The 119,233-nt window shown below is 56.1% G+C and overlaps 3 protein-coding genes and 2 long non-coding RNA genes across 9 annotated transcripts; 3 read left to right on the top strand and 2 right to left on the bottom strand.

Annotated features, from left to right (window-relative positions):
- Positions 1 to 696: 696 nt before the first annotated feature.
- Positions 697 to 8,728, bottom strand: MZT2B (mitotic spindle organizing protein 2B). Of its 4 annotated transcripts, none has more exons than XM_031949050.1 (4): positions 8,407 to 8,728; positions 6,575 to 6,729; positions 4,398 to 4,577; positions 697 to 909 (listed from the first exon to the last, which is right to left on the bottom strand). In XM_031949050.1, the coding sequence occupies exons 1-4, from the start codon at positions 8,637 to 8,639 to the stop codon at positions 767 to 769; spliced, it is 711 nt and encodes a 236-aa protein (XP_031804910.1). In that variant the 5' UTR covers positions 8,640 to 8,728; the 3' UTR covers positions 697 to 766. The 4 variants fall into 4 exon arrangements, with proteins under 4 accessions (XP_031804910.1, XP_031804911.1, XP_031804912.1 ...); XM_031949051.1 differs by having other exon boundaries at positions 4,440 to 4,577; positions 8,407 to 8,726; XM_031949052.1 differs by lacking the exon at positions 4,398 to 4,577 and having other exon boundaries at positions 6,582 to 6,729; positions 8,407 to 8,724.
- A 2,222-nt stretch (positions 8,729 to 10,950) lies between these two features.
- On the top strand, positions 10,951 to 37,611 carry SMPD4 (sphingomyelin phosphodiesterase 4). The gene is made up of 28 exons (XM_031949148.1): positions 10,951 to 11,292; positions 13,719 to 13,798; positions 14,260 to 14,346; positions 15,010 to 15,152; positions 15,247 to 15,322; positions 15,713 to 15,823; positions 15,936 to 15,986; positions 16,249 to 16,400; positions 17,318 to 17,450; positions 18,149 to 18,220; positions 20,868 to 21,052; positions 21,459 to 21,561; positions 21,869 to 21,963; positions 22,542 to 22,798; positions 22,897 to 23,008; positions 23,364 to 23,481; positions 24,371 to 24,498; positions 24,913 to 25,057; positions 26,848 to 27,439; positions 27,977 to 27,994; positions 29,201 to 29,286; positions 29,721 to 29,821; positions 30,379 to 30,542; positions 31,421 to 31,626; positions 32,430 to 32,663; positions 32,886 to 33,017; positions 33,510 to 33,638; positions 33,890 to 37,611. The coding sequence occupies exons 2-28, from the start codon at positions 13,760 to 13,762 to the stop codon at positions 34,214 to 34,216; spliced, it is 3,996 nt and encodes a 1,331-aa protein (XP_031805008.1). The 5' UTR covers positions 10,951 to 11,292; positions 13,719 to 13,759; the 3' UTR covers positions 34,217 to 37,611.
- Positions 37,612 to 49,586: 11,975 nt separating this feature from the next.
- On the bottom strand, positions 49,587 to 118,605 carry MED15 (mediator complex subunit 15). 2 transcript variants are annotated; one of them, XM_031949056.1, is made up of 17 exons: positions 118,350 to 118,605; positions 89,486 to 89,573; positions 86,783 to 86,834; positions 83,014 to 83,043; positions 81,702 to 81,881; positions 78,898 to 79,199; positions 71,588 to 71,902; positions 71,196 to 71,360; positions 58,539 to 58,675; positions 58,279 to 58,406; positions 57,406 to 57,540; positions 57,165 to 57,228; positions 56,316 to 56,382; positions 52,155 to 52,315; positions 51,868 to 52,034; positions 50,866 to 50,964; positions 49,587 to 50,608 (listed from the first exon to the last, which is right to left on the bottom strand). In XM_031949056.1, the coding sequence occupies exons 1-17, from the start codon at positions 118,415 to 118,417 to the stop codon at positions 50,472 to 50,474; spliced, it is 2,295 nt and encodes a 764-aa protein (XP_031804916.1). In that variant the 5' UTR covers positions 118,418 to 118,605; the 3' UTR covers positions 49,587 to 50,471. The 2 variants fall into 2 exon arrangements, with proteins under 2 accessions (XP_031804916.1, XP_031804917.1); XM_031949057.1 differs by lacking the exons at positions 89,486 to 89,573; positions 118,350 to 118,605 and adding an exon at positions 87,002 to 87,082.
- Positions 74,660 to 78,946, top strand: LOC116420887. Its single transcript, XR_004231339.1, has 3 exons — positions 74,660 to 76,935; positions 77,124 to 77,220; positions 77,958 to 78,946. It is a non-coding gene; the product is annotated as an uncharacterized LOC116420887 (long non-coding RNA).
- Positions 81,885 to 89,491, top strand: LOC116420886. The gene is made up of 3 exons (XR_004231338.1): positions 81,885 to 82,733; positions 83,053 to 88,057; positions 88,746 to 89,491. It is a non-coding gene; the product is annotated as an uncharacterized LOC116420886 (long non-coding RNA).
- Positions 118,606 to 119,233: the final 628 nt, after the last annotated feature.

Below are 119,233 nucleotides of genomic sequence, written 5' to 3' on the forward strand. Positions count from 1 at the left end.
GGCTCGGAAGGTTCTTCAGTCCTTTCCGATATAACGGTTGCCACATAACTTCCCCTCCCAGTTCTGCACCCTTCCCTCCACAGTTCTTCTCAGCCTGCCCAGGTTTCTCCAGGTCCATCCCGCCAGGATTCAGCTGCTCCAGAATAGATGGCCACCTTTTTGGGGGGCAACTGCAGTTTGGTGATTCTGGGGGTGCAGTTTGAACCCTCCCCCAGTGTGGTGGATCTCCCCCTGGGTTGCCACTTAATCGGGGAGGGGCACCTTGGCACTAGGTCTTAAATTAGAGGGGATCGGGCCTGGAGGCAGGCTCCACTCAACCTCTCAGAGCCTCGACTGCCCGGTGCTTCTGGAGAGGAGAGCCTCCTGTGCCCGAGGGGTGGATGTGCAGTGATGGAGGAGGATTTAAGGTGGACTCCCCCCTTCCCCCCCCCCCACTTTCTCGTTTACAGAAAGGAAAAGGAGTGTCCTTGACTAGGGACTGGCCCAAGATCCCACTGGCACCAAGGTCCAAAGGCAGCACTGGGATTCAGTTCCCCTTGAGTCCAAATCCGGTGTTCTTTGCCCTGGGCTACACCTGTGCCCCCCCACCAGGGGCTAATCCATAGCTTCTCTGTCCCCGACCCTGTGTAACAGCCCAAAGTCACAGTGAGTGTGGACAGTGAATAAGGAGGCCGAAGGTCAATCAATCCACCAGCCTCCATTTCAAAGCATGGTTTATTGCCAGCGGAAGCCACTAGGCTACCTTCCCACTGGCCCTTCCTGCCCCTCAGTTACTGCTCCGCGTGGGACTCTTCCCCGTGCCCCCCTTGGGCAGCCGGCTGGCACTGGGCTGCCTGGGCATCCGCTGGCTCGATCCTTCTCGGCCGCCGCGCTCCCCCAGCACGGCCGTCCCACAGCTCTTGTTTCTCCCTGCGGGGACACAAACGTTGGCCGTTAGAGCCCCGTGGGCTCCTGCGCGCCGTCCCCCCCACGCGCTTGTGTTCCCACCGGGCACGATCCCAGGCAGACATTTCCACGTAAGCCATCCGCTGAGGCAGGCCTGCCGTCCCCAGGCCACCGGGAAGCTTTTGGCAACGAAACCACAGGAACACAAGCGTTCTGCGCAGCAGCCGGGGACGCGTGTGCAAGGGCCGGAGGCTTGGGGGTCCAGGTGAGCACGGGCCCTCCCCCCAGGAACACAGGCTAACATGCTTGCCAGAAACTGCGGCGCTGAAGCTGCACTGGAGTGTTTTTGTGGTAGGAACGCCACCGTCTCTGAGGAGGGGGCTCAGGTCAAGCAAGGGGGGCTGCAGGGCACCCCCGTCTCCCCGGGCATCTCCCCTTCTCCTCCCCATCCAGGCCACAAAAACACTCTCCGCTGGGCCATGCACCGCCTGCTCACAGCCGCAGGAAAAGCGGGACCTTAGTCCTCCTGTGGGGTCCGGCCTAGAGGAGCCTAAGTCCACCTGCCGCGGAGCCCGCCGGCTAACTCCAACAGTGGGGCCCGGTCCTGGCCTGCGTCCCGAGCGCCCTCGCCTCACTAGCTTCTCTAGCTCCCGCCCACAGCCTGACGGGGAGCTCGCTACTTCCAAAGGCCCCTCTTGGGCAACTCTACTCTCCACAAGCCCTTAGGTTCGCTGAGCTCACCCAGGCTGCCGTCAGCGTTTGGGAAGTCAGCAGTTGACAAGGACTTGGAGGGCACCAGGGCCGTACCAACCCTATGGGGCACCCAAGGCCCAAGACGGCCCGGCGCCCTCTTGATGGCCTCCCCGGACAGTTCTGAGGCTTCGCTCCCACCCCAGGCAGAGAATGCCCAGAGCCATTGGTTTCTCAAGCTGGGTTCCCAACGCCTCCTTCGGGGCCTCGGCCTTCAAGCCCTCTCACCAGGGGCCCGGCCCTGCTTCCTGACTTCCAGGGATCTCCTGTTCCTCCCCTCCCTTCTCCTCCTCCTCTTCCTCCTCCTCTGGATAACAACTGGCCCCCGTGGCCCAGGAACAGCCTCCTCTTCACCAGGGCTCCTCTCCTCCAGGAAGACTGGCCCCCGCAGGATCCCTCTGCCCGGGGGCCGGAGCTCGGGGCCATCCCGGCCGGCTCCACGTTCCAGTTCAGAGGTCACACGGGCAGTTTACAGGCTCTTCCGGCAGAAGCCGAGCCCGGGGCTCTCCAATGCCCTGCTCTCCCCATGTCCTTTAACTTGATTCTGCTTCCGAGCCAGCCCCGGCGTCCACCATGGGCTGGGCCAGCTTTTCCCTCCGCGTGGCTGGTGGCGAGGTCGTGTGGGCTGGACGGGGTCCCCCGGAGCTGTCGTCTCCACTTCCAGGGGAGGAAGCCCCCGGTGAAGGGCTTGTCCCGAGGCTGGATTGGAACCTGGGCCGGGCTCACTGGGGAGGCCGCCTGTGGTCGTCGTCGAGAACCTTAAAACGGAAGCACCGGAGCCGGCTCTTGGAGTCTGGACCCCAGCGGGCGCCTCATCCGCGCTGGCACCGTCGCAGGGAGGCGCCTCAGGCCCAGAGAACGTGGGCAGCTCCAGACTGGGTATCGCCCGTAACTCCTCTGGGGCTTTCTGACAAAGACCCGGGAGCACCGTCGTTTCCTTCTCCAGCTTCTTGTACAGACCAGGAAACTGAGGCAGCATCTTCCTGGGCTTCTGGCCTGGCCCTTGAATCTCTGCTCGTGAGGAGGTTCTGGCCAGAGGCACAGGACAGACTGGTCGGTCTCCCGGCCACAGGCAATGAGAGCGGAGCTGGGGCGGCCGTCCCTTCTCTTCCGGCTCACAGCTCAGAAGGGCAGCCGGATCCAGAGGGGGGGCCTGGGGCCAGGCCCGCCTCTGCCCCGCAGCCCCCTGGGTCGGTCTGTCAGACGCCCGATGGCCCAGTGCTTGGGGGCGGGTCCATCCGGTCCAGGCGCTTCTGCCACCGGCCCTCAAGGCCGCTTGGGCCACGGTTGGCACCCCATGTCCCTGAGGGGGCTCCCCAAATTTGTCCGGGCTGGCCTCCGGACGAGAGGAATGACGCCCAGACCTGTCCTTGGGTGGGATCGCCAGCTTGCGGCCCCTGCTGGGCGTGTGGGTGCCCGCTGGCCTGGCTAGCACTTGGGGGGCATCCCAGAGTGACCAGCAGAGCACCGAGGCTGCCCGGGAGGGATGTCCTCTGTGTGGGGGGGACTCAGACCCAAGAGACGCAGAGCTGGAGCCTAGCTTCTTCCCCCTCCCACCCAGTCACTGAGGGCACCTGCCTGTGTCCAGCCTCCCAGCTCCGCTGGCCCTTCTGCCCCACACTCTTGGGGCCTCCCATGATGCCCCGGGCCAGACTGGCTCCTCCTGCCTCTATCTCCCCCCCCCCCCAGCCATCTTCCCCTGGGGCTTCAGCCATGTTCCTCTTCCTCCTCCCCAGAGCAGATGGTTGGGGTGCAATGAGGGAGCCCCGGCCTGTGGTTGGGCCCCTGGACAAAGGCTCCCCCCATTATTGCCTCCGCCCCTTCCTCCAGGCTGTAGCCCCCACGCAGGGCACTTCCCAGCCCCCACTCTTCAGGCCTTGCCTAAAGGCTGCCTCCCGCAGGAAGCCCCCGGGGCTGCAGCGCCTCCCCCTGCTCCTAGCCTTTCTCCAGAGGGGTTCCAAAGAGCACTTTGCTCACGCTGCCCCCGGGGGGCTCTAGATCCATTCATGGCTCGTTGGGAGAGCAGCTGGGAGGTGCAGGGGATCCTGCGGGGGATGGAGCGCCAGTCGGGAGGCCCCGGATCCAATCCAGCCTTCTCGCGGGGTGGCCCTGGGCAAGTCCCTTCCCCCACTGCCTCAGTTTCCTCATCTGTCCGGTGAGTTGAAGAGGGAAAGGGCGAACCCCAAGCGTGGTCACAGCGGTCTCTCCAGTCTGGGCCCAAGCGGGACGGTCGGGATGGGAGCCTCGGCCTCCACCCGAGAGGCCGCCTACAGAAGCAGGAGGAGCAGCGGGCCCTCGCTTCCTCCAGGCCAGGGGCCGGGCTCGGGCCAATGAGGGCGGAGCCAAGGGTCCGGGTGGCCGAGGAGCAGAGCGTTGGGGCCCAGCAGGGCGGAAGCCACAGAACGGGCCTGGGGGGCAGCCGGACTCCGCCTTCTGTGCCCGCGTCTGGCGATTCAGAGTGGGAGAGGAGGCTGGTGTGCCAGGCGGGTGCCGGGCGAGGGCTGTGAGCCCCAGGGCCCTCTCCTGCAGCCCCTCCCTGCCCCGGCCCCCACTTGCCTGGGGGCTGCCTGCTGCAGCCCGACCTGCCCTCCCCTGCCTCCCTGCGGCCCTTCCCGGGCTCCCTTGCCCGGCCCCTGTTCTCCCTAGCGACCGCCATCTGACTCCGTCTGGCCCGAGTCCCGGCCCGCCCAGTCCCGGGTGCGGACTCTTCCTATGGAAACACCAGCCAGCGCCAACCCCAGTAAGACTCTAGTAAACGCGACCTGTGAAAGGAGAGAACAGGCAGCAAGAAAACTGGAAGGAACCTGGGGCCCTGTGAGGGAGAGGCGAGCCCACGGCGGCGGGGCTGCCCAGCCCGGTCTGAGTGGCGGCGGCCTGGCGCGGAGAGGGCCGCGGGCCCGAGGAAAAGCAGGGCCCCGCCGGGCCGGCCCCGGACTTGCCCTCTAGATTCAGAGAGAGACAGACAGCAAACACAGCTCGGGTCAGTCAGGGAGGAGCGACGCGGAGCCGCGGCCGCCGTCCTGCAGGAGAGAGCTCGCATTAGCGGTCGGGGCGGAGAGGGGGCGCCTCCCTCCAGCCCGCCCCCACGGCTGCTCCCAGGGTATGTGGGAAGCAGGGCCTGGGGGCTTGGGGAGGGGGTGCCGTGTCAGGCCTCCAAAGTACTGAGGGGAGAGTCCTGGGACTGGGGCCAGCGCTGCCCCCATAAAGTTCATCCTGCCTAAAACAGAGGGTACAAGGGGACCAGGGCCAGCACCGCCCCCCACAAAGTTCATCCTGCCTAAAACAGAGGGCACAAGGGGACCAGGGCCAGTGCCGCCCCCCCATAAAGTTCATCCTGCCTATAACAGAGGGCACAAGGGGACCAGGCCAGCGCCGCCCCCCATAAAGTGCATCTTGCCCATAAGACTTCCCAAGAAACAGCTTCTCCACCGCCCTGGAAGTACTTTTTGTGGGGCTGACAGCAGTGGGCACAAGACCCCTTCTGTTCAGTGGATGGGGGCAGGCAGCAGGCGTGGAGGCCGTGGACCTCAGGAGGCCAGAACTCAGGAGGCCCGTCTGGGGCAGAACTTACCGAAGCAGAGAGGGAGAAGCTCCCTAGTTTTAACTAACCGCTCTTGCTAACCAGGCGGCCACACGCCACTCCATTGTTTCTATAGGCTGAAAGTGCTGCCGGGGCCCCCTCTAAATGTCAGCACTCCGCCAAGGATCTCTGGCCGCCTTTAGTTACAGCACAGACCCAGGGCCCAACCCAAGACCCCAGAGGAAATGCCGCGGACCCAACCCTGGCCCCCCATGGAAGTCCTGAGCATTGCTTATCCCTGACCAATGGGAGCAGGGCTTCCGCCCAGGCCGCTCCACACAGAGTCTGCTGGGGACGCTTGGCGTCCACTGGCATCTTCGAGGGAACCTCAGGTTTCAGACACAGAGAGTTCAGGTTCTTTGGAGCCCAAGGAACCCTGGAGATCACAGCGCTAAATGTAACAAATGGGGACCATCTGTAATGAAGGGGAGACGAAGGGGAGACCAAGTGTCGTGGGGGGAAATGGGCTCAGAAAGGAGGTGGGGCTGGCCCCAGGTCCCGCTCGAAGCCCGGCCCAAAGTGCCCTCCCGGGAGGGCAGAGACACTGTCCCCGACACTTCCCAGAACCCCGCTCTCTGTCGCAGAAGCTTCCAGCCACCGGGAGCCAGACCCCACCGGCCTGGAGACCTGGGCAGTTCTGGGAGGGGAGGGAGCCACAGCCGGCCTTTCATTTACCTCAATTCCCCAGTTGCATTTTAAGGGGTGGGGGAGTCATGTTTGGCACCTCAATGCTACATTTTTCTTTTCTTTTTTGCTGTGGCAATGGGGCTTAAGTGACTTCCCAGGGTCTCACAGCTAGAAGTGTTAAGTGTCTGGGGTCACATTTGCACTCAGGTCCTCCTGACTTCAGGGCCAGTGCTCTACCCACTGCCCCAGCCAGCTGTCCCCGACATTTTTCTACATCTGAGGAAGTGGAAAGTCTGGCCCAGCCCATTCCTGGGCACGTCCCCCCCAAGCCGGGGGCCCCAGGACGGGAGGGGGATATTGTGCCTCCATGGTCCCCGACCACTAACAGCTTGTTCTCTTTGGTGTCCCGTGGGCACAAACCTGGCCCCGAGGAACCCGACGGGCCTGCAGCCGGGGCCCCCTGCAGAATGCCACCAGAACCCACGACCCTGGGGGGCGGGGGCTCTGTTTCGGTGACTAACGGCTGGCAGGAGCACTTGCTTCCCATTGCCCACAGAGACCACGGCCCGAGGGGAGGGGAGACGGCTCCAGGCTCCGGGATGAAGGGCGGGGGGAGCCAAGGTCACCTCCAAGGAAGCACCGGGAGGTCGGCCGTAAGACAAGGAGGCTTCCCCGGGAGCCGCCACGGCGTGGGACCCCCCCACCCCCAGAGGAAGCGGGCCGGGCCCTGACCTCTTGCCTCGGGCAGCGTGGAGGGCGGCAGAGCAGATCCCACGCCTTCGGGCCCGGGGGCCTCCACGGCCAGCCGCTGCCCCGCACACATGGACTTGAGCATCTGGAAGACGGCGAGGGGGGCCACGTTCAGCTTCAGCAGATCCACCAAGATCCTGTGGGGAGAGCCCGGGGCGGCAGTCAGAGCGGGTCGGTGCGTGCTTACCGACCTGGGGGGCGGGGGGGGGGGGGGGGGGGGGGGGGGGGGGGGGGGGTGGCCGGGGGGGGGGGGGGGGGGGGGGGGGTTTACAGAGTTGTGAGAGTGTGAGAGAGTGTGTGTGAATGTGTGTCTGTGTGTGTGTGTGAATGTGTGAGAGTGTGCGCTCTGGCAGCTTCTCTTACCCCTTCCCTGCGTTCCCACAGACACGGACGGCTGTGCCCCTGCGCACATACAGCAGCTACCTAAATGACAGCTGGGGGGGGCCTCTCTCTGTTTTGCACACTCCCCTCTGCCAGGGCAGGGGGCGTGTCTGGGCCGGCCCGGCACCCGTAGCCCCTCGGTCAGCCCCGGCCCCAGGACGAGTAGTCCCGGGGTCACCCGCCCGGCAGAGGGGCCAGCCCTCCCTCCACCGCATCCCGCCGCCTCTCTCCCGGGTCTCGGCTTTCATGCTGTGTAGACAGGAGATGTTGGATGGGAGCTTCCCGAGGGCAGAAACCGCACCCCAGGCCTTCGCTCCCTGCCCGGCAAAGAGGAGGCGCTAGGCTGCCCGTGGCCCGGCCGTCCCCCTCCTAGAAGGGGAGCCCCGGGAGGGCGGGCAGCGCGCCTTTGGCACTTCCCCAGGCGTGGGGAACGTCTATCTGGTGACCTCTTGTCAGTTACGCAAAATATGGAAGCAGCCAAGGGGGATGCTGGGAAATGTTTGACCACCTTTGTACCCACCGCCCCATCTCCAGGGTTGTTAAAAATATCTCCCCATCACGTTCTTGTGTCCAGACGAGCAGTAAATCGCGCCCTGATGTTGGTGGCTGCCAGTTTCCAAGATGGCAATATCCACAGCGACACTGACCACCTGCTCCCGGACCCAGAAGCCTCCCGGCTCAGGCCGTGGGCTCGGGGCTGGGGGCTCCTGCAGGCGGGAAACACCAGCCCCAGGGGACCGGGCACATCAGCCCCGCCGCCAGGCTTAGTGCCAGTCAGAGGGCATGTGGGTGGAGCCCTCTGCAGCCCGGCCGAGCTCTTGTCCCTGCCAGGGCCGGGTGATCCCAGCGCTGGGAGGCGACGGTTTGGAAGGGAAAGGCCAAAGAAATCCCGAGAAGAGGGGAGAAATGGCCGGACATGTCTGGCTCTCCCGCCGCTGCCCCTCGGGGAGTCCCAGCCAGTGCCGTCTGCGTCCCGGCCCTGCCCCTGCTTTCCCACAGGGAATCTCCCCGAGAGCCCCCGGCAGCCTGAAAAATGCCCGTGCCAAGGCGGCCGCGGGGCGCCTCGGAGGCAGCGAGGGCACTGGGGGGCGTCTGGGGAGGGAGACGGAGCCAGGAGCTTGCGGGCTTCTGGACAACTAGGGACCTTTCGGGGCAGGCCCCTCCCCCGGCTCCAGTCCCCAGGAGAAAAGGAATTGAGCCCCTCCCCCTCTTAGGGCCTCCCGGGGGTCCTGCCCCTGTCCCAGCCGCTCTGGGGCCGAGGCTGCCCTGGCCCGGGCTCTGTCTCCAGCAGCGTAGTGCCTCTCAGAGCGCCAGGCCTCGGCCTCCCTCCAGCCCCCCCCTCCGGGGACTCAGCCCCGCCCCCCCGCCTCCGTCCGAGCCACTCTCCGAGGTCCTGTCCCTTCCCCTCCTCCCCCCGCCCCGCCCCCGCTCACTTGAAGACGTCGGGGTCTATGGCTCCCCCGGCCGCCAGGGCGAGCTCGTAGAGTTCAGTCTCCTCGGCGTTGAGAACCTTCTTCCGCCGCAGCGCCAGCTTCTGGATCGCGGCCTCCAGTCCCGGAGGCCCAGGCCCCGGTCCGCCCGCCCCGGGGCCTCCTCCGGGGCCGGTCCCAGGGCCTGCCGCACCCCCAGCCCCTGCCGCCGCCGCCGCCGCTGCCGCCGCCGCCATCCGGGCCTGGGCCTAGACACCTTGCGCTTCAGCCCAGAGTTAGGCACGCCCTGTCTGCAGGGGACTCGCCCCCAGCATCTGGAGCCAATACCGAGGCAGCCGGCACTGTCGGTCCCGCCCCCGGCCCGGACACGCCTCTGGAAAACCGCTAGTCGTGCGTCAGTGCCTCTGAGGCCCCGCCCCCACACCCGGGCCCAACCCGGAGGTAGCCTGGCAGCGTCAGCCCCGCCCCCTACGCTAGGCCCCGCCCCTCAGAAGCGCTAGTCTTGCGTCATTCCCCGAGGCTCCGCCCCGGCCTCACTCGGGCTCCCTCTCCGCAGCCCCGCGGCTGGGCGGGTCCCTCCCACAAGTGCCGGTCCAGCCCTGGCACTAACGTGCCGAGCCCCGTCCTCCGAGAGCGGACTTTCCGCCCCAGGAGACAGCCGGGCCAGGATCTGCTCCGGGCCCTCCCAGAGCAGGGCGCGTCTAGCCTGGCCTGGGCACTGCCCGACGCCCGAGATGTAGCCGGGCCGTGGCAGGTGGGATCCAAGGCAGCCTTGCTGCAGCCATTTAAGCTTGCACATCACTTTGCCGATCCACGATCTTCGCCACAGCGCTGGGAGGTGCTTCTGTACATCCCCACTCCACAGCGAAGGAAACCGAGGCCCACGAGTGACTTGGCCGGCCCATAAGGGTCACGTGATGGCAGGCCCGATTCTCTATCCCCTGGGCCTCCCAGCTGCTCCAAAGTAGGGCCAATGCCCGGAGGAATTCCCGGATTAGATCTCAGAGTGGCAGAGGCCCCCGGAAGCCCCTCCCCCTCAGGGAGAGAGGAGAGGACTTTCTGCTAAGCCCGGGCGGCCGGGATGGTCTCTAGACACTCTCCAACTCTGCAGCCCAGTTGATGGGGACAGAGAGGCCTGTGATCACGAGGCTGACTTTAGATGGAGTCGGGATCTCCCAAGTGGAACAAACCTGACCCTCCCCCACCACACCCCCACCTGCCAGTCCTTCTGACCTTGGCAAGCCTCTCCTGTTTCCTCTGGCAGCTAAACAGACCCAGTTCCCTCCTCCCAGACTCCCTTCCCCTCCCTGTCTGGAGTGTGGTTTCTGGGCCTCTCCTGGGCTAGTCAGCCTCCTTGCTAAAATGAGAAGTGAGTGCTGCGGGTACCCAGCAGCATCTGACTTGCATTTCATAGAGGACTTCCCTCCCCCCCACTCTGCTGTCTGGCTGTGGCCCCTCCGTCCTGTACTTGGGAAACTGACTTTTTGAGCTCAGGGGTCAGCATTTTTTTAAACTGATGCCTCTTCCTTCGAGACTTTTTTTTTTTTTTTTTTTTTTTTTAGCAGCATGGATTCATCCATCCGGGAGAGATAGGCAACCAGCCATTTCTTAGTTACCATTTACCCGGCACCTCTGCTACCCAGCTAAAGGCTGGAGGATCCCTGCCCTCGAGGGGCTTCCACTCTCATGAGGAAGGGCTGTAGAAAGAGGTTGCTGAGCCCTAAATGTGCACCGGGAAGCGTAAAATGCAGACAGTTGGCTGACTTGGGGAGGCCGGGTGGGGGATGTTCCAGGAGAAGGCCCCAGCCAGGTATTAGCCCCCTCTCTCTTCCCGTTTCCTGCCCTCTAAAGATATGTACATACAGGTGGGCTTGAAATAAGACACGAGTTCTCATCTGGCTTCACACACATACTAACTGCATGGCCGGGACAGTCACTGAGGCCGCCTGCCTCAGTTTCCACAATTGTAAAATGCGGATAACAACAGAGCCTGCCTAGGGTTCGTCTAGGACCAAATGAATTAGTATTTGTGGACCATCCACTAGCCTGACACACAGTAGGTGCTCAATGCATTCGTTTCCTTCCTATCTCTACTTTTTATTCAAGTAAATCAGTCAGTGACAATCACCTCCCGGCGAGCCCACAGGAGCCGGCGCGCCGCCCGCCGGCCCAGGCCGCGGGCCCTCCGGGAAATCGCCATCTACTCTGTTTCCCCGAGGACAGGGGGAGGGCCCGGGAAGGGGCGGGAACATTTCGGGAGGCCCAGGGGAGAAGCCTCCCGGAAGCCGGAGGATCGCGGGGAGCCTGGGAGGAAGGAGGAGCGGGGCAGGCTGAGCCGGGGGCCCTCGGAACCGCAGCCCCGGCCCCCGGCCCATTTCTGCGCCTCCTGCCCGCCCGGGTAAGACCCGTCCCGCCGGCGCCCTCCCAACGTGCGCCCGGCTCGGCGGGGCGAGGGCTCGGGGGCCGCTGGGAGGCGTGGCGGGGGGGCGCGGCTCCTGGCCGCCCCGGGGGCCGGGCCGGGTAAGGCAGGGCTCCCTGCAGGCCCGGCACCCACAGCGCCCGCGCAAGCCGGGACAGCGGCCCCTCGGCGGCCCGGGGAAAGGCCCTTCTGCGCCCGCGCGGGGAGGGACTGGGCCCTCCCCCTCTCCCTGCCGGTGCGCCCGCGTGAGGCCAGAAGGGGCGGAGTCCCACCGAGGCCGGAGCGCGGAGCGCGCATGCGCACGCCGAGCGGCTCTGCGGCGGCGCGGAGGGAGAGCCTTGGGCCCCTTCCCGCCATCTCGGGAGGCGGGGCTTGTCGCGCGGCTTGATGACGTCAGCGAAGGCGACCCGGGTTGCTTGGGATGGTGGCTGTGACTGGCGGGGAAGCGGCGCCGGCAGCCGGGCCTGCAGGGGCAGGCGTGGGCCCGCGCCACGTTCCCCCAGGGCCGGGACCCCATTCCGGAGGCCGCTTCCCCGCCCCACGCGGAGGGGTCAGAGCGCTCTCATCCCAGGGCGGGGCCCGCCCCCTGCCCCCCGAGACAGCGGCGCTGCCCTCTCGTGGGGGGGGCCCCGGCCGTCCCCCCCGCGGGCGCAGCCCCCGCCCCCCATGGCGAGGCTCCGGGACGTCTGAGACAGGCGCCCCCGCCCCCATTGTGAGGTTCCCCGTGGCTGCCCCAGCCCCATTCTGGAAACGGGAGGCTGTCTGTGCTGGAGGCGTGGCCCCGGCTCCCGAACCCCGACAGCCCCCCCAAACAAGGGCCCGGAGGTAAACTCTGTGCGGCCGCGTGCCTGTCCTGTCCCTCCCTTCTGCCGCCCCTGCGGGCCCCGGGCTGGGCCTGGGGATCCGTGCTGGGGGGGAGGGGCTTCCAACCTGGAGAGCCTCTTCCCCGCCCCCCGTGCCGCGGGGCCTCCTGGGGCTGAGCCGCTCGGCTGGGGGAGGGGCCGTCCCCAGGACGTCGGGCTAGCGCCGGGCCCAGCGTTCCGGGAGGCGGGGGCTCCTAGGGGTCGCTGAGGGGCTTGGAGCCTGCCGTGGGCTTGGGGGCCGCCCCGGGTCTTCGGGGGCTCAGGGGCTGGGACCGGAGCCGACCCCGGAGATGCCGAGAAATCCTTTGGTGATTGTGCACAGGGGCCGGGGAATAGGATGGTGCGGGGCGGGAGGTTGGGGCCAGCCCGGGAGGGGCCGCCAGGGGGCGCTCTAGGGGACAGAGCGCCGCCCTGAAGTCTGGAGGGCCCGGGTTCCGATCCGGCCTCAGACACATCCTGGCTGTGTGACCCTGGGCAAGGCACCAACCCCGGCTGCCTCAGCCAGAGAAAAAGAGTCTGCGCCCGTTGGGGGGGTCTTGGCAAAGGAGGCCTCGAACTGGGCCCCGTGCGTGCAGCCAGAGGGGCTCAGTCACTGTCGGCTGGTCCCCGCCCACTGGGAACTAGAACGGAACTGGGGGGGCTGCAGGAGCATCGCCTCAGATCCCCCGCACAGGGCCCCGCTCCGGCCCCATTCGGCCCTTTCTGCTTCGGGGGGCTCCCGCAGAACTCTTGTGGTGCTCGGTGGCCCCTGGTCCCTTTTCTGAATCCTCTTCCTCGACCCTCGGTCCTGCCGCCTCGGACCCCGCTGACTGCTCTCCTCAGCGGCTGCCCTTGGGGCCTCCCCATTCTGCCTGTCTGACTCCTGACTCTTCTTGGCTCAAACATCACGCGGCACCAAGTGGCTGCTGGGAGCTCCGAGCATCACGCGGCGCCAAGTGGCTGCTGGGACCTCAGAGCATCACGCGGCGCCAAGTGGCTGCTGGGAGCTCCGAGCATCACGCGGGGCCAAGTGGCTGCTGGGAGCTCCGAGCATCACGCGGCGCCAAGTGGCTGCTGGGAGCTCCGAGCATCACGCGGCGCCAAGTGGCTGCTGGGACCTCAGAGCATCACGCGGCGCCAAGTGGCTTCTGGGAGCTCCGAGCATCACGCGGCGCCAAGTGGCTGCTGGGACCTCAGAGCATCACGAGGGGCCAAGTGGCTTCTGGGAGCTCCAAGCATCACGCGGGGCCAAGTGGCTGCTGGGAGCTCTGAGCTCCATTAATATCCCAAAGGCCTCTGACTCCTCGTAGCCCAGCCACTGTTTGGCCCCTTTCCCCTACGTCCTCCTCCTGCCCCCCCGCCATGTTCCTTTCTCTGCCCTGTTACCCGCTGGCCTTCCAGCGCGCAGGCTGGCCAGGATGAGGCAAAGACAGCGTGTGGAGAGGGGGAGGTTTGGTGAATTCTGTGGGAGGAACAAAGGGTTTGGGGCAGACGCACCCATTTAGCCTTCAATGGGGCAGCCGTGTGTTGACCCCATCCCCACCCCCCAGATCCTGTGCCATCCAGCAAGCAGTCTGCATTTATTAAGTGCCTACTGTGTGCCAGACAGTGCTAGCCACCAGAGGTACAAAGGCAAAACGAAGAACGACTGCTTTCCAGGAGTGACATCGTAATGTTCTGGGCCCCGCTGGGAGCTGCCAACAGCACCAGGCCTGGGCTGGGACACAGCCTCAGACCCTTCCCAGCCATGTCAGCCCCTCCCTAATGGTCTCTTCCCCCGGGGCTGTGGTGAATCCCCCATGGCCCACAGAGGGCGTGTCCCGCCCGGGCCACGCGCGTTCCGGCCTCCTCGGGGCGGGGGCGCCTGTCTCAGACGTCCCAGAGCCTTGCCATGGGGGGCGGGAGCTGCGCCCGTGGGGGGGGACGGCCGGGGCCCCCCTCACGAGAGGGCAGCGCTGCTGTCTCGGGAGCTGGGGAGGAGGCTCGGGGGTCCTCCAGGCCCCACATTGGCTAACATGGCGTCCTGACTGCCTGCCTCTCTCGGTTTTCCGCAGCGCTTTCCTGAAAGGACTGAGAGTCTCCCCAAGAGGTTGTTATGGCTCTTCCCCACGTGCAGCCGCCCAGCTTCCTACTGGTGAGTGGCTGGTCCCAGAAGGAAGGAGCGGGGAGCGCCCCAAGGCCCGTGTCCGGGGGCGCCTGGTGCCCAAGCAGCCCTCCCCCAGGGGCTTCTGACCCGCCCGGTGGGGCATGGATGCCCCCTTTGGCACCTGCCAGACTCCACACGGTGCCCCAGGGAGCAAGGTCACGGCTGAGGCTGGTGTCCCATCGGGGCCTCCCCAGGCTCTCGGGCCTCCCCCAGGCTCTCGAGCCTCCATGTTTGTGAGGGCTGAGCCTGTCTGTGGGATGAAGAAAGCGGGCTCTGCTGCCTCCCCGTGGCAAGGGCTGGCCCCAGGCTCTGCGAGGTCGGACCCCTGGGCGGGGGGCTCCGCCGGGCAGGAGGGCATGGAGGCTGCTGGGGCCCAGGACCGAGTGCCCGGGGGACCGTGGCCCCTTCCCTGCGGCCAGAGCCAGCCCAACCCCGGCTCTCCTTCCTAGGCCAGCCTGAAGGCGGACTGTGTGAGCAAGCCCTTCGCCCAGCGGTGCCATGACCTGGTGAAGGTGATCGAGGACTTCCCGGCCAAGGTAGGGCCAGGGTGAGGGGGGGGGGTGCGCCTACGTGGGCTGGGCCTTGGGGCTGGGCGTGCACTATGGAGGCGCGTGTGCAAGTGTATTTGTCTGCTGTGGGTCCACATGGGGGCCCCGTGTGTCCGTGGGCGTCCCCTGCCCGAGGGCTTCCTGGGGGAGGGGCCTTGCACAGCCTGAGCTCAGGGCTCTTCTCCCCCCCCCCCCCCCCCCCCCCGCCATGATCCGAGAAGACTCAGGAAATGCCGGTTTCCCAAATAGGAGCCGATGCCCATCTTTGTTAGGGATCGTCCTCTTGGGGCACCCGTCCCCCCAGGGCTGACCGGTACCTCGCAGGCCGAGACCTCAGGGGCTTGAGGGGCCTCCAACCCGAGGTGGTCCCTGCTCGCTCCCCCGGGCTGGAGGCGGTCGCTGGTGGGAGAACGTTCAGCCGTCTCTTCCTCACTCCCTCTTTTGCTGCCCAGAGACGCCCTCCCTGTGGGGCCTGGGTCCCTGGCCCCCGGTCAGGGCTCTCACGGGGCACCCAGTGGACACTTGGGAGTCCCAGGCGGCTTCTTCAGCAGTGGCCCCGCCCTATGGGGGGGCACCTTGGGGGGCGCCACAGGGGTCGGCGGGTCCCCCAGCCTGGGCCCCCTCAGCTGTCCCGTTCCCCCCTCCCCCCAGGAGCTGCACTACATCTTCCCATGGCTCGTGGAGAACATCTTCGGCAGCTTGGACGGCGTCCTGGTCGGCTGGAACCTGCGGTGTCTGCAGGGGAGGGTGAACCCCATCGAGTACAGCATCGCCATGGAGTTCCTGGACCCCAAGCAAGTGGCTTTTCTGGGGGCGGGGGGGGGTGGGTCTCCCGGCCATGCTCGGGGCCCGGGCGCTCACCTGGGCTTCCTTCTGTCCCTGGCGCAGCGGGCCCATGATGAAGCTGGTGTACAAGCTCCAGGCCGAGGACTACAAGTACGACTTCCCGGTGTCCTACCTTCCGGTGAGTGCTCGCCCGAGGGGGGCGCAGGGCAGCCACACTGACCGCGGGGAGGCCGGAGCAAGGGGCACAAGCAGCACACCTGCTGAAAACCTTCCCCGGCTCTGCCCGGAGGTGACGGCCTCACCCTTTCCTGGCCTGCAAGGGCTGACACCGCCCCCCCCCCCCCCCCCCCCCCCACGTCCCCACCTGTGCCTCTTTTTTGCCTGTTTTGATTCATCAAACTGGGGCGCTCGTGGTGGTGTCCCCCAAGCTCTTCCTGCTCTGGTCCACCTTGGTCTTTGTGCTCCCGCTACACTAGGCAGTGCCCCCCATGCCCGTCGTGCCCCTCGCCCCTCCCCTGGTGTCGCTGTGTGGGGCCCCGGCCCCCACTCACGCCTCCCTCCGTTTCAGGAGCCCGTGCGGGCGTGCATCCAGGAGCGCGTCCTCCCCGAGTGCCCGCTCTACCACAACAAGGTCCAGCTCCCCGCGGCGGGCGCCCAGGGCCTGCACTTGGCGCTCAGTATCCTTTCTGCGTCCGGGGCAGGGGGAGATGGGGGTGGGGGAAGGTCCGGCACACCCCAGGCTCGCCGCGGGCCCCAGATGTGGCGATTGTCCTTGACCGCAACCCTCATACCCGTTTGAATACTACATGTTCTTCTTCGCCCTGAGCCTCATCACGCAGAGGGTACGACGGCGCCACTCTTGTTGGGCGGGGGCTTTGGTCGGGAACCTGGGCTCCGGGGGGGGCCACTTGTGGGGGCCGCGGGGGGGCAGCCGGGCCCAATGGGGCCGAGACGTCCGAGGGGATGCCGAGGGCAGGCGTTCAGCCTGAAGAGGAGCCGGGCCCGAGGGGGACGAGTGGCTCTGCATCCCCCGGTCAGAGCCCGCGGCACTGGGATGGGCCCAGCCATGCCCGGAGGCGTGACGAAGGCCTTTTTGTCTTCCAGAACTTTCCTCTGTCGGTTCACGTCCGAACCTCCGACTGTGCCTATTTCCTCCTGGTGGACCGCTACCTGGCCTGGTTCTTACCCACGGAAGGAAACGTCGTCCCTCCGCCCTCGACCACCCTGGGATGCACCATCCCTTCCCCCACCCCCAGGTGGGGCTCCCGGGATGGTGGGGGGGAGGGCCCTTCTGCTGGCCTCTGCCACGTTCCCCACAAGGCTCCCTCCTCTCCGACGCCCCGGGGCAGCCGTGCGGGCATAAGACCCAGGTGTCACCACACAGACACGCCTGTCGATTCCGGGGGTGCAGGGCACGTTCTTAGGACACACGGGCTTCCTGCCTGCAGACGCACATGCACGGGCTTGCACCTGCACCCCCAGCTCCCCGGGCAGAACGCCCTGAAAGCGGGGACGGAGGTTTGTGCCGCGCTGCCCACAGGAAGTGCTGCCTCGGGGCCGCTGGCTCGCTGATGTCCAGGGGCAGCAGTTGGAGCCTCGGCCGGGGGCTCACCTCGCCCCATTCACAGGCCCAGCCTCCCAGCCTGCGCCCTCCGGCCCCGGGCACCGGCCTCTGCCTTCAGTGCCAGGCCTTCGGACTGGGGCCCAGAAGCTGCCCCCGGCACCCTTTGTTTATTAAGTGCATTCTCCTCTTCTCCCAGGCTCAGATTGTCCCTTTCCTAAAACCCCACCTTGTGGAGGCTGGAGCGGAGGTGCCCAAGGGGCCGTGCCCTGTGTCTGTGCCCTCCCTTCTTTCTTTCCTCTGTCTCTCTCCCCCACCCCCCCCAACTGTCTCTGTCTCTGTTTCTCTGTCTCTGTCTCTCTCAGTGCCGCTGCTCTGTGGCTCAGGGTGGAGGCTGCACGGGGCCCGCTCGGCCCCTTCTAGAGTCAGCAAGACACTGGCCTTCAGCCCTCCTGCCGTCGTCCTGCCCGACTCCTTTGCTTTGTGGGTGGAGAAGGTGGTTGGTAGGCCCGGGGGGCTGACTGACGTCCTCGCTGCCCGCCTGGGGGCCCGGACATGGGTGGGAACGCGGTGACGGGCGGCGGAGGGTGAGCGCTTGCTGGTCCCCCCCAGGACCCCCGCTGTGCCTTTCACTTCCTACGGCCTGCACCACACGAGCTTGCTGAAGCGGCACATCTCCCATCAGCCCTCGGTGAATGCAGACCCGGCCTCACAGGAGATCTGGAGATCGGAGACCCTGCTCCAGGTGAGCGGCGGCGCGGGCGGTGCCGGAAGGGAGGGAGCCACACGCCCCAGACCCGCTTTTCAGGGGGCAGGAAAGAGCTTCCTCCGAGGTGGGGGCGGCCTTTCCGTTCAGCCCCTGGCAATGAGCCGTGTCAGAGGCCCAGAGATGGACGACTGCCCGACCTCCCGGAGGTGGCAGGGTGCCCGCCGTGTGTGCGGGTCTGGGTGGGAGGAAAGCGGCTCTGGGCAGCAGGGGAGGCTTCCCAGAGGCCTGGGCCTTGAAGGTTAAATTAAGGGTTGCTTGGGGGGGGGGGGGGGGGCACCTTCCTAGCACAGGGGCCTTCTGGGTGCCTCCCGCCCCCTCTGCCAGACATCCTGGCTCTGCAGCTTCTCTGGGTCAGCCTGGGCCAGGCCTGCAGATGCTCCAGGACGGCAGCCATGGCCAGAGCCCGTCCCCTTCCTCTCCCTGCCCACCCCCACGGCCTGGCTCCCACACTCTGTCCTGATCAGTCAGAGCTCTGGCTGAGGCTTCCTCGGGCCGGGGGCCCATCCTGGTATCAAGGGGCGTCTCCTCCCACTGGGGGCTTGGGCATCTTACCTCTGAGAGCGCGCCCGTACTGGGGCCTGGTTAGGCCTGTGGGGAACTTGGGGCCGGCTGGGCCTGCGGGGGACATGGGGCTGGGCCCGTGGGGGACTCATGGCCACCTGTGTTGCTCCTAGGTCTTTGTGGAGATGTGGCTTCACCATTACTCTCTGGAGATGTATCAGAAAATGCAGTCCCCTCACGCCAAGGTAAGGCCTGTCGCACTTTGACCCCCAGAGTGTATCATGTCCCCTTGACCCCCATTTGCCCTGGGGGAGGGGCTGGAGGGTGTCCCGACCCCTCCCTTGGTTCTGGAAGCCCAGGGCCACCAGGATCGGCCTGAAGGCACACTCAGTGCCCAGGATCTAGAGGGAAGGCTGGGACGGAGGTTCCCGAGCCCAGTGCAGAGGAACGGGCCCCTGGGGAAGGACGGCCATGGCCGAGGCCAGCTTTGGTTGGTGGCTGAGGCCCTGCCGGCTCCTCTTGGTCCCCTTCCTCCTGAGGCCCAAACCTCTGAGGGGGCTTTGTGGGGGCCCCCACAACCCCTCCAGGGGGAGAGAGGTGGGAAGCCCCCGGCTTACCCACAAGGGCTGTCATGTCACACGACCCCTGTGGCGGACCCTTCTGCACGGGGTCCTAGGGGCTCTGCAAGTGGGCTCAAGGGCCTTTTCTTTGTCGCTGCCCCCCAATCCCTGCATGTGGCTCAGTGGGGCTGAGATCGCTGCAAATCTGGCTTGTTGGCTTGCTCTGTCTGGGGGGTGGGGGCTCCCCAAAGGATGCGCTAACCTGCGGATGCAGCCAGAAGTGCTTCTGGGAAGACTTTGGGTGCTCAGCATGTGGCGACACTGCGCTTGCCATCCCTCTTCCTGGGCCCGGGCCGGGGACCCAGCTTTCAGTAGCACGGGTGGGCCTCCGTAAGCCTCGGTTTCCCCATCACTGAGGTGGGGCAGCCCGGCCTTTCTGGGGGCCTCCCAAGTCCTGCTGAGGGAGCCTGAGAGCCGGCTCACAGCTGGGGGCCAGGGTGCGCCTGGAGGACGGGGGCATCCCGAGGGCACCGCCCCTGCCACTCTCACTGCCGGCAGAGTCCTCCCTCCTCGCTTCTCTCTCCGGCGCTCCCCCTACCCGGCCGCCAGCCCCCTGGAAACCCTCTTCTGGTTAGAACCCCCTTTGGGAGCTGGCCAGTAGAAGCGGCATTCTCCCTGGGCCTCCTGCCAGGAAGGGGCCCAGACCTACCCTCCCCCGCCCAACAGGTGGCCTCCCCGAGGGTTCCTGGCTCTCCTCCAAGTCCCACCAAGGCCCATAAGCCTGCGCCTGCCCCGCTTTGATGGCAAAGCCATCACTCTGGAGCAAACGTTCAGGGCGTTGACGTCACCGAGGACTCAGTGCTAGGGACCAGGGGGCAGCGAGGGCCGGGCGGCCGGGCGGGGGGTTTCAGAGATGGAAAGGCGGCTCCTGCCCTCACGGGGGGCCGAGGCTCGATGGCCCCCAGCCGCCCTTCCATGGGTGACCTGCCTGGGACCTGGCCAGACTGTGGGCGCCTGCCCATAGCCCTGGGGAGCGTGGTGTCCGTCTGCAGAGGGACCAGGGAGTGCCCGGGGCCGCGGCCAGTGCTTGCTGCTATTTGGCCTTCTGGCTGCTGCTTCTCGCGTTTCCTGCACTGCTGCTGCTGCCCTTGTTCACGCCTGCTTCACTAACAGGGCTGCCTTGTAAAGTGGGGCCAGGGCTGGGGCTGGGGCTAAGCCTGGGGCTGGGGCTAAGCCTGGGGCTGGGACTGGACCTGGGCCACTGCAGCCACCGTGGGTCAGACTCTGTACTCCCTGTGGCAGGGCCTGTGTTGGCCTGGCCAGGGCGGCCCCTGCCCTTTATCCAGCTCCCCGGGGGACTTTGTGTGGCAGATTGGCCCTCGTCCTCCCGAGCAGGAGTCCTCAGTGGCCCTCCGAGCCTCATTTCCTTGTCCAGGAAGAAAGCCCCCCATGAGAGCTCGTGTCCTCCTGGTCTGAGCATTGGCTATTGCTCAGTGGTAGTGTTGGGATGGGGAAACTGAGGGCGGTGCCCTGCCCCAGGCCACAGAGCCGGCCCTCCTCCCTGCCCTGCTGGCCTCTCCCTGGGGGGTTTGTCCTCCACTTCCCAGAAAAGGAGACGGGGGCTACCCCCAAAGGCTTCTCCCCGAGGGTGGCCCTGGCAGGCTGGCAGGGTGGAGAGGTGTCTCGCTGGCCACAGGAGAGCCCGGCGTCCCACGTCCCCGGTGTCTGGGGCCATTGGGGGTTTCCAGAAGGCCGACGATACAGCTCTCTGTTGGTCTGGCCGGGCCCCACACTGCCCGGTGCTGTCCCCCTGTTCCAGGCATGCTCCTCACCTGGAGGGGTCCCGGGCCAGAGGATGAGGACGGGGGCTCCCAGGGCCGGCCCAGGCCGACTCATCCTGAGGCCGGGACAAATCAGGGCAAGCGGAGGCTCCTGTTGTGGCTGCCATGTTGGACTGGACTAGCACTGACTGTATTTGTTTTTGTTTTTTGTTTTCTTCTTCCTTTTCTTGGGCTCACTCTTACTTTTTCTCTTTCTCTTTCCCTTCTTGCACCTCTCCCTTTCCCTGAACCTTATCTTCTTGCCCATCCTCGTTTCCATTTTCCCCCTTCCTCCCTTTGTCTCTCTCCTCCCGCTCCATGTCTCCTCTTTCTTTTCCTTCCTGTTTCCTCCCTTTCTCCTCCCCTCACCCCCTTCTCTCTCCCTTCTCTTCCCCTTCTCCTCCCCCTCTCCTCTCCTCCATCCCCCCTTCTCTCTCCTCCTCTCCTTCCCTGTCCCCCCCTTCATCCCCTCTCCCCTCCGTTTTCCCTCCTTGTTTTTTGTTGTCTCTCAGCTGGAGGTGCTCCACTACCGACTCAGTCTCTCCAGTAGCCTCCACAGTTCTCCTGCCCAAAGCAGCTACCAGGCCCTCCACGCGTACCAAGTACACCATTTTTTGTTTGGCTTCTTTGTCTGCTCTTGCTGGCAATCCGCAGAGAATAGGGGGTGGGGGCGTCAGCATGGACTGCGAGGCCCTGGGTAGCTGGGACTGAGACCGCCCCGGAGAGCGACACTCGGCCCTGGGGTCGGGGAGCTTCGCTGTGGCCCGGGGAGGGCCTCTCCGGTCACCACCTGCCGTGTGGCCGTGCCCGCTGCTTTCAGTTAATCCTGCGTGGGGGCTGAGGGAGGGGCTTTGCTTTCCTCCTGGCCTCGGGTTGGGGCTGGATGTGAAGGGTCCCGGGGGGATGGGGAGGGTGGCCCCGTGCCAGCCTCCCCCCGCGCTGGTGGGTTTGGTAGCGTTTAGCTCTTCGGGGAAGGTCGCGTCGGGCCCGGGAGGCGCCGAGTCACTCATGTGTTTCAGACCAGCATCTGTCTTGTATCATGGGGATGGCGGCAATCCCCGGCCTTTCCCAGGACGGACATTTCCTCTTCCTTGTGGCTTCAGAGCTGCAGGGAGGGCCTTTGGCCGAGTGGAGGGGCTCGCCGCCTCGCTGGTGTCCTGGGGCCCTCGGGCAGCCGGGGCAGCCTCTGGCCTCTTTCTCCGGGCGGTTGTGGTTTCGATAAACTAAAAACAGGATGGCCGAGCACACCAGTCCCATTGGGATTCACTTACTGGAACGTTAAAGCTCCCAGGGGTTCAGAGCCCCCGACTCCAGAGCACACTGTCTGGCAGCCTTTTTTACCACCTTCAGGCTTGGGCCCCCCAGATAGAGCTGGGACTCAGGGAGATCCATCATTCAATAAACAGCAATGAGGGAGGGCTCCGGAGGAAATTGAAAATGGGACTTGCTTTAATGCTTTCCTTTGACAACCAATGCCTTATTGATGATCCTCCCGCTCTGACTTTGGTGCCAGCTGGACACAGGCCAGTGCCAGGGCCCTTGGGTTGCTCCTGAATCGGGGCAGGCCGGTGCTGGGCCCCTGGGTCGCATCCGGATCGGGGCAGGCTGGTGCTGGGGCAACAGCTCCAGCCGTGGCTCCTCCGGTTTCACCTTTTGTTCAGGAAGAGGCTCCTCTCTGTCTTGTCAGTCACGTCTGGGCCCAGACCATCCTTTGAAGCCTTTGAGGGCCATAACTTGGTAGGGAGAGACGAGTGTGGCAGAAGGGGCCTAGAATTTACTCCAGCTTAGCCCACGGGAGTCTGGTGACCATGACAACGGTGCTTGGGGCCGTCGCACTGTTCTGGAGGTGGATTATTAGGAAAAGAGGGAGAAAGCGTTAGGGGCGAATGCAGAAAGCCGCGGGGACAAGGGGCAGTTAGGCAGTCCCTGCCAGTTTCTGGCACGTGATGGGACGGCGGCCTGAATTATTTGCTCATTTGAAGAATCTAAGCCTTCCTCTTGAGGTTTCTTCATGTGAAGCAGTAACTTGGATCCCCTCAGGTAAGAACCTAAAATAAAACTCCTTCAGGCGTTCCCCGTCAGCAGTACGGCCACATACACCCGTCCATCTGTGTGTGAGAAAAAGGGGACGCGGGATTGGCAGCGCCCGTTTTGCCGAATCTCCATCAGGTCTCTGATGTCCCCAGGGCCGGGAACTCGGAGATGTCAATAGCATGTAAGGTCATGGACACGACACATGACCGGAGGAGGCTTCTCCTTTCCTCGGCCCTGCCCTGGGGGCGATCGGGAAGGCTCTTCAGCCCTCTTGGGCTGAGTGATGAAGCACTCCAGGCCTTCCCAGGAGAAGGGGCCCAGCAAGAACAGAGTCCCGGCCACGAGAGCGACACCGTCCAGGGCGGAGGAGAGCCAGGGCTGCTCCTCTGGGGGCCAGGAAATGGTAGACGTAGAGCTCTCGCACGGCCTTTGTCGATACAGAAATGAGAGCTTTTATTTTCCACCTAAACATGGAGCGTAAAACCTGGTCACAAGGTGCGGTTTCAGCGGGGCGGATGTTAAACATGGTCTTAGATCCCAAAAATCTGCTGCATAAGAGGAAAGCTGGCGGGAGCTCTGTGTGCAGAGTGGATGAAAAAGCCGGGGCTCAACTGGACCGGTACCAGGGGCGATACCAGTTCTGGTACCAGGACAGAGCTCCTGGCACTGGCTAGTGTGCTGCTCTCTATGAAGCACTCTGCTTCCCTTATCTCACTTGAGCCTCCCAGGAGGCTGTGAGCGGGCAGGCAAGGAGAGATCATTGCCCTCATTCACAGTGACTTGGGGTGCCTTCCTTTCATTCCGGAAGAGAACCGAGATGACATTCCTACGTTGCAGTGACCTGTGGCTGATCAGACCCACGCCGACAGCGTGCTCCGCCACAGCTCGCACGCAAACAGTCCGTGGGACGCCTGGGACAGGCTCAGAATTTGGGCGTCTCATGTTCAGCTAACTCGGTTCTGCTTCTCCCATAGAGCTCGGCGTCTCCTCTCGGGAGCCCGTGCTGGGCGGTCCTGTGCCAGTGTTTCATGGCCATTCCGAAGTTCTTCGGAGACCTTGAGAGAGTTTGTGTATCATTTTCCTGACCACCTTGTGAGAGTTCTCCATAAATTCATCTTTCTGGCAAGTGTCCGCTCGGCATCGGGCAGCGCGGCCATTCCATCCAAGTTAGGCGCTCTGCGCTAGGGTTGGAACGCCGGCGGTTCGGTTCTAGAGGAGCTCAGTGTTGCGCCGGGGACGATTCCCATGGAAGCCCTTCCCTTTGCTGGCCTGGCGCTGTGGCCGTCCAGTTTCAGAGGCATGAGTCAGTACAATGGCCCCGAAGGCCTCTGGTTTGGTGGTCCCTATTATCTCTCCTCTCCCGCACGTTCCCTTGGAGCCTCCCAAGCCTTGAGCTGGGTCTGGCAGCGTGTGCATCGGTCCCATTGTCGGTGGGGGCAGCCCCAGGAAGGAAACTGCTGAGCGAAGAACTCGCCCAGGCTTTCAGAACCTCTCCATTGGCTGGCGCTGATACTTCCGCATGTGCAAGATGTGCCGGCGGGGGGAGCCCCGGTGTTTCCTCACTGCTGATCGGGAACCCAGAATTCACAAGCCGCAGAGCATCGCTCTGCACCACGTGGTACCTCAGCTTCAGAGGCTGCGGAAAATCTGCCCCCCCAACCCCACAGCCCTGCACCAACACTCCGCCATTTTAACCTTGGCTTGTAAGTTTTCAGGTTCAGTTAATTTACCATCAGTGCATTCTTCCTTGAGGGTTTCCCACAAGGCTGAAAACGTGCTAAAAAGCCCAGAAGCAAGCACACAGCCTGGTACTGTTCCTCGGTGACTGAAAGCGCAAGAGCGTCCATTAACCATCGTCCAGAACTTGGGCAAGCGTGCTGTCAGGAAATGGACACACACAATGGCAGAATTCAGAAGCTGCTAAATGAAACCCGAGAACTCCATGGTGTGTACCAGCCGGATTGTCCGTCCGTCCGTCCAGAGTAAAGTCCAGGCAGAGCTCAAGGAGCTGCAGGATTCTTGGCTCAGAAAGGAGGCACATGAAATGCAGGTTTATGGCGATAGTAACCGCCCAAAGCCCTTTAATGATTCCCTGGAGGCTATTTTCGGGTCAGAGGCCTATGGTGCATCTCACCTGGCTGCTGATGGGGTCACATGATCAGTGATGTGGACGTGGTCCTGGAGAAATGGGCCGAACACTTCCAGGGTGTTCTCCACAGAACCTCTTCGACCCAAAGAAGCCATTGACTGTTTACCTCAGGCCGGAGGAGATCCCTCCAGTTCCCATTGAAGAAGAGGCTTTGAACACCTTTAGGCTCCTCTCCTACGGCTGATGCTCTCCCCGCTGAGCTTTATACGGCTCTTGTGCGAGAGCTGACTGAAATTCCCAGATGACTTGGCAAGAGTAGGTTACCCCCTCCCCCCCGGATCTCCGGGAGGCCTCCACCATCCATCTCTGTAGAGGTAACAGGCATAGATTGTCCTGAGACGATCGTGGGAGGCTCCGTTAGTCTTTGCTTGCAGGAGTCTTGGTAGAGTCCTCAATAGCCTGACCCTTCACCCGGAAAACGGCCGTCTGAGAGCCGACATGGCTTCCGGAGGGGCCGATGACTGCCCGCCTGGCGGCTGCCAGTGCAAATGCCAGGAGCGGAACGGAGGCCTGCACGCGGTGGGGGGGGAGATCTGACCGGGGCTGCTCCCGTCGGGAGGGCTCAGGGGAGATCGTGTCAGGACGTGGGGAGGGAGGAGAATTGGCCGGCCTGTGGCTGAAGAGCTTTGCAGGGGGTGGAGCCCAAATGCGGCTGCTAAAAACAAGCCCGTGTTCCTTAGTGGAAGGGTCCTGAGGTCTGCCCCAGCCCACGGCCTTTGAAGAAGAACAGAGAAGGCTGGCGTGAAGAGCAGGGGTCCTGGCTGAGAGGGCACTGTCCTGGCCGGGCCTCTGGCACGGGGGCCATGCATGGACTCGGGCCCTTTGGTTTTCGGCTGTGCGTCCTGGCGTGGGGTTGAGTTGGTGGGAAGTTGGACCAGAAGGCCCCAAGAGGCCCCCTCTGATTCTGGGACACTTACTTTAATGTCCTCACTGCTAGACCCCTTTCTTCTGCCCACTGAGGTTACTGAGTATCTGGGGAAGGGGCTTCGGGTTCTAGATCATTGCCATATCCCCTGGGTATCATTTTGTGCTGTTCTAGAGTATGGGGAAGGGTAGGAAGAGATCCTGGGGCTGGGGCCCCAGCAGGTAACATCTCTCCTTGGGAGAGGGTCTGTCAGGCTGGGGGGTGCAAAGCTCCGGGGAGATGGGAGGGGGGGTAAGGGAAGGCCCTTCACTGGGTGCAATGCTCTGTTTCCTCCCCAGCACCGGGAGGGGCCTAAGGGAGGGGCGCCGGGCTGGGGCCTCCTGCTCGGGGCTGGGTTTGGGCACCTGTTAAGATTCTTACAAGGTGCTAAGTCAGTGGGATTGATGGAGACGATAGTTCTCTCATTTAGCCTGGCTCAGGGGGATTAGTCTGATCCTACAGGGAGATGTTGGGCCAGAGCTTGAAACAAGGGACTAAGTGGAAGTGAGGAGACAGTGGTTAAATCTAGTTTAGCATCGATTTAATCCCACAACAAATAATGATTTCCCGGTGATGTAATGCTTGGTGTATGCTCAGTGTGGGGCAGACGAGCAGGAGCTCTCAGGGCCGGACCCACAAGCCCACTCTCGGAGGCGGAGACGGATTCATTCCATCTCCCACCCTTGTGCTGGCCGGAGACATGGAGGGCGAGAGGCCGAAGCTGGCAGAGGCAAAGGACGAGCGCAGGAACCGAGGAGGGGGATGGGCCTCAGAAAGCCAAGCGGGCCCCAGGAAGGACAAGACCTGGACTTTCACTCCTGGCTGCATTTGGGCTGGTCACTGCACTGAAACCAAGGCTGCTCCCAGAGAACATTATATTTTAGAGAAGACTGTTATAGGCACCCATCCCCCGGGCCTTGGGCAGAGCTGGCACTGGGACCCTGCCTTGTGCCTGACAGACGGGCTGCCGGGACTTGCAGGATGGCCGCTCGTGTTCTCGCATCCGTGACCGAGCCCAGGCCCCCACTCTGACAACTCTGGGGTGTGAGAAATGGACATGAATGGGGGAGTTCCCCTTCCTTTGGGGAGCGCTCTCGAGCGCCTGCGCCATCCCCGGATGAGGAAGGAGCCCAGAAGGTCCCCGTGCCTTTGGCGTTCTGGCCAGCGCGCTGCAGAGACGGGCCGGGGCTCTGTCTGCCGGGTCTGCCTCAGGAGCCCGCAGCACAGCAGGGAGGGTTTGTTTGAGGGGGCCGGGCAGCCACAGGCCGGTGCTGACTGAGGGACCCGTCCAGATGGCACCGGAGGCTTTCCCGGTCAGAGCTCTGGTGCCCGGCCAACCCTGCCCTGGGGCACGGGGAGGGGATGGTGTCCCTGGTGGCCGAGCCTTGGCCTCACGCCCCCCCAGCCGGGCATATCTGCTGGAGCCTTTGGGAGGCAGAAGTCATTCTCTCAAGGGACGGCCCCGGGTTCCCGCTTTCCGGCTCCCGGAACTTTCCCCATCGGGCCCCTCTTTGCTGGCCATTGGGGGAGACACGTCAACTCCCAGAATTCACTGCTTCACACCCAGCGTGCACTGCTGCACGGGGGGCCCGCTACCTCTGCCGATTCCGGAGCTCCTCCACGTGTTGTGGTTTCTCCCGCTTTCCCGAGCACCTGTGGTTTCCCCTCAGGAGTGTGCAGGCTCCTCAAGGGCGGCAACTCTGACCTTTGTCCTCGTGTCCTCAGAGCCAAGTGTGGCGCCGGGCTCATGTGCAGATCCTGGGCAAGGCTGGGGCTGCAGAGGATGGTTATTAAGCACCTACTGCGTGCAAACTCGTGTTTGGGAGAGACGAAGGTTCTGGATGCTGCCCTCATGGAGCTGATTGTCTCAGGGGGTCACAACACGGAGAGAAGGCCCCGCGCCTGGGCCGGGGCCCTGGGGGCTTTGGGGCTGGCCTCCCGTGGGAAGGACGCCTCCAAGCGAAGAGGAAGCCTGACGGCCATCCCAGGGGCCACAAGTGGGGTTTTGAGTGATCGGGCCTGGGGCCCTGGGCCCTTTTACTGAGGGTTGGGGGAAGAGAGGCCTTGGACTTGGGCCATCTCCCTGACTGGGCCCTGGAGGGCAGTGGGAGGAAGGGATTGGGCCTAAGCGCTGGGGGCGAGGGGGGTCCCTGCCTGAGGGCCAAGTGCCGAGTCTGGGCGGGGCTGGTGGGGCCCGGGGGCCAGGCCTGGCCTGCTGCTCTCCTTTGGAGGCTTTGTGGAGGCCAGTGGGGCGCGACTTGGGGCAGAAGGATGAATGTGATTGGGGGAGGGGGTTTCTTGGGGGGGGGAGGGGTGTTAGATTTTGGGTGGTTTTACTGGCTAGTTTTGTTCCGGGAGGGGTTTTGCCCCCTGCATAGAAGGAGAGGGGGAAAGGGGGTTTCCAATTTCCCGGCCCTGAAGGAGTCCTTGACGAGGGAGGTGTTGGGTAGGGCTTTTGGAAAGACTTGCACGCCTTTTCTCCAAAGCCTTGGGTTTTAGCAGGTGTCACCTTCCACGATTTCTCGCACCCCCAGCCCTGGAGGAGCCGGGCGGTGAGTGGGGCATTGGGGGGGGGGGCCCGGTTTCCAGGGATAGGGAGAGCAGGGCCCAGGAGACCCTGCAAAGAGGGTGACGGGGTGGGACTGCCGCTTGTCGGTTTGTGGAATGACCCCCTGCAGTCCTTGTTTAAAAGGGAAAAGGATTAGGGAGATGAGTTGCCCCTGGGTACCTTGTTGGAGTTTGCCTGGAGTTCCGGTTTGGTTTTGGCCCCAGGTTTCTTGGAGGTGATTGCAGAGGGGGAGGGGGGACCCTTGGCCCCTCAGGGAGGGTGTTTGGCATTGGGGATTTTTTTACTGCCGCCAGTAAGACTGGGGCCCATCCTGTTGGCCTTGTTGCCTTTTGACTTTGGGCAGACTTCCTTAGGAGGCCTGTGATTCCGCCCCCTGAAGCCCTGGGCAGTGGGTGTGGCCCTGGTTTTTCCCCCCCCGAAATAGGAGTTTTTTCCCGGGCCCGGGGACGCCCGCCTGCTAATTGGTCTATTTTCCTGGGCCCCACCCCACCCAGGGAATTGGGTTTGGTTCTGGCAGACCACCGGGAGTTTCTGCCGAGGGGACACAGACCGGTTCCCGCCTGGGAGTTGCCCGGGCCCTGCCTCGGTGTCCCATGAGGCCGCTTGGGGGAAGCCTTCCCTCAGCGCCTGCTGTTTGGTCCTGCCATGAGTCCAGGAGGGAGAGGCTGTTATAGCCAAGGAAACAGAGGCAGACAGGAAACGGAGGGGGGTGCGGCGAGATGCCCAGGTCGCCCAGCCAGGAGTGCCCAAGGTGGTTCTGGTGTGCCCATGATGCCATTGGCTGCCACCGGGGCTAAGAGGAGCCCTGCAGTACTGGCAGAGCCCCTTCCTGGGATGGGAGGGTGTCTGCCACCCTGGGCCCTCCTCCCATGGCAATTTTCAAAGAGCCGGGGACCCGAGGCTGGCTCCTGCCTGGGACCTCTGGGAAACACGCACACGCCTTAGCTCAGTGCAGCGGGGGCCATCCTGGGGGCTGCCACCGAGGTGCCGTCCTGTAGTAGATGCTGCCGTGGTTCCTGTGTCGGAGGTCAGGAGACCAAGGCAAAGCCGCAGGCCCGGAGTCACCCAGGGGAACCAAGAAGCCCCTTTGGGGGGGGGTTTCGCTGCTCGGGGAGGGCTGGTATTTTGTTTGTGCCTTCCGCCATTTCCCTCCCCGTGCTGCACTTCACTGCTTTTCCATTTTGCTGAGGGTCGCCATCCCGCCGGTCCAGCAGAAGTTTCACCTTCCTTCAGCACTGCTTCGGCCACTGGCCCCTGGACGCTTCTTTCCGAGCAGTACGTATGGGGAGCAGCATGTGGGGGAGCAGGACTTGGGGGGGCAGAGAGGTAGGGAGATGCTAAATCCTGGGTGTGCAGAGCCATAAGGGAGGCTTCATACAGAGGCTGGCCTGCGGTTGGGGGATCCGTGTTCAGTTCCATTGGGGCAGCGTCTCTGCAGGCCCCTAGGGTAGGGCCCCCCTGGGAGGCGGTGACAGGCTGGCCCCTCAGCCTACCCGGGGAAGGCAAGCACAGGAACAAGCCACCGACCAAGTCCCTGGTCCCAGCTGAGCAGTCGGGGCTCCTGACTTGAACCCAACACTCGCCATTCAGGCTGCAGACGGGGTCCTAGAGGCCCCAGCTTGGAGCCCTTGGGTGGGGGGAGGGTCCTGGAACAGGGGGTGCCAGAGTTCCAGAGCAACAGCTCGGGTCGGCCATGTTGTCCCCGCCAGGTCCTGGAGATGTGGCTGAGTTACTTACAGCCGTGGAGATACGCCCCGGAGAAGCAGTGCCTGCCTGCTGACCCCCAGCCTCGAAGCATCCCAGAAAAGTGGTACGTGCTCAAGTGTCCTTGGGCCGAGCTTCCTGGCCTCGTCCCCGGCCTCCCTTGTTCGGGGCCCACAGCCGCCTCTTGGGGAGCCCGGGGAGAGGGCCACGCGGCAGACATTCCTCCGCCGGGGCCGCCCAGGCCCCTCTCTCACCGTGTCCTGCTCGGCCCCTCGTGCTACTCCCTCGTTCCCCACTTAGGGATTGCAGCCCTCATGCATGCGGGGACTGAGAGCCTGGGGGCCCTGGCTCCCCTTCCAGAGCAGGGGTCATGAGGGTGGTCCAGCATCTCATGTCAGAGGGAGAAGGCCTGCGCCCCCTGTTGGAGAGGGGTTGGGGTGGGGGAGTGGCCTGGCCATTTGGGCTCTCGAGCAGGGGGTCTTCCCCCTCACCGAAGCCCCTCCAGCTCTGACCACATGTCAAGGGGGCCCTGCGCCTGCAAGCTGACCCCAGTGCCTTGGTGTCCCTTCTGGCTCTGGGATTTTCGGGAATATCCTCGGGGGCGGGAGGTTAGAGCCCGGGGGTCCCATCGCTGAGCTGACCCGGGTGCCGGTGGTGTTTCAGGGCCCCCTTTGTGCAGGAAAACCTGCTGATGTACACCAAGCTCTTCATCGGCTTTCTCAACCGTGCCCTCCGGACGGACCTGGTGAGCCCCAAGAACGCGCTCATGGTGTTCCGGGTCGCCAAGGTCTTCGCCCAGCCCAACCTGGCCGAGATGATTCAGAAGGGTGAGTGGCCGCCCATTTTACAGGAGGGCAGATGGAGTCTCTCCGAGACTTGAGCCTAAGACTCTTCTCCCTGTCCACACGGGCACCAGCTCCTTGCGAGCTCCTTGAGGACCGGCAGCGTTCTGCTGCCTCGGGATCCCTCCTGGCGCCTTGAAAGGGTCGGCAGGGTCAGGAGCTGGAGCCGTCGCGGAGGGGCCCGGCTGAGTCCAAGGTGGTGGAGGTCCGATTCGGAGCCGGCTGGTTCCGAGAGCCTCCGCTTCCTTTCCTGTCACATCCTCCGCTCTCCACAGCCCGGGGCTGTTGTGCCGACCTGCTCCCCGTGTAAGGAGCGGCCTGCCCTGTGGGGGTCGGCGCCATGGTCCCCCCCCGCGTCTGGGGCGTCTGGTCCCAACGCGTCAGCGGCCCTGCTTGTCTTGCGGTCACTCCTTTGGAGAGTTTCACCAAAAAGTGGTTGGTTTCCCCTTTTAAGGAAAGTCTTGCTGTGGTCCTGGGCTCATGCCCTCGCAGGCCGAGGAGAGCCTTCCCTCGTGTCCTCCTGTGTCCTTGGGGCACTCCCTGCCCCCTGGCCGGCTCCTGGGTCTGCGTTCCTCATGCCCCTCCGCGCCGCGTCCCTGCCGGGAGTGCTCCCCTTTCCCTCCCTGCCTCCTCTGAGGCTCCTTGGTGACCCCTGCCCCTTGCTCTTCCTCCCTCAGTGAGCCCACATTTCTTTACCTGGCCTTCCCATTGGGGCGGGAGCTTCTTGAGGGCAGCGACCATTTTAGTTTGTCGCCGGCCCTCTCTGCTTGGCCGGAGCTGGCCAGGACACCGGAGACGGGCTGTGAGTGACGGGGTCGGGGCCTCGAGGGCCTGGCCTCCGACCCCCTCCTTCTCCCCCATAGGAGAGCAGCTGTTCCTGGAGCCGGAGCTGGTCATCCCGCACCGGCAGCACCGGGTCTTCATGACCCCCACCTTCCAGGGGAACCTCCTCTCCTCCTGGCCCCCCACCATCACCGACGCCTCCTTCAAGGTGAAGAGCCACGTGTACAGCTTGGAGGGCCAGGACGGCCAGTACAAGCAGATGTTCGGCCCCGAAGTGCGCACCTTGGTGAGTCCGGGGGCCTCTGCGTGGACACGTGGAGACGGACTGCAGGGGAGAGAGGGAGAAAGCCGGGCGCCAGTGAGGAAGGGAAGGAGAGAGACAAAGGGCCCCTGCCGGCTGCCTGGCCCGTGCTGCCCTAGCCATCTCAAGGCTTAACTGACGCTCATGAAGCGCCGCTGGCCTGGGCTGTAAAAAAATGCTTGGAGCAGGTCATATCCTCAAGGAGAGCTTGACCCCGGCTCCTGCACGCTCAGGGTCCGCCTGCCCTGGGGACCCTGGCTCAGCCAAAGGCACTTGCCCTTCTCTGTGCCCGGACCGCCATGCCCGTTCCCCTGGCAGTGTAGCGAGCTGGGCAGCTGCCACCTGGGGAGTTGCTCCCTCCTTCACCGAGTACCCGAGCTCCCCGCGGAGCCGCCTGCCATCCAGCAGGAGGGAGCGGGCATTGGGGCGATGGCTATGAGACAGCCGGCTCAGAGCGGGGTTCCTCAGGGCCAGGAGGAGGCTCCCAGGAGAAGGCCTCCCCTGGATCCTTCCTTCGTAAGGGACTGGCTTGTGGCCTCCTGCCTTGGCTTTGTCTCGGAGGGCCCCCCCGGTGCACCCCCACCACGGCCGCGGGCTTCTCCCTTAACTTCACTAGAGATCCGACTGGCCGGCTGGCACCCGTGTGGGTGAAGGGGGTACGGGCCATGTCCTGAAGGCTTCAGTTAATGAGGGAGGGGGGAGGAGGGAGCTCTGGCCCCCAGCGGGCACCGAGAAGACGGCAGGAAGGCCTGGCCTGCCGGCTCGGTCATCCACCCGTCGGGTTTCAGGTGCTCCGGTTGGCCCAGATGATCGCCCGGGCCAAGCAGACGGCAAACTCGCTCTCCGACACCTCGTGCGAGAACTTGGCCAACCGCTCCTTCCTGTCCTTGCTGGGTTTTGGGAACATGGACACAAACGGCACCTACTGCACCAACGACCTCGACGAGCTGGGCCAGGACAGCATCAAGAAGACGGACGAGTATCTGGACAAGGCCCTGGAGTACTTGTGCCAGATATTCCGAGTGCGTTCGGTGCCCCTGGCTGGGGAGGGGCTGCAGGTGGCCCAGGGGGCGGGCACTTGGCCTATCCCACGGCGGGCACTCGGGCTTCCCTGACTGGTCCCAGCTCCTCCCCTTGGGGCGCTCTCCCCCAGGCGGTCAGGAAGGAAGGCTGGGATGAGGGAGGCGGGCAGAGGGCCGTCGGTGCCCCGGACTGACCAGCCCCCATCCTGTGTGTGTCTGCAGCTCAGTGAAGCCCAGCTGAACCAGCTGCTGATGAATGTGGGCGCGACACCCGACGAGAATGGAAAGAAACAGCTTCCTGACTGTGTCATGAGTGATGAGGGGCTGGTTCTCACCCCCCTTGGCAGATACCAGGTCTGCTCCTGGCGCTCCCTCTGCGTGCCTTAGAGCCCCTCACCTCGCGGTCCTTTATACCCATTGTATTGATAAGCACACTGAGGGCGAAGGGCGGGTCCTGGGTGGCTGGCTGAGCCCCTCTGCCAGATAGGGCCGTTTCTCTCTGGGCACACCTGGGCCCAGTGGCTGGTGGGCTCCTGGGGTTTAGGCAGGGGAGAGGGAGCAGTTTGGACAAGGAACCTGACTCCTGTTTGTGGGTCAGACTCAGCCTGTCGGGTACGAGCGGCTTGGCCCCTTGGGATCCCGCATCCTGCTTTGTACAAAATGCACGCCCTGTCGGTCCCTCCCTCTCCTTTGTTGGCCGCGACACGGCCCATGGGGCCACATGATGCTGGCACACCTTTTGTGGGATACAGGTGTGCCCTGGGGGGCCAGAGTGGGTGCCGCCAGTGTGTCCTGGTCAGGCGGGGGCTGCGCACTGACGCCCTGGGCTTTCTCCCTGGCTTCTAGATCATCAACGGCCTGCGGAAGTTTGACATCGAGTACCAAGGGGACCTGGAACTGCAGCCCATCCGCAGCTACGAGATGGCCCCTCTGGTGCGCCTGCTGTTCCGGCTCTCGTCCGCCATTAACCGCCGAGTGAGTAGGGGCAGAGGCGGGGAGGCCTCTCGGTCCTCAAGCCTGCGCTGTGGGGGTCTGCGCCCCCAGCTCCGGGCCTTTAAATCTCGTGGGTAAGACTCGAGCCCACAGCCATTCTCTCTGGCCTGGCAAAGGCCCTCTGGTCAGTGAGGCAGAGAACGGGCCCAGCCCGTCGGCCCTGACCCCTGGCCAAGGTCGGGCTCGAAGCCGGTGCCCCCCAGGATTCCCTGACCCCCATTTGCTTGGTTCAGTTTGCAGGCCAGATGCAAGCCCTGTGCTCACGGGAGGACTTCCTCGGGGCCTTGTGTCGCTTCCACCTCATCGACTCGCTCCAGGCCGAGAGGAGCCGGCTGAGCCCCGTGGCACCGCACCGGGCCGGCCGCAGTTACGGCCCGCGGGTCAGCCTGCGCTTCCTGGCCAGCTACCGGACACTGGTGTCCCTGCTGATGATCTACTTCGTCGCCAACTCGTTCTGCATCGGGCCGCTGACCTGCTTGCTGCTCATCCTGGTCGCGTACCTCCTGTATGCCTTCACGATGACGGTGGTCACCCAGAGGCTGAAGCCCCACCAGCACTGACCGGCCCGGCGGCCGGCCCTGGGGCCCGTGGGCACACCTCTCGTAGTGTATTTTTTTACTAATACAGCCGTGCACACTCGTGAAGCCGCTTTGCGTGGGGCAGCTGGAAGGAGGGGTGTAGACACATCAGCCTTGTGTGGATGGGCAGAAGCCCCCGGGGACTGAGGCCAACCGCAGGGCCTGCCTCATGGCGCTTCGGACGCTTCCTGCAGGGGCATCCGGCTCGTGTTTCAGGAGCGTCCTTGTGCCGTGATGGGCAGCGAGGGCCTCAGGGAGCTGGCGTGGCCGCGAGGGAGACGACTGGACCAAGCCGACCCACGTCTGTGAGGCGACAGCGGGCAGGGCCCGGCTGCTGCCCCTCCTGGACCTCCTCCCGTCCTGTTCTACTTCTCGGGAAGGCCACGTTCCTGAGCCCGAGGTTCTGGATGTGCCACGAATGACAGGGATGGGGATGGAGATACGTCGGACCGTTTATCGTCCTCAGATTTTATCCTGTCGGGTTCACACCCTCGTGACCCAGAAAACCACGGGGATGGCCGTGTACATCCTCCAGTCGTTTGGGACCTGGGGACAGAGGGCAGGGAGGAGGGCCGAAGAGTGAGGGTCAAAATCCATTCCTGGCAGGAAGCTGTCTGCGAGGGTCTCCCAGAGCTTTCCCTTGGTGGGCCAGACTTGGTCCCACCACAGTGGGCACCTGCCCACCTTGGCATGGATTTCCCCGGCCTGCCAAGATGTGGGGAGGCCTTCTCCCCCTCCCCTCTCCTGCCTTTTCCTTCACCTGGGGGAGCAGTTTTGCTCAGAGGTCATTGATCTGTCATTTTGTGGATGCGAACCAACCTTTTTAGGGAAGGTGCACAAGCACTTCACCAGCCTGGTCACCCAGAATGGTTTTTACTTCTTTGAATGTGCTCCCTCGGGAGAGCCCGTGAGACGGCAGGATCCGAGCCCACGGTCACCGGGGGCACAGTGTCTGGCCTTTCCAGCGCGTCTATTTAGAAGCAATTCTGGGCCCGGTTGGGATTCTTGGCTGTCCCTCTGAGCCAGGGTTCTGGCACGCTTGTGGCGAGCTTTTTCTTGCGCGAGTCCCATTTCCCCTCTGGGTTTCCATTTTAAAACCAAAGACGTATTCCACTGGAAGAGTTTCGCGCTCAGAGAAGAGAAATCAAACCGCGGGTTGAAGCCTTAGATGATGCGTTTGTGGGGCTTGGGGGCGTTTATGTCAGAGCGTGGTCCAAACCATGCTGAGCCCAGGCTGCATCAGGCTGTTCCTTTGAAGTTTCTTCCAGCCCCGAGCTTGTGTGATGGGATTCACGATCTTACTTTTGAGCAGAGGGAGCGGAAGTTGCAGCGTTCTCGCTGCAAATGCCCAAGCCGACTCTGCTCCTTGAAGGGCATGTCCAACACAGAAGGTCCACTGTCCTCGTTCTCTCCAGGACTCCAAGGATTCTGGCTCAGGGACAGTCATTTTAATCCAGATCACAGTAGGAACAAAAACAGAATTGTAGGGTTGAGTTCCAGGAGGGACTTTAAAGATCCCTGTGTGTCCGTGCATCCTCCCCATTTTCCAGATGAGGAAACAGGTCTAGAGAAGAGGGTTACTTGTCCAAGATGGTAGCAGCAGAACCAGAATCTAAATCCATTTCCCCAGGCCAGAGCTTCCTGGAATCACGCTGCATCTCGTAATTCTCCAAATCCCCTTCCCACATTGAGCACTTCTTCATCCTGTGCAGAAACCCTGTCTAGCATCGGAGACGGTGTTCTGTCTTGGCAGTCCCCTGCCTCTCCTGCACAGACGAGTAAGAGCGTGGCCCGCTCTCTGGTCCCCACCGGGCACCTCCCTCCTGCTCCTTTCTCTGCGTCGGTGCCCGTTGGCCCCATACCTGGCCTTTCTTGGGCCATCTTTTTTTCGGTCAGTGAGCAGGCTCCTAGAACGGGAAACACAGCATGCTCTAGCAGTCCTGTGCCGTAAGAAGCCGTGAACATAGATTCGGAGAATTGTGGGGAGACGTGGGTGAGCCCATGCAGAGGGGAGTGAGCGGGAGAGCAGTGTCAGCCAGGACCAGCTCATCCCTGGAGAAGAGCTGGGGGACTCCCGGTGGTGAGCACAGCCTGCCTGGTCAGGCTCAGGATATAGAGTGTTTTGTTTCTTTTTAAAAACTCTGTTGTGAGGGATGGCTGCCTGGGCAGTGGAGGGAGGTGTTGGAAAATTGAGTGAAAACCAAAGGCTCTCGGTGAAGGGCCCCAGAGGGCTGCTGCTGGGTTTGGGCTGCTACCCGGGATTGGGCCGCTGCCCGGGATTGGGCCTTGGCTTCTGTCCCGGACTCCCCTGGAGTCCATGTCCAGCGGTGAGATTATCCTGGGTCAGAGGATGCCTTAGTCACTTTAACTAGATAATCCAAAACTGACAAAGGGTGCTCGGCAGAGGACACGGCTGTGCCGTTCTGACGCCGCCCCTCCCGCACTCGATGTCCACCCTGCTTCATCTAATGACTCATCAGGAGCATCTGGTACCATGGAGAGAGCCAGTCTTGAAGACTTGAGTCTTGTCCCTGACACGTCATTGACCTTATCAAGGGCCAGCCTAATTTCTAGGCGTTTCCTTACCTGAGAGTTCCCTATCACGGTGAGATCAGAGGGGTAACTCCAAACTCTTCTTAATGAGGGGCCATTAATAGTTTGTACATTTTCTTCTGAAAATTTCCAGTTCTTGGAATAACCTAGAAAATGATTCTTAAGTGGATCGATCTCGTGTATCTTGGGTAGCTAACTCAGCAATGATGTTAAATGCAAGTCCTCTCCCCATTCTGTGTCCAATTCCCATGTCAAGATTGGTTTCATACGTGTAGGTGCTTTTTAAAAATTGCATGTAGTCAGAAGGGTTGATTTTTCTCCTCGTCTCACGCTACCCAGGGGTGTGAAAGTGATGTCCAATCCCATTCCTTTCGAGATTGTTTAGGATGTGACGTGTGACTTTTTATACTTTGGTTATTACACCAAATTTCAAATTTACGACAGTATTGCTCAAAATTAATTGATAAAAATAAATCAGTGAAACAGACTAGACATTCAGAAACGCAAAGTTTTTTGTTTTTAAACCCCTGTGTTTGATGAACCCCCAAACACAAGTACTGAGCTAACGATTTCCATTTGGAGAACAGCTAAGAAAACACAAGAGGGGAGGTAGTTCAACTCTCATTTTACCTCAGAGGGAACAGACCCACAGGAGATGATGGTTTTCCTGATCTCCTGTTTGTGTTCTCCAGTACATGCACCAAGTCAGGAGTCTTTTCTCAATGAGGAAATGATTTTGTTACCCCCACCCCCACTCCCCAGTATCATGACTGAACGAGACAAAATTCAGATCAATAAACTGAAATTGACCTATCTTTCAGAAACTTAGTCGTGTGTCAAGTCAGCTGTGTTGTGCACTTGGGGAAGGTGGGTCAGAGCCAGGAGGGGAGCTTTAGACCCTAGCTGATGAGAGCAAGGAGGTTTCTGGCAAGATGGTCGTTTGGTGGAGAAGCCCATCCCTGCAGCACCTCAGAGGGAAAAGTTTAATAAAGGACTGGAGGGGCAGCTGGGTGGCTCAGGGGATAGAGCACCAGCCCTGAAGTCAGGAGGATCTGAGTTCGAATGTGGCCTCAGACGTAACAATTCCTGGCTGTATGACCCTGGGCAAGTCACTTAACCCCATTTGTCTCAGGAAAAAAAAAATGATGGGTGGAGGACTCACAGGTGGATGGACTGTCTGAAGAAGAGATGGATGGATGGGTGGGTGAGATGACAAACAGGGTTAATGGATGGGGAGTCAGAAGAAGAAAGGACAAGCCGATGAAGAGATGGAAGGATGGGCAGTTGGAATGGATGGATGAACAGGGCTGATGGGTGGAGGAACAGAAGAGACGGAGGGAGGAGTGGTGGTTGGATAGAGTCGGAAGAAGAGATGAATGGGTGGAGGGAGGGCTGGTGGTCATGTTTGGATGGACAAATGGATGATGGGTGGACGATAGGAAGAAGAGCTGAATAGATGGAATAAGGAATGGATGGAGGCAGGACTGACGGATGGGTAGAGTCAGAAGAGATAGATGGAGAGCTGATGGGTTGATGGACAGTCTAAGACAGGGGTCCTCAAACTATGGCCCGTGGGCCAGATGCAGCAGCTGAGGACGTTTATCCCCCTCCCCCAGGGCCAGGAAGTTTATTTAAAGGCCCACAAAACAAAGTTTTGGTTTTTCTATAGTCCGGCCTCCGACAGTGAACTGGGCCCATTTAAAAAAGTTTGAGGGCCCCTGGTTAGGGATGGATGGAGGGAAGGATGGAGGGCTGGTAGCTGGAAGGAGAGACGGGCGGGTGCAGGAAGGGCTGCGGGACAGCTGGAAGGAAGCGGCTGGGGGACTGGCGGTCAGAAGAGATGGAGGGGGGCTGACGGACTGATGGGGCGGGGATAGATGGGCAATCACCACTTAACGTCCAGTGAGTATATAGGTATGGGGGGGATGGAAGGGCGACAGGGGGTGGGCGCATGACAGATGGCTGGTCACACAGGGACGGAGGGGGGATGCACAGTGGGACGGCTGGCTGGAGAGAGGGCAGATGGGGGAGGGACAAACAGACGAGGGGTGGATGCCAACCGGAAGGAGGAGGGACGGAGGGCTGCTGGGGGCGGGACAGCCTTTCCACCGCTCCCGCCCCCAAGTGCCCCCCCCTCTGAGGTTTCGGGGAGGGGGCTGCGCTGCGCTCCACGCGGTCCCCGACAGGGGGCGGGGGCCCGCCTGTCGCCCCCACGCTTCGGGGGGCTTTGGGCTGGGGGTCGGGGCCGGCGAGGGCAGAGGGGGCCCCTCCTCCGTCTGCGCCGCCCCTCGGGCTGCGCGCTGCGGCCCCGGACTCTGCGGAACAATTCCAATCACCCTCGCGTCACCACACGCGCCAAACAACTTTCAGCCAATCGCAGCGGCCCCCGCCTCTCCCACCAATCACAAAGGGAGCGCGTCCCGGGCCTCGCCAACAAGCGACTTAAAGCGGCCCCTGCGAGGTCAGCCAATGGGATGAGGCCCCCGGCCTCGGGCGCGCCCCCTTTCGCTACGTCACGAAGATTTTCCATTCTTCGGCTTAAAGAAAGCCGCGTCCCGGTCCCCGACCGATTCTCACGCCCTCGGAGCGTCAGCCAATGGGAGCTCGGCGCGCCCCCTCCGCCCCCGGCCCGCCTCCGAGGCCGGCCAATCGGAGCCCGGCCCCCGCGCGTTCTGGGCGGCCCGGCCAATGGCGGCCCGGCTCCCCGGCCCGGGGCCGGCCTGGGCGCCCGGCCGGTCGCGGGGCCCTGGAGGGGGCGGCGGGGCGGCGTCCGGGTCCGGGTGGGCCGGGGGGGGGAGGTCGCGCAGCGGCAGGGTCCGGTCGCGGTCGCGGCGGTGCGGAGCGGGGCGGGCGGCGGGGCCGGGGAGAGCCCGCGGGTTTGGGTGGAGGGCCCGGGGCGGACGGCGCCCGGGCTGCCCAGGGCCGGCGGCGGCGGGTCCAGGCCCCGGGCGGCCCGGGCCGGCGGGGGGGCCAGCCCGCTCCCCCCCCTCACCGCCCGCGGGGCTCCTGGACGTGGGCCCCGCGCCCGTGGGGCGCCGCCGCCCGCCTCCCGGGGCCCCGGCTGCGGCGCGTGCTGGACCTGGAGAAGAGCCTGCAGTTCGTGCAGCAGCAGCACGCCGACACCCTGCTGAGCCTGCACGCCGAGGTGGACCGGCTGCGCCGCGACAACCGCGGTGAGCCCGGCGGGACGCCCGGCCGGCAGGGGGAGCCAGGCCCCGGAGCCAGCGCGCGTGCGCCGCGCGGTTTCCCCGTCACCTCCCCAAATGCGGCTCGGCCCGCCCGGGCTGGGTGGCGCTCCCCGCCCGTGGGGATGCTGGGGGGGCGGGCCAGGCAGGGGCGCCCGGTGCGCCCCGACCCCCCGTCACCCTCCCTCCCCCCCCCCTGTCCCTCCCTCCCCCCCCCCCCGTCCCCCTCCCCGGCCCCCAGGGGAATGCTGGGGCGGGAAAACAGAGGGGCCCCGGTGCGCCGCGCCCCAGGCCTCGCCCAGCCCGGGGACGCGTCGCCCGCGGGGGGCGGGGTTGGGCTGGGGGCCGACAAGGGGGACAGAAGGCCCCTGTGCTTGATTTCAGATCTTCACTATAAACTCATAATGAATCAGAAGCTGCAGCGGAAAGGTAGGGGGGCTCGGGGGGCTCGGGGGGGCTCGGGGGGCTGGGTCCAGGCAGGGGGCCGGGAGCGCCCCCCCCCCGCTCCTCAGCCCGGTCCCGGGCGGCCAGGGGGAAACGGGGCTCCGCGACGGGAGCCGGGGTACGAGGCCGGGGGGGGCCGGGGGCCAGCCGGGGCTCCCCAGCCGTCCCTGGGCCCGCCCGCCCTCCCGAGACCCGGGCCCAAATAAAGCAGAACAAGGGCGGCGGGCGGGGGGCGGGGGGGAGCGCCCACTTTGGGCTTAGAACGTCTGGTCTTGGGGGAGCGTCCGGGGTCTGGACTCACTTGGGGGCTGAAGCCGCCTTTGATCCCCTCCCCCCTCCTCCCCTTTCCTGTCCCCTTCAGTGTTTCTCATTCTTCCCATCTCCTCCTTTCCCTTCTGCCCCTTCCCCTTCTCTCCCTCTTTCCTTTCTTCCTGTCTGTCCCCCTGGTCTCCCCCATCTCTTTCTCCTCCCCTCCTCCCCCATCTTTCTCCTCCTCTTCCTCTTCTCCATCTCTTTCTTTTTCCTCTCCTCCCCATTTTTCTCCTCCCTTTCCCCCCATCTTTCTCCTCTTTTCTCCCCATCTCTTTGTCTTCTCTTCTCCCCTTTCTCTTCTCTCCCTCCTTTCTCTTCTCCCCATTTTTCCATTCCTCCATTTTTCTCTTCCCCTCATTCCTCCTTCCCTTTATTCTCCTCTCCCTGTCCCCTTTTCTCCTCTCCTCCCTTCTCCCCCATCTCTTTCTCTTCCCTTCTGCCCTTTCTTTCTCCTCTCTCCTTCCTTTCTCCTCTTCCCCCCGTTCCTTCTCCATTCTCCCCATTTCTTTCTCTTCCCCTCATCCCTTCTCTTTCTCCTCTCCCCGTCTCTTTCTTTTTCTCTTCTCCTCCCTTCTCCCCATCGCTTCTTCTTCTCCTTTCTCCCCCATCTTTCTCCTCTCTTCTGCCCCATTTCTTTCTCTTCCCTTCTCCCCCATCTCTCTCTTCCTTCTCCCCATCTCTTTCTCTTTCTCCTCCTCTCCCTCTCCCCTCTTTATTACCTATTTTTTCTGAACTATTCTACCCCCCATCACTGAAGACAAAGACTGTTTTGTCTTCCCTTTTCCCTCCATACCCATCACTGGCCTTCCACAATGATCTCCTTTTTCAGAACAAAGTGGAGCTTTTCCAAGGAGTTGAAAACCAACTCCTTCACCCACCCGTTGGGGCTGAAATGGCGGGGGGATCCTTTGGTCCCAAACTAGGGGCCTCCTCTGGGAGATCGAGGCCCTTCGCCTCTCAGGTTTCACGGGTGAGGGATATTTTTGGGGGTCCAAAACCCTCAAAAACAACACGCTGGTTCCTTACCCCCCTGGCGACCTACGTCCTTCGCTGTCCCTCCTCTACCTCATGGCAATTATGGGAGATGGGGTTGTTGTTAGCTTCGTTACAATGGGAAACGGGCGGGGTCATCCCGGGTCGGTCTCTGGGGCTGTCCGAACTCCCCCACCCGCCCTCCCCATTCACACGGGTCAGGGGTTTGGCTGGGCGGGGTCCCAAAAGGGCTTTCAGGGCAGGCCCGCCCTCAAGGCCCCCAAACAAAATCCCTTACCCCCCTAAGCTCCCTCCATTTTCCAAAAACCCAAACCATGCTTAAACGGGACCCCCTCCAAGGCCAACTTGGGACGTCTCGGCCCTTTGATTCCCAAAAGGGGCCTCTGGGCTCCCGGGAGGGGGGAGGGCGGGGAATGAATGGCCAGGCACTTGCCCTACAGAGAAGTCCTCACAGCAACCGGCGAGGGCTGTTACTATCCCCATTTTACATTTGAGGAAACTGAGGCGGGCAAAGCCGAAGGGCAAAGTCACTTGCCTGGGTCCCACGGTTAAGTGAACTCGGGTCTTCTGCTCACGGCTGCCGTGGCCTGCCTCCCCGGCCCAACTCCTTGTTTTTCTAGGGTTACTTTAATTCCCATTTCCCAAGCCCTCGGGGGTCCCGAAAGGGAGCAGGAGGAAAGCCGGGGGTTTGAGTGAACCCCGCAAGGTGGCGGTGGCGCCCTCCCACCAGCCTGCGGCCCAAAAAGACCAACCCCCAGGAAAGGCGGGCGTGGCCTGGGTCCCCGGAAAAAGAGGAGGGGGGCCATAAACCCAAGGGCGACCCGACGTGGCCCTTTGGTCCTGAAGCCCAGGCGGGGCTAGAAGGGACATGGTGGTCGCCCCCTCTTGGCCAAGGGTCCCGGAGAACCCGGGGCCCTCCCCTTGGCCTCCCCAAACTGGTGCAGTTTTCTTCAGGGCCCCAGGAGGGTGGGGGACCAGAGAAACCCGGAAGGAAAGGACCCAACTTTTCAGTTCAGGCTTTGGCCCACAAGCCCTGTCGGTCTCTAAGACCAGCCTGGGTGGGTGTCGAAGGGCCGCCCGTCCAAACCCCGTCCCGGTGAGAAGAAGGGGGGGCCCCTCGCCTCGGCTCCTATTGGTTGAAAGTTTGCTCCAGTCCCCCCGCTGGCCCCAAACAAGGGTGGGGAGTCCAAGGAAGGGCAGGCCCAGGGAAAATGGGAAAGGAGCCCACCCGGGGGCCGGCTTCCCCTGTGGAGGGTGGGGCACTCCCAGGCCAAAGGTCTTTTTGCGGTCTTTCCAATGGGCTCTTTGTTTGTGAGAATCTGCAAGGGGCAGCGGAGGCGCCGTCTCCACCCCCCCAGGATTTCATGGTGAAAGGGAAGCTTGGCGTGGCTTAGACCCATTCTGCCCGTCCGAGCCTCCTGGGATGTGTCCTGAAGCCTGGCCCTCCAGCGCCTGGCCTCCTCCTGCCCGTGGCCACCTCCCCAGGGTCTCCTCTTCGGATGGTGAGGGCCCAGGCCTTCCTTACTCACGAAGCCTCCTCAGCCCAGGGTCCCTTCGCCGAGAGCTCTGGTCAGGGCCGAGGCCAGAAACGCGCCTTCTTTCTTGTGGAAGTCGGGCTTCTCTCCCTGAGTGCACCCGACCACCCGTCCTCCCCCTTCTCTGGCTGGTCTTTCGGAACCCAGATGGGAAACTTCCCGCTTACGTGTCCCCGTCTGTGAAGGCTCCCGGCTCCTGCCCCTCCAGGGACTTGGCTGCTCCTCCCGGTCTGGATGAGGACGTCCTGGCTCTGTCCTCTCCAGCCGCCACCCCAGGGACTCTGACACTGGACCTTCCGGCCAGTTGTGGCTGAGCGTTTCTCTTCTCCCTAAGACTCACGCCCTCCCCGGCCCCCCGAAGGACCGAGGCAGCTCCGGGAGCCCAGGGTTTCCTCCTCTCCAGGACTGTGACATCAGCCAGGGGCACGGGCTTGTGGCGGGCACCCAGCCCACCCACCTCCTTCCTCCCTCTCTCTCATGATCCTTCACGTGTCGCTGTGAGTGATGTCTGACCACGGCGGTTCTCACCAGCGGCTTGGGGGTGACATCTGACCACGGTGGTTCTCGTTGACGGCTCGGGTCTGGGGGGCGTCTGCTTGCCAAGTTCACCAGCATGGCCGGCTGCTCTCCCGGGCTTTCTGTGGGGAAGCGCTTTGCCGTTTAGGGCTCAAGGATCCTCCTCTTGGCAGAGTCACCAAAGCAGAGTCGGGACACGGCGGCTTGGGCTTATGGCCTCCCTCCAGAACCTTCCACTTCCCTCCAGTGACTCGGCAAAAAAAAGCAAACAGAGGCCAGGAGCCTCACTTTCGCCCTGCATTTTGCCGGCTGCCTCGGCTCCTTCTGGCCCTCGATCCTTTGGAGAGAACCGGCCTTCCGGCCGTGTCCACTTCCCTGGCGTTCGGGAGGAGACGGAGATCAGAGGCGGCCAACGAGGGCCCCACACACATCGGCTCTTCCCACGCGGCCGTCCTTCCCCGCCAGGACTGCAAGAGTTCCGAATTGCCCCAGGTTTCTTCTTGGGCAGACGTCCCCGCGGAGGTTTTCATCCCTGAGACCCTGCACCTGCTCCTTCTGAACTCCGCCCCGCCCCTCCTGCACTCCCGTCATTCCCACTTTCCCTTCCAGTTTGTCACTGAGGAGTCCAGATCACAGTTAGCCATCTTTTGAGGCAAAGGGGCGACGGCCGCTTTCGTTTGTCCTGAGCTGGCGTTTCTGACGGAGCAGGGAACCCGGCCGGTCCCGAGTGTTTCCGGGGCTCTGTGGCTCACAGTTTGCCTTCTGGTTTGGCTTTTGGGTAGTTTTCCAGCAGATCTGCTAAAGCAGGACAGGGTAGCCTCAGAGCCTCACAGAAGGGCCCCCGGCGCGTGGACGCTGCAACGCCCCGGCTCCCTGCGCCGCCGCCTGGGCTCCGGACTCCCGCCTCCCCCTGCCCCACTGAACCAGCCCCGTTCTGACGTTCTTCCAAAGTACTTCTGCTGGAGAGGTGGTGCCCCAGGCATTCGTGGGTTCTGTGACCCCAAAACAAGTTCAGAGGCTTCATGTGCTGTTGGCTTGAGGGGAGGTTGGGGGGGGGGTCCCAGGAAGCCACATCTGCTCTCTGCCTTCTTGGCTCCGCCCTGGTTCTAGCTCTTGAGGACATGGGAAGGGGGTCAGTCTTCAGGTCGAGGGGTCAGGCCGGCCAGAGCGCTCCAGGCCTGGGTCCTCTGTTTGCATTTACAGAGCCCGCCCTTAGCACAAGGCCGCCCAGGTGCTGGCCATCAGTCGGGCTTCTCTGTACCACCGACGTTTTACTACCAGCTTCCTCCTTGCATTCTTTGGTGTCTCCCACCGGCTTGGTCCTTGGCGGACGGACCAAGGCAGGTTCCATCTCCTTCCTTTCAGTGAGGCACCCCCACCCCGCCCTTTATCAGCGTGATCCAGACCCCTCAGCTGTCCTCCGACAGCTCGCTCTGGTGCCTCCCCGGCTTCCCGTGGACAGCTGGGAGGAAACCCCTGGGAGCACAAGGATCTGCGCCCATGTGGGGAACTCTATTGGAGAAGTCTGGGAAAAGCCAGCTCCCCCCACCCGCCCCCTTGGGGGCCATCTTTCCCGGCAGCCCCGGAGCCGTGTACTCCTGGACCACAAACAGCTGCTTCTGGCTTAGCATTCCCCGCCTTCCTCCCGAGGAGCTGCGCCCCTAGCGGGTTCTCGCCCCCTGGGCCGTCCTTCCCTCTGCCTCTCCGGAGTTCCTCCCTCCTTGCAGGGAAACCCCTTGTGGGTGGGATCGGGCACTTGTTCCTCAGCTTCCATCCCTTCAGGGAGAAGCAAGTGGGAGCCGGGTGTGGAGCCGCTCGCTCTCGGGGCTGGTCCGCGCCACAGGGACCCTCAGTCCTTTGCCTCAAAGCCACAGGCGGCGTTCTAGATGCCTTTGGACACGATCGCCGCCCCTCCAGCCCACGCTCCCTCAGCTTCCTGCCACTTGTCTCATCTTGGCTTTAGGCTCAGTTCCACCTTTTTCTGCCTCCCTGACTACCTTCCTTTTCCTCCTCGATCCTTTCCCTCATGATCAGTCAATCAATAAACATTCGACCCCTGCACTAACCACCGCACTGCGGCGGCCAGGGGCAGGCTGGGAAAAGAGAAGCCGCGGATGGCGGCGTGGGAGCGAATGCATGAGGCGCGCTGCAGGCGGCCAGGAGCACGAGGGAAGGCCCGGAGCGCAAGGAGCAAGCCGGGAGGAGCTTGTGCATGGACAGCGGGGGGCCAGGGTCAATGGGGCAGAGAGAACCCGGTGGGAGATGGGGGGCAGGTTGGGAACAAGATTTGTACTGGCAGGAACCGCAACAGGCTGGGGAGCAGGGGAGGGGCAGGGTCAGGCTTTTACTTTAGGGAAATCCATTGGGCAGCCGAGGGGAGGACGGATGGAGGGGGAGGCGGGCGGACCCAACAGCCACTGCGGTGGTCTGGGATGAGGTGATGAAGGCACAGGGAGGGGGGGCGCTGCAGAGGTCAAGCTGAGAGGCCCCAGGCAGACGTGGGGAGAGGAGAGTGAGCCGGAGTGACTTTGGGGGGGGGGGCTGGGGGGACGGTGATGCGCTCAGATCTGGATGGGCTCCTGGACGTCCAGTCTCAGAAATCTGGAAGTCGGAGGGCAGCAGAAATTGGGGCAGCAAAGGTGGTTTTGAGAGGCGCCAGCCCAGAAAGGGGGACGGAGTCTAAGGGAGCCGAGGAGATCCTAGGAGAGGGCAAAGAGAAAGGCACGGCCCGGAGAGCCGGCGGCCTGAGCCCCGAGAGGAGCGTGGGATGGATGGGGCCGGAGGGGGAGGAGGAGACGCCCTGCATCCGGTGTCTGGGACTGCGTTGATGAGTTTAGGAGCCAGGCTGTAAGAGGCCCAAGCCCCGGGCACCCGCGGCCTTTAGCAGAGAGAGGACACAACCTTGGCATTCTCCCTGATCCGTAAACACTGGGGGAGTCCAGGGGGCCGCCCCCTCCCGTAGTCGGCCCTAGACGGGGACCTGGAGGGGAGGGAGGGGCTGGCGCCCCCACCCGCAGTGCCCAGACCCGGCCCATCCGGGAGGGCAGCGGCCCGTGGGCGCCGACCTGGGTCTCGCTCGTTCTAGGGGCGAAGCCATGGAAGCCTCGGCCGCCACGGTGACGCCCATGGTGTCCTGCCAGCCCCAGTTCAAGCACATCTTGGGGATCACGTCGTCTCTGAAGCTGCCCCCGCACCTGCGGAAGCTGTCCACCCTGCAGCAGTGCGAGCTGGTCATCCGCCAGCTGTGGAACGCCAACCACCTGCAGGCGCAAGAGGTGAGGGCCCCCCCCCCCGCGGGGCGCCCAGTCCAGGCGGGGCCCCGCGCAGCACGCCCTCAGCGGCCCCTCTCTCCCCCCCCCCCCCCCCCCAGCTGCAGCACCTGAAATCGGCCCTGGAAGCCGGCCCGCGACAGGCAGCTGACGGCTTCCTGGTCAACCGTTCCAAGTGAGTGAGCCGGGGCGGGAGGGCGGGCCGCGGGGGCCGGGCCCGCGGGAACGCCGCGTAATCTGCTTCTCTTTTTGTCTTTTCTCAAAAGGAGGGCATTGGGAGAAAAAAATAGTAGTCACCAGTGTGTGTTCTCTGCAGGGTCCTGTGCCAGGTACAGGGGGTGGAGAGGCAGGCCGGCCCAGCCGGGCCCGTGGGTTCCCGGTAACGGCCGTGAGGCGGCAGGAGGGGGAAGCCGGGCCGCATCCGCGGATGCATCCCCGCTTCTGCCTCCCTCTGGGGGGGGAGCTCCCCTCCAGAGGTCACAAGGATAGGACCACTCTCCTGGGGATGGAGCCTCCAGGATAGAAGGCCGCAAAGAGCCACCAGTAGACATACACAATGTGTGGGTGCAGGGTACACAGAAGGGGAAACCGAGCTCTTCCCGGGAAAGAAATTCTCTCGATGAAACCCACGGCTCTTCCCCTGGTGAGACGAGCCGGCGGGCCGCCGGCATCCAAGGGGATCCTGGCTCTGGCTTCTCCAGGCTGTTGTGGCCGAGGAGGCAGGAAGGACAGGTGGGCCCCCGGGCTCGGCCCTGGCCCAGTGGGGCCAGCACCGCGCACTCGCCGGCCGCTCTCTCCCGTTTGCCCCAGATCTCTCTTAGGGCAAACGTTTTCTCCACTCAGGCATGAGGCAGGTATGCAGTTTCCCAAAGTGGCCGATAAGAGCGCAGCGAAAAAATGGTGAGTGCGGGCTCCCGGGTGCCCCGGCTGGGCCCCTCGCCCTGGGTCTCTGTGGCCCGCAGAGCCTCTGCCCCGTCACGAGGGCCGGGTCCGATCCCCCCTCCTGGGTCCGATCCGCTGGTGACACGAGCAGAACCCCAGCTCTCACAGGACGCGGGCTTCCCCCCTCGCGCGGCCCCTGAGCGGTGGAGACCCCGGGAGGGCTGTGGGGGCCCCGGGAGGGCTGTGGGGGCCGCCCCGTGGGCCCGACCGTGCCAACGTCTTCTCCCCTCCTCGCCCAGCTTGATCCTCGCTCCGATACCCGGGGCAGAGAGAGCAGTCTTGCCGGCCCTGAAGCAAACCTTGAGAAATAGCTTTGCCGAAAGACAGAAGAAAATGCAGGCCATCCAGAGCCGCCGCCTGCACCGCACGGTCCTGTAGCCGGCCTGGGGAGCGGTGAGGGCGCCGCGGCCGGCCGTCGGGCGAGCTTCCTCCCTGGCCCGGGTCCGACTGCCGCCGTTCTCCCCAGAACATACGTTAACACAGAAATGAATTACGAGATTCCTATTTCCCTACCAGCAAGAGCTTGTTGAATTAAATCTCATTTATCTACGTTGCTCGTATCGCGTCCGAGTCACTCCGCGAGTCGCTCGAAAGTTCTGGCATCCTCCGGGCCGGGGAGCCCCCCGTGGTCTGAGGGGCTTGACCCCCCAGTGACCGTCAGGGGCCGGTTCCCCAGAGGTGACTCGGATCCAGAGTCTGCTCCCCAGCTTCCTTTCACACAGGAGTGAAGGGGCCCTCGGGTTACCCTCTAATCTGGTCTGTATCAACCAGATGCGCGCGGCACTGATCTAAACGACTCCAGTCGGGGTGCGGGCCCATGAGGTCTGGGGTGCACCGCGGCCCAGCCGGAGCAGGGCGTGAGGAGAGGGCAGAGCCTGGCTCTCCCCAACCTTTTCCCAGAAGTCCGGGGCACAGGAGGCACTGAGGAATCCCTGAGCCCGGCGGAGCTGTCCCGGAGCAGCCTGGCTGGCTCTGCAGAATCAGGCCCAAGGAGCCCCCGCGGGGCCGGCCCTGGCACTTCTGCCCGTTGTGGCCCCGGGGGATCCAGAGACGTCCGGAAGCTCCTGCTTGGCATTCTCCCACCCTGACCTCGATCTTCCTGACCCCACAAACGCCCTCTTAAGACGATCTGAAACGATGCATTGGGTCTGTACGTGGGGTGCTGGGTCGGGGGTTGCCTCGTGACCCCATTTGGGGTGTCCTTGGCACAGATGGGTCCTGGCACCTTGCCTTTTCTCTGGGTCATCTTGCACTTGAGACCCAGGCAGATGGGAACGTGATCTAAGGTCGCACACTTGGTGTCTGAGGCCGGATCTGAACTCGAAGATGAGTCTTCTGACCTCAGGCCGCACTCTGCCCCCCCGGGGGACCCCCTTGTCCCCACCACGCCGGGGCACATGCCCCAAAGATGGGGAAAGGCCCTGGGGTGGGGAGCTCAGGGGGAAGGGGAGGGTGGGCCCTCATGAGGAGGCCGCAGCTGAGCCAAGCCTAGAGGGTTGTAGCCTGTTTCTGGGCTACAGGGCGATGGCCGAGCTGCCAGTCTGGGGGCACAAGGGTCAGGGGGCGGGGGCAAGTAAGAATCACTTTGAGTCAAACACAGGAATAAATTTATTATAATCAAAGAACAACAAATAATGTATTTATTAGTGTGTGTACAAAACGCTGCCCCTCCCCTCTAAGTCACCATACCCTGAACCCCTGTACCCCTCAATCATTTGCAAGGGCTGCCAGAGAGCCAACGTGGCAGCCACAAGGGAGGCCGTGGAAGGAGGAAGCGGCGCCCGGGACCCCGAGGGCTGAGAGCTGCTGCTCCTTCCTTGGGGGAGAAGCCGGGCTCCCTTCTCTCCCCACCCCCGGGGAACCCGACAGGCAGAACCCCTCGGTTTGTCTGACCCCCAGGAATGAATGAAGAGGAGCCAGACTCCACAGTGGCCTCCCGGGTGGGAAGAGGCCGCTGGAGACCCCAGGACAACCGTGCCGAGGACGACCCGAGGCGTCGTGTTAGTGCCGGGCAGGGTGAGGGAGGCAGACCTGAGGCCCGGGGGGAGGCAGGGAGCGAGGGGGGGCCCAGACCCTGGCTGCAAAGCCAGTGAGGAGGCCAGCTTTGGAGCCCTCAGAAGCTGCTGAGCAGCCTCCATGTTCCCGGCACGGACCTGAACTCGGAAAAAGCGCTTCCTATGTGACGAGCTCCCTCCACGGGGGCCGCGGTCAGCGGGCAGAAGAGCCCCCATTTCCTAACAAACAGGGGTGTGGGGCGGGGGGGCACCCAGGCTGAGGACTGAGCCTCAGGGACAAGGCGGGGGAGGGCCCTGAGGTGCCGGTATAGCCCCCCCCAAACAGTTGTTCACAGACAAGGACATAGCCCGAAGAAATGGGTTGAGGTACACAGGGGGAGGGGGGAGGGGAGGGGGGCGCTCCAGGAGCAGGCCCAGCCGGCCGCCGGCACCGCGGGGCTCTCCGGGCCGAGGGTCCGCTTGGCTGGGGGGGCCTACGCGGCCGAGAGGCAGGCCTGCCGGATGCTCTGCGCCCAAGTGTTGAGGAGCGCGGTCACCGAGTGCTTGTCGGGGAGCTGAAGCAGCTTGGAGGTCATGTACTGGTGCACGGACTGGAGGAATGGGTTTGCCTCTGCAGGGGAAGCGCAGGGGAAGGGCTGTGGGGAGCAGGGACCGCCGACGGTGCCAGCCTCGGGGCTCCCCGTGCCCTCCCAGGTGTCCCCATTGCCGTGTGCCCTCGGCCCCCAGTCCCAGAAGACTCTGTGACGCCTCGTGGCTCTCCCCAGCCGCCCGGGCCCCGCAGACTCTCCATCCAGCGGGGGACGCCCCGCCCGGCAGACGCCCCGGCCCCCCCTCTCCTGCCCCCCTCGCTGCAGGGCACGGACTTACCGTACTGCCAGTGCTTGTCTATCCACAGGGGGCTCTGGGCCGGGTAGTCTGCAGGGACGCTGAGCTCCAGTGGGGGGACACTGGGAAGGTTCTTGTCGTCTGCACACAACAGAAGGCGCCGGCTGGACTCCAGCTGGCTCGGGCTGGGGCCCCTTGGGGTGGGGGGAGCTCGGGGTCCCCCCCCAGAGAACCTCCCCTTTGTCTCGTCGCGACGGGGCAAGATCCACAACAAACCAGATTGGGGGGGAGGGGGGGCTGACTGGATTTACAAAATGTTCTCCCTTTTCTTCCATTAAAACTAAAGTTTGTTCCCAGAGGTGGGAAAAGGAGGGAGGGGTCTGGAGGGAACAACCACTGATTTTAAAAAAGGGCTCTGGGGGCGCCCCTGGTTCCATCCCTGAGGAAGCTGCAGCCTGAATTCAAAGCTTCCAAAATGGAGTCTTGGGGCACCACGTCGGACTGGAGCTTGGGGCCCTTGGGAGCGCCGGACCAACCATCATCCCGCGCACTCCCTGCACGTTCCCATCCAAAATGAATCCCCCCACCCGCCCCCTGTGCCCCTCTGCGCCAGGCTCCCCAGAAATAGGGGGGCTGGCCCTAACCACCTTCAGAAGCCTGGGAGGGTCCTTAGCCTGGGGCTTGGGAGGAAGACCACCCTCCGTCTAGCCTGGGCAGCAGGAGGGCAGCCCCACCTCTCCGGGTGCTCCCATCAGGCCCCTGCATCCTGGACACCTTTGGGCAGCAGGGAAAGCCCCAAGGGCCACCAAGGTGACACACACTGGCCCTATCCTGGGGGGTGGCCCCGTGGGGGGGGGGGGGGAGTAGGTGAATAAATGGAAAATACTTCCAGGCAGGGAAGAGGACATTTAGAGACAGGGATCCCCCCAAAGAGATGTGTGGCCCGCTGCGATTTCAGCCCGATGCTGAGGGGCCGGGCACCTCTTCTCCCTCCCCCTCCTTCCTCCTCAGGGAAGACACAAATAGGGCCTGGGGAGGACTCACCCAGCTTGCAGATGAGATGCACAGTGCCATTGTTACTGCAATGAGAGGGGTTCAGATTCACCAAGAACTTGGGGTTCAGTCGGGCCACTTCTCCTTGTAACACATTTGGGATCGTCTGCTTTTCGTCGTCCTCGTATTTCCGCTTCCGAGGGGAGATGACTGGAGCTCTGGGGGGGAGTCCGTTCCCATTGCTGGCCAGGAGAAGCCCCCCCGCTCCCCGCCGCCCCCCCGGCCTCGCCCCAATGTCCGGGACTGAGATGCGGACCCTCGGCCTCCCCGGTACCTACGTGATGGGAGGGCCGTGGATGGCCTCCATGGCTGGCACAAACGTGCGGTACAGGGAATGGTTGAAGACTGGGGAGCGGATGTTGGCAAGAACAGCGTCCAGGAGGGGCTGGCACAGGTACTGCTGCTTGGTGGGTGGCACAGGAGGCGGAGGAGGGGTGGGCTGGGGAGGGGACAGAGAATGCTCATGGTCCTTCCTGACACAAAGCTGGAGAAAACTTCCCAAGCTCTGCCGACTGGGACATTATGACTGTCTGTGACATCATCTCTCCCAGGCTCTCACTGCATCAAGGCAATTTTCCGGCAGCCCTGCAGGACTATCCGGATTCGGCACAGCCGCCTCTCCCCCCACTTCTCTGGCCTTTCCCGATATTCCACCATAAAGAAACCCGGAAACATTTTCCCAGAGCTGTCTTCCCCCGCTCCTCATCTCACGTCACCGGCTGTGTCCCCCACCAGCCCTTCCTGGTCACAAGGGATGAAGCGAACTACGGAAGAAGTAGAAAGGGAATCCACAGCTGGACACAAGCTACAAACCCCCCAAATCTGAAACAGGCCAAACAAACCAATAGATCCTGAGGCAACAAGAAACCCCACAACAGAGTCCCAAGACTTGACAAACAACACCCAGCTCCAGAGGGCAAACCCCAGGCAATTCCACCGGCCACTTCCTGAAAAAATCTCCAAAGGAAACTTTTTAGGAACGTCACGGCCAAAATCCAGTCATTTTGGACTCTGGTCCAAGAAAAATACTGCCCCCCGCTGGAAGGAAAGAGGAGCTGCGATCGGCTCACACAGGACTTGGCAGTCACCAGCATAAAAGAACAGAGAACATGGAACAGGATACTGCAGAATGGGGGGAAAGCCGAGAACCATCGATGCAGCAAAACAAAGTATAACCCGACAGGGAAAAATAAGCAGAACTTCTAAGCATTACTGAAGAAATGACAAGAACTGTGGGAAAACTTTGAAACTCAAACATAGGTCAACAAATTTATGTCTCTAAATGCTTAAATCAATAAAAGAGAAAGAGCAGATCAATGAACTACTCGTGCAATTAAAAGGACTAGAAAAAGAATAAATTAAAACCCCCCAATTAAACACCAAAATGGAATTCCTGAAAATCAAAGCAGAGACTAATAAAATGGAAAGTTAAAAAAAATATATGTTTTTTTTTGGCAAAGATACTCAAGTGGTTTGCCATTTCCTTTTCCAGCTCATTTTATAAATGAGGAAACTTAGGCAAACAGGATTAAGTGATTTGTCCACAGTCACACAATGATTTGTCTGAGATCACATTTGAACTCAGGTCCTCCTGATTCCAGATCTGGTGCTTTATCCATTGAGCCACCTAGTTGTCCCATAACAAATAAAAGAAGGAGCTGATTTTATGGGGAAAACCCATAATAAAATAGACAAACAACTGCCTAATTAAAAAAGAAGAAAACAAAATTACTAGTCTCAAAAATAAAAAGGATAAATGTACCACCAATGAAGATGAAATTTAAAGCAATTATTAAGAGCTACCTTGTCTAATTAATATACCAAGAAAGAGACAATCTAAATGAAACTGATGTATGTTTACAAAAATAAAACCTGATGAAAATCAAAAGAAACAGCATACTTAAATCTCTCTTTCTCTGGCAACTGGGATTAAGGGATGTGCCCAGGATCCCACACCTAGTTAGTGCCTAAGACTGGATTTGGAATAGGAATGGCTGTTCTATTTTGTCAAAAAACTCTTCTGTGCCTATTGAATAATTAGGTGATTTTTGTTGTCTTTATTATTAATGTGGCCAATTGTGCTGATGTTGTTCATCCAACTCTTTCTCCTTCTTACTCCAGGACTGATGCTGCCCCTAAAGGCTCCATCTTAGAAAAAGAAACTGAACAAACCATTGAAACAAATGAGCTTCCTAAGGAAAAAGCTCCAGGCTCAATGTATTTACAACTGAATTCTACACTGAAAAAAAAAGAATTCCTCCCCAAATTGTGGGAACTGTTTGACAAATTAGGTAAAGAAGTCCTAGCAGATTTCTTCCATGACACAGATGGGACTTTGGTACTTAAATCACAGAAAGAAAAAGCAGAAAACTTCAGACCGATTTCCCTAACGAATACTGGTGTAAAACTGAAAAGAAGTTTCCCGTGAGAGATTGCAATGTTTTCTTCTCTAAATTATAATTGTTCTCTGGGAGCAGGTTTCTTGGGGAGCTTCTGGAGGCAGCCTTCATTTCAGTTTCTATGTAACAATCACCTCAAATGCAGCCAGGAGTTAAAATCCAGATCCTTTATTGTCTCCTTCAAAATAGCTCAGTTAGCTTTTTTAGTGGCCTATCTCTCTCCTTGGTTCCGAGAGCTCTTGCTGCTAGTCCTTGGCCTCTTCCAGCTTCAGCCTCCAGCCAGCACAAAGGTGGAATATAGAATGGATCTGATGACTCCTCTGACAGAGTGGGCTTGTGGGAGCTGTGACTTGTGAATCTCCTCCACTGAATCCTGACTTTTTAATCTCCCGAAGTCTCTAGTTGACTTATGGGAACTCCTTATATATGATCTCTTAAAGGTGTGAACTGTAAGGTGGGAGAGGTGTGAACTCTAATGTGTGAGCTAATGTGTGAATTCTCCCAAAGGTGTGAACCAAGTACATAAGCATTGTTTCTATCAATTACAGTGACCTAGCACCCTGTTTCAAGTTCTGCTTGATCAGAGATCACAAAGATTACAGAATCTAGGACTAGGCTGCAGTTCATACTAGCATTTAAGGGTTGGTTCAATATTAGGAAAGCTGTCATGATCCTTAGGGACAGCTAGATGGCACAGTGATAGAGCCTTAAGTCACAAAGACTGCTCTCAAACAAATCTGGCCTCAGACACCGAGATGTGTGACCCTGGGCAAGTCCTTTAACCCTGTTTGCCTTAGTTTCCTCATATGTAAAATGCGTCAGGGAGGGAAATGACAAGTCACTCCATACCCTTGCCAAGAAAACCACTGATGAGGTCACCACCTCAATATCAGCACGACTGACACATCAATAATAAAAACGACAAAAATCACATCATTATCTCAGTAGACAAAGAGCAGCTTTTGACAAAACAGAACAGCCATTCCATTAAAACAGCAAAAAGCACGGGAATAAATGAAGCTTTTCTAAAACCGAGAGCAAGGGCGGAAGATTCTGGAAATACGGCAATTAGGTCAGAAAATCCCAAGCTCTCCAGACTCTCCCAGAAACAAGACAAAACTGCACCTCAGGGTGCACAGGGTGCACAAAACCAAATAGCAGCTGGGGCAAACACAGAAGATAACAGACGAGGGAAAAGGACCCATATGTGAACAAATGTTTGTGGCGGCCTTTTTTGTAGTGGCAAGAACTGGAAACTGAGTGGAGGCCCATCAGCTGGGGAATGGCTGAATAAGTTGTAGTATATGAATGTTATGGAATATTATTGTTCTACAAGAAATGAACTCTGTGGATTGAACGTTAACACGTAATATTCACTTTCTTTTTCTTCTCTCGGTTTTTCCCTTTGGTTCTGATTTTTCTTTCTCAACATGATTCATGAAGAAATGTGTATTTCAGGAAAGACATGAACTGATCCTGAGTGAAGTGAGCAGAAGCAGAACCCTGAACGCAGGACCAGCAAGATTACATGGTGAGCAACATGACATGCTCTTCTCAGCAATGGGATTATGCAAGACAATTCCAAGAGCCTCAAGATGGAGAATGCCATCCACATCCAGGGAGAGAACAAGCGTCTGGATGCAAATCGGAGCATCCCATTTTCACCTTTTAAAAATGTGCATGGGGCCGCTGGGTGGTGCAGTGGATACAGCACCAGCATGAAGTCAAGAGGACCTCAGTTCTAATCCGACCTCAGACACTTAACACTTCCTGGCTGTGTGACACTGGGCAAGTCACTTAGCCCTAAATGCCTCAGCAAAAAAAAAAAAGTGTATGACTATGCTCATTTGTCACACGGGTTTTGTTTTTCTTTTTTCCAGGCTTGGTGGGGACAAAGAAAGAAAAAAACCCTTTCATTAACAAACACAAGGGCGGTAGGGCCCTATATGACACTACACTGCCTGCTGCCTGAAAAGCCCGGTCCCCCCACCTCCCTCAAGACCACCGGCCCCGCTCGTCGCAGCCACACTCCCCACTCACCACAGCCATGTCATTCTTTAGCTTCTCCAGAGCAATCTCACATTTCTGGAGTGTTTTCAGGGGACACCTGGGACAAGAGAAACCCACCATGAATCCAAGCCCAGCTACGGGAATGGAGCTAGGAACACTGGACGTAGCCCCCCGATCCCGGAGCCTCATCGCTGCACACCGTCCCCCTGAGGACGATGGATGGAGACAACCGCATCCCTGCCTGTATCCCACCCAACCTCAAGGTCGACCAGTCCCCAAGGAGAGAACGATGGGCCCCGAGGGGAGGAAGTAATCGAGCTGGATATGCACCAAGCATGAATCCAGTGCACAGTGAGGGAGGGGGCTAGCACAGCTATCAGCGGGTTCCTACACATCTGCCACAAGGCAAGAAGGAGACGCCGGGAACAGCTGCATGGCAGCAGGTCTCGGTCTGCTGGGGCAAAGAGAAGCCTCCCGCCTCCTGATCCCAGAGGGGGGAGTTCCCGAGACTGTTCACTTCTGATGGGGTGCCGAGAGCTCTGGGTGCTCAAGGGGCCATTATGGGTCGTCTCCCACAGAGACCTTGATAACTGGAATTCATTATATTTGGCTTCCAACGGGATTCTAGTTTTTAAGCGTGGATAACCTCACAAGGGTCCAGGGGGACCCTAAGGGGTCCAGGACACGTGAAGGTTAAGACCCCCCAGACCCATGGGAGCTCACCCTCAAACACTGACTCGGTCTGGGCTGAAAAAAAGCCCATCAAACCCTTAGCCAGGAGCCCCGCCGCATTCTCAGTCGGGCAGAAGGGGCCAAGCACGGCGCCCTGAATGCTTCCTGCAGGCCCAGGGGGGAGGGGAGGCCTGGGGAACCGCTCACCGCTTGGACGGGTCCGTGAGAATGTCTAACAGGCTCTTCATCTTACTGAGATCCTTCTTCCGTTCTGAAAAAGAGCAGAAGCCACATGAGCCCGCCTTAAGCCCGACGACCCGTGACCCGCCTGGAGGCCGGAGGCTGCAAGCGGACGGGCCGAGGCGGGCCTCCCCAAGCAGGGCGACGGCCCCCCGGGAGCCTCCGGGCCCCTCCCCTCCCCCACCGCAGATAGGACAGGCCAGGGCACCTTCGTTCTTGTCGATCTTGTTGATCATGCGCCGCAGGGGCTCGATGTACTTGGACAGCTGCTTCAGCTTTTCCAGGTACTGCTGCTCCTCGGCCTGGCTGGAACTGGCTGGGCTCAGCACCGAGCTGGGGTTCACTGCGTGTGGGGACGGTAGAGAAAGGACGTTCCTTCTGTAGCTTCCAGAGGTTCCCTCTCCCCCTCGCCTCCCCCGGCCCCAAGCCCCCGGCCCTTGGCATTCCTCTGGGGCACTGGTCTGAGGAGGAAGAACATCCTGTTTATCTGTGAGGGCATCTTGTTCCTCGCCGCGAGAGTGGGCGCGCCTTACAAGGCCCGACCACAAGTTGTTAGTCACCCCATTTGGGGCCCGCGTGACTGCACACCTCAGGGGCTTAGTATCTGCCCAGGAAACCCTGGGCTCAGCAGATGGTCTTTGTGAGAAATGGAGCCCAAGGGCGGGATGGCGCAGGATGGCGTAGATGGGGCTGAGGGGGGTCAGAGAGGCTCGGCTGTGGGAGCTCCGGACAGCAGCTCACCCCCTCGTGCTCTGGGACGTGGTTTGGGGGCCCTAGGTCAGGGGTAGGGCAGCCAGCAGAGACTCTGGGACCCCCAGCAGGGCCCTCTTCCCAGGGCACACAGCATGGGGACCACCGGTCAGGGCCTCCTGCCCATCTCTGGGCTCCTGATTCCTGGCTGGAATAAGCTCAGAGGCCAATGACTTGAGGCCTTGCCCCCATGACACCCCAAAACCGAACAGGAGAACCCACACATTGCAGCTGACAGTGCGGCCCGCCCAACGGAGAAGGACTCCGAGAGCAGCCTTTTTAACTTCCCAGGGACAAGCCAGCCTCCGCTTCCCAGACAGAGAGGACTCACCGGGGGTGTTGAGCGGCCCAGGGGATGGAACACTGAAGGTCTGTGGAGTCCGGGCGGAGGCCGGGCTCTGCGATGGCTGTGGAGAGGGGCTGGGCAGGAAGCTGCTGGGAGACGGAGCCGGGCCCGAGCTGCACAAAGGCAAGAGGACATTGTGCCTCCACGTGAGGGGAGCCCGGGCGGGCGGCCGGGCCGGGCTTCTCCCCTCAGGAAGGCCGGCCGGGGGAGCTGAAGAGGCCGGGGAGCCCACGTGGGGAGCCTACCTGACGTTTGAGTTGGGCTGAGAGGAAGGCTGGCCGGGCTGGGGAGATGGCTGTGGGGGCGGCGGCATGGCCTGGGGAGTCTGGGCTTGCTGGACAGGGGACGGGGAGGACATCATGGTCATGCTGGTCTGATTGACCTGAAAGGAAAAGAGAGCAGGTGGGCCGGCCTGCCGTCTCCCCAGCCTGTCTCCGGCTCACACGCGCCCCGCTGCCGCTGGGAGTCAGTGATCTCCAGGCCTCCGCGGGAGGAGGGGGGAGGCGCCCACCTGCGGTCGGCTCATGGCGCCCCACTGCTCACCTTATCAGAGGTCACCCAGTCCCTCCCCGGGCCCTGCCCCATGGGGTGCCACTGTTCCCCATCCACCTCACCTGGCACCTCAGCCCCCCCCCCCCTCACTTGACTAGGGTCCTCAGCTGGCACCCCTGGGATGCGCTTAACCTGTGCCAGCCTGTGTGGTGCCCACGTAGGTCTGCCAAGCACTTTGCCCTTATCTCTAATCTCACAAGGACCCGGGGGTACGGGGGAGCGCTATTATTGTCCCTATGTGCAGATGAGGAAACTGAGGATGAGAAATGAGTAGGGCCCCGCCACTGGCGGGGTCCTGCTCTGTATGTCCTAAGAACTTATTAGAGACTTACTCGATGGCCTCCCTGAAGAGGCTGCCTCCCCCTCACCACCACCAGGGAATGGGAGCAGGGCAGACCTGCCACGTTCCCCGCAGGGGGCCCTCCTCCATTCCCGAGGTCTCCTTCTGTGGCTTCCTGGCCCCGGCTGATAGCACGTCACAGACATCCGCCCACCTCAACGCCAGCCCCACTGCGCCCTCCCCCGCCAGCCCAGGCGTCTCCGTCAGACCCCCAGCAGAGGACCCGGCCGGGGCGGGGCCAGGAGGAGGTGGCCACGGAGAGAGGGACCCTGACCCTCTCTTCAGTAATTCCAAGGTGCTGGGACGGCAGGACAAGGGCTTTTTAAAGCATGTTCCCTCACAGGGAGCCAGCAGGCTGTGTGGCACCCTACACTGGCAAAGTCCGGGGCCACGGAGGTCACCCGCCAGCTCTTCTGTCTTCTGGAAGGCGCCTGGCAAAGGCCTGTCTCTATCTAAGCCAGCCCAAGGATGCCTCAGAAGGCTTCCATCCCCCTGCCCCCCAAGGCCCGGTGCTGAGGACCATGACCCCCTCCCTGCGCAGCTCCCCCCCCCCCCACCCTGCGCAGTCCCCGTCTGGCCCTCTCTGGGGGAGCCCACAGGCAACAAGCACACGGCGACTCCTTTGCTGCTTTGTAAAAGCTCAAGGGCTCTGATCGACTGCTTTTGCCCAGGGTTATCGTTTAGAACAGCAGAGACCTGAAAAAGAACCAGCACTGCACCAGTTGCTATTTCCCCCGGCCCGTGTGGGCCGCGAACACCGGACCCAATCGGGACAGTCCGTGAGGCCCTTGTCCATCTGCTGCCTAAGGCTGGCCACAAAGCGAGCAAGTGCCTTGGCCGTGACAACCGTTTTATGTTCCTTATTTTTGTGGCTGGAAACCTCTGTCCCCCAGGACAAGCACCCTGGGGACTCTGAGAGCCAGCCCCGAGCCCAGCAAAGTCCAAGCCTCCCCTCCAGGGTAGAGACCCCACCCCTGGGGGACCCCTGCCTTCCAGAATGACAGAAACGAGCTCAGAGGAGGACGACTTGTCCCGCTCTGGGGAGCATCATGATTTGTGCCCTGGATTCTAACCCCAAGTCTGGGCTCTCTTCAATAAGCCGTGCTGCCCGGATCCCCCCGCCCACCCCTGATGAAAGGATCCGGTGGAGGCTCCGGAAGGCCCGGCATCCCTTTTATAGGAAGAGCAGGCTCGGAGTCTGAACATCCAGCTTTGGGCTCTACGGGTTCCAGGTTTGAGTCTCTCCAAGGTTCTCCTGGAAGCCCAGGATTCAGTCTGATGCACGCCTGACCCAAACACCTCTTATCCCAGTCCTCCTGCTTATCCCAGATCTTCTGGGCAGCTTAAGCTGCCTCCCTGCAACTTCCTCCAAGGCCCAATTCTACTCTCGGGGGCCAACTAGAACAAGGCCGACCTGCCTCCCACACCAGCCAAAGGAAATCCAATTCAACGAGCACGTCACACCTAACACTTTAAGAGAACCAAATCCTGGTTTACTGGTTCAATTTTTGCTGATTCTTCCCCTGTCCCATCGCTGTCTTTTTCAATTTATTAATCGTACTATACAGTTCTGATTGCTGCTTTAAAATATGGCTTGAGCCATTCTCCAACTGAAAAATGGTCAAAGGATATGAACGGACAATTCTCAGATGAAGAAATTGAAACTATTTCTAGTCATATGAAAAGATGCTCCAAGTCATTATTAATCAGAGAAATGCAAATTAAGACAACTCTAAGATACCACTACACACCTGTCAGATTGGCTAAGATGACAGGAAAAAATAATGATGATCGTTGGGAGGGGATGCGGGAAAACTGGGACACTGATGCATTGTTGGTGGAGTTGTGAACGGATCCAACCATTCTGGAGAGTAGTTTGGAACTATGCTCAAAAAGTTATCAAACTGTGCATACCCTTTGATCCAGCAGTGTTACTACTGGGCTTATATCCCAAAGAGATCATAAAGAAGGGAAAGGGACCTGTATGTGCACGAATGTTTGTGGCAGCCCTTTTTGTAGTGGCTAGAAACTGGAAACTGAATGGCTGTCCATCAGTTGGAGAATGGCTGAATGAACTGTGGTATATGAGTATTATGGAATATTATTGTTCTGCAAGAAATGACCAACAGGATGATTTCAGAAAGGCCTGGAGAGACTTACACGGACTGATGCTGAGTGAAATGAGCAGAATCAGGAGATCATTATATATCTCAACAACGATACTGTATGAGGATGTATTCTAATAGAAGTGGATTTCTTCGACAGAGAGAAGATCTAACTCGGTTCCAGTTGATCAAGGATGGACAGAAGCAGCTACACCCAAAGAAAGAACACTGGGAAATGAATGTATATTGCTTGCATTTTTGTTTTTCTTCCCGGGTTATTTTTACCTTCTGAATCCAATTCTCGTGCAACAAGAGAACTGTTTGGTTCTGCACACATAGATTGTATCTAGGATATACTGTAACCTACTTAACATGTACAGGACTGCTTGCCATCTGGGGGAGGCGATGGAGGGAGGGAGGGAAAAAGTCAGAAGTGAGTGCAAGGGATAATGTTGTAAAAAATTACCCAAGAAACTGAATGGATGTCCATCAGTTGGAGAATGGCTGAATAAATTGTGGTATATGAATATTATGGAATATTACTGTTCTGTAAGAAATGACCAACAGGATAATTTCAGAAAGGCCTGGAGAGACTTACACGGACTGATGCTGAGTGAAATGAGCAGGACCAGGAGATCATTATATACTTCAACAACAATACTATATGATGACCAGTTCTGATGGACCAGGCCATCCTCAGCAACGAGATCAACCAAATCATTTCTAATGGAGCAGTAATGAACTGAACTATCTATGCCCAGAAAAAGAACTCTGGGAGATGACTAAAAACCATTACATTGAATTCCCAATCCCTATATTTATGCACACCTGCATTTTTGATTTCCTTCACAAGCTAATTGTACAATATTTCAGAGTCTGATTCTTTTTCTACAGCAAAATAACGTTTTGGTCAGGTATACTTTATTGTGTATCTAATTTATATTTTAATATATTTAACATCTACTGGTCATCCTGCCATCTAGGGGAGGGGGTGGGGGAGGGGGTAAGAGGTGAAAAATTGGAACAAGAGGTATGGCAATTGTTAATGCTGTAAAGTTACCCATGTATATATCCTGTAAATAAAAGGCTATTAAATAAAAAATTAAAAAAAAAAATTACCCAGGCATGGGCTCCGTCAACAAAACGTTATAAAAAAAATAAAAAAAAATATGGCTTGAGGTCTGAAAAAAACTATTCCTCTTCACTTGTCCCTTCTGAAGTCCCTTTTCCTGGATCCTCTACATCTCTGGTTCCTCTCCAAGTCAAATTTGCATTCTTGTGTCTGCTGCAGAAAGGCATCCCTTTGATAAGGTGAACGGGAAAGCATTAAGTCTGCACATTAACTTTGGTAGTTCTGTCATTTCTATGGTATTGACAAGACCCAGTCATGAACACTGACTATTTCTCCTATTGAGTTGCTTTTTATTGAACCTATACAAATAATAAGTGCGTCTTAGGAGATTTCTACGCATTTCCTATTTATTTTGAATGGGACCTTCTTCTACTACTGTCTCCGAAATTGTTACTACTTTCTAGAAATCTATTCATTCTAATGGGTTGTTTTTGCAGCCTGCGGATTTGCTGGGGGTACAGTTTCCATCGCTTGTTTCAAGAACAAGGGGGCCCTGAAGAAGACAACCAAGATGTCTTTTCCTAGCACTCCACTTCTTCTGAAGAAGCGGGAAGTTCGTGGGCATAGAACACTGCATCTAGCGTCTGCTTTTTTCAATTTGTTGATTGCTTTTTTCTGGGCATTTCTCCCCTCCCTCCCCTTTCTCCTCTTTCCAAGGAATCACTGTCATCAGTAATGTTTTTGTAAGACATTTTCCTAATGTCTAGAAACGTTCTCAAATGTTTCTCTAATCTAATCTGGAAGATTCCCAGAGAGAAATTCAGGTGAAGTAAAAATCTGTTATTAGTCACATTATGCTAAATTACCTCAATCCCTGACTAAAGCGCCCAATAGCCTCCTCTATGACATGGTTAAGACAAAGGAATGTGGGGATTGTAGTGGGGAGACCTGACACTTAACCATCTGTGTGACCACACAAGACCTTTCTCAGTCACAGTTTCCTCATCTGTAAAATGGGCATAATACTGCTTGTACTATCGGCCTAACGAGACTATTGTCAGGAAAGTGCCATGTAAAAGTCTTAATGCACTAAATGGCTCTGTGACGGTTAAAGCAACCCCCCTCAGTCTCTAGTCTGTACCTCGTCACACCCAACGGCCCCCCATGTGTCCACAGCCTTGAGTGCCAGAGTTAGAGGGTCAATGCTGTCATTTGCCCCACTCGCCTCTGACCTGCAGGTGCATCTAGGAGACGAGTGAACCGCTCTGATGGATGCTGGGTGCTTTCTGTTGCCTGGCCATGGGCAAGAGGAAGAAAGGATTCAAAGGAAAAAGAAACAGGCGAGAGCCAGCCAAAGTCTACCACAGTCCCTGTTCTGAGGGCTCACCAGCTTCCCTTTGCCACGTTTCCCCTCTTGGAGCTCCCTGCTTCACTCCTCACACCACCCACCATCCCTCTCTGCTGCCGGCCCTTCCCGCTGTGCCCTACCACGGCAACAGAGACCATCGCTAGGACCGGGCCTGTCACCAGCAAAGCCTGGGTGGAAGTGCTGTCCCTGACACTGTGCCTGTGGGCAAATGCAGCTCACCTCCCGGGGGCTCGAGCGTCCTCCTCTTCAACAGGAGGGCTGGGCGCTCTCTGAGCCCGAGACCTGCCAGCCCCTGACAATTCTGGAACAGGCAGTACGGCAGCGGAGCGGGAGGGCCAGACCGGAAGCCAGGCGGCCTCCAGTCCAAGGACTGCCGTGACACTGAGGAGCTGGGCCCCGTTTTCCTTGGTCCACAAGGATCCTGGCAGCCCTCCAAGGCCATCCACGACAAACGGGTGGTAAAGCTGAGCTGCCTGAGTGGAGGGAGTCTTCACACCAGGAGGTCACATTCACCCAGCCCGCACAGCTGGCCTGCAGCCTCCCACCCCCTGGGGGGGGGGGGGGGAAGCCTCCTTTCCAGGGTCAGAGGCTACAGGCAGGATCTAGAAAGCCCCTAAGCCCCGAGGCGTTCCTTCCTCTCTTCAGGTCACTCTCCTCTTCTGCCCTTTTCATCCCCTCTCTTCACTGGGCCCTCCACGTCTCTCCCTCTCTCCCTCCTCTGCATGTTCTTACTGAGTCGAGCAGAAGTCGGCATCCAAACCAGCAAAGTCTGGCCTCCAGCCCCGTCGGAGCCCCTCGCTGGCTGGGTGACTCTGGGCAAGTGCCTCGACTTGTGAGCCACAAGCTGCAGAGAGGGTGAGGGAGCTTCCTCCCGTGGGATCCTCTACAACAATGAAAGTACCCTGCCCGTGGGCACACTGGCTCTCTCCCCGAGAGGATGTTTCATTGTCCATTAGTATCCTGAACTCACAGCGGGCGCCCACAGAGGCTCTGCCCCCCTCATTTTCCACATGCCCCCCCATGCTCTCCACACCCATAATCCTTTGGAACGACCCGGCACCCCAGGAGCCTGCTCTCTGCCTTTATTCTCCTGTTCTCGGTCCTTCGGTCAAGTTAACGATTTATTCTGCACCAACTATTTGCCGGGCCCTGTGTTAAACAACAAGGACACAAGGCAAGAAAAAGACGGCCCCTGTTCACCAGAAGCCCAAAGTGGGCAGGGGGCAAAGGCTGGAAAAGGGAGAGGTGATGAGGTGGGCCCGAGAAGGCAGGCAGCTCAGGAAGATGAGGCTGTACCCGGAACACCCGGGGGAAAGAGGGAAGGGTCAGACAAGGCTCACACTGGTCAGATCGTCAGAGCAGCAACCCCCTGTGCCCACTGTTGGGACAGCAAGACCCGGAGAGGGAGGGAACTACAAGTCCCTCCACCACCATGTCCACCCAGCACTGAGGCGGGGGCAGGCTGGCACCGGAGTCCGCGGCCGCCCCCACCCACCTTCTTCTGCATTGGCTATTCCTCTGCCGACAGGCTTCCCCGGCCTAACTCCCGCCTGCCAAGCTGTCCTTATTGCATAGCTTTTTACAGGGCTGCTTAAATGTTTTCACTCACAAGCGCTTTTTGCCAAGAAACTTTTACATGGCCTGGGGTACACGGGTATATAAAATAGCTTATCCAACCAGGCAACCGATCACATTGAGAGGACTGACCGCTGGGGAAGGCTTGACCCCCAGAAATGAGGTCCCCCATTCAAACCAGGGGAGGCCCCCCACGGTCCTTTCCTCTCCAAAACACTAGTCAACACCCGCCCAGATCCGACGGCTGCTGTCCTGCAGAGCAGCCCGTGCAACAACTCTAAACGCCGCGGCTGCCGCCCGACGATGGCCACAGGCGGGGTGGAGGGTGAGACCCTCGGGGCCTGGCTGCGGTCACCAGCTTGGAGGGCAGAAGGACAACAGAGAGACACGAGTAATCGCAAAACAGGGACCGTGGGTGGGCTGTGGGCAGCCTGGGGAAGGGCGTGCCAGGGAGCGGCGGTCCGTGGCTTCTCCGAGAGATTCGAGATCTTGAAGCAGCTGATGAGGAGAGTTGACAGCATAGAAGAAAGCTGCAGGTGAGGAAAGTCGGCGTCCTCCTCTTTCAGCTTCCTTTTTAAAAGTTCTGAATATCTTGAATTTGAAATAAATCTTGGGACGTGCGTCGGCCAAAAAATGAGCTTAGGAACCGAGACCAACCTGCTCTTTTTACAAAGGGGGACACTGAGGTCCAGAGGGGGAGTGCAGAACAGCAGCAGGATCTTCATATATGCATGCGCGTGCACGTGCACGTGTGCACTGCAGGGTTATACATGTGTGTGCTGCAAGGTGTGTGTGCACGTGTGTACTGTAAGTGTTGCATGTGTATGTGCATATGTGTGTGCACGGGTGTACTGTGCAGGGGGTGTGCACATGGCTGGACGTGTGCATGTGCATTCGTGTGTCTATATGCATATTGTGCATGTGTGTGCTATGCATGGGGTGTGTGTGCTGAATGTGTATGTGCATATTGTGCATGGGTGTGTGTGCACATGTGTGCATGTATGTGTGTGCCTTATCTGCACTGCGCATTGCACAGGTGTACTCTATGCAGGTGTGTGCATTGCACTGTGTGCACATGTGTGTGCACAGGGGGTATGCACAGGAGTGTGTGTGCACGTATGCACTACACAAGTGTGTGTGTGTGTGTGTGTGTGTATGTGTGTGCATGCGTGTGTGCACGTGTGCGCGGGGACAGCAGGGCCTCTGTCTGTCACTGAGATCAGGCACTTCCAGGCTTGGCATGGCTGCCGTCCAGGGAGGGAGCAGGTGAGAGGCCGTCTCCCGCTCCTGCCAGTCTTACCCATTGTGGGCAGACATGGGCTGTCCCCTCACCGACCTCCCTGTGGGCCCCAGCTGTGGGCACCTTCAAAGAGGCGGACGGGAAGAAGGCGCTTCCGTGTCCCCAGAGTCTGAAAGGATGGCTCCATCCCTGGGTCACGCAGGCTAAGTGGCCAGGAGGCTGGCCTCTCTCCACTGGACCCATAGGTAAGACAAGGCCGACTAGCTGCCCTTGCTCCGGGGCTGCCCCGTTCCCACGGTGCTGGCAGGGAGAGTCACGTGAGGAAGGCGCCGTTAGGACTGTTCTCCCCAATTTCAGAAAGCCAGACTGAGGTTTGCTCCACTGATTCCAAAGGGAGGCTCGCCGCCACGGTGTTTCAATGCTAAGAAACAGGCCCTTCCCCACCGGCAAGGCACCAGGGGCCCGGCTCCAGGTTCAGGCGCCACAAACTTGTCTGACTGGGAGTGCCCGACACTGAGCCGTGCCCACGGGCTCTGGGCGAGCAGCTCCCTAGACCCGGGGAAGGGGCCCCGCCAAAGCCTCGGGGCCACTCTGTGTTCCTGGGGAGCATGGCCCCCAAACCAAGCAGATCCCCTGACACCCCTCACCCCAGGCTGCCTCCTTGCACCTGGGGTGGAGCCACAACAGGCAGCCCCAAAGCCAGGAATCGTGCCCACACCACAACCTGTCGCCAGGGAGAACGCCTTCCCCTCGGGCCGGGGCTACAGCCCGGGCAGCCGGCTGGGGCCACAAAGGGACTCGCTCATGGATCTGCAGCTGCACGGAGGAAGCAGAGAGGGCCCTACCACACGAGCAGCTCCAGTTGGGCTCCCAGGGCAAGCCCCCTGCCCACTGTGGTCTCCAGTGAAGCTTCTGTTGGCTTGGGCCGGCTCCAGGGGCGGCTGCGGGCTCTGACGCGTGGTGCCTTAACAGATCTCAGAGGGAACACCACACACCAGGGAAGCTCCCCCTGAGCCTGGCCAGGCCAGGAACAGGATTTACCTGTTGACACAAACCTACCAGCTCAAGTGCTCAACTCTCCCTGCTTCCTCCCCACCTCCCCAAGGAAAGAGACCCTACCCAGGCTGCTCCAGGGTGGGGCGTCACAGAGGAGGGCACCCAGAGGCAGCTGGCAGAGAAGCCCCCCCCAAAACCTCAATGAGGGCACGAGCCAAAAGCTCTCTCCGGGGAACAGCCCCAGGCTCCTCAGCACAGTCCGGCAGCACTGTTTGTGTAAACAACGCTGTCGGCACCAGCTGTGCTCACCCCTCTCTGCCTTCCATCTTGGGCTGGAAACAGCAGGCATGGACGCAGGCCCAGCATGGAGCTCTGAGGGCCAACAGGCCGGCTGTGGCCAGACCCTGGGGTGCGCCAGGGCTGCTCTGGAGAGGGCAACGGAACGGGGGAGGAGAGGGCCTCTGGGGGCTGAGCCGGGGCAGGACGGCGCAGTCCCAAGGTGCCAAAGCCTGGCCCCCCATGTTGCTTTATGGGTGCTACCGGTGCTACTTCTGGCCCGCACTGAGGGGCACTGGGCACGGGGACAAGAAAACGGGTCCTTCTCTGGGGCTTTTATGGAGGCTCCATGGGATGGCTTGCATGAGAACTGTAGTGTTCGGACTGGCTTCCAGAGGTCCTCAGGACCAGCCCTGATCTGAGAGCAGGAGAACCATGACATCACCACACTGAGCACTAAATATATATGGAAAATCCAGCAGTCAGAGTTACAAAGAGAAATTCCATTTAAAGTAACTACTGATAGTATGAAATATTTAGGAATCTATCTGCCAAGGGAAAATCAGAAACTTTATGAGCAAAACTACAAAACACTTTCCACACAAATTAAGTCTGATCTAACCAACTGGAAAAATTATTAAATGCTCTTGGATTGGGAGAACAAATATAATAAAGATGGCAATACTACCTAAACTAATCTATTTATTTAGCGCTATACCAATCAGACGCTGAAAAACTATTTTGATGACCTAGAAAAAATAACAACAAAGTTCATATGGAAAAACAAAAGGTCAAGAATTTTAAGGGAATTAATGAAAAAAAAAATTCAAACAAAGGTGGCCTAGCTGTACCGGATCTAAAATTATATTATAAAGCAGCAGTTACTAAAACCATCTGGTATTGGCTAAGAAATAGACTCATTGATCAATGGAATAGGTTGGATTCAAAGGACAAAACAGACAATAACTTTAATTATCTAGTGTTCGACAAACCCAAAGACCCCAGTTTTGGGGATAAGAATGCATTATTTGACAAAAACTACTGGGAAAATTAGTATGGCAGAAACTAGACAATGACCCACACTTAACACCGTACACCAAGATAAGGTAAAAATGGGTTCATGACCTAGGCATAAAGAATGAGATTATAAATAAATTGAAAGAGCATAGGATAGTTTACCTCTCAGACCTGTGGAAGAGGAATGAATTTATGACCAAAGAAGAACTAGAGATCATTATTGACTACAAAATAGAAAATTTTGATTATATCAAATCGACAAGTTTTTGTACAAACAAAACTAATGCAGGCAAGATTAGAAGGGAAACAATAAACTGGGAAAACATTTTTACAGTCAAAGGTTCTGATAAAGGCCTCATTTCCAAAATAGAGAATTGACTCTAATTTATAAGAAATCAAGCCATTCTCCAATTGATAAATGATCAAAGGATATGAACAGACAATTCTCAGATGAAGAAATTGAAACTATTTCTAGCCATATGAAAAGATGCTCCAAGTCATTATTAATCAGAGAAATGCAAATTAAGACAACTCTTGAGATACCACTACACACCTGTCAGACTGGCTAGAGTGACAGGGAAAGATAATGCGGACTGTTGGAGGGGATGTGGGAAAACAGGCACATTAATTAATACGTTGTTGGTGGAATTGTGAATACATCCAACCATTCTGGAGAGCAATTTGGAACTATGATCAAAAAGTTATCAAACTGTGCCTACCCTTTGATCCAGCAGTGTTTCTACTGGGCTTATACCCCAAAGAGATACTAAAGAAGGGAAAGGGACCCACATGTGCCAAAATGTTTGTGGCAGCCCTGTTTGTAGTGGCCAGAAGCTGGAAAATGAATGGATGCCCATCAACTGGAGAATGGCTGAATAAATTGTGGTATATGAATATTATGGAATATTATTGTTCTGTAAGAAATGACCAGCAGGATGAATACAGAGAGGATTGGCGAGACTTACACGAACTGATGCTGAGTGAAATGAGCAGAATCAGGAGATCATTATACACCTTAACAATGATACTGTATGAGAATGTATTCTGATGGAAGTGGATTTCTTCGACAAAGAGAAGATCTAACTCAGTTTCAATTGACCAAGGTTGGACAGAAGCAGCTACACCCAAAGAAGAACACTGGGAAATGAATGTAAACTGCTTGCATTTTTGTTCTTCTTCCCGGGTTATTTATACCTTCTAAATCCAATTCTCCCTGAGCAACAAGAAAACTGTTCGTTTCTGCACCCATATATTGCATCCAAAATCTACTGTAACCTATTTTAACATGTATAGGACTGCTTGCCCTCTGGGGGGAGGGGATGGAGCAAGGGAGGAGAAAAATCGGAACAGAAGTAAGTGCAAGGGATAATGTTGTAAAAAATTACCCAGGCATGGGCTCTGTCAATAAAAAGTTATTAAAAAAAAAAAAAAAAAAAAAGAATAAAAGAATAAAGAGTAAGCCACCAAAAAAATAAATAAAAATAAATAAATAAATAAATATGGGAACTGGAGAACCATGACATCACCATGCCGAGTACTGAGTATATATGGGAACTAGAGAATCATTTTATCATTAACTCACTGAGTTAATACCTCGGAAGTATCCTTGTTTCAAGTAGACTTCTCCAGAGTTTCCACCCTCTACAGAGAATGATGGCAGGTACAAACCCATACTGCTCAGCTGAGCCGGGGAGCCCCCTTGCCCCCAACAAAGCCAATACAATGACAAAGGGTTTTACACAGCTAAAAATTGGCACATCCCAATGGGGACTTCCTGAACGAATGAAAGGTCCGTCACCAGCCCTCGATGACCTCTCAGTGAGGCCGATCCCAGCCTTCCAGTGGGAGGTAGCCTGGCCTCAGGTCCCCGCAGGGTGGCTTCGTGAGGACGGCCTCTGAGCCCTTCCCATGAACAGTCCTCTCAATGGGCCGCCAGCTTCCCTGCTCAGGGCCTCTCTGCTAGCCCCCAAAGCTTGCTTTGCATTTCCGAAGGAAGGGGGAGACGTGGAAAATGGGCGGTGTCGTGAGGGGAAGGACCTTTGGTGGCTAAGAGGTGCAGAAATGCTGTCAGTCCCCAAGCCATCCCCTCTTCAGCCATCCCTACCCTCAGCTTTGTCCTTCACGACCCATGTGCCCTGACACCCCAATCTCAGAATCTCACAGGTTGGGTGGAGAGGTGAGAGAGACCACGCAGGAGGAGGTGGGATATGTCCCAGCTCTCTGTGGTTTGGGACAGAGGGCACACACAAACACAAGAATCCTGCTTCCCATAGAGCCCAGAACGAGCCAGTCTCTCCTATGACTAAGACAAGAAAGCTCCCCGAGCAAAAAGCCAAACTTCCAGGCCCACCATCTCTTACCTGTCCTCCTGCGGCGGCGGCGGCAGCGGCTGCGGCGGCAGCCATCTGAGCGACCTGGGCTGCCTGGGCTGCGGCCACCTGCTGCTGCTGCTGCTGCTGTTGTTGCTGTTGCTGCTGCTGCTGCTGGGCTTGCTGGGCCTGCTGCACAACCATCTGGGCTCGGACCTGGAGGAAGAGAGGGAAAGGGCGCTCGCTGGCTTCCCAGGCCGATGGAGCCCGGCACCATGGGTGCCGTGATCCAGAGAGAGGGAAGGCTCCTGGGATGCTGGCTCTGTGAGAGCCGAGGGCGCCCGGGCAAGCACTTGGTCGGCAGCCAACGCGAAGCCCACTACCCACGGACGTGGCAAGACGCGCCTCCCCCCTGAGGATTCCCGGGGCCCCCACAGCCTCACCTGCATCACTTTGAGCTGCTGTGGGGTGAGCATCATCTGCCCAGGGATCGACTGCGCTTGGGGCACCAGCGGCTGCTGGGGAGGCGCCTGCGGCGGGAGCTGGGGCTGCTGCTGCTGAGCCACCTGCTGCGGCTGCTGGGGCGGCGGCTGGTGCTGCTGCGGATGGTGCAGCTGCTGGAGCTGCTGCTGCATGGCTTGGGAGGCCGGCGGGGCCTGTGACGGCGGTTGCTGGGGCGGCGGCTGGGGCTGCATGGCCTGCTGCTGCTGGTGCTGGAGCTGCAGCTGGGCGATTCGCAGCTGCTGCTGCTGCTGCAGCTGAAAGAAGACGGGCATGTTCCCCGGTCACCACGAGGACAGAGACGGGCTCCCACCGAGGCCACGAGGGCTAATGTCAGACTGGCCAAGGAGAGCTGCGGTCCTGCGAGGGCCGGCCTTAGTTCTCTTTGTTAAGGGGGAGGCCCAGCGAGGGAAGGAGAGATGACCTTCGGGGAGGGAGAACTTTTTTAAGAATGAGAATACAAAGTATATAAGTTGTACCACAGGCCATCTGGCTGCAGGCGTGCTGGGCCAGGCCGCCCAAATAAAGCAGAATCCGCCCACCCCGGCTGCAAAAGCCTCTGCTAGGACTCCTGTCTGAGCCGCCACTCCAGGGGCGGCAGTGGGCGGTCAGAAGACCTGGGTTCGACCCCCAGATGGGTTGTTTACAAGCAGGGAGACTCTAGACAAGTCCAGTCACTTTTCACCCTCAAATTTCCTAATTTGAAAACTGGGGACAATCACAATAAACAGCAATCACTTAATAACTGTGCAGTGACTTCGAACCCATTTGTGCCTGGTTCTTTCCGGAACTATGCCGTGAGTGGATACAGTTCAGAAAGACATCCCTCCTCATTCTGGGATGTTGGCCCACCCACATGCTTCTCCCAGTGACCCCTAGTATCACGCCCGGGCGGTGCCATCTCTGACCCTCTCGGCCCCTCACACCCGACGCTCCCGAGCCCAGGATGCACGCCTGGCAGACCCCCTCGCCTCAGCACCGTTCTCTGCACGCTGGAGCCTCAGCTGCTCTCGCCTTCCCACCAACCACTTGCTAGTTAGTATTAACTCCAGTGTGTAGATGTCCCATTTATTCACTTCCTATTTCTGCGTCACAGACTTTTCCACTTCTCTCCCCCATTAGAGGGTCAGATCCCTGCAAGAGGAGATTGCTTCTCTTTATAGCTGTACCCTCAGTACCAGGCACATAGTAGGAACTTCACAAAGACCTCGAATTGGTCTGGGAGGGCAGAGGTGTCCACCCCTGCCGGCTCATCCCGCCTTAGGAGACGGCGTCTCGGAGTGGCTGACCTACGGCCGCTGAGCTGCAGACGAGCCCCGGGCCCGGCCACGCCGCCATGGGCCTTCTGCACCACATCTCGGTGGAGACAAAGAAAGTCCAATGTGGCGCAAGGCAAGGCAGCTGCAAGGGCAAACCGATGGCAGTGTGGGTCTGGCACAGGCAGCCAACCCGAGCCGGCGGCGGCAAGGGAGAGAGCTCAGAACGGAAAATAACGGAAAAGCACATGGAACGTTTTTTGGAAAAGAACTGAAACCCCAATCACAGGCTCGTTCTTAAAGAGCCAATACAAAAAGAGGTAGGTGTGGGCTCAGCAACCAGGGACGTGCTTCTGATCGGTCCCTGGCTGGGAAGCTCCGACCCTCCTACCTCGTCCTGCCTCCATTAACACAGCCATGGCTGGGATGGAGTCGCCATCATTCCTCATCCATCAAAATGCCCAATTTGTCCACGTCACTTCCCCAGAAGTTCTATTAACTCTTGCCAGTTGGGCATTTAAAGGCCCGGAAGGGGAGCCCCTACTGTGTGCCGGGTGCTGTGCTAAGCATTTTTTCAAATATGATCTCATCGGATCTTCCCGACAAGCTGGAAGGCAGGTACCGTACTGATCTCCATTTTACAGATGAAGAAACTGTGGCAAACAGAAGAGTTAAGTGACTTGCCTACAGTCACAAAGCTAGGGAGTGTCCAGCACTGGGTTTTAGCTCAGGTTTCTGACTGCAGGGCCAGCCCACACTCATCTGCTTTCACTGCCTGGAAATCTGGCCTTTGTGCTGTTCCTAATACGTGACGGGTGCCTGGGCAGGCAATCTCAGCGCGCATCTCAGGATCCCGCATCTCCTTCCAGGTTGGGTCCAGAGCTACCTTACCCACAATCCCCTTGGAGGCTTGGGCCTTCCCAAACTCCAAAGTACCGGGCATTTGTCTTGGATGTTTTTATATACTTTGCTATGTGGCTTTGTGTGTCCCCTCCTGTGTCTGTGTCTCTCCCTATCTCTGGGTATGCGGGGGGAGGTATTTGTAAGGGCCCTCCCCCAAAACACACCCTGCCCCCTCCTACAGAAGGAGAGTCCCCGGAGAACAAAGCTGCTTTTTCTCTGGTCTCTGGGTCATGTGGCTCAGCCCAAGACCTGTCTGTGGCTCACAGTGCTTTAAGATATCTGAACCCCGGGAAGATCACTGGCCCCTCCTGATCACACCCTCCCCCACCCCCGATCAAATCTGGCCCCTCCTGATCACACCCTTCCCCATCCTCCTATCACACCGGTCATTTGTGGGAGCTAGAGTCAGGCAGCCCCCTCGGCCCAGAGCTTTTGGAAGCGTCACAGCGGGGGTAAAGGAGGCCGAGTATGGATCCACACAGAACCGGAGCCGGCCAGCCGAGGACCAGCTTCACAGCCGACCCCCAGACCTCTAGGGGTTTCAACCTGCGTGGAAAGAGGGGGGTCGCTACAAGGGCCCCTCTCGTTTTCATCTGGGGTCCCTTACGAAAGCTCCCTCCCTCAGCACACGGACTCTGGTGCCTCTGCCACAACCCCCAACTCAGTCCATGACGCCTGACCTGCCCCCACTCTGACCTGGCTGGGATCAGAAAAAGGGTTTCTGGGCAGCCCTTGCCCACTCGCTTCTTCTTGCCAGGCCCCTCTGCGAGGCCCCTTTTCTAGAACCTTCTCAGCCAGAAGCTTTCCTTCTCTGGCTGTGACATCACAGGAAGGAAGCTTACCGGACCTCAGGGGGCCGGCCCCTCCCTTCAAGGCAATTGGCAGTTTCTCAGAGCACCTGGACACTGGCCTTCCTGCCACCACTTGGAGCTGGCCGTGGTACTTCGAAGCTACCGCCCAGGGCCTGGGGTCCGGATGAGGACCTTCCATTAATGCGGCCACAGCCAAGGAAGATCCCGACCCTGCTCCCGAGAGTCTCCTAGAGGCAAGCCTCCCCTCTCCCCCGTGTGGCCAGGGCCCCGTTTCAGCCTGTCCAATCCCTGATCCAGTCGGCCTCCTCACAGGCTGGGGTCTTCCGCAGGCCATCTGCCTCAAGGGTGGGACGAACAGCCTCCAGGGCCCCAGAGGGCGAAGCTCCGGGGGCCGCTTAGGCAGCAGAGGCTGTGTCAGGAGGGCCCCTGTGGGGGTGGCTGAGAGCCTCAGCTGGGCCTTCTCCATCCCTGGGTGAGGGCGGCCCAAGGCTTGGCCACGCTTCTCTCTCAACACTCTGGGGAAGCTCTGTGATGCCCAGCTTGGCGGATCCAGTCCGCTCTCACATCACTGCCTGGCTCCCCTTGTCCCCTCTCAAAGCCATCACCCCCAAAGCAGAGCCCACGAGCTTGCCCTGTCTCCTGCACTCTGAACCTCAGCCGCTCCCTCCCCTCTGCGCCCCAGACCCCCACGTGGGCCTCCCGGCCACTCCCCTCCCTCTGTGCCCCAGATCCCTCCGTGGGCCTCCTCAGGAGCCACACGGTGCTTCCCACTTCAGTCCCTGACCTTTGCCCACGCCAGTCACCATCCACTCCCAGCAGTGCAGGTCTGACTAGGTCCCGTCCGGCTTCCCAAGGCCCCGAAGCCATCCACAAGGTAGCCACCCCCTATACCCCCAGCTGGCCCCCTAGCACTCCTTTATTCCCCTCACTTTCTCTGCTCTGGCTCTCCCCATTTTCCTCTGACTCACAACAGTTGGTGAAAGCCCTCCCTCACATCTGGGATTGAATGTGTATGGCCTTGAGAGTCTAATAGCTGGTTAACATCAGTCAGCTCTGGGAAAGCAAGAATCCTCTCATCTGTTGCCTCCATGGGCCCGTGCCCACCATGGGAGCTTAATCAATGCTTTCTGATTAACTAGCGGGTGCAAGGGACATAGAGGGTGGAGCACGTGAGGGAGACCTGGGTTAAAATCCAGCCTTGGCCACTTCCCGGCTGTGAGCCTGGCAAGCCTCTGCCCGCCTCCTAAAGGGCCAGATGGGAAGCATCAATCCCAAAGGGTCGACATGAGCACCCGAGATGTGCTCAGCACCCGAGATGTGCTCAGCACTTTACCTGGCACACAGCTGGCATTTCATCAACGTACACATATATATGCATTACATACATATCTTTAGCCCAGTCCTTTTCGTTCTCCATCTTCCTCTCTGTGGTCCTTCCTTTCTCACTAGTCCCACTCTTGTTTGTGCCCCCCTCCTCCCGCCTCCATCCCAGCATCGCCCCTGACTCCACCCCAGCCTTCCAGCATCATCTACATCATCCTTCTGGAATCGTAGGTCACCCCCATTGCATAGAAAGTCATGTATAAACCTGGGAGCCTGACTAGAACAGAACTCGGGGTGCGACGTCCTGCCTTTGCCTTAAATCTATTAGCCCTTCCACCAATGCATAAAAGCTATGTTCTAGGTGGACCAGACTGCGCTCAAGCCACATCCCCTGGACCCCATCTGCCCTATCTTCTATTCCTGAAATGAACCCCAAATCTTGTGGCTCAATGATGGATCTAGCGGCTCTAAGGAAGGTCTTCTACCCCATTATGGGCCTCGGCCACTTTCTGCCCCATGAGAAACCGCGATCGCACTGTGAGAACCTCATCCTCCGTGGCTGGGAAGCTGGGCCAGTCCCAGCTGCCGCTTGGCAGGTGGATCCCAAGACTGACGCCAGGAGCTTGCTCACGATTCCGCATCTCGTATCTTACTCGAAAACTGGCCTCATACTGGTCAGTTACTACATCTATGCTCCTCTGAAAACAGACACGAGGTGGAGGGGACACCTCTCTGATTTCCTGGAGCTGTACCCGTTTACTCTCCCTCTCCCGACTCAAAAATCTCCTCAATTTTCTACCAATTAGAAATCAGATTACTTAATTAGACATCCCATTTTGTGCTGTGCTTCTAGTTCTCTATTAAGATAAACATCTGGCTCCCCGTATTCGTGGTCCAGAGGCCAGCTGAGAAGACGTGGCCCCGCTCCATCATTTGGCTGGCGTGCACTGCCTAATAAACCAAGGTGCTCTGAAGCATGGACTTCCCCTAGTTTGGGTGAGTTCAATACGGTGATTGAAACCCTAGAATGTGGTTTGGCTTTTAATTTACAAGTTGTATGTGTTAGGGAACCACATGAATATTAATAATATTCAAACTGGAGCTGTAATGAGTGAAATTTTGCTATTTGTAGAAAAATTTCTTAAGTTTTGATTACAAAGATGGTTGTCTGAATTATCATGAAGGGAATAGGAGAAAATGGCGTGGCTACAGTCTCAGAACTGCTACAGATGGAGGTCTGTCCCTAGAAACAACTGATGGATCAACTTGGTACAGCCTAAGGTACCTTAGCCTCTTGACTCAGTTTTCCCACTGTGCTATTTTCTTTCTGAACAGAAAATCTTCCCACCTGGTTAAACCTGAGCCTGGCTTTGCCCTGTGATTCTGTGATTTACTGTCAGGATCACATTGTTTTCTCTAAGAGCTACATACATATATATATATATATATATATATATATATATATATATAATATTACATATACATATATGCGTATATATGTGTGTATGTGTGTGTATATATATGTGTATATATATACACACACACACACACACACATATAATTGTTTAAAGTTTCTTGATTAAATGGAATAATAAATTTTGAGAAAGCAATAGGATTTGATTGTTTTCTCTGCAAACTACATATATATATATATATATATATATATATATATATATATATATATATGTATGTATGTATATTATTGACTTCCAAATGTATCTAATAGGAAAATAAGTTGTATTTTAATAAGTTCTCAAAATAGGGTTAGGGATTTTATATATAAAATTACCTTATGAAAAGGGAATTGTTTCCATGTCTAAAGGATCTGTCTGACATTTTTAAGAAACAAAAGAGTTCTTTGCAATTAGACGCTGGAGAAATTTTTTTTTAAATTCTCATACCAGGTCGGGTTTAGAGAAAGCTAGAAACAGCTAGTTATAAAAACTTAGATTCTCTGAAGTTTCAGGTTTGGAAAACAAATTGTAAGAAACTATACTCAAATGTCTTGTTACTGGTAGATTTTAGCAGAATTATCTGGGACTCTCTACAAGCAATTTGGAACGGGAGAAGCAGAGCCCCCTGCAGCACCGTCCTGAGGACGGACAACTGTTCCAGAATGTTCAGGAGATATTTCCAGGGAGCAGATGAATGTATAGGTCACACGGGACTGAAGGGGAAATGATTTAAGGGACATTGGGAGGGGATTACTAAGATACAAGGAGACCGGATGCTATTTAATATTAACGATCATCGTTGTTTTGGTGTTTATGTTTGCTAAGTTTTCTTAGTCTCTTGGTGACATTTAAATTTCCTCTTTCAAAATGAGCCTGCCATCAGTCCTCTAAGTAGCACGATCTGTAGCCTGATAGTGTAATTCTGATTATGAATACGATAAAAACCTGATCAATCTGGCTTATAGAAAAGGGATCCACAGGGGAGGGGATGTGAATCAAAAGGGGGAAATTTCAACCAGAAGGAGACAGAGCCCTACCTGTGAGCCCCTGGCACACACGCTCAACAAACTGATGTACTAGGAAGCTCAAACCTTTGTTTCCACAATCACTTTAAGCAAGTAACACACATCAGCACCTGGCCCACAGAGTCACTTCGTAATGCTTGTTCTCTTCCTTTCCCTCCCAATTCAGCAACAATTCCCAATGGCCCCTGGGAAATAAGCTTGTTTCCTCCTTTCTCTGTAGTTCTAGTTCCCGCTAAATCCTGCTAGGAGGGCACCCAGCCTCCCTTGGGCTCTCTGGTGCCCAGCCTGGGTGTGCAGGCGCAAGGTTGGGGGCAGGGGGAGCCAGACCCAGGCAGGGGCTCTGACTGCCCTTTCTCCCACCCGGCCAGGGAGAATTCTTAAGGCCGGGGAGCACACAATGTCTGAGGCCTTTTGGCAGCTGGGGCCAAGCCCCTTTGGAAGCTTGGCCGGCCGGCAGGGTCACTTTCTCTCCTCCTTACCTGCTGCTGACTCTGATGGTGGAATTTGAGCAGGTGCTGCTGCTGCTGCTGCACGGCCACTTGCAGCTGCTGCTGCTGCTGCTGCACGGCCACTTGGAACTGCTGCTGCTGCTGCTGCATGGCGCTCTGCTGGGCCTGGAACTGCTGTTGCTGCTGCTGCTGCTGCTGCAATGCCACCTGCTGCTGGGCTTGAAACTGTTGCTGCTGCTGCTGCTGCTGCTGTTGCTGCTGCTGCTGCTGCTGCTGTTGCTGCTGCTGCTGCTGCTGCTGCTGGAGAGCCACCTGCTGCAGCTGGAGCTGGGCTGCAAAGACAGAGCCCACCTGGTCCAAGAAGCTTTCCAAGCCCAGGCTTAGCCTGGCACCACCTGCCTGGCTGCTCCGGCTCTCTTGCCCCAAGTCTGAGGGCCCGGCTACTCCTAAGAAGCCCCCCCAGAGCCTGACCTCTGACCTAGCCACGCCAGCCCCAAGAGCTGGGAGGGAGAGCACACCCGGAGGGACAGACATTTGGAGAGCAGCTGTTCCCGAGCCCCAGGACAACTGGCACATTTGAGATGGGCTCTGGCGGCCCGCTGAAGAAGCCTCCCAGCAGCCTCCTGACAGAAAGCAAGGAGATGCTACGATCTTGGGGCCTAGAACTTTGGAAACAGCAGGAAGTCTAGACTGGATGCTCCCTTCCCTCTTCCTCCACCTTCTTCCTACGGCTTTAAGTCTGTCAGCAGCAGAATGGAACCTTATGAAGAGCGCTATGGCGCCAAGGGCCGGGGAAGAAGAAGGCGGCTGCCCTCCCAAACCCAGCGGGCTCCGAGGAAGGAGGAAAGCAAAGACCCTCATGACTTCTCCCAGCACAGCTAGGCTATCTAAGGGAAAGAACCCAGGCAAGAAGGGGCCCAGGTGCTGCAGCCAGAGAGCAACCCTCCAGGTCCGGGAACACTTCTGCACTGTTTGGAGAGCTCCTGGCCTAGTCCACTCTCCCAAGCACAATATGGGGCTGACAGAGAGGCTCCCGCCCACCAAAGCTGACTCCCTGACATGGGAGGTCAATCAGGCACCACCAGACCCAGAGGTGGTGGGCGGCGGGGAGCCGGGATGACCGGTTGGGCTGGATGGTACAAGGGCAGTCCAGAAATCCCCCTTGAGCTCAGAGCTCCCCAACATTGAACAAATGTTTCACAGAATCATGAAAGTCAGGCAAGGCAGCGAACGACCAAGAGCTGGTCCAGAGCCTTCCTGGAAGGCCTACAAAGCTCCCGGGCCCGCAGAATGAGCTCAGGAAGACAGCACACTCTCGAAGCTTCCACCATTACCACACAGCCTCTCAAGGGAACTTCTCAAAGTCATGGGGACTAAGGGGAGAGGGGGGACTGAAGGCCTCCCCTCCCCTCCCACTCTGCTTGTCCAGTCCCCTCCGGGGCTAGAACCCATGGGAGGCTCAGAAGCTACACTGGGCCGCCACCTGTCAATGGACTCTTCAGGTCACAAAATGACAGCATGGGCAAGAGGAATGGAGGGAGGTGTTTAAATTAATCAGAAGCCCTTGTTTTAAAGTCAATGCCCATCAACTGGGGAACAGCTAGACAAACCAGGGGACACAAATATAATGGACAATAACTGCCGTACGAAATGACATATGTGAGGGTCACAGAAAAGCCAGGGAAGAGCTAGACGTACTGATGCAGACCCGGGAAGACAACACAGTGACTTCAGCTAAGGAAATAGGGAGAATTCCCATAAAGTCAAACAGACTGCTGAAGAATTAGGGAAAATAAGCTCGCTCCTACTCCTCTGCAGTTTGGTGGATAGTTTTTCTTAAAAAAAGCAAGTCTTAGTTTTATTTTTTCGCAAGAAACTTCTTTATCACAAAGAATGACCCTCTGGGAGAAGGTAGAGCAGATACCCAGGGAAATCTAGGAGCTAGAAAAACCCAATTTCGACAGCAATAAAAAGCTTCCTTAAAAAAGAATTGTTTTAAGATAATTACCAATTTACAATCAAGAGCTATGCTAATTATCCATTTGTTTTTTAGTTCCGCTGCTGGAGTTCCTTCCCCCACTTCAGCGAGGAAGCCAGGGTCTTGCCTCAGACCCAAGTCTCCTGACCCCAAATCGATGTCCGGGGCATCACCTGGGGACTCTGCACACCGATCCCTGCCCATCAGCGCTCTCTTGGGAAATGCCCTTCCCTCTGTTACTTGGGGCAAGCTTCACATCCATTTTGGACAGAAAGGGAAGGGGAAGAGAAGTGGAAACAATGCGATCAAATCCTCCTTCCTCGTGTGGGGGCTGCAGCACTGGAACCCCAGGCACCCACAGGAAAGTGGAAGGAATTATTAGGTCGTAAGGTCAGATCTGAGGGAGAGAGCCAGCAGATGTTACCCAGCATATCCCTCCATTTTAAAGAAAAAGAAATGGAGGCTGGATCGTCAGTGGCAGAGGCTGGATGGGAAGCCAGGGATCTACTCCCCCATCCGTGTCCCTTTCATCATTAGCCCAAGCTGACTTCCTCACACCAGGGGTCTCACTGAAGGCCCACGTGACCGGGCGGCCAGATGCTCCGGAGCGAAGCCCGAACGCCCCTCCGCCACCGCCCCAATCCAGTTCTAGGCTCATTCTGCAACGTCTTGCCTCTTTCTTCCCCACTCCAGGATCCCACACCTAGCGGGGACCAGCCTCCTTCACGCTCCCTGGCAGAGGGCACAGGAGACGAGGTCATATGCTTGGGGACCACGTCGACAACGGGGGATTCCCAAGCAGCAGCTAAGTCCCGGTACTTACTCGGCTGAGTGGTGGCAGAAACAACAGACATACCATGAGGGGGCATTGCTGAGGTGCCGGGCGGCGGCTGTCCCGAGAGGGCCATTGACTGGCCCACTCCTGCGAGCCCACTTATGCCGCCCAGAGACTGGCCTGGGCCCCGAGATGCCATCCCGATTCCAGTCGCTCCAGTTGGGGGTCCACCTGTGAGGTTCTGGAGGGCATTCATAGGATCTGTGGGGGGGTGGGGGGAGGTGGGGGAAATGGCACCACTGCTCAAAAGGTAAGGGTTAGGTTGGCTACCCTGCTCTGGGTGATGCCCCCACTGCTCCCAATATCCAGAGAACCAGCCCTGTGATTTCACTCGTGGGGGGAACTGGGGTGGGAAATGGCCTTCCCTGTGGGATCTGCACCTGCCCTGTCACTTAGGGGTCTGGGTGCCCCAGGAGGGGGAGACTCGAACACACTGGCACACTGCTCTCCCTAAAATGAGTCATTGCCCGTCCGTCCCCCCCCCCCCCCCCCCCCCCCCCCCCCGGCCCAGATAAACTGAATGAATCCCGTGCTCTTGGCACTGAACAGGATGGAGCAAAAAACAATCCCTCCCTTGAGTCAGAGCCAGGAAATTTGCAGCAATGCTCCAACATACCCCCCCATACACTGCTCCCCATGAGCTCGGGCTAAGCAAGAACCCGGTCCCCAGGGGAGCTGCAGCAGTGCCAGGAGGGCCCCCACCAGCCCCGCCAGACAAGGGACCTCTTCGCCTACCCCAGCCGAAAGGCTGCCAACAAGAGCTCCCTCCCTAGGGGTCCAAGCTCTGCGGGCTCCGCGGCCCACCCACTCCCTGGATTCTTCCTGGAGGTTTGACCCTTGGAGGAGCCAGGAAAGTTGGGTGCTAAGAGGGACTCGAGGTGCCAGGGGCCCATGAGTATGGAGAAGATCCTGGGGCTCAGGGCCCCTAAGATATACTGGGAAGCAACAAAAGTCTCTGACTAAGGGATAATTCAGCAAGTTCCCAACTGGCTTAGTCCCAGCCCTCCACACCAGCCGTGCACAGGGCCGAGGAGGAAGGAACAAGAAAGGCGGGTGAGCGAGTCCCGCCGAGGGAAGGCAGAGTCGGGGAGCAGCTGGCTCATCTCTTTTGGGGGGAGGGGGAGTGTCTTGGTCCGAGAAACAATTAAATGCATGCGTCTCGTGGCCAAAAGCGGGGGGGACCTCGAGGCTCTGCCCCAGCTCGTGGGAAAGGCGGCCCCAAGCTCAGCCTGCCTTCTCCCTTCCTGCCCATCTCTAAATGACCAGTCATATTGCAGAGCTGGGTGAGGGAGGGGACGAGGTGGGGGTGGGGGCGGGGAAGAAAGGTTCTTACCGCTAACAGAAGCCTGAGATTTCTTGTTATCTATTAAAGAAAAAACACAAAGACAAAGCCTCAGAAGCACATAGTCCAGGAGCCCGTTCCCGCCTACCCTCAGCCTGCCCAGGCTCTCGGAGCCTTCCACAGAAGGATGGCCAGCATCTGGCTCGGGGATGACTCGAGCCCCTTCCAGTTGCCCTGGGATCCCCAAGGACTCCATTCTCTGGAACAACTCAAGAAGCCAACGCTTGGGGCATAAGGAGGGCAACCAGTCTCAAAAATGGAGCCCACCGGAGGCTGGGAAGGGTTGGGGCTAAGGGGGACGGCTGGGGTGAATGTCCAGCCCCACAATTGCCCCCGCCTGCCTGTCAACGACCCAGGGTCTTCCTGGCCACCGTCCTCCACATCCTGGGACCACACCAGACCTGGAGGCCACAGAGTCTGGGCTTCTGGACCCAGAAGGAACACAACTCGGGGGTGAGCTGGGCTACCTTGGCCTCTAGGTCTGAATGTTCTTATCCAAATAGAGATGAGTCTGTCAGCCCAAAGCACTAAGGACCTTCAAGTGGGACAGAACTAGGAGCAGCATCTTCTCTGAGATCACAAAGCCAATGAGGGGGAAACTGAGACCTGAGACAAGAAAGGCTCTGGGGCAGTGTGTGGGGTGCTGGGAAGAGCTGGGCAGAAGCCCCAAGTTCCCATAAGTTTCCACTTGGCCTTGGTAGGGGTTCCCTTAGCTCATCTCCAGGCTCCTATCCCCTCGGTTTCTCATCCATCGATAAGAATGTCCCACTGGTGGATCTCTAGATGTCCTCGTGGCTCCTAAATCTATAAGGTTGGTCTGGCCCAAGGTCCCCAAGGAGCCAGCGATGGGACCACAAACCATCAGGAAGGCGATCCTGTGGAGAGGCTCGGCCTGGGCAGGAATTACCCAGCGAGTCCTGCCCAGAGCGGCCGACATGAGCTTCAGAGGCGGCACGGAGGCCGTGTGGGCGCTGGGAGGCTCAGCCCTGCTCGAGCTGGTGAGGGATTTCTGGCCACGAGGGGGCCCAAGTCCCCTGCACTCGAGGCTGCAGATGAAGGGTGGCCTACCTGCCTCCGGAGCCTCTGAGCTGGAGTGGGTGGGGACTCCCAGGATCGGAGACCCTCAGAGGCAGAGACCCTCCCCTCTCCCCTCCCATCCTGCCCTGGGGATGTGAAATCTCCAACTACAACTTGCAGAAAACAGTTTCCTTTAACCTCAGATCCCCTTCTAAGGGGCCTCCCTTGACTGGGTCATCAATCCAAGCCAATCCAATTATTCAACACCTCCCATGTACAAGATACTGTAACAGCTCCTGGGGACGTAAAGTCCAAAGGAAAAAGTCTTTGTTCTTGGAGAACTTCCATTCTACGAGAGGGACCCGATGTACCAACAGGAACACATGCAATGATGGAAGGAGAGCACGCACCGAGGGGCTGGGAGCTCGCAGGGGAAGGGAAGGGTCCAAGCCAAGGCACTGGGATGGGCTGCCAAGGGTGACAACGCACCAATAGGCTAATCTGACCAGGAGCAGCCCGCGCAGCCAAGCACCCGGAAGATGCTCGGCGGTTTATCGTGGACAGGAAGTGGGGATGTCGTCCTAAGTGGACGCGGGGTCAGTGGCAACCTTCCAGCATCCCGAGCCCACTCGATTCCACGTTCCCACTGATGCACCAAGAAGTGGGATGACCTGCCTGGGCTCACATCACCAAGCCGGGATTAGAGTTGCCCTTCGTCCTCCCAACCAGGCTTAACGGGGCCATTCCCGATTCAAGAGCGATGCTTGCCTGGCCAGTGGGGGCTCGGTGTGCTGCTGCATTAGAGAACTGGCACTTCAGGAGGCCAGAGAAAGAAAAATAGAGGAAACAAAGCTCACGCCCCCAAAGCAGAACCGCCGGAGAGGACTGGGCCGAGTAGTGGCCTGTTCCCCCAGCTACCAAGACAGAGTCTGGCTGCTCTGGGATACAGGCCAGAGTATACCCCAGAGACCAGGCTCCTCTGGGAAAGTACCGGATGCAGCTCAGCCAGAGCTGAAGGCACCTGGAGACCCTCTTCTAGCTAAAAGGCCCAGACCCCAGCAGGGAAGCGATCACCCAAGTCAGTGCCTGCCGTACATACAAGAGAAGCAGAGGAAACGAGAGATAGGAAGGCTTGTCCGGAGCCAGGCTCTTCCACTAACCTGAGCACGGAACCCAGGGAAGACCCTCGCTCATCCCCTCATTTGTGAGAGATGGCAAACTTGGAACCAGAGCCTGGCACCTAGCAGGGGCTTCCTGAACGTTTAAGGCCTGACGGACTGAGACCCAGGGCTCCTCCAGAGAGCCTGCAGTGACACTGGGCCTGGCCCCCAGGGCCCCCATCTCCCAACTGCTCCCCTTTCCTCTCTCCTCCTATGGGGCAAGGAACAAAGAAGCATTCCCTTAAACTGGAAATCTTCCATCAAGGTTATAACCAGGTTCAACCCTGTTAAGGCTCCAGATGAGACAAGACTGGACACCACCTTGTCCCTCCTCTCCGGCAGCCTGGCCACGGCCCCTGCGAGAACGGGCTTCCCGGGCTTCCTGGCCAAAGGGGCAGATCCTGGGGGCGGAACATGGCACCTCGCTTGTTCCACAACAGTCCCGCTGAACTTTTCCCCCCTTTTTATTCTAAGGAATGGGACTGGGGTTGGGGGGAGATGGAGGGTCCCTCTGCTGATTTAAAAACAAAAGGCATTACTTTTTTCCTAAAAATGTAAATCTCTAGCCTCAGAAGCCTGAGAAAGTGGGAGTTGGGAACTACAAGTTGTTTCTGCTCTAGAAAAGCTGTGACCCGAGCACACCCCCCAGAGATCCTCGAAGGAGGAAAAGCGCTCGGGGGCCAAAGCGATTCCCAGGCAAGTCTGGCCCCAAACTGGACACTATGGGGCGCCACCAACAGCTCCCCAACCGTGGCCCAAGGAATGCCATCAAACAGTCCGGCGCTGTAGGAAATGACAAAACAAGCCGGCCCAGAGCAACGGGGGATGGGAGGCCCCACAGCTGCTGCGGGCGGACAACGGCCCAGGGAAAGCTCTGGGGACTGCCATCCCTGCTGCTTTCCCAGGCCCGGAGACACTCCCCACCTGCTGCCAGATGCTGAGGGAGATATCCGGGCTGGAAATGGTTTGCTCGGAGTCCCTGGATTTGGTGAAAGGGTTTAAGTGTTTGCTGGGAGGGGAGGTGAGGGGAGGAGTGGAGGACTTGGTTACTAAAGGAATAGCTATGAAAAGGCTTAGCGAAAATAAAGGGAACCACTGAGGAAAGCAGGCCCTGCCCTCGCATTTCTGAGTTCCTCCAAGGCGGCTCCTGGGAGGACCCGAGCCGGTCTGAGCTGAGGGAGGTGCTCATCTGTGCTGAAAAAGGCATCGCAGGCCTGGAGTCATGCAGATGGGAAATAATAGGTCAGGATTCAAATTCAGCTTGGAGGAGGAGGAAGAAAAGCCCGGCCAGTCGGCCGAGGTGGTCAGACATGTGGCCTGAGGAGAGGGAAGGGCCCAACCCGAAAGGAAACCTGGCAGGGTGGCCCATAAGCGCTCTGAGGGCAGCCCTGGCCCATCTGGCTTTCTGGTTTGGCTCTGTGTCCCCCGGACCAGGAACTCCCAAGCTGGAACGTGCCCTCTTGTGCCCACTGTGGCCGGCAGGAGCTCCCCAGAGACCGGTACCCCAGCCCCGCCACCCCCCCTCCCCGGCTTGTTCTCGGGGCGCCTTCCCAAAGCCAAGAAATACACAAGTCATTACTTACGAATGTCTCGGAAATGGATAATGAGCCTGGCCACAAGGGAAAGATATTCATCCTAAAATTAAAAAACAGGAAGCAGTTTAGTCCAAATGAAGAAGACAGGCATCTGTGACTCACCACTTCCCTTCCCTCACCAGAAGGGAGCCCTTCTTCCTGTGGGCCAGCTGAGCCGCACACTGACAGATGGCAGGGCTGTAGCGCAGGCCCGGCCCCGCGACCCACCGGGGGAGAGAGAGGCGGCCGGCCAAAAATGGGCCGCAGGAAAGAGGGGGCGAGACGGAGAGATGCGAAACTGGGGTCGGCCTTCCTGCCTGTTTGCTTCAGCGCCGGCCGTCCCAGCCGGGGGGGCCCTCCGAACACAGGACGTGGAGTGCTTGGGCTGGGAGGAGCCCGGAAGGTCGGAGGTGGAGGGGGCCGGTCTCATTCTGAAGAAGGGAAGCCGAGGTCCGGGGAGGGGAGGAGAGAGCGGCCCTGCACCTGGGGCCACGGGGCCGGGTTCCAATCGGGGCCCAGCTACGGGGGAGCAGATGGAACCTCCCTGTCAACAATTTTCTCTCCCTTTCCAGATTTGTTGTCTGAGGAAGGCGGGGTAGGTTAAGCACAAAAGAACCATTTATGGAATCAGTACTGAGGGTACCAAGGAAACTAGCCATGGGACTGAAGCGGCTCGGGGTGGCCCCCCGGCCCCGGGGCCCTTTCCCAGTTGGAGGGAACAACTCTCCCTTCAGCTACTCTGAAAGGGCTATAATCCCATGGTGATCCCAGGCAGTGGAGCCTTTTCCATCCCACAGAAGAAACCGAGTGGTTCTAGTTGGGAGCCAACTTTGTTCTTGGAGCGTGAGCTCAAAACACTGTTCCTGAGTCTTTTCCCTTCCCCAGATTCCTAAAAGATTACCTCGAGGACCAGGGAGGGACGGAGGCCGCAGCGCCAGTTTGGATGCTCTCTGAGCTCGACATTCCAGAACTCAGAGTAACGTCAAATAAAGAAAAATGGTTTCTGGGAGGCTAAGACCCGGCATTCCGAGCCCAAGTTTTCCCTTCCACATTTAAGCCCCTTCTCCGAACGGCGCTAACCCCCGCTCTGGGAACCTCCAAGCTGGGGAGGACCCAAAGGATGTTCCCGCTGCTGATGCTCCTGTCTATAAACATGGCGTAGCCTCTCAGCAGCCAGGAATAGTGCTCTGCTTGTCCCATACAGGGCACGTGACTGTGCTGAAGAAGCAGAAGTGACGCCAGCCCCGCTTTACAGATGAAGAAAGTGAGTCTCAGAGAAAGGAAGTGAGTGTCCTGGGGGCTCCTGACTAACACGGGCTAGAGGGAAGCCTGGCCTTGGGCCCGCACTAGCTCAGGGTGTGGGAAGGTTGGGGCGGCCGCGGCTCGGGGACCCTGACAGAGATGTGGGCGTCTGAATGGCTGCCGGAAGTGGGCTCAGCCCCCAGGAGCTTGGGGGTCACTCATGAGCCAGCCCATGAGGGGCTGGGCTAGCAAAGCCCCAAGAGACGGGGGTAGGGCTGTTCCAAGATGGAGAGCCTGCCCCAGGGAGAGGTCCCCTCCTTTCCCTCTCGGGGTCTCAGATTCTATCTCTATGAAATAAAAGAGCCGGGGAAAGAGAGGGAATGAGTGGTTGTGCACAACCCCTCCCCTCTACTGGGGGGGCCTGCCAGCCAGGGAGCCATAAAGGGTTTTCAGATGGGACCGAGGGGATCGCCCGTGGCTCGGCTGGGGTCCGGCTGGGGGCACAAAGGAAGGACTGAATGTCAGCAGAGGTAATAAGACAAGGCACCGACAGTCCCAGGGTTTGCCCGTTGGAGCTCCGGGTCGATGCTCTGTCCCAGAAACCAGCATGACCTCTGCAGCCCTGCCCCCTCCCAGGAGTCTCTGCCCTTCTTCCAAAACCTCAACTGCTTCCCTCCTCTCTGGGCCTTCCCCTGGATCCCTTTAATCCTAGGGTCTCTCTTTCCACCAGAAACTCTGTCCAGCTCAGAACCCAGGGTTCAAATTCTCGTTTGGAACCTTCACAACTGTCTGAGTGCTTCTGGCCCTTTCACAGATGAGCAAACCGAGTTTCATCGATCATTGATCCTGGTGCTAGGAGATAAAGCTGAGACTCCAGCCCACGTCACCAGAGCCTTTCCACCTGCTGCCACCAGGCCCACTGGCCTGGGGTGCCCTCTCATGCCCCTGCCTGCACCTGAGCTGTGGGCGGCTTGGTCCCTGTGGCCTCCTCCTCTCCTGCGCCTCCCAGCCCAAGCTCACTGTGAGCAGATGGGGCCCCTGCCCCCTTCACCCCAGCCTCTGGAAACCTCCCCTTCTCACTGTGGCCCCTGAAATCATGTGCAGAAAAGCATGCTGAAGACAGTACGATGTAAATGGAAGTTTGCATGATTACTTTTATTGCTGTGAGAGATGAGCCTCTACAAACATTTCATTTTCACAAAAAGACAAGCTAAAAGGGCGGCGTGGAGGAAAGCGTGGGGTTCTGGGCCTGGCGTCACACGGCAAAGGTTCCAGCCTCAGCTCAACCACTAACTGGCTCCGTGGCCCTTTTCCTCCCCCTTCCCAGGAGTCCTGAGCAAGACCCTCCCGGAGGCCACTCAGCCCTCTGCCTTCCCACAAAACCCTCCTGGAGGCTGCTCAGCCCCCTGCCTCCCCGCAGGGCCTCGGCCTCTCTCCCAAACCAAACAGGCCGCATCAGCAGCGCCTTACCCGTGTTTTGGCCTTCAGGAACACATGGCTCTCCATATCCTTGCTGGATTTACTGTGGGCAACTCCAGCTTTCCTCATTGCTTCTTCACTGAAACACAGAAGGCAGAAAAGACGTTACTTGTAGCAGCCTCAACTCCAGTTTCTCCTGTTCCTGCTGCCGAGCTTCCCAGGGACGCAGCCAGGCTCGATTGGGAGGTACTCAGTTATCCAGGGCAGGGGCCCGTCCTGGGACCTCCCCTCCCAGGTCACACAGGTGCCGGGGTCAACGGCCCCTCCGGAGTGACGCGCAAACAAACCACGGAGACCGTTTAGGCAGCCAACAAATATTTATTCACCGTCCACTGTGTAGAGATTGTTGCTGGGGAAGGAGTTTAAAACATTTGGGAAAGCAGGAGAGGGATGCGTACAGTAAGAGTGGGGAGCAAAGAAATGATGAGCGGGAAGGTTTCAGAAAAATCTGGGAGGGCGCGTGTGAACAGCAAAGACAGGGAGAGCACTGCAAGGATTTTTTTTTTTTTTTTTTTGGGGGGGGGGGAATGAGGCAATTGGATTTAAGTGACCTGCCCAGAGTCACACAGTTCTAGGAAGTGTTAAGCGGCTGTATCTGAGCTCGGGCCCTCCTGACTTCGGAGCGCTTGCTCCATTGAGAGTCGGACGGTCAGCCTGAGTAACTCTGATCCACAAACCGGCAACCACAATTCCAAACGATTCGCCATGAACATGCTGCCCACCCCCAGGGAGCGAGCCAAAGGACTCAGGGTGCAGACTGAGCTATATTTTCTTGTTAAATGCAACCGTTCTGACTGGACCTGCCACAGACTCCCCAGGGCCTTCCCTGCTGCATGGCAATCCTACTCTACTCTCCCTTATCTATTCACTAGCCTGTGCCCAAACCTTGTCTCAATTTGCAAATAAAATTGTAGCCATTCTCCCCTCTTCCTCCTCCTCCTCTGTCTCATAGGATGAAGTGACCTCACCCCTTACCAAGGCTGACCCTTGACCTTGTTCAGGGGATCCCCAGGCCATCCCACCTCCTGCCCCCTCTCTGTCGTCCCTTCTTGGACTTATTCTCCACCTTTCCCTCTCTCCCGACTAATTTCCTACTGCCTACCAACAGACCTCTTGGGCCCATCCTAAAAAAACCCTCACTTGATCCCACTAACTCTCGTCCTCCATCTCATGTCCTGAAAAGCTGCCCAGACAAGGAACATCTGCTTTCTCTCCCGTCACCCCCTTCTTAGGCTCCCACAATCCAGCTCTTCCCCATCACCAGCCCTGTTCTCCCCAAAGTTACTAAGGCCCTCTTAGTTGCCTCTTCTCCTTGGCCTCTCGGCAGGCCCTCCTCCCACCTTGCCCCCCAGACTCTCGGTCTCCTTGGCTGATCGCTCCTCTACGTCAGGGCTTCTTCAGCCTTCTCCACTTGTGACCTCTCGACACCTGAGAAACTCTTATGAGGCCCTGGGTATATAAGTATATAAAACAGCTGCACAAATCAAACATCTGCTGATAAATCACAATTTCGCAACCCCTCATTCACTTACAAGCCCAAATATGGGATGGCAATTCCAAATTTGGGAAGCTTTGCTCTCGAAACCTTGTAGTGTCTCCTGGGGGGTCTGTCCTGGGCACTTTCCTGCTCCCCACAACTTCAGTAGGTGATCTCATCAGGTCCTATGGAGTCAATTACCATCTCAAAGCTTACCTCTCCTGCCCCAGACCTCCAACTGGATGTGCAGTAGACACCTTCCACTCTATATCTGCCCCAAACTCTCCCCTTCTCCCTCTTCACTAATAGTTCTGAGGGCACTGCCAGCTTCCAGTCCCCCGGGGCTCACTTCCTTCTGGTGCTATCCTGGACTCCTCACTTCTGATCCGTTGCCAAGACCTGGTGATTTTGCCTCTGTAACATTGCACCCCTTTCTTTTCCTTTACCTCTTATTTCTCCTTTTGCCCAGTGACACCGACCTCCTCACTTTTCTATGAACAAATCACTCCATCTCTCAACTCTGGACATTTTCTCTGGCTACCCTCCATGGCTGGAAAGCTCTGCCTCCTGCATTCCCACTACTGACCTCCCTGGCTTCCTTAAGTCCCAATTAAAATCCCATCTTCTATTGGAAGCCCTCCCAGTGACGCCTCAATTTCGCCTAGCACCTGGCACAATTCCTGGCACGCAGCCGGTGCCTGATGTTTACTGCTCGCCTGACTCCACGTGACTAATGTGGAAATGTGTTTTGTGATGGATTTTGTTGTTCTCGCCTTCACGATGGGGTGGGGTGGAAGAAGGGAGAGAATTTCTAAGTGAAGATAAAACCAAATTTAGAAAGAAAAGTCAACATGTTTGGAGCAACAGAAAAGCACAGCAAAAATTACATGAAAATAAAGAAAATCAAGTGTTTAAGGAGAGACGATTGTGAAAGTGTGCATGCAGGCCTGTCAGATCAACAGAGTGAAGTTCCATAAGTGAAAGAAAAAACAATATAGAACCAAGTGGAAATCATATTCCAAAATGCATTAGACAAAAGGATTTCATTCTGCTGGAATCACACTGGGGAAAAAGGCCTAGGAGTTTGTCAGCGAGGTACAATTCAGCAGGGCACTGTCACAGGCCAAAAAGCTGTGATCTTCACTGTAAGCCCAGACAGAGGAAGAGGAAGAGGAAGAGGGCCTCCCTGCTACTACCTGCTCTGAAAGCCTGCCTCCAGCTCTGGGAGCTGCATTCTCAGAAGGGCCCTGTCAAGCTGGCTTCAGAAAGGGAAGGCAAAGAGCAGGTTGGAGAGGCCTTTGGCCATACTGTCGCCCAAGGAACATCTGAGGAAACCTCAAATAATTAGTCTGAAGTGGGAGAAGCATAAAAATCTAGCATTTGGAGTTAGACGGGGCCTCAGAGGTGAAAGTTCAGTTTTTAACTTTACAGGCCCCTAAAAACCTAAACCGAGCTGTCTTCCTCATCATTAAGCTTCTCCATACTCCTCCTTGCCCCCGTTTATCTGACCAAGGGCTCAAATCCTGCTGCTTTTACATCCACTACATTTGTCTCAAGTACCTGTCTTCTGTACTCACAGCCCAAAAGAAAAAAGGGAGGGAGAAAGGGAGAAAGGGAGGGAGGGAGGGAGAGAGGGAGGAAGGGAGAAAGAGAAGGAGGAGAGTCAGTCTGTGGGACATCCAGCTAGAGAGGTGATGTGAGTCTGAGCTTGTGAGATAGGTTGGAGCCAGACAAGTGGACTTTAGAATCCTCTGCCAACAGATGAAAACTGAATTTGTGAGAGCAGATGAGATCACCAAGTGAAGCAGTATGGAGGAAGATGAGAAGAGGCCCCGGGCCCAAGTGCTGGGGAACACCTACCCTGACAAGTATCCCCTGGGTGTTTCTGGAAGGCCCCGATAAGCTGGTGGCCAGAAGGAGGCCACCAGGATGAGGGAGTGTCCATGCTGGCAGAGAACCAATTGTTAATTGATTTTTTAATCTGGAGAAACAGTGATTTGGGTAAAGATACAAAATCAGTCTTCAAGCCCTTAAGGGGCTGTGACAACAAGAGGGCTTGGCCTGGTTCTGCCCTTTGAAGCAATGAGAAACTAGTTTAAAAGTGTGAAAAACACACTAACACTGAACACGACTGCGAAGGCCCAACCCCAAGTACTTCAGAATAAACAGGCCGCCAGTTCCGGGAGAGGGAGATGGAAGCCTCAGGTACAGAGTAAGAGAGCGAGCTGCTCACAATTCAGGAACTTGTTCTGCCCGACTGTACATACCGTCACTCCTTTTCTCTTGATCGGGGGGCAGGGGGAGTGGGGCATCATGCACTGGCAGGAGAAGAATGAAGACATCAATATAAAATAAACCTTATTCTGAGAAAGTAGAAAACCCTTTCTAACATACCTGTCCAAAAATGAAACGGGCTGCTTCACAGGCGCTTCCCCTTTCCAGTGTTCTTCAAACAAAGCCTGGAAGACCATTTGTCCCCACAGACAGAGGACTCTACACCACATGAACTAGACCCCAGCTCCTGACCCCAAACCCATGGATCTTTCTACCACACCGTCTGGTTGGAGCAGTAAGGCTTCCTTCTGGGCTGTTCCCTGCCTTTGGGCTCCCTAGCCCCTGTGCTTTGCTGATGCAAAAAGCCGGGGGGCTGTGGGGTGGGATAAGGAAGAGGCAGTTGGCCACACAGGCCTTTTCTCCACCAGAGAAGGCCTGTAAATGAGTGTGGTAAAGGGGGAATGGAGAGCAGGAAGAGGGAGAAGTCAGACTTGGAGTTTCCCTGCAGCTACAGGGAGCTGGGGAAGGGTCAAAGAAGCCTGGGGAACATAGGGCCGGCCTGGGAGGAAGGGAGAGTGGAGAGAGAAGAGAGGAGTCCCATATCCTTGGTATGAATAGCGGCCAAGCCAAGGAAAAGCAGGACAAACCAGGAGCCAAGACACGGAGCACTTAGGAGCGCTGACAGACTCCTTGGCGTTCTGGGCACAAGGTTACTGGTCCATGTCTTTGACCACAAGTACTAGTACTTGGTGTCTTTGAACTTCTTTCTCCTCCCTACTCCCACTTTCCAATTGAGCAACAAAACATGAAAATAAAACCTCATAAATATGCATATTCATGAAAGATAATGATAAATGTTGGGGGGAGAACTGGGACACTAATACATTGCTGGTGGAGTTGTGAACTGCTCCAGCCATTCCGGAGAGCAATCTGGAACATGTCCAGAGTTATCAAACCGTGCGTGCCCTTTGACTTAGCAGTGTCACTACTGGGCTTGTATCCCAAAGAGATCTTAAAGGAAGGAAAGGGACCCACATGTGCACAAATGTTTGAGGCAGCCCTCTTTATGGTGGCAAGAAACTGGAAATGAGCAGATGCCCATCGATTGGAGAATGGCTGAACAAGTTCTGGTATGTGGATGTTATGGAATATTACTTTTCTATAAGAAACAAGTAGCAAGCTGATTGTAGGCCTGGGGAGACTGATACAAACTGATGCTGAGGGAAATGAGCAGGACCAGGAGATCATTGTACCCAATACTATACAATGATCAGTGAACTTGGCTCTTTTTAACAATGAGCTGATTCAGCTCAATTCCAATAGTGATGAAGAGAGCCATCTGCATCCAAAGAGAGAATTATGGGGACTGAATGTGGATCACAGCATAGTATTTTCACCTCTTTTGTTTTTTGCTTGCCTTTTTTTTCTTTTTCCCTTTTTGATTTTTTCTTTGTGCAGATGATAAATGTGGAAATATTTTTAAAAGAACTGCTCATGGGGGTAGCTAGATGGTGCAGTGGATAGAGCATCAGCCCTTAAGTCAGGAGGACCTGAGTTCAAATTTGGCACTCAACACTTCCTAGATACATGACCCTGGGCAAGTCACTTATCCCAATTGCCTGGGGCAGGGGTGACTGGTGGTGGTGGTGGGGGACCTGTTCATCTTTAATCCATATTGGATTGCTTGCTGTCTAAAGGGGCGTGGGGATTGAAGGGAAGGAGAAAGCTTTGGAACACAAGGCTTTGCAAAGGTGAATGCTGAAAGCTATCTTTGTGTGTATTTGAAACATAAAAAAGCTATATTAAAAATAAAAAAGGCTCTGTCAATAAAAAGTTATTTTAAAAATAAATAAATAATAGGAAAAAATATGCAGATTCATGAAAATGAAATCCTTACATCAGCCAAATCTAAAGAGTCTGTCTCATTCTGCAAGAGACATCTGAGGAAATCTCCACATTAGAGGGGGCAGAGGCGCAGAAGAAAGCAGGCCTTTTAGGTAAGTCCAAAGGCTTGTGTTTGCTTAACTACACATCTAAGGAGGCGAAGGAACAATGTTCCAATCATCAGAAAGACTTGATTATGTCTAAACCATCAAACTGATTTTATAAGCCATCCTTATTAGGGAAGGGGGGGGGCACTTGGGTTCACCACCCCTCTATAAGTAAAACCCCCCTCTCCCCATCCCCTGCTCTGGCTCAGGATATCCTCATCACACCAATACTGCCCATACGTGCCCAGCCTCCCAGGAGTGCTAGGACAGAGCGGAGGCTGGCAAGGAAAGTGAAGGAGAGCAGAAGAAGTGGCTTCCTAGCTATTTGGGAGGAAGGGCGATTCGACTTATATAGTAAGATTCGGCTCTCAGGCAGGAGTCTGCCAGGCTAAAGAAAGAATCCAGGAAGTCTATGTTGCATTGGTTGAAGTAACTATGTTTGCCTGGAAAGGAGAAGACACAGGAGCCTGGGGAGGGGGGTGAACATGGCTTAAGTATTTGAAGGATGTATATGATGAGGTCCTGGATAGTGTTTTAGACAGAGAGAAACTCAAGAATTGATCCCTGAGGCGGAAAGGCAGAAGGCCCTGGTGGAGATCAATTTAGATCCATGGGCCTACTATGCTCTGGGGAGGTCACTCAGTCTGAAATCCAAGTTAATGTCAAATCCTGAGACTCCCCTCTATAGAGATCTCGAGCAGTCTCATCTTGACATGCCCTGTCAGAAATCCCAGTCATGTTCCTGAGGTTAAATTTTCCCTATAAAATCTACTTAAGGGCCACCCCCTGGCTGCTGCCCTCCTTGGGATCAGTCTTTACACCAAGGTATCTGATGCCTCAAGGTGTCTTTCCCCTTCCCCCAATGACGTGGTATCTCCCCTAACTCCACTATGCTTCCCAGCCCCACTTCTCCTCCTTATGGCTAACTCACTCTTTCAGGGTTAGTCCCTTTCACCTTCATGATTTCACTCTTTCAGGATTTAGCCTGCCAGCTAAGGGCATGTCCCAACCTCATGGGGTGCTCCCTTTCTACTGGGTAATTTTGAGTTCCACTGAGGAACTTGTCCTTCCATGTTCTCCCACTCTACTTGATCTGGTATCTATTACATCCCTCCATTTTGTCTGTAGTCCATTCCCCCAAATAAGTCTACCTTTTGCCAAAGAGAATGGCCATTGTGAATTCCTCATGTGACCAAACCCCAACTTTTGGCGCCGGCCATCACCTGGCATCTACACCCCACATCATTTTGGTCCTTGAACCCCATCACTTGGTGCCAAAACCCACATCATCAACCACATCATATTATGGATGAGAAATCAGACTGTTCTGTTTGTCCCTAAAGGGTGGAACCGGGAGTGACAGCAGAAGTTGCAAAGGGGCAAATTCAGGCTGGATGTCAGGAAATACTTCCCTACAAATTCACTTCCCCCAAAGGGGAAGGATGCTGGGCTCTTCTTCCCCTTCCTCAACAGGTGACACTGAGGCTTCCTTTCATGGACTCCTTGACCAATGAGGCTTCTTCTAACCCTCAAACCATGTTATTCTGTGACTTACGTGTTCTCTCGGCCCCTTCCCTTGAGGACAGGGACCATGGTTTTTGATTTGTCATTTCTGGAACTCGGCACAGTGACCGACACCCTGTAAGTTCTTAACAAATACAGTGTCATTCATTGTTCCTCTCCTCTTAGCCTTCAGTGACTCTTTGATCTACACCTCCCCACCCGACTGGGAGAACTACCCTCAAAGGTGAAATCAACAAAATGCTTATTGGGTACTGATATTTCTAGCAAAGGCGACTGGGTATTCTCAGGTTCTAAAATGCAAGATTCAGACTTATGAAAGGAAATTATGATTTTCATAAATAATCAAAGATGGGAACTCTGGACCAGCTTATTCTCAGGAATTGCTAAAGCAGCCTATCCTATTCCTATATCAACCATGATGGGAACCTAAGTTTTCCCAGACAGCCTTGATGGGAACGCAATTTTTCCAGACTGTCTTTAAGAGAGTCTCAACATCTCAATACACAATCTTGTCACTCCCTAGATCCTGCCCTTATTTCCTCTCCTTCTTCTGAGCTACCTAACTCCATCCTGGCTCCTTCTCTTACTCCCTGGATCCTACCCTAACTCCTTATCTCCCCTGAGCTATAATAGTTGTGTTCCCAAAAGCAAACTGCTCACTCATCTATGATTCTGCCTAGTTGTGTATGCAATTCACATAATAAACAGCAAATCTCTGTTAACTGCGATGAATGTCTCTGACATAATTTCTTTATGCTACAAACAGAATCTCTATTATGCTGATTTTATAATATTCCTTCACAATTATGCTTTCCCAAATCTATTTCTTATTTTTGCTCCATCTTACTATTTCCGGTACCTTTATCACTGCTTCAATGTGATGGAATATAGTTTCTAGGGGAGACAGCAATGATTTTAAGATCCCCAGACCTTAGGGTCCTTCTGTTCTAACAATCTGTCAGTGATTCTAAAGCCTTCTGGCTTTGGAATATGTGATCCCGAGGTCCCCCCGCCCTCACCTTGAAGTACTACCGATTGGGCAATCTGTTGATTAATGATTGTAGAAGTCTTCTGGCCTATGAATATAATATTTCTTCCCTTAGATTTCAGGGAAAATATATCCATCAGTTGGGAAATGGCTGACTAACTTATGGTATATGAATGCAATGGAATATTATTGTCCTATAAGAAACGATTGGCAGGATGATCTCAGAGAGGCCTGGAGAGATTTAGAGGAACTGAAGCTGAGTGAAGTGAGCTGAGCCAAGAGAGCATTGTACCCGGCAACAGCAAGATTATATGATGATAAATTCTGATGGACGTGGCTGTTTTCAACAATGAGGTAACTCAGACCAATTCTGATGGTCTTGTGATGGAGAGCGCCATTTGCACCCAGAAAAAAGAGAGTGGGGACTGAGCGTGGATCACAACATAGTCTTTTCACCTTTTTTGTTTTCTTTCTCATTTTTTCCCTTTTTCATCTGATTTTTCTTCTGCAGCATGACAAACGTGGAAATATGTTTAAAGAATATATTAACATATATTGGATTGCTGTTTAGGGGAGGAGTGGGAGGAAGGGAGGAATAAAAATTTGGAACATAAGGTTTTGCAAGAGTGCATGTTGAAAACTATCCTTGCATATATTTTGAAAATAAAAGGCTATTATTTAAAATAAAAAATGCAGCAGAAATATGAGAGAAGCTACAAGAAAGATGAAGCCAGGTTCTCCGCTGAGAGGGTGGAAAGAAGAGGGGGCCAATGGAGGGATGAAAAGGTCTGGAAGGACTGCTGTGGAGGATGGGGTGAGTAAGTACAGAAATAAGGATGATGGATTACCTTGCTGCAGTGAGGGCCCACTTCAGATTAATTACATAAATCTGTAATGGATGCAGACAGAATGGGTTCATGATTTTTTTCTTGCTCAGTTCAGTAGCATGTAAGCAGGTGCAAAGGTAGCAGATAGTGGAAGGGATCCACGGCTGAAGCTTGGCAGGGCAAGACTGGCCATATCAGAGAAAAGGACAGAATAGAGTTGAACTCATTCACCAAGGAGTCAAATTGAAGAAGGGAGAGAGTAGAGTCTCTGCACCAGTGATGGCCTGGGGGAAACCTGAGGGGTCAAGAGAATAGTGCTTGGCACTGCAAAGCAGATGGAAGATGGAATGATAAAGAGATTGTGATAGAACAAGGGACTTTTAGAGTTTATGCCCTTACCAAAAAACTTCAACTTACCTTTTCCAGCCTCATTCATTACTCTTTCGTGTACTATTCAGCTCAGCCACCTATGGGGTTCCCCAATCACATGTAGGAATAGACATATGAAGAATATTGAAGCACAACTCGGCTCCTATTCCCCCTGTGCCCCTTGTCCCTGTTGGTAAATCCTAGGAACTTTCCCTTTTGAGAAAGAGCCTGGGATAATCATCAGTCTCTCTCTAGATGAGCCCTCCATGGCCTTGAGCAGGACCCCTCCGCTCACTTGTTTGGGTTATCTTTCCCATTGGAATCTAACTCCTGGAGCTTATATGTGTGTCCCCAGCACGTAGCACAATGCGTGGCACCCAGGACATCCCATCATCCCCAGCTCATTCCAGCCTTTGCAAGGGCAGCCCTAGGATGCAGGCCCTTTCTCACCCCTTGGAATCCCTGGCTTTTTTCAAAGATCCTCACCTCCTACATAAGACCTAAGTCAGCGCTCCAGCTGCCAGTGCCGCCCTCCCGAAATCACCTGGTATTTATTCTGCATTGGATTAGGTGGGGACACATATACATAATCCATTTTTTAAGGCCAGATTGCCCTGCGGGTACTGTTTACACACTGCCCGCACTCAGCAGGTGCTTACTAAAATGCTTGTAGAACAGCATGGAATCTTGAGGGTTGTGAAAAAGCCCATTTCCAATCTGTGACTTGTTTCCTTACAAGGTCTAGACATCCACTACATAATGCCTTTTCCAGGTCTGATAAATGTGTGCAGAAAAGATCAAAGAACTTCTTTGCTTCTCCACCAGATGGCAGGAGTGTCTTAGCAAGCTTAAATGCAGCCTGAGATGGTCCCCAAGGAGAGGAACTTGCTTGTCACCTACAGGCAAGAGTGTTTATGCCCCAGGAACCAGGAACTCTCCCAACCTCAAAGGAAGAGGGATGGGCTTCAGGCCGGCAGCCACTGGGGCCCCAGAATTCCATGGCCCCGGCCTTCCCTATTTTTCCTTCCTCTGCTCTTTCCCTTAAGACTTAGACCCTGGCCAGGAAAGCCTCTGAGGGCTTAGGATCCAGAACTACATTCAGTTGAACCCAAACCCATAAAAAGCCCCTAACAAGAGCAAAATTGGCAGGTATAAAATGCCAGAATACCAAGCTGGATAGGGCCCAGGGCCTACCCTGAAGTATCATACCATATAAAGGGAGGGAAGTACACAAGTATACAATCTAACTACTAGCTAAGTGAGTTGAGTAAACTCTGTAAAAACTGTGTAAAATAATCACTGAAAATGACGTGAGTGAACTCTGTAATAATCATAGAAACCATGTCCCCTTTGGTCTGCAAAAAAGAGAGATCGGGATGTCCCAACTCCAAGGAGTCTAGAGGGAAGGCCCAGCCTTCCAGGGTGCAATAAGCAGCATTATTCAAGGGCAAATCAACTCCCATTGATCTTCTGGGGAGTCACATCCTCATTCGGGAAATTCTAATTTTCATTTAATTGACAAATCCTGGTCTGATTATCGATTCAAAGGCCCAAGATCTGCTCATAAAGTAGGTTTCTGTCCACCCATTTCTTTGGAGAATGTCCAAAGTAGTATACTTTGCCTCTTTGGCATAGCTGCCAGGACCCTGCCTGCTGTGAAGACATTCTCTTCTCAGTCCCAGCCTCCATTTCCCTAATAGGGCTTTGCCACCAGGAAGCCTCTTAGCAAAGCTGACCTCTGCAGTGCCAATAAAACTTCCTTTTTGCCATTAATATTTCAGGTTCGTGAATTGTTTCACGAAGGTCCTGCACCTCCAATCAAAAGGGGATCAATTTCCACAATTATGATTGCCACTAGAACCTCATCAGGAGGACAAGTGAAATATATGCAAAAGTAGCTTTGGGAACAGAAGAGATTCATTGGGGTGAGAAGAACTGGAGGAAGCTAGCTCTAGAGCCTCCCTTCTTTTTGCCCAAAGGAAGGAAACTGAGACACAAGGCAAATAAGTGAGTGGCCTAGGTCACAAAGATGGCAAAGACTAGGACTGACCCCAGAAAGTCCTGATCTTCTTCCTGGGTTACAGCCTCCGGGCTTCCACCCTGGGGGAGCAGACAGAGAAAGCAAAGGTGGAGAGAAGGAGAGGGACCAGAACACAGAATACAAACACAACAGGGAACAGTTCTAGATCAAGTGAGAAAAGTAAGCTGCCTACCACAGTTTAGGGAAGGCCGGGAAGGTCAGGGCAAGATGTTAGAGTCTACTCAACATGCAATGAAGCCACAGAAAGTGGTGAAATGATATAATCACATCTCTGTTATAAGCAGCAATGGGAAGGAAGGCTTAGAGAGGGAGAGACTGGGTAGAAAGACCGATTACATTCACGAAGGAAGAATGAGGCCCGAAGGAGGAGCACAGATACGAGGAGGGGTCACAAGCGCAGATCCCCCTTGCTTCTAGTACCCATGTCGGGGCACCTCAAGGTCCCATTAGATCACTCAGGTAAGTGGGGTTCTCTAGGAGGCTTCAGTGAAAAAGGGGAAAACTCCAGGAGCTAGAAGACTGAGGGAAAGGGAAGATAATGAAGAAAAGCCAAGTTCCTTATATCTTTATCCAGTTACCATTTCAAACTCTTTCTGCTCAGCTAGTTTAAAGCCCTAAGAAAACTTTAAAAGAAACTTATAAAAGGCTTGGGTATTGATTTCTTCCTTCCTTCCTTCCTTCCTTCCTTCCTTCCTTCCTTTCTTTTCTTTTCTTTTTTTTTCCTGAGGCAAATGGGGTTAAGTGACTTGCTCAAGGTCACACAGTCAGGAAGTGTTTAAGTGTCTGAGGCCAGATTTGAACTCAGGTCCTCCTGACTTCAGGGCTGGAGCTCTATCTACTGCACCACCTAGCTGCCCACTGGGTATTGATTTCAAGAGAGAAAAAAAAAAAAATAAATTTGAAAAAGTAGCTCGGAAGGTCATTAGAGGAAGCTACTCTACTCCAAGCCTCTAGAAGAAAGGCTTATTCACTTCTCATATGTTATTAGCAGTATTTAAAAAAATGAAAATCTTAGACCTCCAAAGGAGCAACTTGGAACTATGTCCAAAGGACTATCAAACTGCATGACCTCTGACCCAGCAATACATGGGTCTGTATCCCAAAGTGATTAGAAAAAAAGGAAAAGGAGCTTTATTTCCAAAAATATTTTTAGCAGCTCTTGGCAAAGGATTAGAACTTGGGGGATGCCCATCAATTGGGGAACGGCTAAATAAGCTGCGGTATATAATTGTGAGGGAATTCTAATGTGTTCTAAGAATGAGCAGGGCGAAGTCAGAAAAACCTGGCATGATTTACATGAACCAATGCAAAATGAAATGAGCAGAGCCAGGAGAACCCGGCACACAGTGACACTGTATGTTAATCAGCTGTGAATGACTTAGCTATTCTCAGCAGCATAATGATGCAAGACAGTTCTGAAGAATGAGGGGGTGGAGCCAAGATGGCCAGAGCAGACAGGACACAGCCTGAGCTCTCCCCAGCTTCCCCTGAATCACAGATCCAGTCTCTACATGGGTTTTGGAGAACCCACAAACATTTGGAATATAATAATTTTCCAGCTTAAGATATCTTGGAAGGACTTCAGGAAACGTCTCAATTGGGCGGAGGGGAACATGGCTTTGAAGGGAAGCCCAGCCCAGCATACCTACTGAGAGGCTCTTGGCCAAAATACAGCAGTACTGGCTACTCTGTCCTGGTTCGGAAGGTGAGACTTCCAACACAAGTACAGAAGGAACCCACGAGCCCCTGAACCCCAATGTAACTCTGCCAGGTCTACCCAGTGCAGTGGGAAAGCCTGTAACACTATCACCCCAGCAAATATAATAAAGATGACAATATTACCTAAACTAATCTATTCATTTAGCTCTATACCAATCAGACTCCCAAAAAACTATTTTAATGACCTAGAAAAAATAACAACAAAATTCATATGGGAAAACAAAAGGTCAAGAATTTCAAGGGAATTAATGAAAAAAAAAAATCAAATGAAGGTGGCTTAGCTGTACCAGATCTAAAATTATATTATAGAGCAGCAGTTACCAAAACCATTTGGTACTGGCTAAGGAATAGATTAGTTGATCAGTGGAATAGGTTAGGTTCAAGGGACAAAACAGTCAACAACTATAGCAACCTAGTCTTTGACAAACCCAAAGATCCCAGCTTTTGGGATAAGAATTTACTGTTTGATAAAAAATTGCTGGGAAAATTGGAAACTAATATGGCAGAAACTAGGCATTGATCCACACTTAACACCGTACACCAAGATGAGGTCAAAATGGGTTCATGACCTAGGCATAAAGAATGAAATTATTAATAAATTAGAGGAACACAGGATAGTTACCTCTCAGACCTGTGGAAGGGGAAGGACTTTATGACCAAAGCAGAACTAGAGATCATTACTGATCACAAAATAGAAAATTTCGACTATACCAAACTGAAAAGTTTTTGTACAAACAAAACTAATGCAGACAAGATTAGAAGGGAAGCAATAAACTGGGAAAATATTTTTATAGTCAAAGGTTCTGATAAAGGCCTCATTTCCAAAATATAAAGATAATTAACTCTAATTTATAAAAAATCAAGCCATTCACTAAAAACCATTACATTGAATTCCCAATCCCTATATTTATGCCCACCTGCATTTTTGATTTCCTTCACAAGCTAATTGTACAATATTTCAGAGTCTGATTCTTTTTGTACAACAAAATAACATTTTGGTCAGGTATACTTATTGTGTATCTAATTTATATTTTAATATATTTAACATCTACTGGTCATCCTGCCATCTAGGGGAAGGGGTGGGGGGGTAAGAGGTGAAAAATTGGAACAAGAGGTATGGCGATTGTTAATGCTGTAAAGTTACCCATGTATATATCCTGTAAATAAAAGGCTATTAAATAAAAAATAAATAAATAAATTTTAAAAAATAAAAAAAAAAATCAAGCCATTCTCCAATTGAAAAATGGTCAAAGGATATGAACAGACAATTCTCAGATGAAGAAATTGAAACTATTTCTAGTTATATGAAAAGATGCTCCAAGTCATTATTAATCAGAAAAATGCAAATTAAGACAACTCTAAGATACCACTACACACCTGTCAGATTGGCTAAGATGACAGGAAAAAATAATGATGATTGTTGGAGGGGATGTGGGAAAACTGGGACATTGATACATTGTAGGTGGAGTTGTGAACGAATCCAACCATTCTGGAGAGTAGTTTGGAATTATGCTCAAAAAGTTATCAAACTGTGCATACCCTTTGATCCAGCAGTGTTACTACTGGGATTATATCCCAAAGAGATTATAAAGAAGGGAAAGGGACCTGTATGTGCACGAATGTTTGTGGCAGCCCTCTTTGTAGTGGCTAGAAACTGGAAACTGAGTGGATGCCCATCAGTTGGAGAATGGCTGAATAAATTGTGGTATATGAATATTATGGAATATTATTGTTCTGTAAGAAATGACCAACAGGATGATTTCAGAAAGGCCTGGAGAACTGATGCTGAGTGAAATGAGTAGGACCAGGAGATCATTATATACTTCAACAACAATACTATATGATGACCAGTTCTGATGGACCTGGCCATCCTCAGCAACGAGATCAACCAAATCATTTCCAATGGAGCAGTAATGAACTGAACCAGCTACGCCCAGAGAAAGAACTCTGGGAGATGACTAAAAACCATTACATTGAATTCCCAATCCCTATATTTATGCCCACCTGCATTTTTGATTTCCTTCACAAGCCAATTGTACAATATTTCAGAGTCTGATTCTTTTTGTACAGCAAAATAACGGTTTGGTCATGTATACTTATTGTGTATCTAATTTATATTTTAATATATTTAACATCTACTGGTCATCCTGCCATCTGGGGGAGGGGGTTGGGGGGGTAAGAGGTGAAAAATTGGAACAAGAGGTTTGGCAATTGTTAATGCTGTAAAGTTACCCATGCATATAACCTGTAAATAAAAGGCTATTAAATAAAAATTAAAAAAAAAAAAAAAGACTCCTCATCTCAAAGGATATGAACTGACAACTTTCAGATGAAGAAATTAAGGCCATTTCTAGTCATATGAAAAAATGCTCTAAATCACTATTGATTAGAGAAATGCATATGAAGACAATTCTGAGGTAGCTGTACACACCTCTCAGATTGGTTAAGATAATGACAAATGTTGGAGGGGATGTGGGAAAACTGGGATACTGATGCATTGTTGGTGGAATTCTGAAATGATCCAACCATTCTGGAAAGCAGTCTGGAACCATGTCCAAATGGCTATAAAACAAATTGTAGAGGGAGAGACTGGGTAGAAAGACCGATTACATTCACAAAGGAAGAATGAGGCCCGAAGGAGGAGCATGGATATGAGGGATCACAAGCGCAAAGGGGGGAATTCCCCCTTTGATTCAGCAGTTTCTCTACTGGGCCTGTCTCAAAGAGATCATAAAAAAAGGATCCACATGTGCAAAAATGTTTGTAGTAGCTCTTTTCAGGTAAAGAATTGGAAAATGAGTAAATGACCATCAACTGGGGAATGGCTGAATAAATTATGGTATACAAAAGTAATGAAATATTATTGTTCTATAAAAGATGATGGACAGATTTTAAAAAGGTCTGGAAGGATTTACAAGAACTGATGCTGAGTAAAACAAGCAGAACCCGGGAAAACATTGTAAAATCAAGATTATGTGATGATAGACTTGGCTCTTTTCAGCGGTTCTGTGATCCAAGGCAATCCCAATAAACTTTGGATGGAAAATGCCATCTGCAGCTAGAGAGAGAACTATGGAGAATGACTGTAAATCAACACAGGCTGTTCACTAATTTTTTTTCTTTTGTAGTTTTTCCCTTGATTTCCTGTGGAGACACATAAAAAATAAATGTACATGTATAACCTCAAAAAAGTGTTGTTTTATATATAACTGGGGAAAAGTCTAAAAAAAAAAAAGAGCTATAATATAAGGGACTTAAACTCAACGCACTTTTTAAGAATCCTTCTACCTCAAAATCAACGATGCCGTAACTTGATGTTGAGCAAAATATGCAGAGCCCCAACAGTTTATATGACGACCAAAAGGCCAAAGGAAAACACACCCCTCCCTGAAAGAGCTGAGAAGAACTGCATCTCATTCTTTACTATGCTGCTCTTAGTGTGCAATACACACTCATATGCTATCCGATAGGGGGGAGGGAGGGAAGAGAAGGAATAAGCATTTATCAATCACAACGTGCCAGGCACTGTGCTAAGCAATTTGTAGTTATGATCTCATTTGACATTCCTCATAATCCTGGGAGCATAATCCTGCTATTATTATCCCTATTTTACAGGAAACTGAGGCAAACAGGGTAAAGTGACTTGCCCAAGGTCATATAGCAAGTTAAGTGTATCCAGATTTAAACTCTGGGACCAGGGGTCTCCCTGACTTCAGGCCCCCTCTCTATCCAGTAAGCTGTCAAAAAATATTTTACAATTCTGAGAAATGCAGTGACCAAGGGTGACTTCAGAGGACAAAGAAGAAAGCAGATCTCCCACTTCTCACTAGAGATGCAGAAAAGAGAATGGACCATTTTAAAGGAAAAAAGGGGGACAATCATTCCCAGGGCTTTGTGACTCATTGGGAGGCTAGGGCAGTGAAAGAAGTCTGGGGCCTGGGAATCCTCCCTTGAGGCTTCAATGGGAAGGGTCTCAGCAAAGTGCCAGAAAGCAGCCTACCCCCAAGAAGTGTCAGAGAGGGAGCAGAAGCCCCAGAGAAGCAGGGACAACCCAGCAAAGGTCAGTCTCTCTCTGACTGAGGCCATTGTGTTGTCTGACCTCCCTCCTCTTCCCTCTGCCTCCCATTTCTCTCATTCCCAGTCCGCAACAACTGTGTCGGCAAAGGCTGCCCTGCAACTCCTTCAGATGCTGTGATCCACAGCTGGGGAGGCTCTCAGGGAACTGACCTGCCCCTTAACAAAGGAGACTGAGAATGGTCAGTGAGACAGGAGGAGAAGCCAGAAAGAAGAGTCTCATGGAATAGAAGCTGGCTGATAGTGTCAAAAGTTGCAGAAAGGTCAAGAAGTTTGGGGGCTGAGAGAAGGACATTCAATTGAGCAGGTAAGGGGACATTAGGAATTTTGGAGAGAGGCTGGAAGCCAGGCTTAGGGAGTTAAGAAGAGAGTGAGAGGGGAGAGGAGCCAGTTCAATCCACATTAAGCACCTACCACTCAGGCACAAGGCCCCTCAAACGTTAAGGAGTTACAGATCCAGAAGAGACCTCTGAGATCATCATGCCCTCATTTTACAGATGAGAAAACTGAGGGCTGAGATTACATGACCTGTCCAAGGTCACAAATCAGTCTCAGAGGAAACACTTGAACTTCATCCTGCATCACAGCTTTGCCTCAGCTTAATTAAGAAATATCCACTATTAAACATCTCCCAGGGACACCAAGTCAGAATGGCCCCGGCCCCTCTGAGATGATGCTCTCCTCCCAGCTCCGAGGAAAGTGAGGTCCCTCCTCTGTACACTGGCCATCCCAGGACTTCCGCCCCCAGCCACTCTGCCTCTTCCATCTCTTTTTCCTTCGTCATTAGAATAAGATCTTCTTGAAGGAAGCCCTCACTATGTGCTGGCAGCATACTAAGAGCAAGGATTTTCTCTTGGGCTCCCCAGGGCCCAGCCCAGGGCCCGGCACAGAGAACAGATTTCCCATCAGTCCCCTCTCACAATAGCCAACATTCCGACGTAGGTGCCAAGGTTTCTAAAGCACTGGATCGCTATCACACCCCATTTTAAAACAACTTGGGAGCAAAATATTGTTCTGTTCTTTTTTGCCCAGGAAAAAACAAATTCAGAAGCCAAATGACTTGCCCAAAGTCCCAGGAGGCCCACTTCCAAGATCCTTGCTTTCAGTGCCCCTGGATCCACAGACATTGAGTGGGAAGGAACAGCAACCCAGGGGCTCTTCTGGTTTTTCTCCCCCCCTCCTCCCTTCTCTTTTCCCCACTTCCCTCCCACATCTGACTAAGCCAATAGGTCTCGAAATAATGCTTTTAAATGCAGAAAATCGAATACACAGAACTACACATGAAATTAAGTACACTGAATTGTAATTATTACAAGGTTTTTCTTTTAAAGTTTACAAATCTCAGGATAAAAATCCCTGATCAAAGGTGAAAAAAAAAAAAAATGAAGCCCCTGAGACTCAATGGAATAAGGGACTGCACCAGGGTAAAAAAGGAGATACAACAAGAGATGTGAATTAGAAACCACAGGATGGGCAAGTGATTAGATGGGGGCGGGAGGGACAGAGGCAAGAAAATGGCAACTCAAGAACAACTGGGAAATCAGGAAGGGAGGAAAGGTTTGGGGGAAGAGGAGGTCAGTTCTGAACAGGCTGGATTTAAGACAGAACATCCAGATACAGAAGTTCAGTAGGCAGGGAGAGAAGCAAGAAAGGAGGCCAGGACAGAGAGGTTAGGGCTATATAAATAGACCAGAGTCATCAACATAAAGATAATAACTGAATTCATGGAAGCTTATGAGATCACCAAAGAAGGCCCAGGAGACAGTACTTGGAGACATCCAAGGTTAATGGGTTTGATCTGGATAAAAAGAAAATCCAGCAAGAGAATAAAAAAAACAAGTCAGAGAGTCTAGGAGAACCAGGAGGGAGCAGTGTCAGAAACACCCAGAAGAACATCAAGAAGAGGGTGATGGATAGCGTCCAAAGCTGCAGGAGGCAAGATATATAAGGACTGAAAAAAGGCCCTAAGATGAGGCGACTAACGAAGTCACCGGCAAAATGGCAGAGCAGTTCCAGCAGCTGGATGGGTGGTCAGAAGCCGGACTGCAGAGTTAAGAAGAGAATGAGGGAAAAGGAGGTGGAGGATTTCTCATTTAGCCAGGAGAGGGTGAGGATCTAGTAAGACAGCCATTAGCGTTGGATGGATGAGCTGATGGCTTTCTGAGGGGCAGAGAGATGTGGGCAGGTTTGTGGGCAGTAGGGAGGCAGCCAGCGGGCAGGGAAAGATGGAAGATCAGTAAGAAAGAGGGATGACAGTGGGGGCAATCTGCGGGAGAAGATGGCACAGAAGGGGATCACTTGTGCAGGTAGACAGGCTTGCCTCGGCAAGAAGAAAGGGCCACCTGTTCACGCGAGTTCGGGAAAGGTGGTAAAAAGAGGGATCTCTCATTGAATGATCTCAACTTTGTCAGTGAAATATGAGGCCAGGTTCTCAGCTGAGAGGGTGGGAGGAGGGGAAGCCACTGAAGATCTGAAGAGGCTTGAAAAGGCTTGGAAGGGATGCTATGAAGGATGGGAGGGAGAGTATGTCACCTACAGAGGAAAGGATAACTATACTGCCCTGCCACAGTGAGGGCCCAGTTCAGAGTATGTCACAAATCTGCAGCGACTGGATTCCTGCTTTTTTGCTCTGTTCAGCAGCACATGAGCAAGTTCAAAGGCAGTAGAGGGTGGGAGGGATCCATGGCTGAGGCTCAGTTCAGCAAAGCCAGCAGGATAAGGGCCTAAGGGACTCAGGAGAAGAGAACAGTGTAGCATTGAGCTGACTTAGCAAGGGATCAATATGGGGAAGGGTGTAGCCTCTGAGCAGTGATGGCCTGGGGGAAACCTGAGGGTCTGGATTAGGATCTGGGGCTGCAAAGCAGATGGAGAGGGGATGACAACGGGCTATGATCCAATAAAGGCATTTCAGAGTTCTTGAATACAGAAGTGGAACACTTGTGGTAATGCCGTTGTCGTATGCAGCCTCGGTAAAATGAAGGTCATGAGAAGTAAGCTGAAGAACTGAGAGGTTAAGGTAGCTAAGGGATTATCAGCACGAAGTGCAGAAGTCTCCTGATTTGAGGACAAGAGTTGGGGAAAAGAAGTCTGGGAACCAAGTTTTGAAATCTTTATCTGTACAACGATGACACTGGACTGGATGGTGCTCCTTCCCCAAGACCTCAGGGTTCCCTCCCAACTCAAGAACTACCTCTTTTCCGACAAATTCTCCCAAAGTGACCATTTTAAAAACCTATTTTCTGCCCTTTAAGAAGTCTTCACTCATCTGAAGTTACAACTCTATATTCTTTCGACATTTTAGACCTGGATTCCACAAACTATGGCCTGTTTTTATATGACCCTGAGCAAAGAATGGTTTTTATATTTTTAAATATAATAAAACTATTTTAAAAGGTTAAAAATATTTTTAGCTCACAGGGCAGCAGACCCCCAGAGCCCTGTTCTAAACCATGTGTACTTTTACCAGCCCCCGCTTGCCCCCATTTCCCCACAGGACCCCAGCAGGCCCTCCAGAACAATCCAAGCCAGCTACACAGTGACTAGGAAATCACAAATCAGTATTCTCCTACATTTATTGTGCGTGTGTTTTGGCAGACATTCCCCAATTACATCTTAATCTGGCCCCAAGATGCTTGTGAGTTTGCTGCCTCTGCTCTAGTGGCAGAAGTTCATCCCCTCATTTGGGGAACTTTTACTCTGAGGCTTTGCTAGCCCTCTCGTGACTGAGGGAGGGCCAATGAGCCCAACTAACTCAATCTGTCAATCAGCTCCAGGCCAAACACAGGAACATACTCCAGCCTTTCATCCTTCCAAGCCTCCACACTTTGCTGTCTGCATGTTGTCATGTGAATGAATGACGAATGAACTAAGTCCCAGACAGGCCCTAGACAAAATACAGGGAAAGCTCACTTGTTAAACCAGGGGTCTCAAGTGCACCCACATCCCCTCTCCTCTTATTCTGGCCCCAGTAATCAAACATTTTCACTGCTTCTAGAAAGTACGTATCAGCCAAATTCCCTATGATTACATGCGCTGGCTGGCCACCCCTCTGCACAGGGTAGCATCTCTCCCTATTTCAAGGGTCCTTAACCTTTTTTGTGTTCTGGCTCACTTTGGCCAGCCCCTCAACTATAAAGGGGGTATAATAGCATCTGCCTCTCCCGGGCTGTCATGATGATCAAATGAGAGAATGCTTATAAAGTGCTCTGTATACCTTAAAAAGTTCTATAATTGCTAGCTATTACTAAAATGTTTTAAAATGCACAAAACAAAACACAAAGGGATACAAGGAAAACCTATTGTATTGAAATACAGTTATCAGGATTTAAAAAAAAAAAACCAAGTTCAGAGACTCAATGTTAACCCCCCCCCCCCCCCCCCCCCCCCCCCCCCCCCCCCCCCCCCCCCCCCCCCCCTATTAGAATGTAACCTCCCTGAGGGAAGGAGCTATCTCATTTGACTTGTTAACAGGTCCCTATAACTTGTTTTTTAAGTTGATAAGATTTCCAGAAACACAGGACTCATGTATGCAGGAGGCCCTGAATGTGTCAAGGATGAAGGCCAAGTCCTCCACCTCCTATCCGCCCCAGCTGACATAATGTGTAGTTTGCATCCCAAACTGGACTCCCTGTGTGCCTTTAGGAATCAAGATAGGCAGCAGTCAGTCTGCACTAGACTGGGAAACTGCATGTGCAGCTGGGACCCTTGTACACAAAGAGACCCTCCCATCTTTATAGTCTAGCAGCTGCCCAGGGAAAAGAACTGGCTCTTGGACTGCCCTTACTCGGCCCTGTTTCCTACCTTTACTTCATTTTCCCCCTCCCAAGCCATGCCCCTATAGGGGAGATTTCCGGTATCTCCTCCCGCTTTCTGCCACTGTTATAAAAATGCAGACTTCGGTATGAACTGTGAACTCTTTGGTTTCACATGCACTTTCACTTCTCTTGTCACAAATCTGGTTTTCCCTCACATGTCATTAGTTGCTGCTGACACACTCTGCATCCTTAGCTCTCAGGTCAATGCCTGACACAGAAAGTAAGCGCTCAACTAATGACTTCCTCTTCCTTTCAGGAGACCCCTGTATAGCATAGTCTCTTGACTGACATTTACAGCTCTCTTGGTTCCCTGGCTGGTCACTGCACTAGTGGCCGGCTCCAGTCTCTTAGAGGTAACACCTGGCACCAACGGGCACAAACTCCAGAGTTCTGAGCACCAACCTCACCACGTGCCTGCCATTCAAGTATCAGCCACACTGGGCCCACCCCGTGAAGACCATCGATTAAAGCATAAGAAGATGTACAATCTCCAAGGGAGGAAGGAGGTAGCACCATGTGAGTTACAGGTCCAATCTGAGGTCAGAGGGGAGACCTTCCTGTTCAAGTTCAACCACTTAATTAATGTCTGTGTGATCTTGGGTCTATTTCCTCTTCTGCAAACCAAGGCGTCCAAACTACTTCATAATAATTCTAAAACTTTTACATTTCTAATGTTGCAATCACTGACAGATATAGCCCAGATAAACAACTTTTGTGGGGGGAATGAATACTCAATAATTTTTAAGAGTGGAAAAGGATCTTAGGATCAGAAAGGTTGAAAATGTCTTATATTAAGCCAAGTCCCTTCTAGCTTTAAATCCCACGAGCGAGGACATCACAGTGCTTTGGCAGTCTAGCTGTCTAAGACAGAGGCCGGCAACTGTTTTCTGTACATGACTAGATAGTAACCAGTTAGGCTTTGTGGGACAATAGTAAAATTGAAAAAGTTGTGTAGATACTTAAATTTCAATAAATTTCTACTGACAAAATTCAAAATGTAATTGAGTTCATTTTGTAATACAGGCCTTGTAGTCATAGAAAAAGTAATATTTTGCTTAACTGGGATTTGAAATTAGCAGTCCTGATCAAAATCAAATACAAATGTTTATCTGTTAATGCTGATGTGTAATAAGCTTTTTTACATATTTCATCTTTGAAAATCTCTTTTTACAGATAGATATTGCCATATACTGCTACTCGTATGAGAGCCTATGATTTTAATTGAGCATATTCACTGCTTACAAGGCACTTCTAGAATTCCATTAGATTCTGCCTTTTGACAAATTACATTACAGATTAATGACTTCCAATGGAAGATCAGGTGAAAGCTCCTTAATGGCATCATTAAAATGGATTTTGCAATGTGGACTTCTTTTTGCATTTGGATTAAGAAAACACTGCCAGAAAACAGATCTCTCCCCCCTCTCCCCCAATTTGTATAACAATGGGGAATCTCTGATTTTGGAATGGGAAATTCTTGTTTTCATCATTAGCAATAGGGAAAGTGTATATCATATCTCACTATTACTTGTGATTCAAGCAATGTTTGTTGTTGTTGGAACTGGGTTTTCTGCAGTACAAGTTTTGTAGCTAAGTGCTATTTTGCCTTGTAATTTTAGGCAAATTCGTTAAGAAGCATGATCAACTCTGCAGCAAAAGCTAATTCCTGCAGCCATTCAGTCTTTTTGATAAATAGTTCAGGGCTGTTCTCATTATTCAGAAAAAAGTCAATCTTAGCTCTAAGCTCAAAAAAATTTTCCCCTCCTCTTGTGCTGACGAGATCAGTAAGTGCTATTAAAGAAAATCCATCTGGTTTCTTCTCCTTTTCCCCATGTCCTTGTGTTTTTCCCTTTTTGTACATTTTCTACTTCATTTGAAAAGAGACTGATTTTGCATAGGAACTTCAGTGAAAGAAGATAAATAAAATTAACATGGATTAAGTACAGTAGGGGATACCAAAGAAGTAGGAGACATGGGGCCTGTTATCAAGAAGTTGATAATCTAGTTGGGTGACAAGATGTATAGAAATCTTAGCTATAGAGCAAGGTACTAAAAGGGGAGTGTTTAAAAATTAGCTTCCACTATAACTCATTTGTTTGCTTTTAATTACAATGTCTTTTGGCTCTTGTTTTAGAATTTCAGGAATTTAATTCCAGAACAATCAAGTATGTTTTTAAGCCATTAAGGAACTTAATAAAAGTTGTGAATTTGTGCCTCAAAAAAAAAAAAAAAAAAAAAGAAAGAAAGAAAGAAAAAGAAAATACATGGCAATATACATGGCACTCAAAATGCTGTGGAGTTATACCTGCATCCTTGCCATTTAGTATTTTACAGGAGTCCTGAGCACCCAAAGCACCAACAGGGATGGCTTGGGTAGTAACTACCTCACTTTACTTGTGAAAAAGCAGCCAAGGACAATACAAATTAGTTAGTGTGGTTGTGTTCTGGTAAAACTTTGTAAATGCTAAAACTTGAATTTCATACAATTTTTTTCAGGGATCACAAAATATTCTTCTTCTTTTTTGAGTTCCCCCTCCCCCAACCATTTAAATTTGTGAAAACCATCATTAAGTGGGAGGCCACCAGGCCAACAGTTGACTGATTGCTGGCTTAATATGGGCCTCTCAGACTCCTCACTGTGTGTGTGTGTGTATGTGTATGTATGTATGTGTGAAAGAGAGAGAGAGAGAGAGAAAGAGAGAGAGAGAGAGAAGATAAGGAGATGTGATTGCTGGTGAGCTCTGAACTGGTCCAACCACTCTGGGGAACAATGTGAAACTCTGCCCCAAAGTTATTATAAAACTACACATACCCTTTGACCCAGAAATATCATAACTATGTTTGTATCCCAAAGAGATAAAACAAACAACAAAGGAAAGGGACTTATATGCACAAAACTTTTTCTAGCAGCTCGTTCCTGGGGGCAATGAATTAGAAGAGCTGCCCCCTCAAATGGGGAAGGGCTGAACAAGTTATGGCATCTGACTGAAACGGAATACTATCAGGCTTTAAGAAATGACCAGTAGGATGTTTTCAGAAAAAGCTGGGAAGACTTATAGGAACCATGTGAAGTGAAGTAAGCAGAGCCAGGAGAACATTATGCACAGTAACAGCAACGTTGTGAGATGAACAGCTGTGACTTGGCTATTCTTACCAATACAATGACCCAAGACAATTCTGAAGAACTCGGGCTGAAGCATGCTCTGCACCCCCAGAGAAAGAACTGATGGGAGTCTGAATGCAAACTGAAGCAGACTTTTTTTTAAACTGTCTTCTTCTTTTTCTGATCTGTGTTTTCTTCACAACATGACTAATATAGAAAGATGGTTTGCATGACTGCACATGTATAACCTACATAAAATCGCTTTCTCTCTGAAGGGGAACAGAGGGATGGAAGATGAAACTAAAACATTTTGTAAATGAATGTTAAAACTTTTTTTTTTACATGTAATTGGGAAAAATATTTTTAAGGGTATGAGCGATGTGGCCCGGACACGTAACCTGTCAGAAGCAGTTTCCCTGTCAATAAGATAGTGTGTGACAAGCGTTCTCTGCTTCCCCAGATTGGTGAGACAGGAGCTGGCGTGCCCTAACGCTGGAAGGGATGACCAATGCGGAGCACCCATAATTACCACCGCCTACAAGTGTAGAAGCAAATTAAAGTGTGCCACATCCTTTCTGTGGGGTGGATAGTGCGAGCCTCATTCTCATCCCTATTTCCCTTTCCTGGCACCTGATACCTTTCCAGCCTCATCTCCCACCACTGCTATCTGCAGGTATTTATCAAGGACCTCTCTGCTCCAGGTACAAGCCACATTAAGGCAGAAGAAGCAGACCCGGAGCTCAGGGTGTAGACATTCTAAGGGAGAAACAATTAATTTCCATCCTCCTAGGGCAAGATGCCTTCAGAGGGCTAGACCAGCGATCTGCTCCCCAGCATCCCACAAGTTCGGAGCCAAACAGGCCCTTAGAAATCCTAGTCATTCCAGAAAGTGTAAAGCCCCAGCGCTAACTAGCAGCAAAATACCTCCCGATCCTGGTTGGGACTTTGAAATTCTTCCTATGACTCTGATGCTAGGCTGTTAATTGTTCTAGAAGAATCAAGTGGAAACAAACTTAGAAATTGGGAGTTCATTTCCTATTGACTTCTGCAGACTACCTCCTAATTTTCCATATTAAAAACCCGAGAGAAAGTACATAAACGAGCCTAATGAGGCAACACTCGAATTAAAGCTGTCACCCAATCGCAGTCTTCAGTCATGTTCTGCTCTCAAAATAATTCCATTTTTCAAAGATGTATTAAGTACCTGCAATACGCAGGTCTCCAACTTCCATCTCCAACTGCCTTTTATCTCAAACCGGCCGGCCAGTAGGCAGCTAAAACTCATCTGACAGCCAGAGGGATGTCATCTTTCCACCCTCCTTACAATCCTCCCCTTCTCTCCTCTCACTGCTGCTCTGGATTTGAGCATAGGCCCAGATAACTGCAGGAGCTGCTGGAGGGGAGAGGGGAGGGGAAGGGAAGGGAGAAAAGGTTCTACAGGGAGACTCTCCTTATTCCACTCCATCCTCCATTCAGCCTAAAGCAGCTGTCTCATCCTGTCACCTCAAAACTCAAACTCCAGGGACTTCTTTGTGGCCTCCATAAGTCTACACAAAATGCTTGCTTGGCATTCAAAGTCCTTTATAAACTAGCCTGGACTCCCTTTTCCTGACTCCCCAACATGTACTCTGCAATGCAATGACTGGCTAACTCCTAACCCTGCTGGCCGTGCCAGGAACAAGAGCCTCTGTCTCTCAGCTCTGGGCACTCTCTTTATCCTGTATTGAGCCTGCTTCCTATACATCTACATGCATGTTGTCTCTCCACCCTCAGACTGCAAGCTCCTTGAAGACAGAGACCTTCTTTGATCTTTTTGAACCCCCAGCTCTTAGCCCAGTTGCTAGCTCATAGTCGGTGCTAACAAAATTAGCAACGATTGACTGGGGATCTTAAAATGAAATAAGCCAGGGCAGCTGGGTGGCTCAGTGGCTAGAGCACCAGTCCTGAAGTCAGGAGGACCTGAGTTCAAATCTTATCTCAGGCACTTAACACTTAAGTGGAAGTCACTCAATCCCAACGGCCTCAGCAAAAAAATAAATACATAACATAGGCCACAATTCCTTGATCCAGGAGCTTGCACTACAGACCTTAAAGGGCTACATTAGTGCTGGCTGTTACTGCCACAAAGTAAACTACGGAAACACAAAGGAGGAGGAAGGACCAGTTTCTATCTGAGGAGGCCCAGGAGAAGTCACGGAGACCATGCCTCAGTTGGCCCTCGGCAAAACAAAAGGACTTCAAGGTGGTAGGAGGGGGGGAGTCCGTTCCAGACAAAAAGACAGAAGGCAGGAGAGCAGGAAGACCCAGCCCAAGCCTGGCTGCTGCACCAGCCTCCCAGCACTGACCTAGGTGCTGAATGTCTGGGAAAAGGATCACAGCTCTCCAAGGTAGAGCGGGAGGAAGCTCAGCAGCTCTCCAGGCCATCCTGCCATCAAACAGAAGGAGGCCTCGAAGGCGGCTTCAGGGCCGGGGAAAGAGCAAGTGCCCCCGTGGGCTCGAGCACAGCAGCGTTCCTCCCTGCAAAGGGGGGAAGTCGCCGAGCTCTTCCTCCTGGGGATGAAGGCCCCCAGTCACCCTTCTCCCCCTGCCTAACGGGGGCACTTCCTGCTGAATGCCAGAGTTTGCTTCCTAAGTGGCACTGAGGCACTGGGAGGGCGGCCGGGACCACCTGGGAGCGGCTGCGAGGCCCCTGGGCTCCCAGGCCCGGGTTCGGATTCCTCCTGCTGGCCCTTCCTTGCTGCCGGGCCCAGGGACACCTCTCCAGGCGCTGCCCCCTCGCTCCAGCCTGGGGGAGTTCCGGGACTCTGGGCCTCATCACTGGGAAAACCCACAAGACCCCCGGCCTGGGACTCCCCTCATCTCCTCTGGCCGCTGCCTCAGCTTCCTCCTGCGTAAAAGGGGAGAGTGACAGCCCCCCCCTGGGGTTTGCGAGGATGAAACGGGATCGTTATATAAGCCCTGAGCCCGGCCAGTTTAAATTCACCGGGAAGCAGAGAACTGGGGAGGCGCCCCCGCCTCCAGCCCGGCCGAGGAAGGGAGAGCCAGGGCCGCTCACTGCGTGCCGGGCACTGGGCCTAGGTCTCCCTGCAGCCCGTCCCACGTCCCCCAGGACGGACGGGGCAGCGCCGGGCTCGCACGGGGGCCGCGGGGCTGGATTCGCACCCAGGCCCTGGCTTGGGGAGGGGCCGAGGCTGGAAGCGGCTCCCAGGAGCCCCCCCGCGGCCGCTGGAAGGCGGGAGCGGGGGGGCCTGGCTCCCCAGAGCGGGGCCGCACACGCGGGCCGTGAGTCACGGGCACAGGCTGCTCCCGGCCCGGCCGGCACGGAAGGGGTCCCCGGCCCTCGGAGCAGCCGTCTCCCCCCTCCGAGCCCTGGCCCGGCCCGGCCCCCGCCCAGCCGGACTTCCTGGAGCAGGCGGACCTTCCCTGGGGGGAGCTTTCCCGCTCCCTGCAGCCCGGCGCCCGAGCCGCCCCCGAGGGGAAACTGAGGCCCGGGGAGGCGCCTCGGGGCCCCGCTCTCCCCGCCCCCCCGCCCGGCTCGGGCGCCCGCGGCCCGGCCTCAGTTTCCTTCTCGGGACGCGGCCCCGGGTCCGAGCCCCGGTGACAGACGCACCCGCGGAGCCCGGGACGGCGCGGGGGGGCCGCGGCCCTACTCACATTTGACTGACCAGCTTCTGGCGGAAGGAGGCGCTGCGCCAGTCGCTTTCCTGGCCCGAGACGTCCATGGTCCGCGGCCCGGCCCGGCCTCGGCTTCGCTCCCGCCTCTCACCTCAGGCGCCGCCGCCGCCGCCGCCGCCGCCGCCTCAGCCGCCGCTGGAAGCAGCCCGACCCGGAAGCCGTGGGGACAGCGAGTCCGACCCGGAAGGGAAGGGGCAGCGGCGATGCCGGGGCCGAAAGTGCGACTGTGCGGCCCCCGCGGCATGCTGGGAAGTGGAGTCCCGGCGGCTGCGAGGAGGGGGAGCAGCCCAGCAGCAGCCGGGGACTCTGGCAGAGCGGGAGCGATGTGGTCGCGAGGCCGGGGGCCGGAGCCTCCTCCGAGCCCGGGCGTCCCACCCCCGGGAGGGGCAGCAGAAGACCCCGACTCAGTTTGCAGGGGAGCGGCTCCCCGGCGCGGGCTCGCCGCCTCCCGTGGGGCCGCCCGGGGTCCGGCCCGAGGTGCCAGCCCGCCTTCCGCCCCGAGCCGGGGCTTCTCGGGGTCTCCCACGCTTCGCTCGGGGTCGGTCGGCCGCCTCTGGGCGCGCCCCCGCGGGCTCCGGCCGGCCCAGCCTGGCCCCTCCGCGCTCCCGCCCAGGCGCTCCCCCGGCTGATGCAGCCCCAGCCCCAGCTCGCTTCTTTCCCAAGGCCTTCTCCCCAGACCGGGGGCCGCTCCCCCTCCCCCGCCCCACCCCCGGTTCTTCCTGAGGTCGGGGGCAAGATTCTAGATCTCCGGAACTTCACATTCAGCCCGGGCTTCCAGCCTGGCAGGGGCCTTCCCCCAGCTCTCCATCACCGCGACGACGACCATATCTGCCAGATATCCCTGGCCTCCTGGCGGCTTGTTC

The sequence above is a fragment of the Sarcophilus harrisii genome, chromosome 1 (assembly GCF_902635505.1).
Source record: "Sarcophilus harrisii chromosome 1, mSarHar1.11, whole genome shotgun sequence".
Taxonomy (NCBI): domain Eukaryota; kingdom Metazoa; phylum Chordata; class Mammalia; order Dasyuromorphia; family Dasyuridae; genus Sarcophilus; species Sarcophilus harrisii.

What these genes read in the sequence shown, in the direction of transcription:
- MZT2B (XM_031949050.1), bottom strand. Translation starts at nt 8,639, where the DNA reads ATGGCGGCGGCGGCAGCGGCGGCGGCGGCGGCAGGGGCTGGGGGTGCG. An exon ending in ATAGACCCCGACGTCTTCAA is followed by an intron (nt 6,730 to 8,406) that starts GTGAGCGGGGGC and finishes CTCTCCCCACAG; the next exon opens with GATCTTGGTGGATCTGCTGA. An exon ending in CACGCTGCCCGAGGCAAGAG is followed by an intron (nt 4,578 to 6,574) that starts GTCAGGGCCCGG and finishes CTCTGAATCTAG; the next exon opens with AGGGCAAGTCCGGGGCCGGC.
- SMPD4 (XM_031949148.1), top strand. Translation starts at nt 13,760, where the DNA reads ATGGCTCTTCCCCACGTGCAGCCGCCCAGCTTCCTACTG. An exon ending in TCCCGGTGTCCTACCTTCCG is followed by an intron (nt 15,323 to 15,712) that starts GTGAGTGCTCGC and finishes CCTCCGTTTCAG; the next exon opens with GAGCCCGTGCGGGCGTGCAT. An exon ending in CCCCCCTTGGCAGATACCAG is followed by an intron (nt 33,018 to 33,509) that starts GTCTGCTCCTGG and finishes CCTGGCTTCTAG; the next exon opens with ATCATCAACGGCCTGCGGAA.
- MED15 (XM_031949056.1), bottom strand. Translation starts at nt 118,417, where the DNA reads ATGGACGTCTCGGGCCAGGAAAGCGACTGGCGCAGCGCCTCCTTCCGC. An exon ending in CAGCCCAACTCAAACGTCAG is followed by an intron (nt 58,407 to 58,538) that starts GTAGGCTCCCCA and finishes GCCTTTGTGCAG; the next exon opens with CTCGGGCCCGGCTCCGTCTC. An exon ending in ATCCACGGCCCTCCCATCAC is followed by an intron (nt 52,035 to 52,154) that starts GTAGGTACCGGG and finishes ACTCCCCCCCAG; the next exon opens with AGCTCCAGTCATCTCCCCTC.